Source organism: Bos taurus, chromosome 3 (assembly GCF_002263795.3).
Source record: "Bos taurus isolate L1 Dominette 01449 registration number 42190680 breed Hereford chromosome 3, ARS-UCD2.0, whole genome shotgun sequence".
Taxonomy (NCBI): domain Eukaryota; kingdom Metazoa; phylum Chordata; class Mammalia; order Artiodactyla; family Bovidae; genus Bos; species Bos taurus.
This window is the reverse complement of record NC_037330.1, coordinates 59,495,933-59,618,746: the sequence shown is the minus strand read 5'-3', so window position 1 is coordinate 59,618,746 and position 122,814 is coordinate 59,495,933. Positions and strand designations below refer to the sequence as shown.

The following is a 122,814-nucleotide window of genomic DNA, read 5'->3' as shown; positions in this document are numbered from 1 at the left end:
AAACATGTTTGCTTTCATGACACGCTACTCTCTTGATTTTTCCTTCTCATTCTCCTTTACTAGGTCCTCCTTTTCTTTCTAGCTCTTCATGTGAGACTGCTTCAGGGTACAGTCTATCATTCTCTTCTCTATTTCAGTTCTTTATCTACACTCACTATAACAGTTTGAATTACTATCCATTAGCTGATGACACCCCAGTTCTGATCTCCAGCCCATACCTCTCTCTCCAACCTTCCAGTCATTCAGTCAAAAATCTGGGAGTCATCTGTGACTCTTCTCTTTCGCCTTTCATTCAATTGTCAGGAATTCTACCTCCTAAAACAATCTGTTCACCTCTTACCACCTCTATTAGAACCACCGGTTCAAGACATTCATTTCTCCCCTCCTGTCACTTTCCCTCCCCTACAGTCTACTCTCAGAAGAGTCTGAGTGATGCTTTTAAAATATGTCATCACACCATTCCTTTATTCAAAATCTTCCAAGAAATCTGCATCTCACATAAAAGCCAAAGTCCTTACAAAATCTTACACAATCTGTCACCCTAACCTCCCACGCCCACTCCTGCCCACCTTTACTCTCCTCTCTCATTGACCTCTGGCTTCAATGTTTTCTGAACAAGCCAGGCTCGCTACTGACTGAAGCCTTGGAGCTGAACGTTTCCTTGGCCTGGACAGCTTTTCTCCTAGATAAAAAGCTTTGCTTTTCTCATATTAACAGCTCTTCCCCCAGATAACTGCCCTGTATACTCCATTTGTTGTTACTGTTCAGTCACTAAGTGGTGTTCCACTCTTTTCCGATTGCATGGACTGTAACGCACCAGGCTCTTCTGTCCATTTGAATTCTGGGGCAAGACTACTGGAGTGGGTTGCCATTTCCTTCTCCAGGGTATCTTCCGGACTCAGGGATGGAACCTGGGTCTCCTGCATTGCAGCCAGGTTCGTTACCCCTAAACCACCAGGGAAACCCATATGCCCTTCAAATCTCTGCTCAATAATTAAGACCACTCTCAGAATCCTATTTAAGAGCTGTAACCCATCCCTTTATCCCCTCAACACTATGCATATTTAATAGCTTACAACAGTAATTATTTGGGAGATCATTTTAGTTTCTAGTAGAATGTAAATTCTATATTGTTTTGTACTTAGGCCATAGTGGCTCAGTGGTAAAGAATCCGCCTGCAATGCAGGAGACCCAGGTTCTATCCCTGGGTGGGTAAGATCCTCTGGAGAAGGAAATAGCAATCCACTCCGGTATTCTCGCCTGTAGAATTCCATGGATAGGGGAGCTTGGCAGGCTACATACAGTCCATGAGGTCGCAAAGAGTCCGACAGGACTGAGCAACTAACACTTAGGTTTGAAGGGCTCTCACATTGATAACAGTCAATAATGGATTTCAGCAATTCATTTCACAGTTCACACGCCTGGGCAAGCTCCGTATACTCTCCTCAAGCCTAAATTTCAGCACCTCCATAAACTGATAAAACTCAGCAAACATACACTTTCCTTTAAGAACTTCCCGACCCCGGAAATACTAGCTTAAGGACGGGGGTGGGAAGAGGAAGCTACTTCCGTTTCCGTACAGACCACAAGAAGCAAAAATACCATGGCGAAAGCCGGAGGTAAGAGCGGCGGCAGCGGAAAGAAAGGCCTGAAACGCAAAGCCGCTACTGAAGAATCTCAGGAGGCTGCAGTCGGTGAGGATGGGACGACGGAAAGCGGAGTCCAACCCCCAAAGACGGCTGCCTTTCCTCCAGGATTCAGCATTTCGGAAATTAAGAACAAACAGCGGCGACACTTAATGTTCACGCGGTGGAAACAGCAACAGCGGAAGGTATGAGGCGGCGTAGTCGCCAGGGCGCGTGCGCGGTGTCGCTCTGGAGCCAGTGGGGTTGGGCGGACTGGATGATGCACATGCGTGGTCACCCCTGCCCGGGTCGCAGGCGGCGCTTATTAATCCGGAAGGGGTAGAGGCCAAGCAACCTTGCCCTGGTTCCTGCATCCTCATTTTTACCACACTCTCGGCTCAGCTTTCCGTCTCAGCAGCAAGGATTGCTTTCCTTGTCAGCTCTGTTGTCCTTGTTTGCGAAAGAAAGCAAGAAGTCTTGCTCTCCCTATATTAAAAATTACTTTCCTGCCTGGCTCCTCTGCCCCCCGCCCCCACCCGCCAGACTTAAAAGGCAAAAATTTTGGTCTCCGATTTACCTCGTCAACCCAAAGTTGGTTAATGCCTAAAATCTGCAATACAGGCAGTACAAACATCCAAAATGATCCTTCTCTGATTGCTGTAGCCGCCCTTACCGAAGTTAGACTGTAAAGTTTATAGAAATTGGATTTACTCTTTCCCGCATTGTCCTACGAATCTAGGAGGTAAACACATAGAGATAAAGCCCAAGTCACGGTGCTTACTTGTGGTTTAATTACGCTTTGAAGCAAGTTGCTTATTGCATATCGCGAAAATTCATACACAATATTCTTTTTACTTGCCTGCTGCCTCTTGCTAGACTTGTTAAGGCCCTGCACAGTGTCTTATTTGTCGTAGGTGACAAAGTGCTATTGGAGTACTTGGAAGGGACAAAAAATCCATTTTGGTGCGCACGTATGGTGCAAGGGTGTCTTAGATTTCTTGGGTCTGTAATTTCTAATCGGAGACCTGGTGGATTGAGGATCAACAGGCGCTAGGGAAAAGAAATTTTTTAGATTGTGTGTCAAGCATCCTGTTCAGAGGTCCCCAGAAGTTACAGATTTACAGTACATCCTGCAGATTCTGAATAATAAAATCATATTTTGATTATACAATGTTTGAATAGCTAATAATGGATTTATTGTAAACAATGTGAAAATTCTCATTATCATTATTTTTAGCTCTTTTCAAGAGAAGCCACCAGATTAGCCGTAAGTTTTCTTTAGGTTGCAACTTGTTAGGAATGCAAAACAACAAAAGCTTGTTAATTTGTTTAGTATACATTTTGCACTTTCACTTTATTTGAGGCTTTAGAGTAAACGATAAAGCTAATGAAATTTTAAATATTCAAATTTGTCAATTTAGATTATTTTGAGGGAGCAAGATCATCTGGTTTACAATAACTTGGGTGTGAAAATCTAAATCTGGATGTTTATTTTAATACAGTTCTAAGACTGGTCAGTTTAAATATTCATAGCATTAGTAATTTCATTATGTGTTTGCTATGTAAATAGTAGTTTCTCAATATTGTTCTTTTCTTTTTTAAATCCTTTAGGAAAAATTGGCAGCTAAGAAAAAACTTAAAAAAGAGAGAGAGGCTCTTGGTGATAAGGTAAATAAAATTTTTAGTCTTCTGCTTTATATCTTGTATTAAGGAATGTTCCCTGATATTTACATTGAATCACTTTATTTTAAAATTTATTATTAAATATTTTGAATGTTTAAAATAATGTAAAAACAATACAGCACACCCCTTTCTATCCTTTACTCAAGAAATTAAGCATTAATAAATAGTGTTCAAGTGTCTTATGTGGTATTTTCTGATTGCTTTCCCCTCCAAAGACAACCACTCATTGGGACTTCCCTGGCAGTCCAGTGGTTAAGATTCCACACTTCCCCTGCAGGAGGCAAGGGTTTGATCCTCGATTGATTGGGGAACTAAAATCCCTTTGTCCCGAAGCAGGGTCAAAAAAAAGAACAATAAACCATGAAATTGCTTTTTATTATTCCCATGCACTTTCTTTGTTTCCTTTATTATGTTTGTGTGCATAAACAGTAAATACAGTAGTAGTGGTATTTTGCATGTTTTCAAAATTTCAAAATGGTGTATATACTTCCAGCTTGCTTATTTTACTTTATGTGTTTGAGAGGCATAGACACATTATCCCTGACTGGGAATGAAGAAGATCCCCACCATAGGCCTGTAACTGGAGTTCTTCAGACTGGAAGCAAAGGCATTTTGTTATGCTAGGCTGAAGAAAGGCATGGTAGGGCCTCTTCTTCTGTAGGGTTGGGATGTGTGAGAATGAGAGCTGACACAGAGGGTATAAACCTGTGAAGAGTGAGAATGGGGAGTAGGAGGAAGGTGAGACACCTGAGTGGATTGTGGCAAAGAAGAGAGCATCAAGAAAGGATTTAGCTATTTTTGTGATACTGACAAAAAATGAAATCTTTCTATTGAAAAATTTAAAAAGAACTATTGAATGCTTCTGCATTATTGCACAGCCAAATTATTTTCATTTTATTTATAGTTCTAAGTTGCATTTTATACTTGAAAATTTTTTTAAATGTTCAGTTCCCCCCTCCTCCCATCTCTTACTTAAGATGGAGTACCAAGTAATAATAAGCATTTGTGAGGAATGGAAAAATACAGACTATATACATATACTGTATACAAACTAAATACTACTTTTTCGTGAATTCTCTTGAATAGTATTAGATTAAATCACAGGAAATTCCAATATTAAGACTGTTTTCACCTGCAAAATCCTATCAAGCAGTGTTAGTCTCTTTTTAATTCAGTAATCAGTTAGTTACAGCAAATTAATATGCTGATCACCATTTGAAAATATCACCGTTCTTGTTTTTGGATTGATAGATGATCTAGAACTGCCTCTTTTTAAAAAATTACTTAAAACTTAATATTTATTAAAATAATAAAGAATTCCTAAATAGTTTGTCAGGTCATATTCATCTCTGTTAGTGTACATGTATTTTAGATTAGTTTTAATCATGTATGGTTATGGTTTTGTGTTCTTGCTCCTTAGAATTTCATTTACACAATTTCTTGATCTAAGCGGAGTGTGTGTGATTGCTGATGCTAACGGTATTCCATTCAGTTGGCGATGCTGTAGTCATCATCTTGTTGTTGGACATTTGCCCTATTTACTGTTCATTCCTCTAACCATAGTGATTATACATATTTCTTTGTATAAATTGCTCCCCTTTTCTTTCCTTACCAGAAATTCTCTAAACTAGAATTACTAGTTCAGCAGAAAGATACAGATTTGTAGCCTTTGTTAGATATTTCTGAATAGCTTTCTGAAAGTATTCGAACAAAGCTACCTAAATATGTACCTTTGTAATTTTTCTGTTATGTTTGATATTTTTCATCTTTGTGAATAATATTACATCTTGAATTCGGTTTTCTCTTTCTGCCACTTTTGCCTGGTTTTAAGCCATTTTATCCTGGCAGCAGTTCTTCCAGTAAGTACATGTGTGTGCTCAGAGAGTTAAAAAGCCTCTTACTCAGTATTGTTACTAGGACTGATGTAGCAGTGGGCTGAATGAGAAACAGGTTGACTTTTTGCATTATTTGCAGATTTTTGTTATTCTTCCTCAAGCATAATGCAAAATTATTAATGTGAAATGCTTCCCACACTTAACATTTTTTTCTTTTATTTAGGCTCCACCAAAGCCTGTACCCAAGACTATTGACAACCAGCGAGTATATGATGAAACCATAGTAGATCCTAATGATGAAGAGGTAAATGTTAGAAGTCTTAAATAAATTTGGGTAATCACATTTGATAAATTATCTGTTCTTATGCCAGTGTTTAAAGTTCTAGCTGGTGAAGTTGTATTAATGGATTGATTTAGCTATAATGCTGGCATGTTATCTTATTATTTGTTGAAGATCATTTCATAATTGGGTTTTCCAACAATGCTATAGAAAAAGTCAATTATTTATTTTCTCAAAAGGTATTTTATGCTTAGATAAACTTGTCATTTAATCAATAACATTTCCAGTGTTTTTTAATGTCATTTGAAAAGCAGTCCTTGTTTTATAAATTTTTACTATAGATATGTGTAGTATTTGTTAGACATTTTGACAGCTAAGGTAATCTGATGCTATTTTTATGTGTGTCCATATAAAACTCCTGGTTTCAAGATAATTTTTCACTTTTCCCTTTAGTTTGCAACAGTACAGTGAAAGAGTCAAGGTTTTACAACACATTCATGTACTTAATTATCAGAAACGGATTTCTCTTATTAGAGTGAGAAAGGAAATCAGTTTCTTTCTTCCACTCTTCCTTCTTTATCCCTCTTACATAACCAGTTTCCCAGCACCATTTTTGAAGTAGTACAGCCTTTCTCATAGTAAATTTTAGTGCTGTGTGATATATTAGTTGTCCGTGTGTGCTGAGTGTTTTTTTTTGGTAGCTTGTCACTGGATTGGTTCTTTAGTTTCTTAATTATTTAGCTTCATGGTAAGTTTTGATAGCTGTGAGGGAAAGATGCCCCTTGCCATTCCCGTTCTCAAATCCCTCTCTTCAAGAGTGTTATCTTCCTGGATCTTTCATCTTCCATATAAAAGTATGAATCATACAAAATCAGATCAGTGTCAGAATCTAGGTAGTATTGGGTTGGCCAAAAAGTTTGTGCGGGTTTTTCTGTGTCATCTTAACGGAATGTTTTACAGAACAAACTTCTTGTCCAACCCTATATGTGTGTGTGTATATATATATCCACTATATATATATATATATATATATATATATATATAGTATATATGCACGTAGGTAGGTAGTGAAGTGGCTCAATTGTGTCCAACTCTTTGAGACCCCATTGACTCTAGACTACCAGGCTCCTCCATCCATGGGATTTTCCTGGCACGAGTCACTGGAGAGGGTTGCCATTTCCTTCTCCAGGAGATTTTCCCCAACCCAGGGATTGAACCCGCGTCTCCCACGTTGTAGGCAGATGCTCTACCGTCTGAACCACCAGGGAAGTCTTAGTATATATGTATGTATGTATATATATCTTATTTCAGTTCAGTTCATTCAGTCGTGTCTGACTCTTTGCGACCCCATGGACCGCAGCATGCCAGGCCTCTCTGTCCATCACTAACTTCCAGAGTTTACTCATCTCATGTCCATTAAGTCTGTGATGCCATCCAACCATCTCATCCTCTCTTGTCCCATTCTTCTCCCTCCTTCAGTCTTTCCCAGCATCAGGGTCTTTTCAGATGAGTCAGTTCTTCACATCAGGTGACCAAAGTATTGGAGTTTTAGCTTCAGCATCAGTCCTTCCAGTGAATATTCAGGACTTTTTTCCTTTGGATGGACTGGTTGAATCTCCTTTCTGTCCAAGGGACTCTCAAGAATCTTCTCCAACACCACAGTTAAAAAGCATCAATTCTTCAGTGTTCAGCTTTCTTTATAGTCCAACTCTCAGATCCATACATGACTATTAGAAAAACCATAGCTTTGGCTAGATAGACCTTTGTTGGCAGTACTATAATGTGTCTGCTTTTTAATATGCTATCTAGGATGGTCATAGCTTTTCTTCCAGGGAGCAAGCATCTTTTAATTTCATTGCTGCCATCAGCATCTGCAGTGATTTTGGAGCCTCCCAAAATAGAGTCTGCCACTGTTTCCATTGTTTCCCCATCTATTTGTCATGAAGTGATGGGACCAGATGCCATGGTCTTAGTTTTCTGAATGCTGAGTTTTAAGCCAGCTTTTTCACTCTCCTCTCTCACTTTCATCAAGAGGCTCTTTAGTTCTCCTTCACTTTCTCCCATAAGGGTGGTGTCATCTGCATATCTGAAGTTATTGATATTTCTCCTGGCAATCTTGATTCCAGCTTATGCTTCATCCACCCCAGTGTTTCTCATGATGTATTCTGCATATAAGTTAAATAAGTAGGGTGACATTATACAGCCTTGACGTACTCCTTTTCCTATTTGGAACCAGTCTGTTGTTCCATGTTCAGTTCTAACTGTTGCTTCTTAACCTGCATACAGATTTCTGAAGAGGCAGGTCATGTGGTCTGGTATTCCATCTCTTTCAGAATTTTCCACATTTTGTCATGATCCACACAGTCAAAGGTTTTGGTGTAGTCAGTAAAGCAAAAGTAGATGTTTTTCTGGAACTCTTTTACTTTTTCGATGATCCAGTGGATGTTGGCAGTTTGATCTCTGGTTCCTCTGCCTTTTCTAAATCCATCTTGAACATCTGGAATTTCGTGGTCCACGGACTGTTAAAGCCTGGCTTGGAGAATTTTGAGCATCACTTTGCTAGTGTATGAGATGAGTGCAATTGTGAGGTAGTTTGAGCATTCTTTGGCATTGCCTTTCTTTGGGATTGGAATGAAAATTGACCTTTTACAGTCCTGTGGCCAATGCTGAGTTTTTTCAGATTTGCTGACATATTGAGTGCAGCACTTTCACAGCATCATCTTTTAGGATTTGAAATAGCTCAACTGGAATTCCATCACCTCCAGTAGTTTTGTTCTTAGTGATGCTTCCTAACGCCCGCTTGACTATGCATTCCAGAATGTCTGGCTCTAGGTGAGTGACCACACCATTGTGATTATCTGGGTCGTGAAAATCTTTTTTGTATAGATCTTGTGTATATTCTTGCCACCTCTTCTTAATATCTTCTGCATCTGTTAGGTCCATACCATTTCTGTTTTTTATTGTGCCCATCTTAGCATGAAATGTTCGCTTGGTACCTCTAATTTTGCTTCACGGGGCCTTTAAATACTGAAAATGTATTTCAGTGAATATCATTATTTTCTTCATACAAGTTATACACATAAATCTTGTTAGAACTATTCCTGGGTATCATATTTTTTTCTTATTAGTATAAATCACATCTCTCTGAAAACTATTTGATTTGCTAATTTACAAAAATGAGATTGATTTTTGAATCATGATCTTTTAATCAGAATTCACTAATAATTTTTCTGAATGGTTTCATTTGATGTTTAGGTAATCATTTCTGCAAATATGTTTTTGTTTCTTTCAAACCATTAACAATTTCTTTTGTGCTTACTAGAACTGCACCATAATGTCAAATAAATTTTAAAAAGCAGTATTATCCTCTCTTCCGTGTTACTAATTTTAAAGAATACTTCAGTGTATCATCATTAATGCATGTGTCATTAGTGGTAGATTTTCCTTATGAGTTATGGAAATTCCATTCTTTTTTTTGCTGCTTTGTTTGTTTAATGATTGAATTAGAAAGTTAGATGTCTTTCCTGCAAATATTAAGATAATTTATGCACTTTTCTGCAAATATTGAGATGAATATCCAGTTTTCTCCTTTATTCAGTAATTTAATAAATGAAATGGACTTTCTAGTGTTAAACCTGTTCTATTCATGGGGTAAATCCAATTTAGTTAAGGTGTTTTATCTTCTTAAAATTTTGTTTTGGTTTGTTAAATGCATTGTTTAGAATATGCTCATGAGTGAGACTGAAGTAATACCGTTTTCATTCCTAAACTTCTTTATTTGAGCTTTCACCAGAGACATACCTGTTTTGTTATTCTTTTCAAGTTACTATTTTATTTCTCTATTAAATGTTTTCTAATTCACTTATATCTCCTCTTACCTTTATTATTTCTTCTATACTCTGAGTTTATTCTATTTTTGTTTATTTGATTAACTCATTTTCATCTTTTTATGATGAGCAGTTATGGTCATAAAATTCACATTTGCTATAGCCCACAAGTTTTAAGATGCATTTCTTTCATCATCTATATCTGAGTACCTCTTCTAATGAAAGATGATTTCTTCTTGCTTGCTGTATTTTTTTAGTTCATTGCCCCCCCGCCAATCCTTATTTTTTCTTTCTTTCTACTCACTTGGGGTTTTAGTTGCTCTAGCTTCCTAAGATGGAAGCTTAGATTATTGATTTTATTTTTTTTTCTAATATAAGCATATAAAACTCTGGTGTTCGCCCAAGCACTGCTTTAACCACCTTCCATACATTTTGATGTGTTTGTGGTGTTTTCATTTTCATTCTGTAGAAGATATTTTCTGGTTTCTCTGGTGATTTCTTCTTTGGCTTACAATTTTCAAGAAGTATATTGTTTAATTTCCAAATATTTGAGGATTTCCCCGATTTCTGCTGTTGATTTCTAATTCAATTTTATCGTGGTCTGGGACATATTTTGTTTCATTTCACTCCTTTTCAATTGAATAAATGTCCTAGCATAAGGTCTATTCTGGAGAATGATTTATCACAATCTACTTCTAGTAAATACTTACACAATTCTGGTAAAATACAGCAAGTTTGCACCGGTATAGCTTTGTGACCTCCACTCTTACTCATGCTGTTAATTGTCAGCTCATGTTGTTATGTTATCTATGTTATAAACCCAGTGTTGTAATTACTGCTTTAAACATCCTCATATTTTAAAAAAAAAAAAAATTAAAGAGTTTACACACAAAACACGCCAGCAAAGTCTCATGTTTACCTTCAGCATTACCTGTTTACAGTCCTCTTCTTTCCTGCTTCTGGGTCATCCAGTATTGTTCTCTTTCAGCTTGCAGGATTTTCTTAAGCCTTTGTTTTTATAGCAGGTCTGAGATCTAATTATCTCAGTTTTTGTCTTTTTAAAAGCGTTTATTTTGCCTTTTTTTTTTTTTTAAATTTTGTGGGACATAGAATCCTTGGTTGACCTGTTTTTTTCTTTGAACTTGTTCTATTGAATTTTGACCTTTACTGTTTCTTTTGAGAAACCAGTCATTACATTTTTCCCCGGCACATGATTTATTAAAGTTTTCTGGGTTTTTTTGGCTTTTACCGTCTGACACTGGTGTGTTTAGGTATTGTTCTTTTTTTTAATTCTACTTAATGTTTGTTGAGTTTGGACCTGTCAGTTAAGTTTTTAATCCATTATTTCTTGAAAATTTTTTTTTTTCTGCCATCTTCTGTCCCTGAGGAATTTCCTTTTAACACACTGTTGAAATGGTTAACATTATCCTAAAAATTTCTGCAGCTTTGCTCTTTTTGCTATGATTGTGTTCTCCATCCTTCAGATTGGATCGTTAGTAATCTGTTTTCAAGATTATTGATTTTTCTGCATCTTAGATCTATTTTACAATATTTTTACAGGCTAAAAAAGCCTGTATTTTTCCTTAATTCCTTGGATATATTTGTTATGACGGCTTTGAAATTGTCACTAAATTCACCATCTGGACCCATTCGGTCAGTTTTTATTGACTTCTCTTCCTGATTATACATCATACTTTTCTGTTTCTTTGTATATCTAATATCTTGGTTGAAAATTGGACACTTTTGGAAAACATTGCAGTAACTCTGGATTGTTTTTATTTTCTTTTACAGGTTATTGATTTTTTTGTTGTTGTTTTAGTAACTTGTCTGGACTTAAACTGGAATCTCTCTGACAGTAGCATTACACTACTGCTTAATTTGTGTTATCTTTAACCTCCCTTCCTAGAGATTTTCCCCTGTGTTTGTGTGACTCAATGGTCAGCCACTGATTTGGGTAGAGGTTGCATTGTGAAACCTTGGGCCCCCAAGACATACATACCCTCTGCCAACTGCGGTGCGTGTGGATTGAGGAATGCATTCAAAGTTGCAGCCTTTCTCACGTCTCCCTTGTCTTTCATGTGCACTGGATTCTCAGGTCTCTCTTACGTGTAGCTTAGTTGTCAGTCAAGGATTTGGGGAGAGATTATGTCAGTTTGTCTACGATTTTTTCACTTCCAGAGCTCTCATTTAAATTTCTGGCAGAATCACACCTACCCTGAACTAGGCCTGTAACCTTGGACTGGCGAAGCCAAGTTCACCTGCCCATCCTCGATTCTGGTCTACCACCTTTGGATCCAGGATTGCTGGTTCTCGCTTACTATTAGTCCTGAAGTTGATAAAGTTACTGTTTTCACCACCCAGGTTGATACGGGAAATGGAATAGCTCTAGGCAAGATTCTTGATGTTACTTGCCCACAAATGGATCCATTTTTCTAGAATGAATGCATCTCAATTTCTTGAAATTATTTTTGACAGTTTTTTTTTTTTCCAGTTTTATATTAGTATTCTTCATCTAGAAAATTATCCAACGTCTTCATGTTGCCATTAACCTGACCTTCCTGGGCCCTCTTTAAATCACGAGTCAGCTAGATACCCAGTGTTATAGAATCCTACTAGAATTGCTTGTAAAATGCTGGCCCAGTAGTGTTTGATGTAAAGTTATCTCTCTTTCTGTTTTCAGGTTGCTTATGATGAAGCTACAGATGAATTTGCTTCTTACTTCAACAGACAGACTTCTCCCAAGATTCTCATCACTACATCAGATAGACCTCATGGGGTAAACATATCAATTACTATAGTTCTTGAATTCTTAATTTTCTTACATAGGTTATTTAAAATAACTTCGTTCAGAAGAGTTAAATTTTTAGTAATTGCCTTAGGTAATGTCTGTAAATAAGCTAAATGTATCGGTGATGTGATGTAGGTTCACCAAGTGTGATTCTTCGTGATAGGCTTTCTCAGCCTCAGCACTGTGTAAACATTTTGGGCTGGATTTTTTTATTGTTCAGATTGTCCTGTTCATTATAGGATGTTTAGCAGCATTTCTGGCCTCTATCCACTAGATACCCATAGCAGCCAACTTCTACCACTACCATCAGTCATGACCACCAAAAATGTTTCCAGATATTTCCAAACATCCCTTGATTACAAAATTGTCCTTAGTGGAGAATGGCTGCTTTAGGTAGATCAGCCTTTGATGGAGGATGAAACTGGATTTCATTCTTCCCTAGCCTTGCTCTCTATTAATAACACTATAATGATTACTTCTTTCCTTATAAATATATGCCACTTAGATTTTTATTCTTTTTCATTTTTGAGGATTTTGTTATTTTGTTTTATAGAGAACAGTACGACTCTGTGAACAGCTCTCTACAGTTATACCAAATTCGCATGTTTATTACAGAAGAGGACTGGCTCTGAAAAAAATTATTCCACAGTGCATCTCAAGAGATTTCACAGACCTGATTGTTATTAATGAAGATCGTAAAATACCAAGTATCCTTTGTTCTTTTTAAGGCGTTTTCTTGTCTCCCCTTCACCCCCTTTTAAGATATATTTAAAAGAATAAGAAAAACTTTTAGAACATAATTTTTTCAACCAGAGAATTATAGATCTCTATTCCAGACTCCGAACTGATTTTTCCTTTTCACTCTGCAAGCATTTGTTAAGGACATGCTATAAGCAAGACATTATTTGTTAGTAAAAGATAAACAAGAGAAAGTCAGCTTCAGGGAATTGATAATCTAGTAGGATAAAATAGATATGTAAACAAACAAAAATATTGTGTAGATAGTACAATTACAGAGGGCAGTAGAGTATACAGTACAAACTTTGGTAAAAATCTGCCCTGGGGACATTAGGGAAGAAGTACTTGACAGAAAAAGACGCCTAAACCCTGTCTAGGTGGATATGGGTGAATGAGGTAAGGCAGAGGAAGAATACCTATTGCAAAAATATAACTGAAAAGATATAGGTATGAAGGTGCTCTCCCAGTTGGGGATCTGCAACTATTTTGATATGGCTAGATTTTGTGTTGCCAGAAGTGGTGTCACAATATTGCATTTTTGAAGTAGGTATTTGGGCCCATATTATGTATTTCAGATACCAAGAATAATCTGTCCTTTTACTATGATTCTCAGATCCAAGGTGAATGTGTTACCTCAACCCTAGGTATTTCTTCCTATTTTGAGATAAGAGATCATACAAAGGATGCCTAGATTTGTTTTTGTCATTGATGTTGTTTTACTTACTCATTGCCTGTGAACTCAGTAACTTTAAAGATGGCCAACTGAATGTCAAAATTATTAAAATTACTAAGGATTTATAAACAATGGGGATAGTACTTCCATGCTGCCAGGATAACATTTTTAAAAAATCAACGAATACTGCTTTTTAAAAAATAATGGTCCACAATCTATTTTTTTCCATCTAAATAACTTTTATGGTGTTTATTGTTTTCAGTATAAGTTAATTAAAGACATCCACTTGATCAGTCGTGTCCGACTCTTTGCAACCCCATGGACTATAGCCCATCAGGCTTCTATGTCCATGGGACTTTTCAGGCAAGAATACTGGAGTGGGTAGCCATTTCCTTCTTTAAGTATCCCCTTGTACCAGTTGCTTTTCAGAGACTTTTAAGACTGAACTAGCTTTGTATTGTTAGTCATTTTATAATTTGGCTGGATTGTGAGTTTAGAAAAAAAGTCTCTTGAATACTTAGTCTATTCCAGAAGAGATCTGCTTTGAAGATAGTAATCCCTGCCCTTTTAAAACATGTTGTCCCCACCTCCACCCCGCAATGAGGTTTCAAGACCTTTGTTCCTCTGTTTGGGGCAGTACTTCCTCACTTTCACTTTTTTACTCTTCCTTATTTCTAAATGGAAATTTGACGTAGAGAGCAGCTTATATAGGGTGTTTTACATTCCTGGCCTTTGAGTCGGTCATAACAAAGTAACTTTCACATCAGTGGTGACAAAATGCCTCTGTGTATTTCTGACTGCAAATTACCAGCTAAGGTTTAGGACTCAGGTGTAATCCCACCCCAGTTTAGGTACGCCGTGTAGCACTTGAATGAATCTTCCTGACCCTTCTCAAACTCTTCATTGCTAAAATCATTACTGAAAATCGGGATGAGTCCTGTGTGGCATGGTTTGTGTTAGAGATTAGGAATAACATAAGTAACACCTTTTGTACAGTGCAGGTACTTAGGAATTGATACATTTGGATTTTGTACTTTCTTTTGACACAAACCACAACTTAGTGGAAATTTCTAGAAAAGATTCAAGCCTTGATTTAGGTTAAATGACTTCTACTTCTCTTAATCCCCTTAAGATTTTATGATTTTTTTTTTTGTAGTACAAATGATATAGAAATACTTTTGGCTGTACCTCATGAGTATAGCCAAACCTTGAAGCGAAGGGAAGTATTCAAATATTTACTAATAATCTGCTGTGTAGTAGGCATAGTATCTGTCAGAAGTAGATCTTAGAGTTAATGGATTCATTGGGAAGAAAGGCATTTGCGTAATTGTAACTCAAATGACAAGTGCTATAGTAACAGAGCTGAGAATATTTAGAGCTTAATTTTGACTGTAAAAAGAGATGGCATTTGAAGCAGGCCTTAATTGATGAGTAAAATATTGTAGATACTTGAAATAGCATAAGCAAAAAGCACACGATAGGATTAATGTTTATGGTGTATTAGAGAGACTGTCGGTGTCTACCAGTTATGAAACAAGATGTAGAGATAGGTTATTAATAAAAGGGTAGTGCAGAGCCGCAGTTTGAGTGCTATGCTGATGTTTTTATAGATGAGTCTGTTAAGAGTAGTTTCAAACTACCTATAGCTGGCAAAACTATCAAGGCATCTAGTTTTTCACTTAGCACATAAGAAGCTATGAGAAACCACAAATACAATGGCACAGCCGAGTCCCATAGCTTATTACTTACAGAACCAAGGCCTAAATCCAACTTGATTAGCCTATATTAGGAGACAGATGTTCTTGAAGTGGTGAAAGAAGTCAGATCGAGCAGAATAGTGTTTTCCTAAGCTGGGTGGAAAAATCTCAAGGACCTCAAATAAGACAGTAACACCTGGGGTAAAAGAGGCAGCTATAGAAGTGAGGAATTTATGAAGGTAAAAGCAATAAATGGGATCTGGTGGTGGGAGAGGAAGAAGTTGAAGATGATAACCACCATAGTTTCTAATTTAATAAATGAATGGGAGAATGTTGATGTCTTTTAAAGATGGCAACATCTGTTTTATAAAACTTATATTGTGTGCAGATACTTGTAAGTCTAGTTCTGACCTCCTTTTAAGGTTAAGTATTTGAAAGAATCAAGTTGTGCTACAAAGGCTTGAGCTGCATCCCAAACTTTTAAAGCCCTTGGGCAGCTAGCCTTGATTGTAGGTAGTTATTTTATATTTCATTTGTAATTTACAGTTTATAGCCTAATTCTGTTTGTGGTAGGGTCAGTAAGTGGTTAATTAATTGGTTGATTTTAAACTGTAGTACAGTAGTCCCAAGAATTAAGACCTTGTCTCTTGAGAACACTAATAACCTTGATTTCCAGAAGATGTATCTGGACTTAGGGGATATTCAAAACTGCATATCCTGGCCTTACAAATGTATGAAAGGTATATACAGACTATATTCCATTTGTGGTGCTACAGTTATGCTAGAATCTTATCCTTATTCCTGTATTATAGTAGTGGATTTTAGCTCTTTTCGTTTACTTCAGTGCTTAACATAATCTGTCTTTCTGAAAGATTCGGGTTGATTTAGGTCTTTTGAGTTTTGGGTATGGTGTGAAAATCAAGTCAAAGGAATACATGCACCCACTTATTCACCTGATAGGTGAATTACCTACAGATTTTAGGAGACTTCGGGCATACAAAGAACTAGTTATTTAAACAGCTTAAAGTTTAGATTACAGAGTTCAGTGTGTCCTTAGCTTTTTGAACAGATGGATTAATTCTGAGTCACCTGCCCAACGGCCCAACTGCTCACTTTAAAATGAGCAGTGTTCGTTTGCGTAAAGAAATTAAGGTGAGTTTTATGCATTCCTTGACTGGCACCGGTCTCCTCACAGTATGATTAGTATATGCTGTAATCTGTAGATTAATTGATTTAATTTGGGGGTGGGGCTGCTTGGTTTTGTGATGCCGTGTGGTGAGTGGGAGCTTCTGGTTGTGGTGCACTGGCTTCTTGCAGTGGCTTCTCTCCTTGTGCAGCATGGGCTCTAGGCACGCAGGCTTCAGTAGTTGTGACTCAAGGGCTCTAGAGCACAGGCTCTGTAATTGAGCATGGGCTTAGCCACTCCATAGCATGTGGGATCTTCCCAGATCAGAGAGGCTATCTATAGTAATTTGTCATTAAGATAACTAAAATGTTTCAATGTCATGTGAATTCTAAAACTTCAAACTGCAATGAGATGTATTTTTGCTACTTTCTTGTGACTTTTCATCATTTTTCTAGAGAAGAGGCAAAGACCCAACAGAACACATACCAGAAATAATTTTGAACAATTTTACAACACGACTGGGTCATTCTATTGGACGTATGTTTGCATCTCTCTTTCCCCATAATCCTCAGTTTATTGGAAGGCAGGTTGCCACATTCCACAATCAACGGGATTATATCTTCTTCAGATTTCACAGGTGAGTAAAGTGCTTTAACTCCTTGGACTTTGACTTCAATTATGAAACACGTTTGCTATATAAACCTGTTTCCCAATGTATTCTGACAAGTACTGTAGATGAGAAATTAAAACTGACATATTAAAGAAGAATAGTTGGGTTCATTCAGACTGACTTCCTTAACTCTTTTTCTTTAAGATACATATTCAAGAGCGAAAAGAAAGTGGGAATTCAGGAACTTGGACCACGTTTTACCTTAAAATTAAGATCTCTTCAGAAAGGAACCTTTGATTCTAAATATGGAGAATATGAATGGGTCCATAAGGTATGTGCTTACTCTATGAAAAGCCATTTAGGCAATTTTAAAAAGGATGGAATGAGAATAAAACCATGCACTTTAAGTTTTGAGTATTTATACCTTAAATTATGCTTGTGCATTTATTCCCATGAGTTAAAACTAATCTCTGATATAGCATTCTGGTCTAGAGATTAATCTTTGTTCACCTAAAACATCCCTAAAGATCAGTGGTTTGAAAGGTGGACCAGTAGCATCACCTAAGAACTTGTTACAAAGGCAAACTGTTGGGCCATAGACCTGCTCAATCACTAGCTTGGGGAGTGGGCCAGCAGTCTGTTTATAAACCTGTTATAATGATTCTGCTGCATGCTTGAGAATTATTGCTACAGAGAAGTTTGGAGATCATTTTAAATCATAAATGAAAATGATACTTTAAAAATACATAGGCCTGACTTTAAAATTATATATATATGCACACACAGGCCTGAAGATTTAAATTCAGTCTCAGAGACAAACCAAGAATGTTTTGCACTATTACCTATGAATGTTAACTTTTTTTTTCCCCCTCCCCAGCCCCGGGAAATGGATACAAGTAGAAGAAAATTCCATTTATAAAGGACTGAGAGGATGGTATTAAACTGTGCTGAACAGGCCTGGAGTTTATGAAACAAGACTTCTCAAAATGGCAGTTACTGATTTTATAAACCGTCTTTCATATCTGAACAAAGTGTCAAGTGCCATGAATTACCACTATTTATGTAGCAAATAAAAAGGTCATTTTGTTAAGAGTTTGTAAGTTTCCTAAAATCTAATTCTCTTATTTTTAGGTAACTGTGAATAAACTGGAATCAAGATTCAAACTAACATTCCCATTTGTACTTTCATGGAACATGTGGGCTGCTGAGAAATACAGTGCTTTGGTAGATACTGTGTAACCTAACCTACTGGTTTTCTATCAGACTAGTATTCATAGTTTCAATTCTGTTTCCTGAAAACACATATTTTGGGCCAGGTGTCTAAGATGTTTTAATTTCTTTAAGCCTTTCAAGAAGGATAAAAAGTTTTAAAGCAAGATGGCTTCCTAAGGACTTAGAACAAAAGTTACAAATTATTGATGCTTGCTTTTTTGGTTCCTTTTTTCCTTGGTACTTCTTTACCTCATTACATTGTACTCTAGGGCTCCATTCAGGAATTAACTCAGGCTCTGAAATTTTTCTCACATCTTAAAATGGAATTATGTCTAGTCTTTACTATCCTTATTAGGAGAGCCACCTAATATGAAGTAACACCCAACAAAGGAATTTATTAAAAAGTTAACCATGTAAATAACTCATGAACAGAAACTAGTATTATTAGCAGCCTTCTCCTGACCTTAAAAAAATAACTTTGCAGTCTTTAATTCTCTAGTAATCTTGTAAATACATGGCATAAAGTTATGAGATGAATGGTTAGAACACTAAAAATTTAACCACTTAAAAGTATGATGGGGAAATTTTCATTTTTTAAGTGTTCAAAACAAATTAATACATAAAACTTTTATACTAAGTATTTTATTGTATGTTGCCATCAGTGTATATAAAATAATTACCCTTGTGAAACAGAAAATTATGAATATTCAGAGAGGTAGACATTAAGGACTGACAAAAGTAGAAGTTTGTATAGTATGGCACGTTACAGAGAGGCTTTTGTACAGGCTTCAAATTTAGCTTTCCTTTGAATATTCACTGGTTTATGAAACGTGGTTTGGAAAACCTGAAAAGGAAAAAGGGAAAAAGGGAATTAGGGTAAAGTATCATAAGAACAATAGCTTTTTTTATGAGTACCAGTACATCTTACAGTACATCACTTTTAGGGTATTTATTTGAATGTCAGCTTATAAAGTGCTTTCAATTAAACTGAGCCTGTTTTTTTTTTTTTTTTTCCTTAAAAAAAAAAAGACATCCCAGTTGGTTTTTTTTGGTGGGGTAGGGCGGAGCAGTGGATAGGAAATGAGAAACCGGATAGAACATGCCTGAATGAAAGGACCTAAAGAGTAACTTACCAATACATCAAAAAAAAAAAACCACTCTGGGGATTCTAATTTTTAAAAAGGTTAATATAAAAATCTCTTACGATGGGAGATATCTGAATACCTCTAGAAAATGAGCAACAACTGAAAAGAGCAAGATGCAGTCACTTCTATATACCCACATAAATCTATACACAAAGAAAAATATACACACAGATATTGACTATAGCAGGAGAAGGAAGTGGCAACCCACTCCAGTATTTTGCCTGGAGAATCCCAGGGACAGGAACCTGGTGGGCTGCCGTCTATGGGGTCACACACAGTCGGACATGATTGAAGCGACGCAGCAGCAGCAGCAGTGTTTTAATAGCAAAGAACTGCAAATAGCCTAAATGCAACTCAATAGGACAATGAATAAATAAACTAAGGTTTATAAACATGATGGAATACAACAATTAAAATGACTAAACAATCTGTGGATTAACACAAATCTCAAAAATAATGCACTAATAATTATTCCTTAAAAATAACAGCTGGGTTTTAGAACTATAAAACAATAAATACACAGGCATAACAATGCCAGAGTAGGTTATTTATATGGAAAGGTAGAAAAAGTATCTTTTACTTCTTTATAAACATTAAAGGTTGGGAATTCCCTTGTGGTCCAATAGTTAGGACTCTGGTCTTTCACTACCAAGGGACCAGGTTCACTCCCTGGCTGAGGAACTAAGATCCCATAAGCTGCACAGCTTAGAACTAACAAGGTAAACCATTTAGTTCAGACAGTAGATAATTGGTTTTTTATACTGATTTAAAATTTTCTGTTACTTCATTACAAAAAGTTTTATAAGAAGCATAAACAGAATCAGTGGTGAAAATGTTTAACCTCAAGTTTTGCAAATTACAAAACCGAGATAGGCAGGAAATAGTAGCAAACAATCTGAGATCTGTTTGGCAGGGGCTCAGCCAGAAGTACTCTTAAGCTCCAGGTGGAAGAGCAAAGTTTAATTTGGCAATATTTTCAAGGTTATTAAATTTTAAATGTCATTTCTTACTGAATAACTTTACTTCCAGAAGTTTATTTTAAAGAAATGGGTAGAGTATATTTATAGGTACCAAGATGTTCACCTCAGTGTAGCCTCAAATTTGGAAACCTCAATATTTGATGAAGTATAATTTAAGTTATGGTACAACCACAGAAAAATCTCATTTACAAAAACTATTAAATGAGAGCACCAAAGCCTAAGCACCAGACCACCAGGGAATTTACAGACTATTAAATGAAACAAGAAAATTCAACTTCAAAAAAAACAAAACTGCATACTATAATCACTTTTCAATGATTTTTTTTTTTTTTGTCTTTAAAGGAAACATCTGTTAACAGTGGTTATTTCTAGGTGTGCAAATCATGGTAACTTCTATTTTAATACTTTGGACTATTTGTTGCTAAAATATCTATGCTTTAAATTACACATATATTTTTAAAAGTTATCAGTGTGAAGACTTAAATACAGATTTAAATATAGATGTTTTGCATCCATGCCACTCAGTGTGCCAAGGACCACCAACATCAGTATAATATCCCAGACCTATTGTTTTAGAATCTATTTTAACACAGTGATTTGTAGCTACATTCAAGTTTGAGAAGGAATGCTTTTACATCCAAATACTTTTCCTAGCCAAAAGTGCTTCAAATCATAATATTCATAAACCTGTGGGTTTTATTATACTGCCAGGATTAATAGCCATTATTTTACTTTGAAATCAGGATTCTTATCCCAACCAGAGTCAAGTTAATTAGGCACTGATCTGTATTCTATGAAATGAAACTATGAACAGCCAGTTAAGAAGCCACACTTACCAGTATTTTAAATTAAAATAAACTTATGAAGAAAATACAAGAGGAACCATAACAATTTTGGAATTTCTCAAAATTGCCAGAAGCAAAAAAACTTTTTAACTATTAAATATGAAGGTGCTTGAATGTTGAATTACTTCCTTAAACTCAAAGGTGTTTTTTTTTCCCTGTGTTTGGAACCTTAACCAATTCAACCAATCACGGTATTTACTAGAGACATGTTTTTACTTATACAGACTTCCTGGACACTCCCAAGTCTGCTGCTGCTGCTGCTGCTGCTGCTGCTGCTGCTGCTAAGTCGCTTCAGTCGTGTCCGACTTCGTGCGACCCCATAGACAGCAGCCCACCAGGCTCCCCCATCCCTGGGATTCTCCAGGCAAGAACACTGGAGTGGGTTGCCATTTCCTTCTCCAGTGCATCAAAGTGAAAAGTGAAAGTGAAGTCGCTCAGTCGTGTCCGACTCTTCGTGACCCCATGGACTGCAGCCTACTAAGCTCCTCCGTCCATGGGATTCTCCAGGCAAGAGTACTGGAGTGGGGTGCCATTGCCTTCTCCGACTCCCAAGTCTACTAAATTTAATTAGGGAGGGCACAACTATGCAACATGGTATTTTAGGAACCAGCTTCTGCATTGTGAGGAGTCAGAATATTTGCAGAGGGTGTGCAACATATACAGAGTTGTCTTTATAACAAGTAAATGCTCTGACTAAAGTCCTATGACTTCATGAAGGCAGTACCGTTAGATTCCATTTTCAATTAACCACACATCATGTTGTCTGGCCACCTCTCTTGTGGGTTAACATTATACATTTTTGGACACATTGGCATCTGTTCTGCAAGGTACAGGTTAACATATAGAAGTATGCTTTAAACCCACCCTAATTTTATTTTCTTAATCCTCTGAAAACCAACCCACTGTCTCCCACCATAAACTTATATACTTCATTTCCCTCTCATGTAATCTTTACCTAAAAAGAATAAAGTTAAAACCTTTGGTCTCCAACTCCAAATGCTTACACTATGTCAGTTTATGCAGCTATCTCCTCTGTTGGCACTCACTACTTCAATTCTTTTCTATGCTATTCTAGTAGATCATAATTAATCCAAATCCAATGACAATATTTTAAAAGTCACCACCATGAACACAGTAGATTTCTTTAAATGTCTTAATATTTCCTAGGTACAAAAAAATTAGTATTTGGGAACACCAAAGTACACCATCAGGCAATACTATAAAGGGTAACATGGCTTATCACAATAGTGAAATTTTCTAGGAACCCCTATATCCTCTTATGGTTATTAAATTATCTACTTAACCCTCTGATAAAATAGAAACAACTAGTCTTCATGACTACTAAATCAGCGAATTTCATCAATCTTCACAAAACAAGACTGGAAAATCCAAGTGCAAAACAAAAGTATGCTAAGACCCTGCTCAACTTATAAAGTGCTACAAAGAAAGAAACCTGACTAGTTATCCCTACTAATTTTGTTGTTTTAATTTAAGGAAACTTACCTTGTCAAGATTCGTCTTACTACAAAAAGGAACAGACTTTCTGGGGCCTGAAGGGATTTGTACTTGAAGATACTCCAGTCAGCAGAGGGTCATGTTGAGCATTCTGCAGACAGAACTGTTTCAAATCTGCAGCTGCCTGGGAAACCTGTATATAACAAGCAGTGGGGGAAGAGTGTGGGAGGTGATGACAATGTTTTAATTGAAGTTTCTCAAATCTTTAATAAAAATATCTTCCAATAAACACTTAAAAATATATACACTAATTGAAGATCAACAGTCGTACTGTTGTTTGGTGGCTAAATTGTGTCTGTCTAAATCATGTCTGACTTTTGCGACCCCATCAACTGTAGCCCACCAGGCTCCTCTGTCCATGTGCAGGCAAGAATATTGGACTGGGTTGCCATTTCCTTCTCCAAGGGATCTTCCCGACCCAGGGATCAAACCTGCATCTTCTGCTTGGCAAGTGGATTCTCTGCCACTGAGCCACCAGGAAGCTCATCAACAGTCATATACTGTCAACATACACATATGTTTGATATACAGTCATATACAGTCAAAACACTCCATGTAAATAAAACAAGCACAAACAGTACAACTCCGTTTTATCTGCAAAGCATAGCACATCTTGCTAGTTTACTAATAAACAGGATGTTCTAGTGTAACCATGAAGGTACTCAAAATTTTTTTTATTAAAAGCAGTACACAGGATATTATAGGATAAAGATAAATTAAAATGCTAGTAAACTATCACTCTGTCTTGAAAGCAGTATACTGAGAAAATGCTGTAAGTGTCTTGGTATTGCATACCATCAGCTGTTCTATGTTATAAAATTGGACAATGACAGTTTCTGCTCAGTGACATGTGACTCAAAGGCTGATTATTAGCAAACTTCAGTTTAAGAACTTTATTGAGCAGCCTGCCTTTAAGAAACTGTTTGCCTTAAATGTGACTTAATAAATTCATATATATACAAAACCATTCAAACATGACTTACAGAACTTCTGTGGTTTCACAGTTAAAACAACTTTATACCAACTTCAACATCTACTATTTGTATATATTCTGTTAAGGAGTGGTGCAGGACACCAAAACAATAAACTGAATAGTTCAGATATATAACATGAATGACTAAAGGATGCCTCATTTATAGTATCCTAACTCTTGAATTGTGGTTTAGGAAGATGGGGAAGGCAATCATTTATTGTATTCTGTTTTAACTATCCACAAGAAGGATAAGAACAGGTGTCCAATCTGGCTGGGTAATATTTAGCCTCTGAAAGGGAGCTAAGGGCATCACAAGGGCTCTCTATACAAAGAATTTCTGCAGATGACAGCTTCTGGTAAACAGATCCATCACCATGAGATGAATCTAAACTCTTCTTGGAATCTACTTATATGTTTGGTTTCTACACCAGCCCAGGATAAAGAGTTTGATGAATTTATTTAGCAACTGTGTAAGTAGTTTAGGGTTCCAAGTACTACAAGAAATGGGCACCCTGCTCTCCCTCAAGGGTGTAGCTCCAGTGGGGGAAGGGTGGTATCATTTTTCACTATCTTAAAACATGGTTTCAATTCATTCACATTAACCAGCAGTGAAGAATCTACTGCGCTTCCCCTGTGGCTCAGCGGTAAAGAACCCGCATGTCAATGCAGGAGATATATAAGAGATGTGGGTTTGATCCCTGAGTCTGGAAAGATTCCCTGGAGAAGGGCATGGCAACCCACTCAGTATTCTTGCTGGGAAAATCCCATGGACAGAGGAGTCTTGTGGGCTGTAGCCCATAGGGTCACAAAGGGTTGTGAGTTTACGCTAAGGACATGACTGAGCATAAACATGATAAAGAATCTGTTAATTTTCTGCCAAAAATGTAGGCAGACTCCAACTTAAAAACTTCTCATCACCTCTATGTGCCAAATATAATTCTAGGCCCTGAGAATATGTAAGAACAACCAGGTCCCTGTTACAGAGCTAACAGTTCAGATGAAGAGAGAGAAGATGATCTGCAGAAAAAAAAAAAAGAATAGTTTGTTAGATCAGGACCTGTGGCAAAGTGTTTTCAAGGAGGTGACATTTAAATTGAGATCTCAGTGACAAGAGATCCAGCCAAGGAACCAGCAGTGAGAAAATAACCAGCGAGAATTCCAATCAATGGGGAGAGTGGAGACGAAGGCTTAAAACTCAAACAAACTGCTAGGTCCTAAGGCACTCTAATAATAACCATCAGAGAGGTTGAAACCCTATAATCCTGGCATAATTATCAGTGCCCTCTTTCACTCTAAAAAGTGCCCTGGGTTGGGAACAAAGTGTATGGTCACCAACCTGGGGAAGTTTGTCAAGCATTTGTCATAATTTCTATCAACTACTCAAACAAAGGCTTTTTAAAAATAAACTCGTGCTAATTCAAAAGTAAAATGTCACTACAAAAGCATCTATAAAAGTCATGGGTAAAACAGAAGCACAAAATGAAATCTAACTCACCACATTTTGCAACATGTCCAAAAAAAAGTTCATTTAAATTCCTCCAAGGTGAGGTGCTTTCCTCCTTGCTACACACAGCCCTGGCATTTAGACTTGAGATTTCTATAACCAAACCCTGGTGATGGCTTTAATGATTCCAACCAAAACCTTTCGTACTGGAGGAAGGCACCTCGCTGGAGAGTTATTCCAGGGGCTAGGGTTTTTAAGGTAAAGCCCTCAGAGTACACTCATTTTCTTTGGAGACTGGAACTAAATACCCCTACTTAACACTTCTGCTTTCAATAAGCCTTTTTTTTGCGGCCCTTCCCATTTTTTTCCTTTCTTGGGCCACTCCAACCTAAGATGAAGGCACACCTGAATAATAACAATGATTTCAGAGTTAAATCCAGGCAAGGCTCACCATTAATCACTGGGATGAGGTAAGAATCTGGAAATTAGAGAAATGGATTCAACACAGCAATGGAGTTTATAGCACTTTAAGGACAGGAAGGGAGGGGAATCCCATCCCAAGACTGATGGGAATTTCCCTTCCCTCCAGCGATGACCACAACTGGGTAAACTAGGTTCCTGGCATTTCTACATAAGGAAATAGGTAAAGGGAGAGCGTCTTACAACACAAAACACTTCAGGGGGAAGTAAAAACTAGTGTGATGAGTAAAGAATCAAATCATCTTGGAAACTGGCTGTTTCTTTCAACAGAGTGCATGGTTTATATTCTTCCCTGTTTCTTTTCTAATTACAGTGTTTCACATGTAAACTGAGTGCACCAGAAAGAAGCCAATCCACGCAGGATTTAAAAAATCAAGAAACTTGAATAGCACTTAACGTCAGCTTGTCATATCAACACACACACACACGACTTTTTCCCCAAAGTAAAAACCCCAGGACAAGGTCAATGCTACTAACCAGACGCCAAAATAAATAACACTGGTCCACCCTAATTACTTTTTCGAGTATGCAGACCAGGAGATATGCCCAAGGTCAGATCACAGCAAAGTGCAAAACAGATATGAAATGCACGCTTTGTCCGAGGTTGCGCAGGGCACCAGTGGTAATCTTAGACACTGTAAACGTTTCCAAAACAGGCTTCTTTAACCTACAATTAAAGTTATGCAAGAATTCGTTTTCAAGTGTGTGTTCGGTGAATAAGTGGAGCTGGAAGTAAAACTCGACTACTAAAGGGAGTGGATTGGGGAAAGTTCTGACATGAAAAAATACTTCTGTTCTGAATCAAAAGGCGGATAAAACTCCGTCCGGTGACCAAGAAACGGGGGAAACGGTCGCAAGGGCCGGGAAGGGCGCGGGCGGAGGCGCAGGTCTTGGGGAGCCCTGCCGCGGAGTCACTGCCGAGGGAGAGAGACAGGGACGAGGGCCGGAATGCGGAAAGCGGCCGCTCAACCCAGGGCCAGCCCTCCTTAAACCGTCTTGGGGCCTAAGGGTGCATTAACCGGCCCCCCAAACCACAGCGCCGACCCGTGCCGCTACTGCTCTAAAGCTGGCCGAGATCGCGGCCGCGGAGCCGGCGTCCTTCCCAGGGGCGAGTCGCGGCCGCCGCGTCAGCTCGCCTGCAGTATCCCACCCGCCACCTCCCCGCCTTCCCCTCCCCCTCGGCCACCCGCCCCCGCTCACCTTCACCCGATTGAGCCCGGCCTCCAGCCGGAGCTGTTGAACCACTTTTTTCATAGCCGCGACGCTGGATGAACCAGACATGGCGCACTCGAAAGGATGGCAGATCCGCGGGCCGTCGGCAGGTCTGCGATGGGTCCGCTGGGCCAGTCGGCGGGGCTGGGGTTGAGGCTCGGAACTTTGTCTCTTAAGTTTCCGGTCCTCTACCCAGCGGCTCCACCCTCAACGCGCATGCGCGCTCTCCTTCGCCCGCTGTTTTGGCTCCACACCCGAAAGGGAGCGCGAGCCTCCGAGGGTGAGGGGAGAGTTGGGAGCTAGAAGGGGCGGAGCGGACGGTGGGCGCGGCAGCTACGGGACGCCGACTGGAACGGACGCCCCTCCTCTGCGTCCTCCCTCTCCCGAGAGCAGAGTTGGGAGAGGTAAGGAAAGAGATCGTAGTTATCCAGCGAGACCCGTTAGGGACTCCGAAGAGGATTGGTGAGGGAAGTCAGTTGTTGAGAGACTTTGTAACAGTCATGGTGGCGGGCCAACGAGGCGGTTCCAGTGTCCCTGGCGGAGTTGGCGGCAGAGATGGAGGAAAGGGAAGGGAGAGCCTCACTGAGGCGTAGGAGCTAGAAGTATGGGCTTGAGTCGCTGCCACCTTGTCCCCTTAGGGACGCGTCCCTAAATGACCCGTTTTTGTCCAACGGGCGGCCCTTCCGCAGATGGCTTCCCACCGACAGACCCCCGAGGCCGAAGGAGGGCGCGAGGTCTCTGTAACCGACTGAGAGGAGCCGGGCGGCGGGCAGCGAGGGCGCTGGTTCGCCAGAGAAAAAGGGATCTTCACAAGGTTTGGCTTCTGGCGCCTCTTACCTCTCATTTTTCTAGAAACGATTGTGAAGAAGCCAAGGTGCTGACCAGAAATTATATTTATCTCGTCCATTTCATTTGGTGGATAAACGTTTATTTTACTTTAAGAAATAAAAACTTTCTGTTGTGAGAAAGTTTGCTCTTTTATGTTTCAGTTGTAGCTTATTACCTGATGCTTGAAATTGACCTTCAGAGGAGCTTTCAGGAGAAATAGTAGGATGGAACTAAGCAAAGGAGGCTCAGCCACTGCATGTTTCACCCATGGGAACGTATGCCACGCACTTAGGACAGAAGTTTCTTGTTCTGCTGGTATAGTCCGTCAATGAATACACTAATATTTTCTAAACTCATAAGAACCATGAAATGTCAGTGCCAGAAGGGATTTCAGGGAGTATGTCGTCCAGTCCTTTCTTCTTAGTTTTTATCTAGCGTCTGTCTAATAAAGAACTTAATTCAGTATAGGAGAGAAGGAAAAAAAAAGTTCATTTTAAGTTCATTACCATCTGAAGTGATTACCCATAAATGCAGCTTGTGAGTCACCAATCTCTCCTGAGCAAGCCATGTTCTTTGAATTTCCACAACAATTTAAAGTAGTTCAAACACCTTATCAACCTTACAGACATAAAAGTTTATTTTTCAGATAGTTAAAGACAGGCTTGTTGTAAAAACAGTTTGATAAACCAAGAGAATCCTTATAATTGTGACAAGAAAGCACAACCAAGAAATCTGTCAAACCCACAGTTCACTAGGTACTCTTTCCTACTGAGGCCCATTGTGACCTTGGGATCCTTTTTCAGTAATTCACTGTTGTGTACCCAAAACCTGTTGATGGGATTCAATATGTAAGATAAAGCAAATTTTCCATTCCTGGCGGGGGTGGGGAGGGATCATAAAGCAAAAGGATGCAATAAATGAAAGATTAGTATTCTATTATCATTTGGTTATCCACTGTCTTTTTTTTAGTTGGATTGACATTATTTTGTTCATTAGCTAATTAATAATAGGTAAATAATTTGAAAACCCCAGAGACTATGTTAGGAGTTAACTATGTGAAATGTAATTTGGTTAAGATCAACTGCAAATTCTAAGCATACCTAAAGAAGCTAATGAAGCCTTTGATAGAAAACATTTACTCAAGTTACCTCAAGCAATAAAGAGATAATTGTAAAGATCAACATAGAGTAGTGGAGTAGTGGAGACAGTTATCCCATAGAAATTTAAAAAAAAAACAAAAAACACGAACTGTTGCATTGATAGGCCAAACTGGGAGCAGATACAAGTTAGGGACCTCAAAGGCAAAAAAAATTTTGACTCTTCTCTAGAGCTTAGCTATAAACGTGAATCACCTATGTATCTCTTCATTGGCATCTCACTACCAGTTCAATTAGTCATTGTCTCTAGACTTGATCTTTTTCTATTGTGCTTTACAAATAATTACAGCTTTCTCATAACATAGGCTTGCCTCATGAATATGATACTACTGCAGGACTTCCCTTTCTACATTCTTTTTGCTTCCGTATCTACTAACTATATACTTGAATCTTGAGCACTTCTCCCAGTTCTAATTCCTAAAGGGTTCATCATTTCATATCAGGTCACTTTGTCTCTGGCAGCCAAGATTTGTCTTTAGTGTTGATCCAGTCAGAAATGACAGGAAATTGTAGCTCAACACATGACTTGTTTGCTGTTCCTTTAGAAAGGATATTACAGTAGGGCAGTTTACCTTAGGATAATATTAATAGTAAAGCAGGTCTTGATTGCTCTGTGTTGAGTTCAATTAATCAAAAATTAGTTCTGAATTAAAATATCAAAATTTTAATGCATCCACTAAAAATGAAAGTTCTAGTCTCCCAATTGGCATACTAGTTAATGAATACCCATGTGCTGTATTTATTATAAATTATTACCATTAATTCTTAACTGATAAATTTCCACATGTGTGTGTGTGTGTGTGTGTGTGTGTGTGTGTGTATAGTTTAGTCACTAAGTTGTGTCCCACTCTTTTGCAAGCCTATAGACTGTAACCCGCCAGGCTCCTCTGTCCATGTGATTTCCCAGGCAAGAATACTGGAGTACTGGGTTTCCATTTCCTTCTTTAGGGGATCTTCCCAACCCAGAAATTGAACCTGTGTCTCCTGCATTGCAGGTGGATTCTTTATTGCTGAGCCACAGGGAAAGCCTCATACACCTATAAACGGTATGGACCTAACAGAAGCAGAAGGTACTAAGAAAAGGTGGCAACAATACAGAGAAGGACCATACAAAAAAGATCTTAATGACCCAGATAACCATGGTGGTGTGATCACTCACCGAGAGCCAGACATCCTAGAATGTGACGTTAAGTGGACCTTAGGAAGCATCACTACAAACAAAGTTAGTGCAGGTGATGGAATTCCAGCTGAGTTATTTCAAATTCTAAAAGATGATACTGTGAAACTGCTGCCTCAATATGCCAGCAAATTTGGAAAATTCAGCCGTGGCCACAGAACTGGAAATGGTCAGTTTCATTCCAGTTCCAAAGAAAGGCAATGCCAAAGAATGTTCAAACTACCACACAGTTGCACTCATCTCACACACTAGCAAAGTAATGCTCAAAATGCTAAATGCTCCAAGCTAAGCTTCAACAGTACGTGAACTGTGAAATTCCAGATGTTCAAGCTGGTTTTAGAAAAGGCAGAGGAACCAGAGATCAAATTGCCAACATCCGTTGGATCATTGAAAAAGCAAGAGAGTTCCAGAAAAACATCTACTTATGCTTTATTGACTACACCAAAGCCTTCGACTGTGTGGGTCACAACAAAGTGTGGGAAATTCTTAAAGAGATGACAATACCAGACCACCTTACCTGCCTCCTGAGAAATCTGTATGCAGGTCAAGAAGCAACAGTTAGAACCATACATGGAACAACAGACTGATTCCACATTGGGAAAGGAATACGTCAAGGCTGTATATTGCTACCCTGTTTATTTAACTTATATGCAGAGTGAAAGTGAAAGTTGCTCAGTTGTGTCCGACTCTTTGTGACCCCAAGGACTTTGCAGTTCATGGAATTCTCCAGGCCAGAGTACTGGAATGGGTAGCCTTTTCCTTCTCCAGGGGATCTTCCCAACCCAGGGATCACACCTAGGTCTCCTGCACTGCAGGCGGATTCTTTACTAGCTGAGCCACAAGGGAAGCCCCTATATGCAGAATACATCATTCGAAATGCTGGGCTTGATGAAGCAAAAGCTGGAATCAAGATTGCCCTGAGAAATATTAATAACCTCAGATATGCAACTGTCACCACCCTTATGGCAGAAAGTGAAGAGGAACTAAATAGCCTATTGATGAAAGTGAAAGAGGAGGGTGAAAAAATCTGGCTTTAAAAAAAAAAAAAAAAAAAACTGAGATCATGGCATCCACTCCCATCACTTCATGGCAAATAGATGGGGAAACAATGGAAATAGTGACAGACTTTACTTTGGAGGGCTCCAAAATCATTGCAGATAGTGACTGCAGCCATGATATTAAAAGACACTTGCTCCTTGGAAGAAAAGCTATGACAAATCTAGACAGCATATTAAAAAGCAGAGACATTACTTTGCCAGCAAAGGTCCATATAGTCAAAGCTTTGGTTTTTCTAGTAGTCATGTATGGATGTGAGAGTTGGACCATGAAGAAAGCTGAGGCCCAAAGAATTGATGCTTTTAAACCGTGGTGTTAGAGAAGACTCTTGAGATTCCCTTGGACTGAAAGGAGATCAAACCAGTCAATCCTCAAGGAAATCAGTCCTAACATTCATTGGAAGGACGGATGCTGAAGCTGAAGCTCCAGTACTTTGGCCACCTGATGCAAAGAACTGACTCATTAGAAAGACCCTGACACTGGGAAAGATTGAAGGCAGGAGGAGAAGGGGATGACAGAGGACGAGATGGTTAGATGTCATCACCGACTCGATGGACATGAGTTTGAGAAAGCTCTGGGAGTTGGTGTTGGACATGGAAGCATACTGTGCTGCAGTCCATGGGGTTGCAAAGAGTCAGACACGACTGAGGACTGAACAGCTGCTGCTACTGATGCTAACTTATGTCGGTCGTGTCCGACTCTGTGTGACCCCATAGACGGCAGCCCACCAGGCTCCACTGTCCCTGGAATTCTGCAGGCAAGAATACTGGAGTGGGTTTCCATTTCCTTCTCCAATGCATGAAAGTGAAAAGTGAAAGTGAAGTCTCTCAGTAGTGTCCGACTCTTCGCGGCAGCCATTTTTATAGTTTTAGTCCTTCTACTTCCAAAAGTGTTATTTCTACTTTATGTAAAAAGCTATATATATTTAACCTTAATTTTTGACCGAGAGAAATGAATTATTTAGTAAAAAGAGTTCTAGTCACAAGTCTACTGTATTAATAATTTACCACTTAGTTTTATGGGATATATGATTTTCTTTGCATTTACCAGCCCTACTTATCAGTAGTGTATCATTTTAAATTATTATAAGATTGCATACTTATCTAAGTTTTCATTTTGACTCTATTCAAAGTTTTCATTTTGACTCTATTCAAATTTAAAGCCTTTTTGTTTTTCTGTTTACTTTTTGAACGAATCAAAGACCAGAAATGAGTGGAATGCTATAACTTAAGCAAGCCAAACCAAAAATCTGTTATAACCTTTATTAAATACTAAATGAAGAAAAAAATTTTAAAAACCCTACAAAATTCCAACTGATAATTACCCTATTCAGACATTGGTGAATATGTCCCTCAATCCAAGTCAACCTTCTTCATCAGAGGTAAGAGAATCTTTTTGTACTAAAATATAAGAAACACTTACCTACCATTGGTTTTTAAAAGTTTTGATAAAGCAAAAACATGGATTATATAAAGTATTAGATACTAACTCCACTGTGAACCCAATTTTCTGTATCCCATTATTTGATTACAGATCTTGTATCTCTAAGGACCCCAATTATACTGGTACCTCCAGTGCATTGACCCTATAATCTTTTTTTGTTTGTTTGTTTCTCTTCTCAGGATACCCTCTCTGGCTGTCTTAAATATCATGGAGCATTCTTGATCATTCTTGCACATAATTTTGACTCATTACCCCCTCTCATTTCAATGTACTCCTTGATAAAACAAAAACCCTGGTTAATCTTCATCTTTTCCTCATGTATACCTACACTGGCACATGGCTGGAGAAAAATATACCAGCATAAGGACTATTCTCACTTTAATGAGCATGAATCTCAAGTGGAACTTTTTGCTAGGAGGCAACAAGACTACCTCCCACTTATTCTCTGTTCCACTATTTTAGACAACTATTTCATACCTCCTCAAACCCCAATACCTTCTTCCCATTTTTTTCTTTAAATTAACTCCAAACAAGTTTTCACTCCTCTACTCCACCAAAACCGACTGCCCTGTTTGCCTTTACATTGCTAAAGCTATTGTTTAATTCTTATCTCACATACACTTGATCTGTATGTGCACAATAATTGACACCATTGATCACTCTCTTCTTTGACATAATTCCTTGTTATTCATTCTCAGTACAGTTCAGTTCAGTCGCTCAGTCGTGTCCGACTCTTTGCGACCCCATGAATCGCAGCATGCCAGGCCTCCCTTTCCATCACCAACTCTCGGAGTTCACTCAGACTCAACGTCCATCAAGTCAGTGATGCCATCCAGCCATCTCATCCTCTGTCGTCCCCTTTTCCTCCTGCCCCCAATCTCTCCCAGCATCAGAGTCTTTTCCAATGAGTCAACTCTTCGCATGAGGTGGCCAAATTACTGGAGTTTCAGCTTTAGCATCATTCCTTCCAAAGAAATCCCAGGGCTGATCTCTTTCAGAATGGACTGATTGGATCTCCTTGCAGTCCAAGGGACTCTCAAAGAGTCTTCTCCAGTACCACAGTTCAAAAGCATCAATTCTTTGGCGCTCAGCCTTCTTCACAGTCCAACTCTCACATCCATACATGACCACAGGAAAAACCATAGCCTTGACTAGACGGACTTTTGTTGGCAAAGTAATGTCTCTGCTTTTTAATACGCTGTCTAGGTTGGTCATAACTTTCCTTCCAAGGAGTAAGCATCTTTTAATTTCATGGCTGCAGTCACCATCTGCAGTGATTTTGGGGCCCAAAAAAATAAACTCTGACACTGTTTCCACTGTTTCCCCATCTATTTCCCATGAAGTGATGGGACCGAATGCCATGATCTTCATTTTCTGAATGTTGAGCTTTAAGCCAACTTTTTCACTCTCCACTTTCACTTTCATCAAGAGGCTTTTGAGTTCCTCTTCACTTTCTGCCAGAAGGGTGGTGTCATCTGCATATCTGAGGTTATTGATATTTGTCCTGGCAATCTTGATTCCAGCTTGTGTTTCTTCCGGTCCAGCATTTCTCATTATGTACTTTGCATATAAGTTAAATAAGCAGAGTGACAATATACAGCCTTGACGTACTCCTTTTCCTATTTGGAACCAGTCTGTTGTTCCATGTCCAGTTCTAACTGTTGCTTCCTGACCTGCATACATATTTCTCAAGAGGCAGGTCAGGTGGTCTGGTATTCCCATCTCTTTCAGAATTTTCCACAGTTTATTGTGATCCACACAGTCAAAGGCTTTGGCGTAGTCAATAAAGCAGAAATAGATGTTTTTCTGGAACTCTCTTGCTTTTTCAATGATCCAGCAGATGTTGACAATTTGATCTCTGGTTCCTCTGCCTTTTCTAAAACCAGCTTGAACATCAGGAATTTCACAGTTCATGTGTTGCTGAAGCCTGCCTTGGAGAATTTTGAGCATTACTTTACTAGCATGTGAGATGAATGCAATTGTGCGGTAGTTTGAGCATTCTTTGGCATTGCCTTTCTTTGGGATTGGAATGAAAACTGACCTTTTCCAGTCCTGTGGCCACTGCTGAGTTTTCCAAATTTGCTGGCATATTGAGTGCAGGACTTTCACAGCATCATCTTTCAGGATTTGGAATAGCTCAACTGGAATTCCATCACCCCCACTAGCTTTGTTCGTAGTGATACTTTCTAAGGCCCACTTGACTTCACATTCCAGGATGTCTGGCTCTAGGTGAGTGATCACACCATCGTGATTATCTGGGTCGTGAAGATCTTTTTTGTACAGTTCTTCTGTGTATTCTTGCCACCTCTTAATATCTTCTGTTTCTGTTAGGTCCATACCATTTCTGTCCTTTATCGAGCCCATCTTTGCATGAAATGTTCCCTTGGTATCTCTAATTTTCTTGAAGAGATCTCTAGTCTTTCCCATTCTGTTATTTTCCTCTATTTCTTTGCATTGATCGCTGAAAAAGGCTTTCTTATCTCTTCTTGCTATTCTTTGGAACTCTGCATTCAGTTGCTTATATCTTTCCTTTTCTCCTTTGCTTTTTGCTTCTCTTCTTTTCACAGCTATTTGTAAGGCCTCCCCAGACAGCCATTTTGGTTTTTTGAATTTCTTTTCCATGGGGATTCTCTTGATCCCTATCTCCTGTACAGTGTCACAAACCTCAGTCCATAGTTCATCAGGCACTCTATCTATCAGATCTAGACCCTTAAATCTATTTCTCACTTCCGCTGTATAATCATAAGGGATTTTATTTAGGTCATACCTGAATGGTCTAGTGGTTTTCCCTAGTTTTTTCAATTTAAGTCTAAATTTGGCAATAAGGAGTTCATGATCTGAGCCACAGTCAGCTCCTGGTCTTGTTTTTGTTGACTGTATAGAGCTTCTCCATCTTTGGCTGCAAAGAATATAATCAATCTGATTTTGGTGTTGACCATCTGGTGAGGTCCATGTGTAGAGTCTTGTGTTGTTGGAAGAGGTTACTTGCTATGACCAGTGCATTTTCTTGGCAAAACTCTATTAGCCTTTGCCCTGCTTCATTCCGTATTCCAAGGCCAAATTTGCCTGTTACTCCAGGTTTTTCTTGACTTCTACTTTTGCATTCCAGTCCCCTATAATGAAAAGGACATCTTTTTTGGGTGTTAGTTCTAAAAGGTCTTGTAGGTCTTCATAGAACCGTTCAACTTCAGCTTCTTCAGCGTTACTGGTTGGGGCATAGACTTGAATTACTGTGATATTGAATGGTTTGCCTTGGAAACAAACAGAGATCATTCTGTCGTTTTTGAGATTGCATCCAAGTACTGCATTTCAGACTCTTTTGTTGACCATGATGGCTACTCCATTTCTTCTGAGGGATTCCTGCCCTCAGTAGCAGATATAATGGTCATCTGAGTTAAATTCACCCATTCCAGTCCATTTGAGTTCACTGTTTCCTAGAATGTCGACATTCACTCTTGCCATCTTTTGTTTAACCACTTCCAATTTGCCTTGATTCATGGACCTAACATTCCAGGTTCCTATGCAATATTGCTCTTTACAGCAATATTTAATCTCAGTCTTCTTTTAAAAAATATTTATATATTTGGCTGCATCGAGTCTTAGTTGCAGCACATGGGATCTGTACTTTAGGCATGCAGGATCTTCAGTTGCAGCATATGGGATCTATTTCCCTGACTAGAGATCGAACCTGGGCCCCCTGCATTGGTAGAACAGTGTCTTAGTACTAGACTACCAAGGAAGTCCCTGTTCTGTCTTCTCTTTTAGGTGTTTTTGTTCTTCCTGATCTCTTGATACTGGAGAATTTCGGAGTGAGCTGTTTGTTCTCTTCTCTGTTTGCACTCATTGTGATCTTTATCCAATCTAGTAGTTTTAAATACCAACATTATGCTACATATTCACAAATTTATATCCCCATCCCAACCCTCTTTCCCAAACTCCAGACTGATGTTGTCAACTGCCTACTTGAAATCTCCACTTGGATGACCAATAGACAACAGAAACTCAACATGTTTGAAACAACTGTACTTCTCCCTGCAACCCAAACCTGTACTAACCGTGACCTTACTCATTTCAGTTTATGGCAAATCCATCTTTCTAATATCTGAGGCCAAACACCTTGGAGTCATACTTAATGCCTTACCAAACTTCACTTCTTGGACGCTCAGTTGAGTTCAGCCACTCAGTCGTGTCTAACTCTTTGCGACCCCATGGACTGCAGCACGCCAGGCCTCCCTGTCTATCACCAGCTCCTGGAGTTCACTCAGACTCACGTCCATCGAGTCAGTGATGCCATCCAGCCATCTCATCCTCTGTCGTCCCCTTCTCCTCCTGCCTTCAATCTTTCCCAGCATCAGGGTCTTTTTAAATGAGTCAGCTCTTCACATCAGGTGGCCAAAATATTGGAGTTTCATCTTCAACATCAGTCCTTCCAATGAATATTCAGGACTGATTTCCTTAGGATGGACTGGTTGGATCTCCTTGCAGTCCAAGGGACTCTCAAGAGTCTTCTCCAACACTGCAGTTCAGCTTTGATTAGACAGACCCTTGTTGGTAATGTCCCTGCTTTTTAATATGCTGTCTAGTTTGGTTGTAGCTTTTCTTCCAAGGAGCAAGTGTCTTTTAATTTCATGGCTGCCGTCACCATCTGCAGAGATTTTGAAGCCCCTAAAAATAAAGTCTGCCACTGCTTCCATTGTTTTCCCATCTATTTGCCATGAAGTGATGGGACCAGATTCCATGATCTTTGTTTTCTGAATGTTGAGTTTTAAGCCAACTTTTTCACTTTCCTCTTTCACTTTCATCAAGAGGCTCTTTAGTTCTTCTTTGCTTTCTGCCATAGAGTGGCAGAGTGGTGTCATCTATGTATCTGAGGTTATTAATATTTCTCCCAGCTTGTGATTTCAGCTTGTGCTTCATCCAGCCCAGCATTTCTCATGATGTACTCTGCATATAAGTTAAATAAGCAGGGTGACAATATATAGCCTTGACCATACACCTTTCTTGATTTGGAACCAGTCTGTTGTTCCATGTTCAGTTCTAACTGTTGCTTCTTGACCTGCGTACAGATTTCTCAAGAGGCAGGTCAGGTGGTCTGGTATTCCAATCTCTTTCAGAATTGTCCACACTTTGTTGTGATCCACACAGTCAAAGGCTTTGGCATAGTCAATAAAGCAGAAGTAGTTTTTCTGGAATTCTCTTACTTTTTCAGTGATCCAGCGGATGTTGGCAATTTGATCTCTGGTTCCTCTGCCTTTTCTAAATCCAGCTTGAACATGTGGAAGTTCATGATTCATGTACTGTTGAAGCCTGGCTTGGAGAACTTTGAGCATTACTTTGCTAGCGTGTGAGATGAATTTAATCTGAAAGAAAATAGCTGAATCACTTTGCTGTATACCTGAAACTAACACAAAATTATTTCAATTAAAATAAAAAATATATGACAATCAAATGCATATGTTATCCTTGATTGGATTCTAGATTGAAAGAACATTCTAAGGACAGTTGGACAATAGGGGAAATTTGAATATGGACTAGATATCAGTTGACATTAAGGAACTGTTAGTTTTCTTAGATGTGTATTTGGATTATTCCGTTTAAAACTGAAAATTACTCCCTCTTTTATATTCCCTATTTTTTTTTTTTTTTTTTTTGCCCTGCTCTACTTATTCTTTTTGACCAGGGATGTTCACTTTCTAATTTTCTATATCACTTATCAGTGTTTCATACTTAATGTTTATTGTCTGTGTCCCTCACAAAGCTGAGACTAGTCTGAGGCAAAGGAGTCAGTTGTCTTTGGTGCAAAACTTAAAGAGGCACCCAAAAAATTAAGTAATTAAAATAAATAATAAAAGATTTCTAAAGTGAAAAGTTAATGGAAAAACCAATGATGAACAAGATATCAACATTTTAAATAGAAACAGGATCCAATAATTCTATGCCTAGCTATTTTGGAGCCAGAGGCAAAAGGCAAAATATATATCCCTCTGTATATTTTTTAATGTATTTTTACTTTACATATTTATTTATTATAGAATAGTTATTTTTATTTTCACTTATTTAAAAAAATTTTTTTAATCATAGTGATTTACAATATAGTATAAGTTTAAGATGGGCTTCCCAGGTGGCTCAGTGTTAAAGAATCTGCCTGCCAGTGCAAGAGATGCAGGTTTGATCCCTGGGTCAGGAAGAAACCCTGGAGTAGGAGATGGCAAATCACTCCAGTATTCTTGCCTGAGAAATTTTGTGGACAGAGAACCCTGACAGGCCACACAGTCCATGGGGTCCCAAAGAGTTGGACACGACTAAGCAACTGAGCACTCCACAGGTAAGTTTTAGGTATGAAAGTGAAAGTCACTCAGCCGTGTCCAACTCTTTTCAACCCCATGTACTATACAGTCCATGGAATTCTCCAGACCAGAATACTGGAGTGGTTAGCTGTTCCTTTCTCCAGGGGATCTTCTGAACCCAGGGATGGAACCTAGGTCTCCTGCATTGCAGGCAGATCATTACCCTCTGAGTCATCAGGGAAGCCACAGCACAGCAATTCAGTTATACATGTGTGTATATGTATATTCTTTTTCAGATTCTTTTCCCTTATAAGTTATTACATATTCAGTATAGTTTCCTGTGCTATTTAATGTATTTTTAAATAGTTAATAGTTTTAATGAGAATATTATTGATGAGTTTACTTCCATTAAAGCCAGGAAAGTAAAATTACAATAAAGTTGAGTTTTTATATAAATAGAATGTTTAACCTTAAAGTGATGTCCTGAGTTTTAATACAGGCTTGCAAAATTTTCAATATTTTTTCAAATATGTTGTTCTGGAAAAAGTTAGCCATTAAGAAATGTATTTTTTTTTAAAGCCTGTATATAGCAGTTTGATTTGTTTTTTTCTACTCAGGCTGTAATAGTACCATTCTATCTTTAAATTTATAATATTTTGTTCATCATGAATTGTTTGCATTGAATAGATCTTTAAATATTATTTACCTCGATGATTGAGGCTTTGGTGCCACTTTAAATTTTGTACCTGAGGTGAGTGCTTCACTTGCCTCACCCTTCTTGTCCTGATACCTCATTAAAATATCAGCTGCATGCAGGCATGGATCTTTGTTTTACTCACTACATACTCAGTGCCTAGAACAGTACTTCCACATAGTAGGTATGTTTGTTGGATGAATGAATAAATTAAAATTCTCCATAAATTAATTTACTTCACAAAATGTTTCAAAGGCCAGGAAATGTTTTATTATTATAATTACTTTTTCTTTATGTTGCCTCCTCATTCAATTATGGAATGAAAGTATATACAAACACTTTGAATTATAATTCATGAATTGTTATAAAAATATTTAAGTAATTACTTGGTTTATGAAAGTGGAATAAAATATTTAGTTCAAGAAATATTTTTCTCCTATAAAATATTGATATATTCATATAAATGATAAGGCCATATTTACTTCAGATTTCTGAAGGTTTTATAAATATTTATTAGTATAGCTTTAATATTTACTATTGTAGTATTAGTACATAGTATAGCTTTTAGCTGTTAATAGGATGGTATAACCAGAGAGTAATCTTTTATATATTTATTTTTAAATTAATTTATTTATTTTACTTTACAATATTGTATTGGTTTTGCCATACATTGACTTGAATCCGCCATGAGTATACATGTGTTCCCCATCCTGAATCCCCCTCCTGCCTCCCTCCACATCCCATCCCTCTGGGTCATCCCAGTGCACCAGCCCCAAGCACCCTGTATCATGCATCAAACCTGGACTGGCGATTCATTTCACATATGATATTTTAAATGTTTCAGTGCCATTCTCCCATATCATCCTGCCCTTGCCCTCTCCCACAGAGTCCAAAAGATTGTTCAATACATCTGTGTCTCTTCTGCTATCTCACATATAGGGTCATCGTTACCATCTTTCTAAATTCCATATATATGCATTAGTATACTGTATTGGTATTTTTCTTTCTGACTTACTTCTCTCTCTATAATAGGCTCCAGTTTCATCCACCTCATTAGAACTGATTCAAATGTATTCTTTGTAACAGCTGAGTAATATTTTATTGTGTATATGTACCACAGCTTTCTTATCCATTCATCTGCTGATGGACATCTAGGTTGCTTCCATGTCCTGGCTATTATAAACAGTGCTGCGATGAACACTGGGGTATATGTGTCTCATTCAATTCTGGTTTCCTCAGTGCGTATGCTCAGCAGTGGGATTGCTGGGTCATATGGCAGTTCTATTTCCAGTTTTTTAAGGAATCTCCACACTGTTCTCCATAGTGGCTATACTAGTTTGCATTCCCACCAACAGTGTAAGAGGGTTCCCTTTTCTCCACACCCTCTCCAGCATTTATTGCTTGTAGACTTTTGGATAGCAGCCATTCTGACTGGCGTGAAATGATACCTCATTGTGGTTTTGATTTGCATTTCTCTGATAATGAGTGATGTTGAGCACCTTTTCATGTGTTTGTTAGCCATCTGTATGTCATCTTTGGAGAAATGTCTGTTTAGTTCATTGGCCCACTTTTTGATTGGGTCTTTTATTTTTCTGGAATTGAGCTGCAGTAGTTGCTTGTATATTTTTGAGATTAATTCTTTGTCTGTTGCTTCGTTTGCTGAGAGTAATCTTTTAAATGCCCTGAAATTCAAAATACAGCATATAGGAAATTTCACTATTCAATCTATGCAGACATCTTAAACTGTCAGTTAATATTCTGACATCAAAATATACAAATAATATGCTTGGTCTATAAAAACAACTTGAGCAAATTACTCATTCAAGAGCCATTTTCATTTCCTATAAGAATTACTAATATTAATGTGAGGTCATATTTAGTTCAAATTTAAAAAAACATTTTTTCAGATACATTATACTGTAGTATATAATCATTTAAATGCTTTAACTTTTAATATGGATGAGTAGCAAACTTTCATTGAAGTAAAAGTCTTTATTTGCTATAACTGTTTTGTGGAAATCTAAATATTCTTCTCAGTGGATGAATTCTAATTGAGGTCATAAAACAATAGAAAAGATGATAGTACATATAAGCACAGACAACATATAAACACAATCTAAGCTTACAGACCTGCCCTATGTGGAAACAACCATTCCTTTTCCATCACTGGTCAGGAATAGGTTCTTCCTCAAATTCTGGTAAACAAAAATATTCCCCAAACCCCTGTATTCACACTTCAGCAGGTTAGAACTAGCAATCATCACAGCTGTGTTAGGGAGACTATATATATATATATATATATATATATACACATATACATACACACACACACACACACACACATATATATATAGAATAAGGACTATATATGTGTGTGTGTATATATATATATATATATATATATATATATATATATATATAAAGAATAAGAATTCCACAAAATCACACAAATTAAACTATGTAGGTAGAGGTCAGGGAAAGGGGCATTGGTTGGTAATAGGAAATCTGATCTTGGCAATCTAGTGTCCTTACTGAAAGCCACAAATGTTTTGTGTGTCATATATATGTTAAGGAAATCTAGCACCACATCTAGGACATTGTTTCCAAGGGAAAATGTGCTCCAGTGCCTAGTAGCCAACTTAGCATATTTCAGGCTCTTCGTTTTATTTTTTTGTATGTGTTTGTTCAGAAGGATACATATATACCTTGTTTATTTCAATGATGTTTATTAAACTCAAATTCTATAGGACAGTAATTGATTTTTCTCACTTTAAAATGATTTTAACTGACTTTATTCTCAATTTATTCAGTTGGTGGAACTTCATGTTTTTTATGTCCCTGAAGGATCATGGAATTATAAATTAAATACCATTTCAATAGAAGTTGTTAACAAATTCATTTCAGCTGGCTTTATAAGGCAAGTATTTTGTAGTCACATTACAATGTGTCTGAAAAAGAGATCTTTTTTTTTCTGCAGAGAAAAATGCTTTGTGGAAATTCAAAAATTGTAAGTGAAAAATATCTTGTTTGTGTGATGGATCCAGTCCCTGCCTTAATGAATACTATCAATAAATAGCACTTTGTAACTGTTAAAAAGTGCCATAGGAACAGATGTCACTTAGCCATCGCACTGCCACCTAAAAAACAGAGTATAACTAATCTGTGTAGTAACCAGGCTATACACAAAGAGAATTAAGACTGTATTTACCTGAAATTAGAAACCTACTGAAGAGCTGTGAATAGTGGTTAAACCAGTATATCTACAATGACTTTTTCACTGAACTATTTAAAAATAAAAACACTATATATATATATATATATATATATATATATATATACACACATACATATAACATATATATGGGCTTCCCAGGTGGCGCTAGTGGTAAAGAACCCGCCTGCCAATGCAGGAGATGTAAGGCATGCGGATTTGATTCCTCGGTTGGGAAGATCCCCTGTAGGAGGGCAGGGCAGCCCACTCCAGTATTCATGCCTGGAGAATCACATGGACAGAGGAGCCTGATGGGCCGATGTCAACTGGGATGTAAAGAGTTGGATATGACTGAAGCTACTGGGCATGCACACAACATATATATATTTTCACATGCACAGAAACACACATGATACTATGTGTTCTAACTGCCTGTTGTTATTTCTCTTGAGGACACCTCAGTCTTCCTAATCTTCCCCATCATTTTTTTCAAGCACATGAACTTCCTTTGTGTTCTGGAACACATTAGACATAGCCCTACCTCAGAACTCTTGTACTTGCTGTTTCTTTTGTCTAAAATGCTCTTTGTGCCTTTACATATGCTATCTTATCTCCTTCATTCTTTTCTCCAGTATTACTTTTTTGTTTATATTTTCTCTCATCAGAATACTCATCCTTACCTGCTTTACGTTTCTCTATAGTGCTGGGCTTCCCTGGTAGCTCAGCAATAAAGAATCTGCCAGCCAATGCAGGAGACGTGGGTTCGATCCTTGCATTGGAAAGATTCCCTAGAGAAATAAATGGTAACCCACTCTCTAGTGTTCTTGCCTGGAGAATCCCATGGACAGAGGAGCCTGGCAGACTATAGTCCATGCTGTCACAAACAATCAGATAGGACTGAGCGACTAAACAACAACAACAAATAGTACTTAGCAGTGTCTTACGAATTAAATTTTTTCTTACTTTGTTAATTTTTTCACTTCCACCATTAGATTGTAAGGTCTATAAGGGTGAAAATATTTGTTTTGTTGATTGCCTTATTCTCAACCCTACACAATATTTGACACAAGAGGAACTCAATATATATTTGTTAATTGAATGAGTTAATTATATTGTATTCCCCTAAAAGTCTAGAAAAATAAGAACTCAGAACAAGAGCTTTAAATTTTAGATGTTGAGGAATGAAGCGTTCCCAATAAGCAAAGATGTATAGTCTGATGACATTCGATCATCAAAGAAAGTCTTAAGCACTAGCTAACACTGTCAAACTTCCAAAATAAATATCTGTGGCTAAATCCTTCTTTAAGATACATATAATATTATATAAATATCATTGCATGGTTTTATTTTAATAAAAAAACTGAAGGTAGATGAGAAAAGTGAAACTGAAGGTAGATGAGAAAAGAAAATAAGTCCTTTTCAGTACAGAAAGGACTTTTATAAACTGTACATTTGGATAATTTAAAATTTTAATGATTTTATTGATTAAGTGACTTTTAACCATTTTGTAAAAAAATATTTACAGCCTTCAAGCCTACAAAGTTCCAAGCAATGTAGAAACACAATATATTAAGTTATATATGATATGTTAAATTAGGATTTGGACTTGAGATAAAATACTAAAGCTCTTGAATCTTTATTATAGCTGAAACCCATTTTATTTTACATTATAAGGAAATGTCATGATATTTCAGAGTATCTCCTCATCTAACTTTACAAGACCTGAGGGAGCATCTCAGTGAGTTCCTTGGTGAAGAAGCTGTTGCAGAGAAATTTTTATTTCTCAAATGCATTGGAAATAATCTAGCTGTAGTAAGTTTTCTTAATTTTTCCTTTTGATTAAAGAAAAGCATACCTTAACAAATTTTCTTTCTTAAAAGCTTATCAGCTCAACTCCTTAATATACTATGCAATATGTAATCTCAATCGTAACAAAATGGAAATATCATTTAGCACACAGGTCATCAAGAAAAGATGGGCCTTTCTGGTATATTACTGTGCACTAAAATATGGGGCCCTGGGATTTCTTTGGAAGGAATGATGCTAAAGCTGAAACTCCAGTACTTTGGCCACCTTATGTGAAGAGATGACTCATTGGAAAAGACTCTGATGCTTGGAGGGATTGGGGGCAGGAGGAGAAGGGGACGACAGAGGATGAGATGGCTGGATGGCATCACTGACTCGATGGACGTGAGTCTGAGTGAACTCTGGGAGTTGGTGATGGACAGGTGAACTCCTGGCGTACTGCGATTCATGGGGTCTCAGAGAGTCGGACACGACTGAGCAACTGAACTGAACTTGGTGTGTAAATTTCCCTGGGGAGAAAATAAAGGCAAATTTTAAATGTGATCATATATTTTTAAATTTAATAGCATTAGAAGATTTTTAAATGAGCACTTGTGGGGAAAAAAATGAATTCTTATTTGTTAGGCCACAGCTAGCCTTCTTTGATGTGGAATGACTCCAATATACTGTATTTGATGGGGCAGGAATCAGCTACTCTCAATTGAACACTCCTATTTGTAGCTTCAGGGGCAGGGTTTTCTAAATAGAGAGTTTTCCTAGCTGAAATCTCAGTCCAGCAAACCATTAGATCTCAAAGTTTCTGGTTTCTCATATTTATATAAGGTTTATTTCTCTAATCAAGATTTTCCCTATTTAAACTCTTAAGTAGACAAGAATCCCTTAGAAGAAATGGAATAGGCCTCACAGTCAACAAGAGTCAGAAATGCAGTACTTGGGTGCAATCTCAAAAACAAAAGGATGATCTCTTTTCATTTTCAAGGGAAACCAATATCACAGCAATCCAAGTCTATGCCCCAACCACTAATGCTGAAGGAGCTGAAGTTGGATGGTTCTATGATGACCTAAAAACCTTATTGAACTAACACCCAAAAAAAGGTCTTTTTCATCATAGGCAACTAGAGTGAAAAAGTAGGAAGTCAAGAGGTACGTAGAGTAACAGGCAAATTTGGCTTTGGAGTACAAAATGAAGCAGGGCAAAGGCTGACAGTTTTGCCAAGAGAACGCACAAGTCATAGCAAAAACCCTCTTCCAACAACACACAAGACGATACTACACATGGACATCCCTAGACAGTCAATACCGAAATCAGGTTGATTATGTTCTTTGCAGCCAAAGATGGAGAAGCTCTATACAGTCAGCAAAAACAAGACCGGGAGCTGACTATGGTTCAGATCATGAGCTCCTTATTACCAAATTCAGACTGAAACTGAAGAAAGTAGGGAAAACCACTAGACCATTCAGGTATGACCTAAATCAAATCCCTTACAATTATACAATGGAAGTGACAAATGGATTAAAGGGATTAGATCTGATAGAGTGCCTGAAGAACTATGGACAGAGGTTTGTAACATTGTAAGAAGGTGGTGATCAAAACCATCCCCAAGAAAAAAAAATACAAAAAGGTAAGAGTTGTCTGGGGAGGCCTTAAAAATAGCTGAGAAAAGAAGAGAAGGGAAAGCAAAGGATAAAAGGAAAGATATACCCCTCTGAATTCAGAGTTCCAAAGAATAGCAAGGATAAGATAAGATAAGAAAGCCCTCCTAAGTGATCAATGTTAAAAAAATAGAGGAAAGACTAGCGCTCTCTTCAAGAAAATTAGAGATACCAAGGCAACATTTCATGCAAATATGGGCTCAATAGAGGACAGAAATGTTATGGACCTAACAGAAGCAGAAGATATTAAAAAGAGGTGGCAAGATTACACAAAAAAAGATCTTAATGACGCAGATAACCATGATGGTGTGATCACTCGCCCAGCGCGAGACATACTGGAGTGTGAAGTCAAGTGGGCCTTAAGAAGCATTACTACGAACAAAGTTAATGGAGGTGATGGAATTTCAGCTGAGTTATTTCAAATCCTAAAAGATGATGCTGTGGAAGTGCTGCATTCAATATACCGGCAAATTTGGAAAATTCAGCACTGGTCACACGACTGGAAAAGTTCAGTTTTCATTCCAATCCCAAAGAAAGGCAATGCTAAAAAATGTTAAAATTACCACACAGTTACATTCATCTCACATATTAGCAAAGTAATGCTCAAAATGCTCCAAGCTAGGCCTCAATAGTACGTGAACCAAGAGCTTCCAGATGTTCAAGCAGGATTTAGAAAAGGCAGAGGAACCCGAGATTAAATTGCCAACATACATTGGATAATAGAAAAAGCAAAAGAATTCCAGAAAAACATCTACTTCTGTTTCACTAACTACGCTAAACCCTTTGACTGTGTGGATCACAACAAAATGGAAAATTCTGAAAGAGATGGGAATACCAGACCACCTGACCTGCCTCCTGAGAAATCTGTATTCAGATCAAGAAGCAACAGTTAGAACCTGACATGTAACAACAAACTGGTTCCAAATTGGGAAAGGAGTATGTCAAGGCTGTATGTTGTCACCCTGCTTATTTAACTTATATGCTAAGTACTTCATGTGAAATGCAGGGCTGGATGAAGCACAAGTGGGAATCAAGTTTGCCCAGAGAAATAGCAATAATCTCAGATACACATATAACACCACCCTTATGGCAGAAAGCAAAGAGGAATTAAACAGCCTCTGATGAAGGTGAAAGAGGAGAGTGAAAAAGCTGGCTTAAAACTCAGCATTCAAAAAATGAAGATCATGGCATCCAGTCCATCACTTCACGTCAAGTAGATGGGGAAACAACAGAAACAGTGATGGACTTTATTTTCTTGGACACCAAAATCACTGCTGATGGTGGCTGCAGTCTTGACATTAAAAGAAGCTTGCTCCTTGGAAGAAAAGTTATGACCAACCTAGACTGCATATTTAAAAGCAGAGACAGTACTTTGCCAACAAAGGTCCATCTAGTCAAAGCTATGGTTTTTCCAGTAGTCATGTATGGATGTGAGAGTTGGACCATCAAGAAAGCTGAGCACTGAAGAATTGATGCTTTTGAACTGTGGTGTTGGAGAAGACTCTTGAGAGTTCCTTGGACTGCAAGGAGATCAAACCAGTCAATCCTAAAGGAAATCAGTCCTGAATATTCATTGGAAGGACTGATGATAAAGCTTAAGCTCCAATACTTTGGCCACCTGATGTGAAGAACTGACTCTTTAGAAAAGACTCTAATGCTGGGAAGAGACTGAAGGCAGTAGAAGGGGATGGCAGAGGATGAGATGGTTGGATGGCATCACCAACGTGATGGATGTGAGTTTGAACAAGCTCCGGGAGTTGGTGATGGACATGGAAGTCTGGTGTGCTGCAGTCTGTGGGGTCGCAAATAGTTGGACAGGACTGAATGACTGAACTGAATTGAAACTCTAAAATGCAGTTTATTCCTATTCTACTCTAGTTTAAACATATCATTATTATGTATTTGTTTATGTGGTTATTTGTTTAACATCTAACTCTGCCTAGACTGTAGCTCCCTGTGAGCAAAGACCTTATTCACTATTTTATTTATGAGTGCCTAACAAGGCTTTTAGCACTTACAGGCATTTAAATGTTTACTGAAAAAAATTAAATAATGAGTGATAATGGAAAAAATAAACATCCTCCCAAAGTAGTACTGTAGAGGAATTTGCTATTGGAATTCTTGGGCTTATCTACTAGATTTGAACATTTTGTCATAGAGTTCTGTTCCATACACAGAATATTAATTTACTGATCATTAAGTTAGTTTCCCTTAATCTTGGAAGAAAAAGAATTACTTTTGTTCTTTTTCATGATATTTAAAATTACTAAATATCAACTACAGAATCCTAAATTGGAAGTGATCTAACAATAATTAAAATTCTAAACTGTTTCTAATAATTTATTATTTTCAACAAATAGTTATTGATGTTTTTCTCTATACAAAATGAGAGAATAAAAAGAATTGGACATAGATTTTTCCCTTAAAGAATATTCAGTGTAGTGGGAAGACAAAATACACAAATAATTAAAACAGCATATTCTGTATATTTCGATGATCCAACGGATGTCGACAATTTGATCTCTGGTTCCTCTGCCTTTTCTAAATCCAGCTTGAACATCTGGAAGTTCACGGTTCACGTACTACTGAGGCCTGGCTTGGAGAATTTTGAGCATTATTTTGCTAGTGTCTCAGATGAATGCAATTGTGAGGTAGTTTGAGCATCCTCTGGCATTGCCTTTCTTTGGGATTGGAATGAAACTGACCTTTCCCAGTCCTGTGGTCACTGCTGAGTTTTCGAAATTTGCTGGCATATTGAGTGCAGCAATTTCACAGCATCATCTTTCAGGATTTGAAATACCTCAACTGGAATTCCATCACCTCCACTAGCTTTGTTCGTAGTGATGCTTCCTAAGGCCCACTTGACTTTGCATTCCAGGATGTCTGCCTCTAGGTGAGTGATCACACAATCGTGATTATCTGGGTCATGAAGATCTTTTTTGTACAGTTCTTCTGTGTATTCTTGCCACCTCTTTCTAACATCCTCTGCTTCTGTTGGGTCCATACCATTTCTGTCCTTTATTGTGCTCATCTTTGCATGAAATATTCCCTTGGTGTCTCTAATTTTCTTGAAGAGATCTCTAGTCTTTCCCATTCTTTTGTTTTCCTCTATTTGCATTGATCACTGAGGAAGGCTTTCTTATCTCTCCTTGCTATTCTTCAGGCTCTCTATCAGATCTAATCCCTTGAATCTATTTCTCACTTCCACTGTATAATTATAAGGGATTTGATTTAGGTCATACTTGAATGATCTAGTGGTTTTCCCTACTTTCTTCAATTTCAATCTGAATTTGGCAATAAGGAGTTCATGATCTGAGCCACAGTCAGCTCCCAGTCTTGTTTTTGCTGACTGTATTGAGAGCTTCTCCATCTTTGGTTGCAAAGAATATAATAAATCCGATTTCAGTATTGACCATCTGGTGATGTCCATATGTAGAGTCTTCTCATATGTTGTTGGAAGAAGGTGTTTGTTATGACCAGTGTGTTCTCTTGGCAAAACTCTAGAAGCAAGAGAGTTCCAGAAAAACATCTACTTCTGTTTTATTGACTATGCCAAAGCCTTTGACTGTGTAGATCACAACAAAGTGTGGAAAATTCTTAAAGAGATGGGAATACCAGACCACCTGACTTGCCCCTTGAGAAATCTGTATGCAGGTGGAAGCAACAGAACTGAACATGGAACAACAGACTGGCTCCAAATCGGGAAAGGAGTATGTCAAGGCTGTATATTGTCACCCTGCTTATTTAACTTATATGCAGAGTACATCATGAGAAATGCTGGGCTGGATGAAGCACAAACTGAAATCACAAGCTGGGAGAAATATCAATAACCTCAGATATACAGATGACACCACCCTTATGGTTGAAAGCAAAGAGGAACTAAAGAGCCTCTTGATGAAAGTGAAAGAGGAGAGTAAAAATGTTGGCATAAAACTCAATACTCAGAAAACGAAGATCATGGCATCTGGTCCCATCACTTCATGGCAAATAGATAGTGAAACAGTGAAAACAGTGACAGGCTTTATTTTGGGGGGCTCCAAAATCACTGCAGATGGTGACTGCAGCCTTAAAATTAAGGGACACTTGCTCCTTGGAAGAAAAGTTATGACCTACCTAGACAGCATATTAAAAAGCAGAGATGTTACTTTGCCAACAAAGATCCATCTAGTCAAAGCTATGGTTTTTCCAGTAGACATATATGGATGTGAGAGTGGACCATAAAGAAAGCTGAGTGCCAAAGAATTGATGCTTTTGAACTGCAGTGTTGGAGAAGATTCTTGAGAGTCCCTTGGAATGCAAATAGGTCCAACCAGTCCATCCTAAAGGAAAAAAGAAAGACAAAGAAAGTGAAGTCACTCAGTTGTGTCCCACTCTTTGCGACCCCATGCCTGTAGCTCACCAGGGTCCTCTGTCCATGGAATTCTGCAGGCAAGAATACTGGAGCAGGTTGTCATTTCCTTATCCGGGGATCTTCCTAACCCAGGGATCGAACATGGATCTCTCCCGCATTACAGGCAGATGCTTTAACATCTGAGCCACCATGAAAGCCCCAGATCAGTCCTGAATATTCATTGGAGGAACTGATGCTGCAGCTGACACTCCAATACTTTGGTCACCTGATGTGAAGTGACTCATCTGAAAAAACCCTGAAGCTGGGAAAGATTATAGGTGGAAGTAGAAGGGGACCACAGAGGATGAGATGGTTGGTTGGCATCACCGACTCAATGGACATGAGTTTGAGTAAACTCTGGGAGTTGGTGATGGACAGGGAGGTCTGGCATGCTGCAGTCCATGGGGTCAAAAAGAGTGGGACACGACTGAGCGACTGAACTGAACTGAACTGATTTCTCTGTATTTAGAAGAAAAAGAGATTGCTTCCAGAAAGAGAAGAGGTGAAATGGAGAACTTTAGGAAAGAAGTGGTCATCAGTTTGGATTTTGACAGATAAATATTTGATCTTGCAAACATGTTGGGTGGGAGAAGCTTTCTGAGTAGAGAAAGCAGAATGAGCATGGAAGTGGCTAAGCAGGCAACTACAGAAAAGTGAGTGGTTCAGTTTTTACTGGAGCACTGATTGTGTGAAAGGGAATAGTAGACAATTGTAAACGTAGGTTGTTGAAGGTCTTGAATGCCAGATTAATGAATTTGGATGTTTTTGTTTTTTTTTCCTGAAACTTTGTAGTTTTTGAGCAGAAGATAACATGATGAGAGCCTTAAGAAACCAGAGACAGGAATTGTAACCAGGAGTCTTACAGTGGCTATGCAAAAGATAAGAGTCTCAGGAACAGGCTGGCTCTCAGATTTCATCTACTACTATTTTCTTCTTGGTTCTACATTTTAGCCACAAAAATCTTCCTTTGGTCCTCACATGAAGCCAAACTCACATCTATTTCATCATCTTTGTACCTGCCTGGAAATCACTTCTCCAGATTTTCAAATAGATTGCTTCTTTTTTTCATAATTCAGTTCTCAGTTCAATTATTGTATTTTTTTTTTAAAGGCCTTCCCTGACCACCTAATTTTCAGATATTCTTTCTCTGAACTACTCTCTATTACATCACTCCATTTTATTTTCATAAAACACATATCACTACCTTAAATCATGTTTATTTTAACATCTGCTCTCCAAGTAGAATATAAGCTACATGAGAGCAGGGATTTCACATTGTTTACCATCCCCTATAGAATACTACCTGACACATAGTATGCCTTCTGTAATTGTTGAATGAATAAACAAGTAACAAATTAACTCTGTGGGTCTAACATTTAAGAAGTAAAGTTTACAAAGTTAGATTCTGGAACTAGATTACCTGGTTTTGCGACCCAACTTGGAAACTTCCTATTTCTAAAATCTTAGACAAGATACTTAACCTCTCTTTGCCTCATTCTCTTCTGTGCCTCATACATACCATATGTATGCCTGTCACATGGAACTGTGAGGATTAACTGAGCTTTATATGTAAGTGTAAAGCATTTAGAATAGGGCCTGGCACATAGTAAGTCCATGCAAGTGAGAGCCATAATTACTGTTGTTAAATAACATAGAGTTTCAATTATGTTTAGTACACTGAACAGAAGTAGGATATATTCTAACCTTTTCTAGAATCTAGCTTAGTTACCAGCGTTAGTACCAACTGTTTGATGTGATTTTTATATCACAGATATATAACTTTTGCAAAACAGTGAGGTTAAAAGTAACTGGAAAATGCTACAAAAGCTTCAATTATTTTTTCATTTGTTTTTAGGTGAAGACAAAGCAAGAATCAGAACTGAAACTCAAATCATTTGTTCCTCCATATGTGTGTAATTTGACATTTTAAATTTATGCTAATTTTTAACTTATTGCTTTTTAAACTATAAACTAATTTTTAAATTTCCTGTATGTTTTAGGCTCTTCAACCAGAATTATATTTGCTTCCTATAATGGATCATTTAGGAAATATTTATTCAGCATCAGCAGCAGTTTCTTTAGATGAACAGCAGACTAATAATGGTGTTGCTGAGCCTGACAGAATAATACACAGACCACTTAATGTAACTCTGTCAAAGGAAGAACCTGGAACAGATCCTAGTGTTTTAGAAAATGCTTTGAAAGAACATCTTGACAAGAATCAGGAAGAAGGTGATTTCAACTGGAATGAAGTTGTTATAGTACATTTTAATAGTCAAGTCTGGGCAAACTGGGCAAATCTAGCCTTACAAATACAGGCAATATAATAGGAAAGCTCCAATTCAACTTGGGGATTTTTAAAAATAGTTGTACGAGTTGGGAGGAAAAAAAAAAGACTAATCTAAATACTATGCTAAAATAAAAATAAAATCAAAATACAACAAAGTCTACCACCTATTATAATTTCAGATAAAGTTAAGGCTAAAGGAGAAGAGAAGGGAAGTGATTGTTACATAAAACCTTACTGTTATAAGTTCAGAAGTATCTTATCCAGGTAAACAGTATCAGGCCAAAGCAAAATAACTTTAATATTGGGAGACATTTGGATTTCAAAGATTAAAATTTTTGTATGATTACACATACCAACTTACTGGTAATTTAGTTCTCAAAAAGTGGTAGGTTTTTAAAAACTCAAACTTTTAAACATATAAATTAAGCTGGTACTACACTCTAAGAATATATTGAAATAAGTTGGATTTTTTTTACCTGGCTGCATACAGCAAATAAATTGTGATGGAAAACCAAATATACTAAAAATTAAGAATTAAATGAAACCCCCTCAATTAATGACAACACTCTTTACAGCTGCAAAATACACTTATTCTTAATTAGTTGCATTTTTCTTCATCTTCAATAATAACAATTATTGCATTCTGCATTCTAAGTTTATACTGTGCCTAGTGATATTCCAAACTTAGCCTCTTCTTGTGTGTGTGTGTGTGTGTGTGTGTGCTTCACCTTAGGTACATTTAACATGGGCTTCCCAAGTGGCACAGTGATAAAGAATCACCTGCCAATTCAGGAGACACAAGCGACATGGGTTTTATCCCTGCATTGGAAAGGCCCCTGGAGGAGGAAATGGCAACCTGCTCTAGTATTCTTGCCTGGAAAATCCCAAGGACAGAGGAGCCTGAGGCTACAGTCCGTGGGGTCTCAAAAGAATCAGAAACGACTGAGCATACACACATTTAATGTGATCAGTGAGAGTCTTTACCTTATTTTTTTTTTATCTAGGTATATCCCTGCAGTTATATATATGGCTTTCCAGTTATGGTATCAATTAGAGGTTAAATGAAAAAACACCTGGGAAAAAAGTTAATTGTGGAATTCCAGTAGTCCTGAAAAATACAAGATCAAGTAACTAATGAAGTAGGCAATTACCCTACATAAAGTTATGAGTAGTATCATATTTTATACCCTAGGCTACTGGCCAAGTCCCTGAACTATGCTACTTTCACAAAACCCCAAAAAAGTATTTGATTGAGAATATTTAATCTTATGAATTTTGTGTAATTGTAATTTTTAAATAGTATTAATTTCTTGGTGCTTCACATCAAAAAAATTAACTATAATTTAACTGAGAGCCTAGTGTATGCTCATTTTTAAAAGTTCTAGAAACATCAATAACTATTAAGAAAATAAGGATTAACAATAGTTTCACCATCCAGAGATAGCTGTTGTAAAATGAAAGTGAAAATTGCTCTGTCATGTTTGACTCTTTGCAACCCCTTGGAATTCTCCAAGCCAGAATACTGGAGTGGGTAGCCCTTCCCTTCTCCAGGGGATCTTCCTACCCAGGGATCGAACCCAGGTCTCCCACACTGCAGGCAGTTTCTTTACCAGCAAGGGAAGCCCATAGCTATTAGTATCTGTTAGTATTTTGGTGTATATTCTTCCAATTTTTTTTTAGTTCATATAAATATGTTTTAACTTTTGAAAAATGAGGACACATACAAACTCTTTTAAATCCTCTTCTTTTAGAAAATGTCACAGACATGTCATGCCAATAAATATAGATCTACATCATTATAGACTTCTCTTGTGGTATATTTGTTTATATAACCTTGATTTAATATTCTTGCTATTATGAATGGTGCTATAAGCAACATTTTTCTAAATACAGTGCATATATTCTAAATAAATTCTAAATTTATGCATTCTAAATACATGCATTTATCCTACTATCTTCTTAGAAGTTTAATGGCTGTTTCTCAGGGAATGTGTTTTGTTTGTTATTCTTATATTCATCTGTTTTATTTTTTAGATTCCATGTATAAATGATAACATATAGTATTTGTCTTTCTCTGACTGGTATATTTCACTATGCTTCTTAAAAGAGCTTTCCAGCCTTGTGTGCCTCTTTCTGGTCACTCTTCCTCCTTCCCCAATAAAAAGAGTGCTCTGATTTTTTTTTTTAATTATATATTTTTTGCAGTGCTGAGTCTTGGTTACTGTGTGCGGGCTTTCTCTAGTTGCAGTTAGCAGGGGTTACTCTCTAGTCACAGTGCACGGTCTTCTTATTGTGGTAGCTTCTCTTGTTGCAGAACACTGGCTCTAGGGTGTGTGGGCTTCAGTAGTTGTGGTACACAGGCTTGGATGCCTCGTGGAATGTGAATCTTCCCAGACCAGGGATCAAGCCCATGTCCCCTGCATTGGTTGGTGGATTCCAAACCAGTGACCACCAGGGAAGTCCTACTTGATTTTTTGAGATAATTATTTTCTTACTTTTTTTATAGTTTTATTACAACCTCAATGTGTATTCCTTAATAATAATTTAGTTTTGTCTCTTTTGAATTTTATTTATAATCATATTGAAACTTTTTTCTTTTACTTGACATTATAATTGAAAGATTCAACAATGTTGTCATGTATAATACTATTTCATTTCTTTTTACTGTTGTATAATATTTTATTGTATGATCATATCATGATTTATTTACCTATTCTGCTGACAGACAGTTGGTTTCCAATTTGGGGCTATTACAAATATGCTATTTTGTACATTCTTGTACATGAGTCCTAAATGCATATGTGCAAAAGAATCTCAAAAAAGTATACCTAGAATTAGCATTGTATGTATATGTTCAACTTTACTAAATAATTTCCATGTGTTTTCCAAAGTGACTGTACCCAGTACCAAAAAGTTGTTTCTAAAAGTTGTATCAAAAGTTCCTGTTGAACCATAATCTTGCTGTCAGACTACATTCTGGATAATTTGTTCACCTCTTTCTTCCAAATCTACCTTACCAATTCTCTTTTTAGCTATGTCTAATCTGCTATTAAACCCTTACACTGAATTTATAATTCCAAATATTCTATTTCTCTTTTCTAGTCATTCTCTTTGCTTAAACATTTCTTCATATGTTTCATGGCCATTTGGATTTGTCTTCATCCAAGTGTTTTGCCTATTTTATGTTCTCTTAAATATTGATTCATTTTGTTGTTGTTGTTCAGTCAGTTGCTCAGTCATATCTGACTCTGCAGCTGCATGGACTGCAGCATACCAGGCCTCTCTGTCCTTCACCATCACCCACAGCCTGCTCAAACTCATGTCCATTAAGTCAGAGATGCCATCCAACCATCTCATCCTCTGTCGTCCCCTTCTCCTGCCTTCAATCTTTCCCGGCATCAGGGTCTTTTCTAATGAGTCAGTTCTTCGCATCAGGTGACCCAAGTATTGGAGTTTCGGCTTCAGCATCAGTCCTTCCAATGAATATTCAGGACTGATTTTATTTAGGATGGACTGGTTGGATCTCCTTGCAGTCTAAGGGACTCTCAAGAGTCTTCTCCAACACCACAGTTCAAAAGCATCAATTCTTTGGCACTCAGCTTTCTTTATGGTCCAACTCTCACATCCATACATGACTACTGGAAAAACCATAGCTTTGACTAGATGGACCTTTGTTGGCAAAGTAATGTCTCTGCTTTTTAATATATTCTCTAGATTGGTCATAGCTTTTCTTCCAAGGAGCAAGCGTCTTTTAATTTCAAGGCTGCAGTCACCATCTGCAGGGATTTTGGAGCCCCAAAAAATAAAGTCTGACACTGTTTCCATTTTTTCCCCATCTATTTGCCATGAAGTGATGGGACTGGATGCCATGATCTTAGTTTTCTGAATATTGAGTTTTAAGCCAGCTTTTTCACTCTCCTCTTTCACTTTCATCAAGGGGTTCTTTAGCTCCTCTTTGCTTTCTGCCATAAGGGTGGTGTCATCTGCATATCTAAGGTTATTGATATTTCTCCTGGCAATCTTGGTTTCCAGCTTGTGCTTCATCCAGCCCAGCATTTCTCATGATGTACTTTGCATATAAGTTATTAAAGCAGGGTGACAATATGTACAGATATTTTTCCAGCAGTTGTATGTATATGTGTGTGTGTGTGTGTGTATTTCTATATAATTCACTCTAGATTTTAGTTTGTGGCTTGTCTTTTTATTCTCTTTAGATTCTTTTGAGGAAAGGAATTCTTAAATTTTGTCAGCATGTTTTAACAATTACAGAGATGAGTGTTGACATTTTCAGCTCTGTTTTGTTTTGTGCATTTTGAAGCTCTTTTATGAGATGTATGCACAATTTAGGATTGTTATGTTTTCTTGAAAAAAATTGACTTCTATGTTATTATGTAATGTTTCTCTTTATCTCTGGTAATGGTCTTCAATTTGAAATTCACTTAGTCTGATATTAATATAATCACTCTAGCTTTCTTTTGATTAGTTTTTTGATGGTATATCTTTTTCTATTTAACTTTTATCTGACTTTATATTCCAAATGGGTTTCCTGTAAACAACATATATATATATACCTTACCTTTTAATCCAGTTTGACCAACTGTGCCTTTTATTAATATTAGGCGTGTTTAGACCATTTACATTTAATGTAATTACTGATGTGGTTGGTTTTAAATGTACCATTTTATTATTTATTTTCTATTTGTCTCATCTGTTTTCTGTTTCTTCCTTGACTTTTTTTTTTGTTGAGTAGTTTTTTTTTATTCAATTTTATCTCCACCATTGGCTCATTAGTTATTCCTCATTTTAAAAAGCATTTAGTGGTTACTGTAGGTTGATGGTCAGAAAACACCTTTTTTAAAATTTAAATCCATGCCCTACGGCTTATTTTTTTTTATAAATAAACTTACTTGAACACAGCCATGCCCTTTCATTTACATATTGTCAATGACTGTTTTTGCACTGCAATGATAGAGTTGAGTAGTTGTGACAAAGACCATGGTCTACTAGCCTGAAATATTTGCTGTCTGTATTTTAAGAAGTGTCTCCAGGATATACATTATATATACCTTTAATTTGAAGTATACTTTCAATTATATACAACTTCATACATAGTATGAGAACCTTACAGCAATATACTTCTATTCTCTCCCTCAAATCTTCTGTGCTATTGTTGTTATACATCTTACCCCTATATGTGTTACAAACTCCATAATACATTTTTATTGTTTTTGCTCTTAGTGTGCATTATCTTTTTTGTGTGTGTGTGCATTATCTTTTAAAGAAATTAAAAATAAGGGGTAAATGACTTTTTTAAATTTAGGAGAGAATTTCTTTCCCCTAACCTAGTAGTAGTAAACCAATGCTTTGTATGTTTGTGATCCTGGGCCCAAGATGATCCTGCCAGCTTTTGCTTCTTTCCTTCCTTTAGGCTTTATCTAAGACTAGGGGTGGAAAGGTTTCCTTACCCTCCTCAGTAATAAAAATTTATTTATTTTTTGGCCATGCTAGGTCTTCATTGCTCTGTGGACTTTTCTCTAGTTATGGCAAGCAGGGGCTACTCTCTAGTGGTGTGTGGGTTTCTCACTGCGGTGGCTTCTCTTGTTGTGGAGCACAGGCTGTAGAGCACAGACAGGTTCAATAGTTGTGGTGCATAGGCTTAGTTGCACCACGGTATGAGGCATCTTCCTGGATCAGGGATTAAACTCGTGTCTCCTGCATTGGCAGATGGATTCTTTACCACTGGGCCACAAGGAAGCCTCCTTTTTACTTCTTCAAACAATGACAATTACTTCCTCCAATGCTCTGCCAAAAATGAAACATCTTATTTTCTCCTTGGAGGAAATTAGAATCTGATTTCTTATAAACTTAACTCTGATGAGTTCAGTTATTATTTTATAGATGGTGTTTTTCTCCTTGTTCAGGTGGGAGCAGTTTTGTCTTTCTATATCCTCAGCAAAAGTGGAGCTGCAGTTCTTTAGTCAAGTTTGTCAGCATTTTCTTTCATGATAAGTGCTTCCTCTGTATTAAGATGTCTTCTTTAAAAAATCCCTTTGCTGTGAGGATATGGCCCTGTATTATATTACAAATATTTTATGGTTAGCTTTTCACATTTAGTTCATTAATATACCAGGAATTTATTTTTATGTGTGATGTGAGATGAAGTTCCTTAATTTTTATCATATGTGCACTATCATTTATTGATGATAGTTGTACAGTGTCTTAAAATTGTCAGATTACTCTTTAGTGGTGCTTGAGAATACAAAATATCTGAGCTCTAACATTGTGATATTATCAAAATATAACTGGTAAAAATATGCACAGCATATTTCATTGGTTCTTTAATGAAGGAGAAAAGATGTATTTCTTATTTTTTCATATTAGAATGGATAGTCATTTCTATTTGTTATCTTTTAGTCTTTTCCAGCACTACACATCTCTATATTTTTTGACATGCCTCAACTTTATCATGTTTAATCTTTGATTGTTGTTGCCCCCAAGCCAGTACACTTTCTTATTTCTTTCGTTCCATCATTCTTCCAGTTGTTCAAACTTAAAGCTTTGAAAATTTCCTTATTGTAAAATGATAGATTCTTAGTTTAAAGGAAACTTAAAAACCATCTTGAGTGGCCTTCTTGCTTATATCTCCTTTCTAGTGTATCTTCTAGACTGCCATCGGCATCATTCTTGTTACAAGTTGGATTATTTATCTTCCTATTTAAAAACCCTTGAAAGAGTCACTGATTAAGCCCCCTTAAAAAGGCATAGAGAGGGGAGGAGGAGCCAAGATGGCGGAGGAGTAGGACGGGAAGAACACTTTCTCCCCCACAAATTCATCAAAAGAGCATTTAAACGTCGAGTAAATTCCACAAAACAACTTCTGAATGCCGGCAGAGGACATCAGGCAACCAGAAAAGCAATCCAACTCTTCGAAAGGAGGTAGGAAAAAATATAAAAGACAAAAAAAGAGACAAAAGAGGGAGGGACGGAGTTCCGTCCCGGGAAGGGAGTCTTAAAAAGAGAGAAGTTTCCAAACACCAGGAAACCTTCTCACTGCCGAATCTGTGCCGAGCTTTGGAAGCACAGCAGGAAGAAAAAATAAATAAACAATTAAAACTCGAAGATTGCGAGTCCTACGGTAACTCCCCCAGCGGAGAAGCAGCGCAGACGCCTGCACGCGCCATTAGCAAGCGGGGGCTGGGCAGGGAGGCGCAGCTGCATCGCTTAGAGTAAGAATCTGGCCTGAATACCCTGAGCACTATCTGAGCGAAATAATTTGGGCTAGCAAACCAGACTGTGGGATATCTACCACGCGAAAAGCCAGCCCCAACCTAAGACACCGCCAGGCCCGCGCACGGAACAAAGAATTGAACAGAGATAGCCGGCTGCAGACCTTCCCCCTCCAGTGACAGGCAGCCAGAGCCGGAAGGGGGCAATCGCAGCCCCAGAGAGACATTATCTATAAAACTGTAAGCAGGCTTCTTTGCTAACTAAAACTTTTTGGGGGTCTGGACGGTTAACATCTGCCTGAGAAGGTGCACCGGTTTTACACCCAGATAACCGAGGGGTGGGGAGGCGATAAGTCGCAGCATTGGCGCTCGCCAAACACCTCATCACTTGAGCTGCTCGGACCTGGGAAGAGCACAAAACTCAGGCCCAACTGAGTCTGCGCCTCTGAGGACTACCCGAGTGCCTGAACCTGAGCGGCTTGGACCTGGGAGGTACATGCAACCCAGGGCCAGCCTCGGATTGTTCCCGGCGGAACAACCTAGAGCCCGAGCAGTGTGGGCAGGGAGGCTACACGCGCCGTGAGCGGGGGCAGACCCAGTGTGGCTGAGGCACTGCGAGCGCACGCCAGTGTTATTTGTTTGCAGCATCCCTCCCTCCCTCCCCACAGCGCGACTGAACAAAGAGAAGAAATACAGCTCCACCCATCAGAACACCGACACAAGCTTCCCTAACCAGGAAACCTTGACAAGCCACCTGTACAAACCCACACACAGCGAGGAAAAGCCACAATAAAGAGAACTCCACAAACTGCCAGAATACAGAAAGGACACCCCAAACTCAGCAATTTAAACAAGATGAAGAGACAGAGGAATAGCCAGCAGATAAAGGAACAGGATAAATGCCCACCAAACCAAACAAAAGAGGAAGAGATAGGGAATCTACCTGATAAAGAATTCCGAATAATGATAGTGAAATTGATCCAAAATCTTGAAATTAAAATGGAATCACAGATAAATAGCGTGGAGACAAGGATTGAGAAGATGCAAGAAAGGTTTAACAAGGACCTAGAAGAAATAAAAAAGAGTCAATATATAATGAATAATGCAATAAATGAAATTAAAAACACTCTGGAGGCAACAAATAGTAGAATAACAGAGGCAGAAGATAGGATTAGTGAATTAGAAGATAGAATGGTAGAAATAAATGAATCAGAGAGAATAAAAGAAAAACGAATTAAAAGAAATGAGGACAATCTCAGAGACCTCCAGGACAATATTAAACGCTACAACATTCGAATCATAGGGGTTCCAGAAGAAGAAGACAAAAAGAAAGACCATGAGAAAATACTTGAGGAGATAATAGTTGAAAACTTCCCTAAACTGGGGAAGGAAATAATCACCCAAGTCCAAGAAACCCAGAGAATCCCAAACAGGATAAACCCAAGGCGAAACACCCCAAGACACATATTAATCAAATTAACAAAGATCAAACACAAAGAACAAATATTAAAAGCAGCAAGGGAAAAACAACAAATAACACACAAGGGAATTCCCATAAGGATAACAGCTGATCTTTCAATAGAAACCCTTCAAGCCAGGAGGGAATGGCAAGACATACTTAAAATGATGAAAGAAAATAAGCTACAGCCCAGATTATTGTATCCAGCAAGGATTTCATTCAAGTATGAAGGAGAAATCAAAAGCTTCTCAGACAAGCAAAAGCTGAGAGAATTCTGCACCACCAAACCAGCTCTCCAACAAATACTAAAGGATATTCTCTAGACAGGAAACACAAAAATGGTGTATAAATTCAAACCCCAAACAATAAAGTAAATGGCAACGGGATCATACTTATCAGTAATTACCTTAAACGTAAATGGGTTGAATGCCCCAACCAAAAGACAAAGACTGGCTGAATGGATACAAAAACAAGACCCCTACATATGTTGTCTACAGGAGACCCACCTCAAAACAGGGGACACATACAGACTGAAAGTGAAGGGCTGGAAAAAGATTTTCCATGCAAATAGGGACCAAAAGAAAGCAGGAGTAGCAATACTCATAGCAGATAAAATAGACTTTAAAACAAAGGCTGTGAAAAGAGACAAAGAAGGTCACTACATAATGATCAAAGGATCAATCCAAGAAGAAGATATAACAATTATAAATATATATGCACCCAACACGGGAGCACCGCAGTATGTAAGACAAATGCTAACAAGTATGAAAGGAGAAATTAACAATAACACAATAATAGTGGGAGATTTTAATACCCCACTCACACCTATGGATAGATCAACTAAACAGAAAATTAACAAGGAAACACAAACTTTAAACGATACAATAGACCAGTTAGACCTAATTGATATCTATAGGACATTTCATCCCAAAACAATGAATTTCACCTTTTTCTCAAGCGCACATGGAACCTTCTCCAGGATAGATCACATCCTGGGTCATAAAGCTAGCCTTGGTAAATTCAAAAAAATAGAAATCATTCCAAGCATCTTTCTGACCACAATGCAGTAAGATTAGATCTCAATTACAGGAGAAAAACTATTAAAAATTCCAACATATGGAGGATGAACAACACCCTGCTGAATAACCAACAAATCACAGAAGAAATCAAAAAAGAAATCAAAATTTGCATAGAAATGAATGAAAATGAAAACACAACAACCCAAAACCTGTGGGACACTGTAAAAGCAGTCCTAAGGGGAAAGTTCATAGCAATACAGGCACACCTCAAGAAACAAGAAAAAAGTCAAATAAATAACCTAACTCTACACCTAAAGCAACTAGAAAAGGAAGAAATGAAGAACCCCAGGGTTAGTAGAAGGAAAGAAATCTTAAAAATTAGAGCAGAAATAAATGCAAAAGAAACAAAAGAGACCATAGCAAAAATCAACAAAGCCAAAAGCTGGTTCTCTGAAAGGATAAATAAAATTGATAAACCATTAGCCAGACTCATCAAGAAACAAAGGGAGAAAAATCAAATCCATAAAATTAGAAACGAAAATGGAGAGATCACAACAGACAACACAGAAATACAAAGGATTATAAGAGACTATTATCAACAATTATATGCCAATAAAATGGACAACGAGGAAGAAATGGACAAACTCTTAGAAAAGTACAACTTTCCAAAACTCGACCAGGAAGAAATAGAAAACCTTAACAGACCCATCACTAGCACGGAAATTGAAACTGTAATCAAAAATCTTCCAGCAAACAAATGCCCAGGTCCAGACGGCTTCACAGCTGAATTCTACCAAAAATTTAGAGAAGAGCTAACACCTATCCTGCTCAAACTCTTCCAGAAAATTGCAGAGGAAGGTAAACTTCCAAACTCATTCTATGAGGCCACCATCACCCTAATACCAAAACCTGACAAAGATCCTACAAAAAAAGAAAACTACAGGCCAATATCACTGATGAACATAGATGCAAAAATCCTAAACAAAATTCTAGCAATCAGAATCCAACAACACATTAAAAAGATCATACACCATGACCAAGTGGGCTTTATCCCAGGGATGCAAGGATTCTTCAATATCCGCAAATCAATCAATGTAATACACCACATTAACAAATTGAAAAACAAAAACCATATGATTATCTCAATAGATGCAGAGAAAGCCTTTGACAAAATTCAACACCCATTTATGATAAAAACTCTCCAGAAAGCAGGAATAGAAGGAACATAACATAATAAAAGCTATATATGACAAACCCACAGCAAACATTATCCTCAATGGTGAAAAATTGAAAGCATTTCCTCTAAAGTCAGGAACAAGACAAGGGTGCCCACTTTCACCATTACTATTCAACATAGTTTTGGAAGTTTTGGCCACAGCAATCAGAGCAGAAAAAGAAATAAAAGGAATCCAAATTGGAAAAGAAGAAGTAAAACTCTCACTATTTGCAGATGACATGATCCTCTACATAGAAAACCCTAAAGACTCCACCAGAAAATTACTAGAACTAATCAATGATTATAGTAAAGTTGCAGGATATAAAATCAACACACAGAAATCCCTTGCATTCCTATACACTAATAATGAGAAAACAGAAAGAGAAATTAAGGAAACAATTCCATTCACCATTGCAACGGAAAGAATAAAATACTTAGGAATATATCTACCTAAAGTAACTAAAGACCTATATATAGAAAACTATAAAACACTGGTGAAAGAAATCAAAGAGGACACTAATAGATGGAGAAATATACCATGTTCATGGATTGGAAGAATCAATATAGTGAAAATGAGTATACTACCCAAAGCAATTTATAGATTCAATGCAATCCCTATCAAGCTACCAACAGTATTCTTCACAGAGCTAGAACAAATAATTTCACAATTTGTATGGAAATACAAAAAACCTCGAATAGCCAAAGCGATCTTGAGAAAGAAAAACTGGAGGAATCAACCTACCTGACTTCAGGCTCTACTACAAAGCCACAGTTATCAAGACAGTATGGTACTGGCACAAAGACAGAAATATAGATCAATGGAACAAAATAGAAAGCCCAGAGATAAATCCACGCACATATGGACACCTTATCTTTGACAAAGGAGGCAAGAATATACAATGGATTAAAGACAATCTCTTTAACAAGTGGTGCTGGGAAATCTGGTCAACCACTTGTAAAAGAATGAAACTAGAACACTTTCTAACACCATATACAAAAATAAACTCAAAATGGATTAAAGATCTCAACGTAAGACCAGAAACTATAAAACTCCTAGAGGAGAACATAGGCAAAACACTCTCTGACATACATCACAGCAGGATCCTCTATGACCCACCTGCCAGAATATTGGAAATAAAAGCAAAAATAAACAAATGGGACCTAATTAAACTTAAAAGCTTCTGCACATCAAAGGAAACTATTAGCAAAGTGAAAAGACAGCCTTCAGAATGGGAGAAAATAATAGCAAATGAAGCAACCGACAAACAACTAATCTCAAAAACATACAAGCAACTCCTTCAGCTCAACTCCAGAAAAATAAATGACCCAATCAAAAAATGGGCCAAAGATCTAAATAGACATTTCTCCAAAGAAGACATACAGATGGCTAACAAACACATGAAAAGATGCTCAACATCACTCATTATCAGAGAAATGCAAATCAAAACCATTATGAGATATCATTTCACACCAGTCAGAATGGCTGCGATCCGAAAGTCTACAAATAATAAATGCTGGAGAGGGTGTGGAGAAAAGGGAACCCTCTTACACTGTTGGTGGGAATGCAAACTAGTACAGCCACTATGGAGAACAGTGTGGAGATTCCTTAAAAAACTGGAAATAGAACTGCCTTATGATCCAGCAATCCCACTGCTGGGCATACACACTGAGGAAACCAGAAGGGAAAGAGACACGTGTACCCCAATGTTCATCGCAGCACTGTTTATAATAGCCAGGACATGGAAGCAACCTAGATGTCCATCATCAGATGAATGGATAAGAAAGCAGTGGTACATATACACAATGGAGTATTACTCAGCCATTAAAAAGAATACATTTGAATCAGTTTTAATGAGGTGGATGAAACTGGAGCCTATTATACAGAGTGAAGTAAGCCAGAAGGACAAACACCAATACAGTATACTAACGCATATATATGGAATTTAGAAAGATGGTAACGATAACCCTGTATACGAGATAGCAAAAGAGACACTGATGTATAGAACAGTCTTATGGACTCTGTGGGAGAGGGAGAGGGTGGGAAGATTTGGGAGAATGGCATTGAAACATGTGAAATGTCAATAAAATTAAAAAAAAAAAAAAGGCATAGAGAACTATTCATATTCTTAACTTCAAATCCAGATTACAAATGTTGGGCCATGCAGCCCAATTCCAAAAAGCTTTCTTCACATAGATTATGATATGAATGGAGCTTTCAGGCTTTGTTTAATGTGGTAGTTGGTTCAATAATTTTTACCTGGTATTAGTAATAATACTATTATTGCCTGGAAAATTCCATGGACAGAGAAGCCTGGCAGGCTATATATAGTCCATGGGGTGGCAAAGAGTTAAACACAACTAAGCAACTGAGTACACACACACACACTGTTATTATTATAGTTTGGTGGTAGGAAGGGGAGGAAGAAGCACCATGTAGTACAACTGGAGGTAGGTAGGGATTTAGCTGCAAAATCCTTGTTTGCAAAGCTACAAAGTTTTGTAGGTAATGGAGAGCCATTTAAAGTTTTTAACAGGAATGGTGTAATTGGATTTCAGTTCCAGAAAAACAATGTGGGAGACAATATGGAGACTAGACTGAGGTGATAAAGACCTGAACTAGGAAATGCTATGGAATGGAAATCAGAACTTGAAATCTAAAGCCTTCTAATGATTGCATACTGTGCAGAAAGTGTTTTATATGCACTATTGCCATTTTAGAGCTAAGGAAACTGAAGTGAGAAATAACTTACCTGAGGTCACACATGCTGTGATAATGCCCGGACGGGAACACTTATATGTTTGTGTATGTAAAATAACAAATGACATATGCTCTGTATTTATACCCTGTGCTTCCCAGAGGAGGATCCTCAGAATACTATTTTAAAACATACTTTTGGCAAAAGCTTTTTAGAGACAACTAGATTTGAATAAAACCCAACTTACCTCACCTTGTATATATTGTACATAAAAACAGAGAAATCCTACAATAGGTGTGTGTCTTTATGGGATTTGTGTTCCTGTTAGGATTGCTTTAATCCAATTTTCCGCAAACTGAATTTACCAAAGAATTCTCCTTTTGCAAAAACTAAAGGTTTCATGAAATTCAGTTTGGAAATAATAAAGTTCATGGAGATATTGAAACATGGATAAGAATATATAGTATATACATGTAAATATTATTTTAGTATTTTCTTAATATTGTAAACTTTCTTTGCTATGGGTGGATATCAGCATCAGCTGGGGGAAAAGCTACTCCAAATGAGAATCAGTTCGGAAATAATCAAACTGGAAATCCTGAATTGCCAGGATCACAGGAAGATTCAGATAATGATTATTTTAGCCACAGTAAAAGGTAATTAGTATGAATGTTGATTCTACATGTCATAATCTATAAGAGTGAGATAGCCAGGGTACTGTCTTAGAATCTTCTAATTAAAACAAGGACCAAGTGAAGTTAATGACATTTTTAGCTAAAACCACCTTGATTCTGATGTTTACTGTTGTATACTAGTATTTCCCTCCAATATAATGGGGGATAATGTATTGCTTAAATTTATTCTATTGTTATTATTTTGTCATCAGGGGCAACCTAAATGGCAAAAAAGTTTCTGTCCTCATTTTTGTTTCCTAGAATTAATTTTTCTGGCTCTTTTACATTCCTGGTTATGGTAAACTAATCATTATGCTTGTGTTTCACATTGGTATAATTTCAGTCAAAATTATAGTACTTAAACCACAGTTTGCATACAGCCTTTTGCAATTAAGGTAAGAAATTTTATAAATAATTATTCTCAAAATAACTATAAATAAAGTATGTTTATTAAATTTCCAGTTAGTTTACCTTGCTATCAACATTGGACTGTGATTTGAATTTAGCTATAATGGACGAGTCTGAGCAAACTCCGAAAGATAGAGGACAGGGAAACCTGGTGCACTGCAGTCCATGGGGTCACAAGGAATCAGACATAGCGACTGAACAACAACATAATGAAATATTATCTTATAACTCATGCTAAATGTAGTTTATGTTAATCATTAATGAGTTTGAAAGATAAAATAATAGTTTTGAGATGACTTTAAAATTTTTTAATGTTATATTTGTGTTTATGGAATGTTAAACAATTAAAAACATGAAAAGCTAATATTCATGGAATCATTTTTAATATGACTTTCAATTTTATCATTCCCTTTTAAGTCAGTTTCTTTGGAAAAATGAAGATGATAGAGCTAATATCATTAGAAGAGAGGATAATCCGGTATGATTTCTAAATTTTTCTTAAATGTGATATTGTACCATATTTATACTGAAATTGAAATGAAACTGCAGATTAAAATGCCTAAGTCTTCTACCTTATACATTAGAGACGGGGGAGACAAACCTCAAGAAAATTCAGGAGCCTGCCAATTCAGTGAAATTTCTGGGGGTTTTATGGTCTGGGAGATATGCTGAGATATGCCCTTTAAAGTAAAAAACCAGGTATTTGAACCTTGCCCCAGCTACCATTGAAAATGAGTCACTCAATATAGAGTCATTCGACCTCTTTCAAATTTGGAGATTTATTGCATTCAAATGTGTGGCTCCAATATTTCCTTTTTTTTTTTTTTAAATCAAGTAATCTAAAAGACTACCAACTTTGGGCAGAAACAACTCACAAAGTAATCCAAGAGACACAGCAAACAGTGTGGCCAGTTGTGTGCTAACATTCATCTAGTCCATTGATACTTGATATGTAATAGGTTGGAATGCTGAATGGAGTCTGAGACAAGTCCTAGTAGAAGAATCACAGCTCCGAGCCTTTGAGTTTTGGAGTAAAGGCATGCCATCTGCAGCAAATAATTATTTTGTTGTTGCTAGATATTACTAAAACATGCTATCTTCACACTTAAAAATGAAATTTTTCCACCTGGTGGGTACTGAATGCTATTTCACTATGGCCTGAATTTTAATTTCCCAGGTTACCCATACAGTTGGTTTGATCCTGTTTATATAGTTTATGGGCTCCATTTTAATAACTTTTTTGAAGAACTACCTTTTCAAGTAGTTGAAGTATTTTTCTCTTATTGCAAATCAAGATACTAACTTCTTACTTCTTCTTGTTTACATCTATTTGGTATACCCCATCTTCCTCCTCTACTTTTTCCCCCAACTTTTCTGGATTGCATTGTTTTAGGTACCTCTTTATAGGCATCATAAACTTGGGTTTCATTTTGTAAACAGTCTGAAAGGCATTTTCATTTAGTAGATGAGTTATCTCCTTCTATGTTACGATGGGATTGATATATTTGACCTCAAATTTGTCATTTTACTTTGCTATAATTACTATGTGGCTTATTTGCACTTTCCCCCTTCCTCGAATGTAGGAAGGTTGAATCTTATTCTAGTGTTTACCTTTATACTAATACAAGTTTTTGTTAGTATTCCTCACCCTCCTTTTTCCTTTTTTAAAATTTATGCTTCTTCAAAAATTTGAAATTTTTGATTCGTTACCTCTAAAATTATCCTCTGACTCCTACCTTACATTCAAGGTGATTAAAAAGTCATCCCTCTCTCTTTTCTTCCCTCATATACTTTTAGTTGTATCATTTCTACTTTGTCAAAGAACAGAACATTTATGGGCTGTGCTTCTTGTCTTCTCCTCACCCTTGTTTTAGTCTCAGATCTATAATTAAATACGTTCAACACTTACTGCCAGTTCTTTTGCACAAGATTTTTCAATCATTTCCTGGCTGGGTTAAGCTCCACTTATTTAAAAAAAAAAAAGCTCCTACATACAATATTCCTTTACTTCTTCCATATTTAAATCTGTCTAGAGCAGGAATAGACAAACAAGGCTCAAAGCCAGTTTAGTGAAGCAAATGGGACCTAAAAAAATTTTTTTTTAAGTTAGAAAAAGAAGAATTATGACAGATACCATTTGTGGCCTGCAAAACCTAAATTATTTATTCTGAGGCCTTTTACGGAAGAAGTTTGCTCATCCTTGCTTTGAGCCTTGATACTTGATGGATAGCTTGATTGTCTGTAACATCCTCGCCTTATGCAATTTTTCCTTGAATTTATTTAAATGTTCCCCTATTGATGTCTTATTTTATTTGTTACTATTAAGAAGTGTGATGCCAAATTGATTTCATTTTCCTTGTAAATTGGTTTGGGTATTTTCTTCTGGAAGGCCAGAGTATTCTTTTAATATGTAGTAGTTTTATCAGGCTGTACTTCAGTTGAGAGTTCTAGGTCTGGTTTTTATGAGTACCTAGTGGTTCCATTGGAGAAGGCAATGGCACCCCACTCCAGTACTCTTGCCTGGCAAACCCCATGGATGGAGGAGCCTGGTAGGCTACAGTCCATGGGGTCGCTAGGAGTCGGACATGACTGAGCGACTTCACTTTCACTTTTCACTTTCATGCTTTGGAGAAGGAAATGGCAACCCACTCCAGTATTCCTGCCTGGACAATCCCAGGGATGGGGGAGCCTGGTGGGCTGCCATCTATGGGGTCACACAGAGTCGGACATGACTGAAGTGACTTAGCAGCAGCAGCAGCAGAGGCTCCTTTTAGGGCTTCCCCGGTGGCTCAGCTGGTAAAGAATTCAACTGCAATGTGGGAGACCTGGGTTAAATCCCTGGGTTGGGAAGATCCTCTGAAGAAGGGAACAGCTACCCACTCCAGTATTCTGGTCTGGAGAATTCCATGGACTGGGGAATCCAGTCCGTGGGGTCGCAAAAAGCCGGACATGACTGAGCAACTTTCACTAGTGGGCCCTTTCAGTATGAAGATCAAGCCTTCTTTTATTTCAACAAATTATAGTTCTAGAAAACAATATAAATAGCAGATCCATTCAATGTTTTTTTTTCAGGGACCCCAGTTTGTCTTTATTAGTTCTTCTTTACCTTCTATTTCTATTACTTTCTCTCTGATCAAGTTTACCATTTCTTTTTTTTTTTTAATTTTTAAAATTAATGTATTTATTTTAATTGGAGGCTAGTTACTTTACAATATTGTAGTGTTTTTTGCCAAACATCGACATAAATCAGCCATGGGCACACATGTTTTCCCATCCAGAACTCCCCTCCCACCTCCCTCCCCACCCCATCTCCCAGGGTCATCCCAGTGCACCAGCCCTGAGCACCCTGTCTCATGTATCAAACCTGAACCGGCGATCTGCTTCATATATAATATACATGTATCAACGCTACCCTCTCAAATCATCCCACCCTCACCTTCTCCCACAGAGTCCAAAGACTGTTCTTTACATCTGTGTCTCTTTTGCTATCTCACATATAGGGTCGTTACCATCTTTCTAAATTCCATATATATATGTGTTAGTGTACTGTATTGGTGTTTTTCTTTCTGACTTACTTCACTCTGTATAATAGGCTCCAGTTTCATCCACCTCATTAGAACTGATTCACATGCATTCTTTTTAATGGCTGAGTAATATTCCATTGTGTATATGTACCATGGCTTTCTTATCCATTCGTCTGCCATTGGACATCTAGATTGCTTCCATGTCCTAGCTATTGTAAACAGTGCTGCGGTGAACATTGGGGTACACATGGCTCTTTCCATTCTGGTTTCTTCAGTGTGTATGCCCAGCAGTGGGATTGCTGAGTAGTATGGCAGTTCTATTTCCAGTTTTTTAAAGAATCTCCACACTGTTCTCTATAGTGGCCATACTAGTTTGCATTCCCACCAACAATGTAAGAGGGTTCCTTTTTCTCCACACCCTCTCCAGCATTTATTGTTTGTAGACTTTTTAATAGCAGCCATTCTCACTGGTGTGAGATGGTACCTCATTGTGGTTTTGATTTGCATTTCTCTGATAATAAGTGATGTTGAGCATCTTTTCATGTATTTGTTAGCCATCTGTATGTCTTCCTTGGAAAAATGTCTGTTTAGTTCTTTGACCCATTTTTTGATTGGGTCATTTATTTTTCTGGAATTGAGCTGCAGGAGCTGCTTGTATATTTTTGAGATTAATTCTTTGTCAGTTGTTTTGTTTGCTATTATTTTCTCCCATTCTGAAGGCTGTCTTTTCACCTTGCTTATAGTTTCCTTCATTGTGCAAATGGTTTTAAGTTTAATTAGGTCCCATTGTTTATTTTTGCTTTTATTTCCATTATTTTGGGAGCTGGGTCATAGAGGATCCTGCTGTGATTTATGTCAGAGAGTGTTTTGCCTATATTTTCCTCTAGGAGTTTTATAGTTTCTGGTCTTACGTGTGGACCTTTAATCCATTTTGAATTTATTTTTGTGTATGGTTTTAGAAAGTGTTCTAGTTCATTCTTTTACAGGCGGTTGACCAGTTTTCCCAGCACCACTTGTTAAAGAGATTGTCTTTAATCCATTGTATATTCTTGCCTCCTTTGTCAAAGATAAAGTGTCCATAGGTGCATGGATTTATCTCTGGGCTTTTTATTTTGTTCCATTGATCTATATTTCTGTCTTTTTGCCAGTACCATACTGTCCTGATGACTGTAGCTTTGTAGTATCATCTGAAGCCAGGCAGGTTGATTCCTCCAGTTCCATTCTTCTTTCTCAAGATTGCTTTGGCTATTCGAGGTTTTTTGTATTTCCATACAAATTGTGAAAATTATTTGTTCTAGTTCTCTGAAAAATACTGTTGGTAGCTTGATAGGGATTGCATTAAATCTATAGATTGCTTTGGGTAGTATACTCATTTTCACTATATTGATTCTTCCAATCCATGAACATGGTTTATTTCTCCATCTATTTGTGTTATCTTTGATTTCTTTCATCAGTGTTTTATAGTTTCCTATATATAGGTCTTTTGTTTCTTTAGGTGGATTTATTCCTAAGTATTTTATTCTTTTCACTGCAATGGTGAATGGAATTGTTTCCTTAATTTCTCTTTCTGTTTTCTCATTATTAGTGTATAGGAATGCAAGGGATTTCTGTGTGTTAATTTTATATCCTGCAATTTTACTATATTCATTGATTACCTCTAGTAATGTTCTGGTGGAGTCTTTAGGGTTTTCTATGTAGAGGATCATGTCATCTGCCAACAGTGAGAGTTTTACTTCTTCTTTTCCAATCTGGATTCCTTTTATTCTTTTTCTTCTCTGATTGCTGTGGCCAAAACTTCCAAAACTATGTTGAATAGTAGTGGTGAGAATGGACACCCTTGTTTTGTTCCTGACTTTAGGGGAAATGTTTTCAATTTTTCACCATTGAGGATAATGTTTGCTGTGGGTTTATCATACATGGCTTTTATTATGTTGAGGTATGTTCCTTCTATTTCTGCTTTCTGGAGGATTTTTATCATAAATGGGTGTTGAATTTTGTCAAAGGCTTTCTTTGCATTTATTGAGATAATCATATGGTTTTTATCTTTCAATTTGTTAATGTGTATCACATTGATTGATTTGCAGATATCAAAGAATCCTTGCATCCCTGGGATAAAGCCCACTTGGTCATGGTGTATGATCTTTTTAATATGTTGTTGCATCCTTTTTGCTAGAGTTTTGTTAGGATTTTTGCATCTATGTTCATCGGTGATATTGGCCTGTAGTTTTCTTTTTTTGGGGGGAGGGGGCATCTTTGTCTGGTTTTGGTATTAGGGTGATGGTGGCCTCATAGAATGAGTTTGGAAGTTTACCTTCCTCTGCAATTTTCTGGAAGAGTTTGAGTAGGATACGTGTTGCTGCTGCTAAGTCGCTTCAATCGTGTCCAACTCTGTGCGACCCATAGACGGCAGCCCACCAGGCTCCCCTGTCCCTGGGATTCTCCAGGCAAGAACACTGGAGTGGGTTGCCATTTCCTTCTCCAATGCATAAAAGTGAAGAGTGAAAGTGAAGTCATTCAGTCTTGTCCAACTCTTAGCAACCCAATGGACTGCAGCCTACCAGGCTCCTCCGTCCATGGGATTTTCCAGGCAAGAGTACTGGATAGGTGTTAGCTCTTCTTTAAATTTTTGGTAGAATTCAGCTGTGAAGCCGTCTGGTCCTTGGCTTTTGTTTGCTGGAAGATTTCTGATAACCGTTTCGATTTCCATGCTTGTGATGAGTCTGTTAAGATTTTCTATTTCTTCCTGATTCAGTTTTGGAAAGTTATACTTTTCTAAGAATTTGTCCATTTCTTCCAAGTTGTCCATTTTATTATCATATAGTTGCTGATAGTAGTCTCTTATGATCCTTTGTATTTCTGTGTTGTCTGTTGTGATTTCTCCATTTTCATTTCTAATTTTGCTGATTTGATTCTTCTCCCTTTCTTTCTTGATAAGTCTGGCTAATGGTTTGTCTATTTTATTTATCTTCTCAAAGAGCCAACTTTTAGCTTTGTTGATTTTTGCTATGGTCTCCTTTGTTTCTTTTTCATTTATTTCAGCCCTATTTTTTATTATTTCTTTCCTACTAACCCTGGGGCTCTTCATTTCTTCCTTTTCTAGTTGCTTTAGGTGTAGAATTAGGTTATTTAATTGACTTTTATCTTGTTTCTTGAGATAAGCTTGTATTGCTATGAACCTTCCCCTCAGCACTGCTTTACTGAGTCCTGTAGGTTTGGGGTTGTTGTGTTTTCATTTTCATTCATTTCTATGCATATTTTTATTTCTTTTGTGATTTGTTGGTTATTCAGAAGTGTGTTGTTTAGCCTCCATATGTTTGTACTTTTAATAGTTTTTTCCCCCCTGTAGTTGACATCTAATCTTACCAGACTGTGATCAGAAAAGATGCTTGAAATTATTTCATTTTTTTTGAATTTACCAAGGCTAGATTTATGGCCCTGGATGTGATCTATCCTGGAGAAGGTTCCATGTGCACTTGAGAAAAAGTTGAAATTCATTGTTTTGGGGTGAAATGTCCTATAGATGTCAATTAGGTCTAACTGGTCCATTGTATTATTTAAAGTTTGTGTTTCCTTGCTAATTTTCTGTTTAGCTGATCTATCCATAGGTGTGAGTGGGGCATTAAAGTCTCCCACTATTACTGTGTTACTGTTCATTTCCCCTTTCATGCTTGTTAGCATTTGCCTTACATATTGTGGTGCTCCTATGTTGGATGCATATATATTTATAATTGTTATATCTTCTAGATCAAAGGCTTGACCCTTTGGTCATTATGTAGTATCCTTCTTTGTCTCTTTTCATGGTCTTTATGTCAAAGTCTATTTTATCTGATATGAGTATTGCTACTCCTGCTTTCTTTTGGTCTGCATTTGCATGAAACATCTTTTTACCAGCCCTTCACTTTCAGTCTGTATGTGTCCCTTGTTTTGAGGTGGGTCTCTTGTAGACAGCATATATAGGGGTCTTGTTTTTGTATCCATTTAGCCAGTCTTTGTCTTTTGGTTGGGGCTTTCAACCCATTTACATTTAAGGTAATTATTGATAAGTATGATCCTGTGCCATTTACTTTGTTGTTTTAGGTTCGAGTTTATACACCTTTTCTGTGTTTCCTGTCTTGAGAAGATCCTTTAGCATTTGTTGAAGAGCTGGTTTGGTGGTGCTGAATTCTCTCAGCTTTTGCTTGTCTGTAAAGCTTTTGATTTCTCCTTCATATTTGAATGAGATCCTTGCTGGGTACAGTAATCTGGATTGTAGGTTTTTCTCTTTCATCACTTTAAGTATGTCCTGCCAGTCCTTTCTGGCCTGAAGAGTTTCTATTGAAAGATCAGCTGTTATCCTTATGGGAATCCCCTTATGTGTTATTTGTTGTTTTTCCCTTGCTGCTTTTAATATCTGTTCTTTGTGTTTGAGCTTCGTTAATTTGATTAATATGTGTCTTGGGTGTTTCATCTTGGGTTTATCCTGTTTGGGACTCTCTGGGTTTCTTAGACTTGGGTGGCTATTTCCTTCCCCATTTTAGGGAATTTTTCAGCTATTATCTCCTCAGGTATTTTCTCATGGCCTTTCTTTTTGTCTTCTTCTTCTGGGACTCCTATGATTCGAATGTTGGGGCATTTGGCATTGTCCCAGAGGTCTCTGAGGTTGTCAGCATTTATTTTAATTCTTTTTTCTTTTTTCCTCTCTGCTTCATCGATTTCCACCATTCTATCTTCCACCTCACTCATCCTATCTTCTGCCTCAGTTATTATACTGTTGTTTCCCTCCAGAGTGTTTTTGATCTCAGTTATTGCATTATTCATTATTGATTAACTTCTTTTTATTTCTTCTAGGTCAAGTTTACCATTTCTTTATGTTTAATTATCTTTGCTCCTTTTATTTCTGTTCTCTATTATGCTTACTCTATTTTTTTTTTTGGTCGTATCTGTTCCTGTTCGGATATCTGTTATTCATTTCTGAGACAGTTTGTTTTTTTCTTTAATTTCTTGCTTCAATTTGGTCAATTTCCATTTTACATCTTCCTGGGTTTTTGTTTTTCCATTTTTATTCTGAATGTCTAAATTTGTGATTTATGGTGTTCATTAATACCTAAAATGCTTTGAATTCATTTAATACAATCTATGTTGGGATATTGTTAATTTTTTCTGCCTCTTGGCTGCTGGTTTTGTTTTGTTTTAGTTCTCAATTTTGAGGGTTTTCAAAAAGTAACTTAGCATGAATGTTACATTATTTTGTAGATGTTGTCTTTGCTTACTTGTGTTGGATTTTTCTGAATCTGTAGTAGGTGTTCTTACAGAGGAACAGGGAGTAGTGTTCTGGTGGTTTAGTTTAGCTTGTAGATTAGGAGTGCCCTCTTCTGTTGTTATAATAAAATGCAGTTGTTTCATTTGGGGGAAATGGTCTTTTTTCTTTGTATACTTTCTTACTGATTTAATTCAGCAGAGCTCTTAACTAACTTGACCACCTTTCTTTCTCTTACTACCTTGCTTAACAGAACATCTCTTGCTTCTGAAGCATTTTCCTCTCACCTAGTAACTATGTTTTCCCATAATTACCACCTCTGGTCCTCTACATTTTAAAAGCCCCTTTCTTTTAGATTCCTCATAGAAAGAGCTCTGATTTACCAGTTCATACCCTATCTCTCAATATTTCTCCACCACATGTAGGACCCTTTCCTTTAAGACTGAATTGTGGTTAATGTTCACTGTGTTATCTGTGTATTATCTCTCTAATGCATAGTCCCCATCTGACTCTGCTTAGATGTGAGCTCCTAAGCACACACAGCTGGCCCAGAGTGTTTATTTCTCCACTTACATGTAAATTAAAGTATATGTAAATTAGAGGATTCTGTGTCCTACTTACACTGCAGACATAAGTTATGGGTGATTATATTTGCTTTCTTTTTATAGTAGTTGAGAGCATGTGTGGAGAGATTCTAATTTAGGTGGTTGCCATTATCCTGTGGGAATCTATCCTTATAAGTTAACAAAATAAAATGCAATAAACTAGAAAAAATAATAAAACAAAGTAGGGATAAGGGTTTCTTAATGAAGATAAAAGTAGAAACTAATAAGTTACAGAAGTAAACAGCCTAGTAGAATTGAAAAGAGTTCAAGATCTATAAAGTGGTAGTGGCAGAAACATCAACATCAGTAAGGCTTGAGATAGTTTATCAAAAAAGGGTAGAGACACAAAAATTAGGTGAGATGAAGGCAATGTAACACAAATACAGAGGTGATAAAATATATGAGAATATAATGTATGCTAAAATTTGAAAATGTGCTAGGATGCCCAATTTTCTAAGCAAATATAAGTGATCAAAATTGGCTCAAGAAAAAAAAATTCAATAGCCATCCGAGAAACATTTAAAAGTTGTCATAACAAATAATTGAAATCAGAAATCTTGGAAGGAAATCATGCTTAGAAAGGAATATGGATTCTTTTATTTTTCTTCTTTGTAAATTTTTAGTTTGAAGCACCTGTGATATAACATCCAAGTAATAGAGGAATGGAGAAAATAGAGCAGTAGAGAGGGTCTATAGCTACAAAGATAGATTTTGGAGTTCATCACCTTATAAGTAAAAAACTGCATTACTGTTGGCATTATCAGATGCTTACAAATGGGTGAAAAATAATGTGTCGCCCTACCAGATCTTACTGATTTTCATGTTTGCTTACAGCTAGGTAAAACAGAGTACATCCCCCTACCAGATCTTATTGATTTTCCTTCACTTCCTTGTCAACCTGCTCTTTCTCCAGGAATAACTGATATACCTTTATCACAGACTGAGAGTAAGTATGATGATACTATAAGTACAGATGATTCTATGAGGTAAAGTTAAATAATGTTAATGAGGAGTTAATTGTTTAATGTGTACAGTTTTAGTTTGGAAAGATAAAGTTTTGGAGATGAAGGAGTGGTGATGCTTGCAAAATATTATGAATGCAAACAGTGCCATTAAACTGTACATTTGAATATGATTAAAATGGTAAATTATGTATATTTTACCACAAAAAGTTAAATTATTTTAAAGTATATGATTGTTATGTTGATTACTGCATATGTGTGTCACTAGTATTATTTCTACATTTAAAAAAATATAGTCTAAAATATACATTTTTCTATGTAAGATTTAAGTACAATAACTTTGGACCCAAGATAAATTTACTTAAAGAATTAAATCAAGGGATATAACTACACAGCTTTACCTAGTTTCTATGTGAAGTTGCTCAGTCGTGTCCGACTCTTTGCAACCCCATGGACTGTAGCCTACCAGGCTTCTCCGTCCATGGGATTTTTCAGGCAAGAGTACTGGAGTGGGTTGCGTTTCCTTCTCCAGGGGATCTTCCCGACCCGGAGATCGAATCCAGGTCTCCTGCATTGTAGGCAGACGCTTTACCCTCTGAGCCACCAGGGAAGCCTACCTAGTTTCTATACATATATATATAAATGCAAAAGAAACATACTGTATTGTTTACATATATATAAATCTCCTATAAATACTGAAATGACTCCTTAGTGTTTTCCACAGTGGCAAATCACTGTACTACAGGTAGAAAAACAGAGTTTGGGGTAAAATTTATACTTGCTGTTTTAAGCATTTTTTAGTTTTATATTCTATATTTTAGGACTTGACCCATCTTTTAGCTTTTAGGTATTTATGAGTATGGCTTATAATCTATTAGGGGACAAGATTATTGAACAAATGAAACAAACAGAGGAAGAAAGAAGATATCTGGAAAGAATTACAAAAGAACTAATGAAAAAAGCTGAAAGGCTATTGGAACAAGGCAAATTAAAGCGCTATCATGGTAAAATTTATTACATCTTTTATCACTATAAAGGAAACTCAAGGTTTACAGAATTTATCCCTGTAAATTCTGTGCCTGTGATTTATTTTACAAAATAAATCACAAAATGATATTTACTGTTATACTGTTATAGTCTAAATAGTACACTATTGATATAGATTCACTATAGGAAAGATGAAATCATTGTTTGACTATTTTATACACTAAATGCAACATGCTTTTTATTAAAATTCAATTATTTTTTATTTTAATTTATTTTTTTATTGAAGGATAACTGCTTTACCGAACTTCATTGTTTTCTGTCAGATCTCAACATGAATCAGCCATAGGTGTACATATATCACCTCCCTTTTGAACCTCCCTCCCATCTCCCTGCCCCATAGGTTGAGAGCCCCTACTTGAGTTTCCTGAGCCCATCCAGGAGTCCAAAGTCAAGTGGACCTTAAAAAGTATCACTCCAAACAAAGCTAGTGGAGGAGGTGATGGAATTCCAGCTGAGCTATTTCAAATCCTAAAAGATGAGGCTGTGAAAGTGCTGCATTCAATATGCCAGCACATTTGGAAAACTCAGCAGTGGCCACAGGACTGGAAAAGGTCAGTTTTCATTCCAATCCCTAAGAAAGGAAATGCCAAAGAATGCTCAAACTACCTTACATTTGCACGCATCTCACACACTAGCAAAGTAATGCTGAAAATTCTCCAAGCTAAACTTCAACAGTATGTGAACCAAGAACTTCCAGATGTTCAAGCTGGATTTAGAAAAGGCAGAGAAACCAGAGATCAAATTGCCAACATCCATTAGATCATAGAAAAGGCAAGAGAGTTCCAGAAAAACATGTACTTCTGCTTCATTGACTGTGGCAAAGCCTTTGACTGTGTGGATCACAACAAACTGTGGAAAATTCTTAAAGAGATGGGAATACCACCTGACCTGCCTCCTGAGAAATCTGTGTGCAGGTCAAGAAGCAACAGTTAGAACTGTACATGGGACAATGGACTGGTTCCAGATTGGGAAAAGAGTAAGTCAAGGCTGTATATTGACACCCTGCTAATTTAACTTACACGCAGAGTATATCATGCAAAATGCCAGGCTGGATGAAGCACAAGCTGGAATCAAGATTACAGGGAGAAATATCAATAATATTATATATGCAGATGATACCACCCTTATGGCAGAAAGCAAAGAGGGATAAATAGCCTCTTGATGAAAGTGAAAGAGGAGAGTGAAAACACTGGCTTAAAACTCAACATTTGGAAAACTAAGATCATGGCATCCAGTCCCATCACTTCATGGCAAATAGATGGGGAAACATTGGAAACAGTGACAGACTATTTTGGGGGGCTCCAAAATCACTGCAGATGATGACTGCGACCATGAAATTAAAAGACATTTGCTCCTTGAAAGAAAACCTATGTCCAACCTAGACAGCATATTAAAAAGCAGAGACATTACTTTGTCAACAAAAGTCCATCTAGCCAAAGCTATGGTTTTTTCAGTAGTCATGTATGGATGTGAGAGTTGGACTGTAAAGAAAGCTGAGCACCGAAGAATCGATGTTTTTGAACTATGGTGTTGGAGAAGATTCTTGAGAGTCCCTTGGACTGCAAGGAGATCAAACCAGTCAATGCTAAAGGAAGTCAATCCTGAACATTCATTGGAAGGATTGATGCTAAAGCTGAAGCTCCAATACTTTGGCCACCTGATGGGAAGAACTGACTCATTGGAAAAGATCCTGATGCTGGGAAAGATTGAAGGCAAGAGGAGAAGGGGACAACAGAGGATGAGATAGTTGGATGGCATCACTGATTCGATGGACATGAGTTTGAACAAGCTCCAGGAGTCAGTGATGGACAGGGAAGCTTGGCATGCTGCAGTCCATGGGGTGGCAAACATTCGGACATGACTGAGTGACTGAACTGAACTGAAAGGCAGTTAATTCCATATATACCTTTTACCCTTTCTATCTTCGAATACAACCCAAAATGTAAGCCTCTTGAATTATTTAACATCTCACAAATCATTATCCTATGCTTCCTCCACCCTTTCTCATTTTTTTCATTTCTATAAGTTCTAACAAATCTGTTTCTAATTATTGCAAGGAAACTATTTTTCTTACCTCACTTCTCTCATTCATTCACCCATTCATTCAATTTAGCAAAGCAAACAGACACACATACCAAAAAAATTGAGCATCTAGGGGAGACTAAGGGACTCAAAGAAGGCTTCAAGAGTGATATCTAAGCTGAGATTGAATGATTAGTAGGAAATAACCAGGAACTCTGAAGAAAGGAGTAGAAGGAGAAGATAAGATTTAGATGGCAGAGGGAAAAGACTGAAGGCATGGAGCCAAGAGGAGGCACACTTCAGATTCTAGTATGGTGGGTGGTGGTTTAGCCGCTAAGTCATGTCTGACTCTTGTGATCTCATAAACTGTAGCCTGGCAGTCTCCGCTGTCCATGGGATTGTTCCAGCAAGAATACTGGAGTGGATTGCCATTTCCTTCTCCAGGGGATCTTCCTGACCCAAGGATCAAATGGCAAATTCTTTACTGACTGAGCCACCAGGGAAGCTCAGATTCCAGTACATCTACCACTTTTCCTGGAAGCCTTTCTTGATCTCTTCCATTTGATTTAGGTGTTTTTCATCTGTACTCCCATGCATAGAATCTGTAATTCCTTTATCATAGCAGTTATCAGGATGTATCACTACTGCTTAACTTGATCATCATACCTCCACTGGACCATAAACACTTTGAGGGCAGGGACAAGATTATGTTGGCTTATTACTATCTCCCCAGCGCCTAGAACAGTGACTAAGCTCAGTAGGCACTTAATAAACACTTATTTAATACATGACTGTTAAAATTAATAAATGTCAGCTTTTAAAAATAATTGAATTTTTAATGCTCTTGCACTGTTGGTGGGAATATAGATCGATACAGCCACTGTGGAAGATGGTATGTAGATTCCTTTAAAAACTAGGAATAAAACCACCATATGACCTAGCAATCCCACTCCTAGGCATATGCCCTGAGGAAATGCGGGTTGAAAAAGACACATGTATCCCATTGTTCACTGCAGCACTATTTACAATAGCTAGAACACTGAAGCAACCTTGATGCCCATCAACAGATGAATGGATAAAGAAGTTGTGGTAATATACACAATGGAATATTACTCGGCCATAAAAAGGAACACATTTGAGTCAGTTCTGACGAGGTAGATGAACCTAGCACCTATTATACAGAGTGAAATGTGTTAGAAAGAGAAAGATAAATATTATATTCTAATGCACACATATGGAATCTACAAAAAAGGTTCTGAAGAATTTATTTACAGGGCAGCAATGGAGAAACAGACATAGAGAATAGACTTATGGACATGCGGAGAGGGGAGAAGAGGGTGAGATGTATGGAAAGAGTAACATGGAAACTTATATTACCATATGTAAAATAAGTAGCCAACAGGAATTTGGGATATGGCTCTCAGTGAGTGATCACACCATCATGGTTATCTGGGTCATTAAGATCTTTTTTGTATAGTTCTTCTGTGTATTCTTGCCACCTCTTCTTAATATCTTCTGCTTCCATTAGGTCCATATTGTCTCTGTCCCTTATTGTGCCCATCTTTGCATGAAATGTTCCCTTGGTGTCTCTAATTTTCTTGAAGAGATCTCTAGTCTTTCCCATTCTATTGTTTTCTTCTCTTTCTTTGCATTGATCAACTTGGGAAGGCTTTCTTATCTCTCCTTGCTATTCTTTGGAACTCTGCATTCAGATGGATATATCGTTCCTTTTCTCCTTTGCCTATCCCTTCTCTTCTTAGCTATTTCTAAGACCTCCTCAGACAACCATTTTGCCTTTCTTTTTCTTGGGAATGGTTTTAATCACTGCCTCCTGTACAGTGATAGTTCTTCAGGTGCTTTGTGTATCAGATCTAATCCCTTGAATCTCTCAGTTTACAGCAAAATTATTGCTCTAGTACTAGATCTGACTGAAGGTTACAGACAATGTCAGGAGGTACTTCTGAATGTTTTACCTCATAATATTAAAGTGTTACCCCAGAAGAGGTGGCAATGATTTGGCCATGTTATAGTGAAAAAAGAGCAATTTTATCAGACAGATTTGAGCAATGAATTAGAAATCATAGGACCAGGACCTGATACCAGAATAATCATTTACTTACACAAGTTATTTCTCCTCTTTGGGCCTCACTCTATTTATAAAATGAGAATTATCACTTACTTTCTATTTCAACAGGAATGTTTCAAGATAAAATGTATCTATCAGCCATCGAATATTTGATTGAACCTACTATGCACCTCAGTTCTCAGCATTGTTTTAAATACTGAGGTTACAGCAGTAAACAAGACAAACATGACCCTGCCCTCAAGGGGTTGCCTCTAATTGGAGGATACAGACAATAAACAAATAGCTGGTGGTCTCATCAGCTACTGATGAGAGCTAAAGAGTAAAGTAAAGAGTGGTGGAGCAGGAGAGGTGGTTTAGCTAGACTTTTCAAGGAAGGCTTCTTTGAGGAAATATCATTAAGGTTTGATTAATAAAATGATAAACATGTGAAGGAGCTTCCCTGATGGCTCAGTGGTAAAGAATCCACCTGCCAATGCAGGAGACACAGGTTCGATTCTTGGGTTGGGAAGATCTCCTGGAGAAGAAAATGGTAACCCAACCCCCTCCAGTATTCTTGCCCGGGAAATCCCATGGACAGAGGAGCATGGTGGCCTACGGTTCATGGGATGGCAAAAAGAGTTGGACATGACTTGGCAGCTAAACAACAACAAGCATGTAAAAAGATAGGGGGAAAAGAGTCCAAACAGGAGGAACACTAAAAGTCAAGATATAGAGATAGAAATAAGCTTTCAGAATTAAGGACCTGAACCAAGACCAGTGTGGCTGAAGTGTGATCAGTAAGAAAGAATGTAGAGGGAGAAAATCAAAAGGTCAGCAAGGAACAGATAGGCCAGTTCCAGAAGTTGGATTTTGTTACAAGTAATATGGGAAGACATCAGAGGACTTTTAGCCTTTGGATTTAGGTGATTTAAAGTATTTTAAAGATGTTTTCAGAGAAGGCAATGGCAACCTACTCCAGTGCTCTTGCCTGGAAAATCCCACGGAAGGAGGAGCCTGGAAAGCTGCAGTCCATGGGGTCGCTAAGAGTCGGGCATGACTGAGCGACTTTACTTTCACTTTTCACTTTCATGCATTGGAGAAGGAAATGGCAACCCACTCCAGTGTTCTTGCCTGGAGAATCCCAGGGACAGAAAAGCCTGCTGGGCTGCCGTCTATGGGGTCGCACAGAGTCGGACACGACTGAAGCGACTTAGCAGCAGCAGCAGCAGCAGCAAACATGTTTTAGAAAGATGGAATAGCCTGTAGAGGGGCAAGAATGGAAGCAGAGAGGCCATTAGAAAGATAATACATCTTTCAAAAGATGATAGCGGATTGCCTAGGAATGCAGCACTGAAGAGGGGAGAATGTGGGAGATGCACAAAGGATTTTGGGAGTGGTACCAGTAGAACTTGCTGTCGGGTTAGATATAGGGCTGAGATAAATTGTTAAAATCTTGAGTTAAAGTTCCATGTAGTTTTTTATTTTTAATTAAATCACCTTATAATATAGAATTTTAAGGTGTTTTCATGATAATCTTAAAAAAGGAAATATAAACATATTCTGGTATACTAGCATGCAGTTTGTGTTCCAATTAAGTTTATATTTTGAATCTCATTAGTGTCAAAGCGATTCTTTAAACTGACAGAGTTTAATTTCTAATTTTCTCAACCAGAAGTCATGTTTAAGAAATTCTGCCCTACATAGGCAAAAAACTTTCTGACATACATCACAGCAGGATCCTCTATGACCCACCTCCCAGAATATTGGAAATAAAAGCAAAAATAAACAAATGGGACCTAATTAACCTTAAAAGCTTCTGCACATCAAAGGAAACTATTAGCAAGGTGAAAAGACAGCCTTCAGAATGGGAGAGAATAATAGCAAATGAAGCAACTGACAAACAACTAATCTCAAAAATATACAAGCAACTCCTACAGCTCAACTCCAGAAAAATAAATGACCCAATCAAAAAATGGGCCAAAGATCTAAATAGACGTTTCTTCAAAGAAGACATACAGATGGCTAACAAACACATGAAAAGATGCTCAACATCACTCATTATCAGAGAAATGCAAATCAAAACCACTATGAGGTACCATTTCACACCAGTCAGAATGGCTGCGATCCAAAAGTCTACAAGTAATAAATGCTGGAGAGGGTGTGGAGAAAAGGGAACCTTCTTACACTGTTGGTGGGAATGCAAACTAGTACAGCCACTATGGAGAACAGTGTGGAGATTCCTTAAAAAACTGGAAATAGAACTGCCTTATGATCCAGCAATCCCACTGCTGGGCATACACACTGAGGAAACCAGAAGGGAAAGAGACACGTGTACCCCAGTGTACATCGCAGCACTGTTTATAATAGCCAGGACATGGAAGCAACCTAGATGTCCATCATCAGATGAATGGATAAGAAAGCAGTGGTACATATACACAATGGAGTATTACTCAGCCATTAAAAAGAATACATTTGAATCAGTTCTAATGAGGTGGATGAAACTGGAGCCTATTATACAGAGTGAAGTAAGCCAGAAAGAAAAACACCAATACAGTATACTAACGCATATATATGGAGTTTAGAAAGATGGTAACAATAACCCTGCGTATGAGACAGCAAAAGAGACACTGATGTATAGAACAGTCTTATGGACTCTGTGGGAGAGGGAGAGGGTGGGAAGATTTGGTAGAATGGCATTGAAACATGTATAATATCATGTATGAAACGGGTTGCCAGTCCAGGTTCGATGCACGATACTGGATGCTTGGGACGACCCACTGGGACGACCCAGAGGGATGGTATGGGGAGGGAGGAGGGAGGAGGGTTCAGGATGGGGAACACATGTATACCTGTGGTGGATTCATTTTGATATTTGGCAAAACTAATACAATTTTGTAAAGTTTAAAAATAAAATAAAATTTAAAAAAAATTAAAAAAAGAATAGCAAAAAAAAAAAAAAAGAAAGAAATTCTGCCCTACAGCAGTTTGGGGATATATTGGGAATAATTTTGATAAATGATGAATTAGAATCAACTGATTTCACAAAACAAGTCATTTTCGGGCTGAAAAATAAGGAAAATCTGAAAATATATATTTTGCCTTTTTGTTTTATATTTTTAATTATATAAATACTGAATTCAAATCAGATTATGGATAAAAGTAATCAAAATAAAAGTATACATATTTTGTTATAGGTAATATTTTGAAGAAAGATTTTCTAAAAAAGTACAAGCATGAAGAACTTGATTTTGGTCCCTGGATTTAAGAGTATTTTACTATATATGTAGGCCTTTTAATTCAATAAACATTTTTCTCTTAACTCTAATTTCCTCAGCATATGAGAGAGGAATGATTTGAATTAACTCCAGGGTCCTTTCCAGATTGAAAAGTTTAATCAAACTATAGCATTTGCGTTTTTTTGTTGTTGTTGGTTTTTTTTTTTTTTTTTTAAGCCTGTGGTGGTTGGAAAAAAAAGTGCTTTGAAACAAAGAAAGTTACAGCATCATTGGAGGAAGTTTTAACAAAACTTCGAGAAGATGTGGAACTTCACTATAAAAAATTGCTCATGCAACTTAAAGCCAGGGAGATCAAGATGAGACCAAAGAATCTTGCAAACATCACAGACTCTAAGGTACTATTAAATATGTTCACATTCTGTTGAGTGTGCCCTCTAAGTCACTTCAGTCATGCCTGACTCTTTGCAATCCTATGGACTGTAACCTGCCAGGCTCCTCTGTCCGTGGGGATTCTCTAGGCAAGCATACTGGAGTGGATGGCCATTCCCTTCTCCTGGGGGTCTTCCCACCCAGGGATCGAACCCAGGTCTCCTGCATTTCAGGCAGATTCTCTACTGTCTGAGCCTCCAGGAAAGCCCCTGTGCTGTATATTACATCCCTAGAACTTGTAGATCTTATATCTACAAGTTTGTAACTTTTGACCACTGTTACCCATTTCTCCCAACCCGCACCTCCTGCTTCCACCAACCACCAATCTACTCTGTTTCTATGAGTAAAAGTTTACCATTTTAGGTCATTTTAATATAAAATCCAAATAGTTTTAAATAAAGTTTTCTCCATATTAGCTGATACTTTTTTTAAGCATCACTGAAACTTTTTATCTTACTGTTTTCTCAAGTTGAATATATGATAATGTCCTTTTCATGAAAGCAGCTTAAATTCTTTCTTTCCAGACAGTTACACCTCACAAAGAATAGCAAAGAGAGATAAGAAAGCCTTCCTCAGTGATCAGTGCAAAGAAACAAGAGGAAAACAATAGAATGGGAAAGACTAGGGATCTCTTCAAGAAAATTAGAGATACCAAGGGAACAATTCATGCAAAGATGGGTACATTAAAGGACAGAAATAGTATGGACCCAACAGAAGCAGAATATATTAAGAAGAGGTGGCAAGAATACACAGAAGAACTATACAAAAAAGATCTTAATGACCAAGATAATCACGATGGTGTGATCATTCACCTAGAGCCAGACATCCTGGAGTGAGAAGTCAAGTGGGCCTTAAGAAGCATCACTACAAACAAAGCTAGTGGAGGAGGTGATGGAATTCCAGCTGAGCTATTTCAAATCCTAAAAGATGATGCTGTAAAAGTGCTGCACTCAATATGCCAGCAAATTTGGAAAACTCAGCAGTGACCACAGGACTGGAAAAGGTCAGTTTTCATTCCAATCCCAAAAAAAGGCAATGCCAAAGAATGCTCAAACTACTGTACAATTGCACTCATCTCACACACTAGCAAAGTAATGGTCAAAATTCTCCAAGCTAGGCTTCAACAGTATGTGAACTGAGAATTTCCAGAAAATCCAGTTTGAAAATCCAGTTCAAGCTGGATTTAGAAAAGGCAGAGGAACCAGAGATCAAATTGCCAACACCCACTGGATCAGAGAAAAGGCAAGAAAGTTCCAGAAAAACATCTACTTCTGCTTTATTGACTATGGCAAAGCCTTTGACTGTGGATCACAACAAAGTGGAAATTTCTTAAAGAGAAGGGAATACCAGACCACCTTACCTGCCTCCTGAGAAACCTGTATGCAGGTCAAGAAGCAAGTTAGAACCAAAGCACTGGTTCCAAATTGGGAAAGGGGTACGTCAAGGCTGTATATGGTCACCCCGCTTATTTAACTTATATGCAGATGACATGCAAAATGCCGGGCTGGATGAAGCACAAGCTGGAATCAAGATTGCTGGGAGAAATATCAATAACCTCAGATATGCAGATGATACCTCCCTTATGGCAGAAAGCAAAGAGGAACTAAAAAGCCTTTTGATAAAGGTGAAAAAGGAGAGTGAAAACGCTGGCTTAAAACTCAACATTCAGAAAACTAAGTTCATGGCATCTAGTCCCATCACTTCATGGCAAATAGATGGGGAAACAATGGAAACAGTGACAGCCTTTATTTTCTTGGGCTCCAAAATCACTGCAGACTGTGACTGCAGCCATGAAATTAAAAAACACGTACTCCTTGGAAGAAAAGCTATGACAAACGTATAGAGCATATTTAAAAGCAGAGGCATTACTTTGCCAACAAAGGTCTGTATAATCAGAGATACGGTTTTCCTCTCGTAGCTCAGTTGGCAAAGAATCTACCTGCAACCCAGGAGACCTGGGTTTGATTCCTGTGTCAGGAAGATCCCCTGGGGAAGGAAATGGCAACTCACTCCAGTATTCTTGCCTGGAGAATCCCATGGACAGAGGAGCCTGGCAGGCGACATTCCATGGGGTTGCAAGATTTGGACATGACTTAGTGACTAAACCATCTCATGGTTTTTCCAGTAGTCATGTATGGATGTGAGAGTTGGACCATGGAGAAGGCTGAGTGCTGAAGAATTGATGTTTCTGAACTGTCATGTTGGTGAAGATTCTTGAGAGTCCCTTGGACTGAAAGGAGATCAAACCAGTCCATCCTAAAGGAAATCAATCCTGAATATTCATTGGTAGGACCGATGATGAAGCTGAAGCTCCAATGCTATGGCCACCTGATGGGAAGAACCAACTCATTGGAAAAGACCCTTATGCTGGGAAAGATTGACAGCAGGAGAAGGGGACGACAAGGACTAGATGGTTGAATGGCATCACCGACTTAACGGACATGAGTTTGAGCAAGCTCCAGGAGATGGTGAAGGACAGGGAAGCCTGGCATGCTACAGCCCATGGGGTCGTAAAGAATCAGACACAACTAACAACTGAACAATGAACAATAGCAACTCACAAACTTTTCTGAACAAAAGTAACCAAAAGGTTACTTAAGTAATCTTTACTTAACTAAAATAGGTTTTTTCATATTAACAGATTTTCTTATAAAATACAATATTTCATTATTAAATATTTTAATGTGATTCTATTATGATTCCACTGATAAACCATTATGCCAATTTCTGAAGTCATGCTAAGTATCTTAAACCTAGTATATTAATCTTATAGTAATAGTTGTTGGATTCTATGGTGCTAATTTAATGGTAAATTTTACAAATACCTATTTATTTTTATAATACATTAAAATGGTAGTAGAACATAAAGGAAAGTGGTCCCTAAAGCATAAGAAATTAACAACTCAATAATTTACTGCAAAGCAACAAGCTTATTTTATGGAATAGGTTATTTTCATGATATGCTCTTTTGATATTTGATCTTTTTGTTGTTCATATTGACAAAGAATTAAAAATTTAAAAGGCAGATGTTATACTAAACAAAGACATCTTTATATGTCCCATACAGAATTACCTTATCATCCAGATCACTGAAGTACAACATGCTATTGATCAACTTAAGAGAAAACTGGATACTGACAAAATGAAACTCATAATAGAAATTAAGGTACTTTGAATTTCCCCTAATAAGATTATAACATTTATCTTGAAATAAACTACTTTGGTGTTTTAACTTTGCTTGTTAATAGTGTAAAGGCAGTAAGGACTGTCTTAAAATTGTTAACAAAAAAGCATGAGTGAAAAAAGTACAAGAATAATAATGAAATCCTGTGAAAAGATTCCTAACAAGGCCAAAGCAAAACTTAGTAAAATTTCACTAAGAAATAAAGTAAAAGAACCTTGTGAATCAGTATCCCATCCATTCATCATATGCTCAGTCCTGTCCGACTCTTTGTGATCCCATGGACTGTAGCTCGCCATGCTCCTCTGTCCATGGGATTTTCCAGGCAAGGATACTGGAGTGGGTTGCCATTTCCTTCTCCAGCAGATCTTCATGACCCAGGGATCAGACCCATGTCTCCTGTCAGAACCAGGAGACATTGCAGGCAGATTCTTTACCTCTTGAGCCATCAGGGAAACCCATGAATCAGTACAGAGTTTCCATAAAATATTTTTAAAGAAGTAATTTTCATACATTAGCATCATTCATACCTAAGTCGGACAAACCACTGAACTCTCTGAGCTCCCATTTAATTTTAATATTTTCTCCTCTCGGGTAATTCTCTCATTTACTCTGGTTGTTTTCGTGTATATATATATATATATACACACACACATATATATACAATGTTATACGAGTGCTCTCTTTATCAGAAATAGCTTTATGACAGAGAATAATGACCCCTGTCAAGAATTAGCACTGTCCAATACAACTTTCTGTGGTGGTGGAAATGTTTAAGACCTGCACTGTCTGATAAGGTAGCCACTAGCCACATAAGGATGTTGAACACTTGATATATAGATTGTTGTGTGACTGAGGAATTGAATTTTAGATTTAATTTTAGTTACTTTCAGGTTAAATAGTTACATGTGGCAAGTGGCTACTCTATTGGACAGCACTGTTCTAGATTCTTTTCACTAGCAGCATTCTCCAGACTAAACTCTGGCTCAGCACTGAGAAGCTTAAAACTACAGGAAAGGAAAAAGGTAAAGGACAATTTTAAATAACAAAAAAAAAACGAGTTATTTGACATTTTTATACAGTATACACTAAAAAAAAAAAATAGTACATTCAGTGAATGAAAACTCCTGTGTATTCAGAAAAAGGAGAGAAATCAAGCGTAAAACTTGTCCACTTAAGGATAGTTGAATGGGTAGAAGACCCACCAAGGCCTTCAATTACAACTTCCTCATGCCCTTTTCTTCTGGAAAGCATACACATTAGTTCTTACCATTTTTTGCATATTTTAGCCTTATAAATATTACATATAAATGGTTTGAACCCAAATTAGAATTATAGTGAAAAAACAGGAAAGACATGTAAAAAAGAGAACCATGTTTTCAGCTTACAGGCTGCAGGTGAAAAAAATCCTACATTAACCATAGGACCTAACTGTCACATAGAAGACATTATAAGATACATTATAAGAATTTATGTATCTACACATAAGATACAGATCTAAGGAGCAGAAAACCTATTTTGACTGTTGCAATCATATTCAAATAATATAACACAATCTGCTTCTTAAAGTTCAATGTTGTATCACCTGGAGATCCTGTTAAAACTAGCAGGATCTGATTCAATAGATCTCTGGGGGAAGCCTGAAAATCTTCAGCACTAACAGACTCCCAGGTGATGCTGATGCTGCTGGTCCACAGACAATACTCAGAATGGCAAGTTCTGGTAGCAGATGGTCTAAGTTTGAATTCTGGCTGTGCCACTTTCTGGTTTTATACCTTAGCAATTTACTTAACTTCTAGGCATTTCAGTTTTCTTAGCTGTAAAATGAGGAGGAATAACAGTATCTGCTTCAATTAAATTTCTGGAAGAATCTAAGGGGTTAATGCACTTAAAAGAGTGCTTACCACACTATTATATTTCTTAAGTACTTGCTCGGTTTCTAAGGTCAGGAAATTAAGTTTTTTTGTAATTTCTTTAGGAGTCAGAGGTTTTTTGCTTTTACCATTTTCTTTACACATTGAGAAGATACTGAAATAAATGAAAGATAAAATTCTTTCTCACTCTAGTTTTTTAGAACCATTTATTTTTTATCATGCTTATATACTAATAAGTGAAATTATTTGGTAGCATAACTAGCAGTAGATAAGCATGCTTACTCAAAGGGACTTATGAATGATACATTTACCATAGTAATCCAGTGCAAGCAAAGGGCCTGAAGGCAAATGAGAGAAGACATGAAAGCTATTTCAAAAACCCTTATTTATATGACAATTATATAATTTTAGAAAAGATGGAAGTTCATTTTTGAAAGACAATTCTTTTTTATAGATGAGAAAACAAGCAATTTCAGATTTACGCACATTGAAAGCTGAACTGGCACAGAAGAAACTTAATACAACTTTTCAATCTCAATTAGGTATGTTAATTTAAAACTTTTATTGGTCAAAATCCAGTGATTAAGACTCTGCACTTCCATTACAGGGAGTGCAGGTTCAATCTCTGGTATAGGAATTAAGATCCCACATGCATTGCGGTGTGGCCAAAAAAAAAATTTTATTTACTTACTTGAACATATTTATTTAACCATTGTTCTCCTTGTTTCATATAAATTATAAGTTTTACATCTTTTCACTTTTCTTGTGGCTATTATACAGTGTTTCAGGAAATATAGGTGTAAAAAAGCAAAATGGTGGTTATTTGGCTATTTTTTAAGGTTTCAAATATATTACATTTTATTTTACAGTACTATATTTTATCATTTTCACTTTTAAGTAGTCTTAAAATATAATACCTAGTATGACTGTAAAATGAAAAATTATTTATTTTAATAAATATGAGTCTTCACTCTGTGTAATAGGCTCCAGTTTCATCCACCTCATTAGAACTGATTCAAATGTATTCTTTTTAATGGTTGAGTAATACTCCATTGTGTATATGTACCACTGCTTTCTTATCCATTCATCTGATGATGGACATCTAGGTTGCTTCCATGTCCTGGCTATTATAAACAGTGCTGTGATGAACATTGGGGTACACGTGTCTCTTTCAATTCTGGTTTCCTCGGTGTGTATGCCCAGCAGTGGGATTGCTGGGTCATATGGCAGTTCTATTTCCAGTTTTTTAAGGAATCTCCACACTGTTCTCCATAGTGGCTGTACTAGTTTGCATTCCCACCAACAGTGTAAGAGGGTTCCCTTTTCTCCACACCCTCTCCAGCATTTATTGCTTGTAGACTTTTGGATCGCAGCCATTCTGACTGGCGTGAAATGGTACCTCATTGTGGCTTTGATTTGCATTTCTCTGATAATGAGTGGTATTGAGCATCTTTTCATGTATTTGTTAGCCATCTGTATGTCTTCTTTGGAGAAATGTCTATTTAGTTCTTTGGCCTGTTTTTTGATTGGGTCGTTTATTTTTCTGGAATTGAGCTGTAGGAGTTGCTTGTATATTTTTGAGATTAGTTGTTTGTTAGTTGCTTCATTTGCTGTTATTTTCTCCCATTCTGAAGGCTGTCTTTTCACCTTGCTTATAGTTTCTTTTGTTGTGCAGAAGCTTTTAATTTTAATTATGCAGAGTTAAGTAAGCCAGAAAGAAAAACACCAATACAGTATACTAACGCATATATATGGAATTTAGAAAGATGGTAACGACAACCCTGTATGCAAGACAGCAAAAGAGACACAGATGTATAGAACAGTATTTTGGACTCTGTGGGGGGGGGGGGGATGATTTGGGAGAATGGCATTAAAACATGTATAATATCATATAACAAATGAATCGCCAGTCCAGGTTCGATACAGGATACAGAAGCTTGGGGCTGGTGCACTGGGATGACCCAGAGGGATGATATGGGGAGGGAGGTGGGAGGGGGGTTCAGGATTGGGAACACGTGTACACCCGTGGCGGATGCATGTTGATGTATGGCAAAACCAATGCAATATTGTAAAGTAAAATAATAATAATTAAATAATTTTTAAAAAAAGAAGCCCAAAAAGGAAAAATGAGAAAAACAGCATAAATAAAAAATACACAAAAAGATGACAGATAAGAGTAACAGAAACTTGTAACGGTAATAGTAACTTGTAACAGAAAAAATAGAGGTATAATTTCTGTATTTAATGAGAACATACAATTGAATTAAAAATCTGTTTGATCTAAAAAAAATAAAAAATAAAAAAATGAGTCTAACTTGCATTCACAGCTATAAGAGATTAGTACTGAGAATTTAAATCTTTTATTTTAAAAATACAAAGACAATAGTAATCAGCAAATACTATGGAAAATGATTGGTTTTACTTTGCCATAAATAATCATACAAGTAGGAAATGAATTATTCTCATAACAGAAGACTCAACCATCATTTATCCCAATTTGAAGAGGGCAGAATGCACAGGGAAGGCAGGATTTATGTAAATCCAGAGTTTAAGAGTGCAGATTTTTAATCTAAGAATTTATAGGAATTAATATAAATGCAACACAATATTCTAAATTGGCTTGAGAAAGGAAACATAGACCCTTGTACATTTATTTGCACAAAATTTCTCTTTTAGGAAGAAAACAACAGTTAAGAAACTAATGTCTTTAGATAATCAAAACACAGATGTAGAAATTGAAAAAATTTAACTATGCAAACAAAACTAACCAGGATATACAGATGTCCATCAGTGAAGGAATATTAATAATTTGGGAGGGTAAATGACAATGAACAGAACTGCGTTCAACATCAAGTTTTTTGTAAACATTTCAGATACAACCTCAAAAAAAATTTAGTTGGTAAATATTATATATATCTAACGTACTAATTCAAAAATTACTATTAAGTTACCTTCTTGTATTTTCTAAGTATTTTGATCTTTTATATTCATTTTTTCCCCCTTTGGAGACTTAAGTGAGTTTCATTCAAGTGACTCCAAGAACATGAGTGTTATAAGAAATCGGGAAGCAGAAAAATTATTTGCATCAATTTGATGAACCTAAAGACACAAAATTGCAGGTTTAAAATTTATTGAAAAAAGTATAAAACAGATTCCCAGACTAAATTTTTAAAAATCTATCCCTAGGCAAACAATTTCCACTTCAAATTATACATATTTATAAATTGTCACTGATTTGTAAGTATATATTTTATCATTTATTATCATTTAAAATTTTAGCATAATAAAATTCTGAAAGCAATTGTTCCCAACTATAGTATTAAACTTCTTACAGGGGAATATTTGACATGGTAAGTTGACTTGCTTCTTACCTTTACCTTTATGTTGTTGTACACAGAAGATATACATAGGTATTTTTCAATTTCAAACAAAGCATTTCTTTGTTCTTTATCTGTTTTTGAGAATACTAATAACTAAAACATATAAGAACATGAAAAAAGGTCTAAATTTTTTAATCTCTTCCAGAAACTAGATAGATTTAAACAGATCATTTTTCTAAATCTTCATAGTTTAACACAAGATGTTCATCTCTGGTCACAGGTTTGGTTTTAAGGCTTTCCACATTTCTTCAGTTTGCTGTCTTGCTATAGCATCTCCAGAGTAGTCAAGGCAGTTTGCATGCCACATGCCAATGCCGAGTATGCCACGTTTTTGTACATATGATGCCTTTAGAGAAATGCTCTGAGGGTCATCATACCACACTTGATGGAAATGGCCAGCCTGATCCTGTACAAATAAATTAAAATGTAACTTGAAAATAGTCTGCACAATAAGAGGAAAAAGTGTTTCTTAAATCCAATGATTCAAATAGGGTACAATTGAAATAATAAAACTTTCAGGACATGCATAATACAGTCCATCATTCTATATGTGATACTTTCTAGATATCATTGCCTGTAGTACTTTTATAACAATAGAGATTACACAAATGAGCCTCCCAATATATCCTATTTAAAATCCTCCTCATGCCCTAAGATTCCTTCCTTGCTCTGATTTGGTGATTATCAACCAAGATGTGCTGTTCACATCTGAATCACTTGTGAGGACTTTTAAAAACAGATTCCTAGGACCCACACCACATGAAAACTATTGAATCAAAATCTTCCAGGGCTAGTGCTATAACATATATTTGTTTCTTTGTGTTATGTTTTAATGTTCCATTAGGTGATTCTGATATGTAGTCAAGATTAAGGAGGATCACTGCTCTTGCCTTCTAAAACCAACTTATACACGTTTTGTTTTGTTTTGTTTTTTGCATTCACTTACAGTTCCTGGGAATGTACCTAGTTAGAAGCTCAACAGGTGTCTTTGTTTATGATGAAACAGTCAGATCAAAAGGTAATGGCAATGGATGAAGAAAATATCTCCTTTTCTAGGTCTTAAAGAATTGAGTCTAAGAGCCTGTGGGTCTGGACCCCATGGGTGACGTAGGCACACACCTGATTAAGAACCACAAACTAGAAATTGGTCTTATGCTTACTTTCCTTAAAAGTCCTTTTCCCCACTACCACTTGCCTCTATCTAGCACTAACCGTAGTCTCTTTTAGAAGGTATATAAGCTACGGATAAAGGATAAAAGAAAGAGGAAAGGAGCAGAATTAAGCAAAAGGGTAAAGGAAAGGGGAAAGATAGGAAGTAAAAAATAGAACAATCTGCGATTTAAAATAATTTACTAATTTTTATATACATCTGGGGAACTCTTTAAAGGCAATTCTCAATGAATGTCAGTAATATTTTTATTTATGCTAGCACCATGAGAATTAGAATCATCTCATAAGATGACTGCTTTAAAGGATAGTAGTCACTTGGTAAATGAATAAGGTGTGTATATATAAGTATAGCTGATTCATTACATATAAGTGTAGCAGATTCATTACTATATCTTACATCCTATTATATAAATTGTTTAGAAAAAGGCATACATGCTCTAGTATCAATTGTGATTCGATATTAAAAGACAACTTGCAAACCTTGTCCCTAAATATAGAAAGATTTATTTTTTTAGAGGCAGGAGCAAAGACATATTGCCCCAAAGACATATCCCTTTGAATTTTGTCATCATTCTATTGGGTTGGCCGAAAAGTTCGTTTAGCTTTTTTCCATACTAGCTTACAAAATTAGGATGAAATTTCTGGCCAACCCAATAGTACTTTGAGTCTTTCTGACATATTAAAAATTTCAAATACCTCAAATAGTGAAGGATCAAAGGATGAAAAACTGGATATTTGTAAGTTTGACATATGCCTGGTTAAGGAACATATGCCTCCAAGAATATTGACTGCAACAGGAAGCTGCTATTGCTGAGACAGCTTTAGAAAGCACAATGATTCTCTTCAGTAAAAACAGAAACTTGATTTGGGTTGCTATGGAATTTTACAAAGAATGAAGGAGAACAAATTGGTTATAACTAGATGGCTGTCTGAAGTGCCATGAAATGAATAGTTTTCAAGGCTCATCAAGATGTTTCCTCAGTTCTAAAATCTTAAAGAATATGTCTTATTATGCATTAAGGAAAAAAAAAAGGAATTACAAAAAAACTACATAATAGGGTAAACTATTTATTTTAAAATATGTATTTCCAAACTATATATAATTGGTTAAATAAGCCATTTACCAAACTGATGTCCGTGAAAAACTGTTCCCCTGCAAGTTTCTAAGAGTGTTGGGAAACAGGGTTCTATGTCAAACAATTAAATTACTTTATGTACTATGCTGCTGCTGCTAAGTCGCTTCAGTCATGTCCAACTCTTTGTGACCCCATAGACGGCAGTCCACCAGGCTCCCCCGTCCCTGGGATTCTCTAGGCAAGAACACTGGAGTGGGTTGCCATTTTCCTTCTCCAATGCATGAAAGTGAAAAGTGAAAGTGAAGTCGCTCAGTCGTGTCCGACTTATAGTGACCCCATGGACTATAGCCTCCCAGGTTCCTCCATCCATGGGATTTTCCAGGCAAGAGTATTGGAGTGGGTTGCCATTGCCTTCTCCGTATGTACTATAGTTAGTTCAGTTGCTCAGTCATGTCCGATTCTTTGTGACCCCATGAATCGCAGCACTCCAGGCCTCCCTGTCCAACTCCCGGAGTTCACCCAGACTCACATCCATCGAGTCAGTGATGCCATCCAGCTATCTCATCCTCTGTCGTTCCCTTCTCCTCCTGCCCCCAATCCCTCCCAGCATCAGAGTCTTTTCCAATGAGTCAACTCTTCGCCTGAGGTGGCCAAACTACTAGAGTTTCAGATTTAGCATCATTCCTTTCAAAGAAATCCCAGGGCTGATCTCCTTCAGAACGGACTGGTTGGATCTCCTTGCAGTCCAAGGGACTCTCAAGAGTCTTCTCCAACACCACAGTTCAAAAGCATCAATTCTTCAGCGCTCAGCCTTCTTCACAGTCCAACTCTCACATCCATACATGACCACAGGAAAAACCATAGCCTTGACTAGACGAACCTTTGTTGGCAAAGTAATGTCTCTGCTTTTGAATATGCTATCTAGGTTGGTCATAACCTTCCTTCCAAGGAGTAAGCATCTTTTAATTTCATGACTGTAGTCACCATCTGCGGTGATTTTGGAGCCCAGAAAAATAAAGTCTGACACTGTTTCCACTGTTTCCCCATCTATTTCCCATGAAGTGATGGGACCAGATGCCATGATCTTGTTTTCTGAAATTTGAGCTTTAAGCCAACTTTTTCACTCTCCACTTTCACTTTCATCAAGAGGCTTTTTAGTTCTTCTTCACTTTCTGCCATAAGGGTGGTGTCATCTGCGTATCTGAGGTTATTGATATTTCTCCCAGTAATCTTGATTGCAGCTTGTGCTTCATCCAGCCCAGCATTTCTCATGATGTACTCTGCATATAAGTTAAATAAGCAGGGTGACAATATACAGCCTTGACGTACTCCTTTTCCTATTTGGAACCAGTCTGTTGTTCCATGTCCAGTTCTAACTGTTGCTTCCTGACCTGCATGCAGATTTCTCAAGAGGCAGATCAGGTGGTCTGGTATTCCCATCTCTTTCAGAATTGTCCACAGTTTATTGTGATCCACACAGTCAAAGGCTTTGGCATAGTCAATAAAGCAGAAATAGATGTTTTTCTGGAACTCTCTTGCTTTTTCCATGATCCAGCAGATGTTGGCAATTTGATCTCTGGTTCCTCTGCCTTTTCTAAAACCAGCTTGAACATCAGGAATTTCACGGTTCACATACTGCTGAAGCCTGGCTTGGAGAATTTTGAGCATTACTTTACTAGCGTGTGAGATGAGTGCAATTGTGCGGTAGTTTGAGCATTCTTTGGCATTGCCTTTCTTTGGGATTGGAATGAAAACGGACCTTTTCCAGTCCTGTGGCCACTGCTGAGTTTTCCAAATTTACATCTCAAATCCTTGAATATTATGTTATACATTATAAATTTTCAAGAGAGACTTACAGTATGTAGTGTTTTCCAGATATATTTGGCTATGGCGTGTATGTGTATTTGTGTGTATGTGTGTGGTTTTTTTTAGTAAATTCTTTTAGAATTTAATTTGACCTTTAAAATTTAAAATTACACAATTTTGAAGGTTACTTTCCAATATTGGCTATATTCCTTGTGCCGTACAATATATCCTTGAGCCTATCTTATACCCAAAAATTTGTTCCTCCCACTTCCCCACCTTCTATATTGCCCTCTCCCTGCTCTTCCCACTAGTAACCACTCAAGTGTGTGTATGTGTGTATGTGTGTGTGTCTATGTATTATTAACTGTTCCCAGAACAAAATTCTATAAATACGGTTTGGTAAAGACAGGATCACAATATTCAGTTCAGTTCAGTTGTTCAGTCTTGTCTGACTCTCTGCGACCCCATGAACCGTAGCACGCCAGACCTCCCTGTCCAACACCAACTCCCGGAGTCCACCCAAACCCATGTCGGTGATGCCACCCAGCCATCTCATCCTTCTCCTTAAGGAGGAGAAGGATCACAATATACCCAAGTTTAATTAATAAGTTTATACTTTAGAGTCTAGATTCTAAAGTTTAAAAAGCTCTACACTAAAACTTTCTACATAAATGATATACAGGCATGTACATCAATTATAATTTATTAAATATGTATATATGTAGTCATTTATATATATATGTATATATATACATATGTATATATGTAGTCTGATATCAGACTATCAGAAAAATATATATACATTCTTGCTGGAATTAACATTCATCATATCATTTTAGGGTTCCTTTAATAGTTAACATAATCTAAGGCAAATTCAAAGATGGTTTGTATTTAAAAATTTTTGAGGTGTGGAAAAGTTTTTATTATGCTAAAGGTAAACTATGGATAATATAACTTTTTTTATCCCTTCAGTATGGCAATTCCTGTTTATCAAAAACTACCTGACAGAATTATTAGTCATTTACTCTGTTTCTTCAAGTTTCTGTTTGTAATATTTTTCAGTCTCTAATTTTTAATATTGTTTATAATTTATTTAATATCACAGTTTGAACTGTGGGATAAATTTGGAATGATACAATTTTCCATTGTAAAGTGCATGATGATGCATCTTCTAGTCTCAGTCTCATTTCTTCCAATATAACAGCCTCATAACAATCGTGAGACTGCTTTGAAAAATGGAGATTTTCAGAGCAAGTAACCTATTTTGGTCCAAAGTCCTTCCAAAAGCCACAGGCATCATTTAAAATTGTCAACTCCTAAGAAAATTGTTTGTGATATACATGTTTTTATTATATCATCTAAAATGACAAGTGGCCCATGCAGATCTATCTGTTCCACTATTAGCATAACTTGAATTGCTCACAAGGGAAGTCAAGTTCCTGATTACTCAGGTTCAAACACAAGTCTACTCATGTAAACAGCGGTCTGTATGTTGTATCCTATAAGAAAACTGATAGAAGAAAATCTTACTATCAAATATGTAATTATGAAAACATGCAATCATGAAAACTAATAAAGATTTGTAACTTGTGGATAGTCTTACTTTATAGTGATAATAAGGAGACTGCTGATTTTTATCCCACAGTCTTCCAGAAGTAGAACTATTTACTTGCTTCATAATTTTTTGATATGTCACTTGATGATGTACAGCATCTCTACAAGGGTATTTTGCAGTGGTACAAACATGATCCTATAAACGCAAAAATGTTCATGTTATAGATTATCAATTAAACAAATCTTCAGAGTCAAATCAAAAATTATAAAAAATTATTATACATGAAATATAAACTATAAGTAGATAATCTGACTATACAAATTGAAGTTAAATTTTAATATTAAATAGATATATAGAAATATTCACACACTTGTATGGGATTTAATTATTTATTTAGTCCCAAACTATATTAAAGAAGTTCTCTATAAAGTATATGTATTCTATAGAGAGAAGTTTCTAAACTCTAAATAAAGTAAAGTTTATATAGAGGAAACAAACCAAGCTCTAGAAAGAGAAAAAAATTACATAAGAAATGATTTGTTCTTACCACTGATAGATTTTGGCAGGTAAAATCATAACCATACCAGGGAATACCCATTACAAGTTTCTTAGGGTTAATTCCAATCTTGATGAAGTCATCATATCCTGATCAAATAGGAACAGAAAAATCATATTATTTTTCTCTTCATATATCTACTAATGTGTTCATACAAGCTATGTAACCACTCAGAATCCAAGTTTGTAAAAACAGGTACATTTATTCAAGACACTACAGTGTTTCTCTAATATACTATAAAAGTCATCTCTTAAAGTCTATAAATTTTGTATCACTTTCTAAGTCATTTGTTTTATAAAATATTTATTTATTTGGCTGCACTGAGTCTTCATTGGTATGCAGGATCATTAGTTGTGGCATGTTACAGAATCTTTTATTTTTGGCATGCAGCTCTTTTAGTTGCAGCATGCAAATTAATAGAAAACATTCGAAATAATCAAAATCAAATTGAAGCAAAAAATTCACAAAATTTATTTTAAGAACACTGGCACATTTCAGGAAAGCATGTTAATTGTGTCTATTAACTACTAAGGCACAGATTTGATATCCTAGATTCTAAAGCTTTAAAAAAGTTATATAAGTCAAACTTTCTGGCAGGGGTCTCAAAACTGCTTCTTGAATGCACAAGTGTTTCATATTTTATCAGTATCCTAAAGGAGATCAGTCCTGGGTGTTCACTGGAAGGACTGATGTTGAAGCTGAAACTCCAATACTTTGGCCACCTGATGCAAAGAGCTGACTCATTTGAAAAGACCCTGATGCTGGGAAGGATTGAGGGCAGGAGGAGAAGGGGACAACAGAGGATGAGATGGTTGGATGGCATCACCAACTCAATGGACATGGGTTTGGGTAGACTCCAGCAGTTGGTGATGGACAGGGAGGCCTGGCGTGCTGCGGTTCATGGGGTCACCAAGAGTCAGACACGACTGAGACACTGAACTGAACTATACACATGAATTACAGCTACCTTATCTTACTTGGTAGCAGATAATCTATAGATAGGAAACAGAGAAAAATGAATAAGTCCATGGTCCTATCAATTCCTTTCTTACCCATGCTGCAAAATACAAAGACATGTTCCAAGATTAGCTAGGATGAGTTGAGTAATTTGCCATTTTTCTGAGTCTTTAAAGTTACCATGTACTGTTCAATATCCAAGAGAGGGATGGAGTATGCATCATTTCCCAAACATACATGATAATGAATCTTTTACTGATATACATAATTATCATATCTTTCATAAACGCAGCTTGCAAACACTGGATTAAATAATTATTTTGTATTATAACACATTTTTTCAAATTTTAAATAGGATATGCTTTTGATCAAACTAGTCTATTCAGAAAATTTGTTGTTGTTTAGTCACTAAGTAATGTCTAACTCTTTGCGACCCCACTGACTATAGCCCTCCTGGCTCCTCTGTCCATGAGATTTCCCAGGAAAGAATACTGTAGTGGGTTGCCATTTCCTTCTCCAGGGGATCTTCCTGACCCAGGGACTGAACTAGGGTCTCCTGCATTGGCAGGTGGATTCTTTAACACTGAGCCACCTGGGAAACCCATCCAGACAATTAGGACATGATAAAAAAGATCAAGTCAGGTTCTATGATTTTACCTCTATATGAAATATAAAGGGGTTTTTATTTATTATTTAATAGTTAAATCAGTGCCAACTATGCCAGAAAATCTCACTTAAGTCCAAAAGTTAACAAGCAATCTTTTATTCAATCGGTTGATGGCATACAAACCAACGCAAACTTCAGAAAGGATAATGCAAAGTCCATGTCATATGAATGACATACCAGAAGTACTCTTAATAGGAATGTAATTGTCAATGTAGCATGGGTACTAAACATAAATGTCAAATAAGGTAAAAAACAATACTATCAATCATGTACAATAGTTACATTATAGCTACCTTTGCTATTAAATTATTTAACATTGGTTATTTCAACAAAAAAAATCTGTCAAATTCTAAATAAGCAAATATCTTCTTTGCGTAACTTTCTGAAAAGAGCTGTGACCTGAAGTTAGAACACCTGCTTGAATCCCAACCATACACTACCTAATAGCCATGCAATCATGAGATCTTAACACCCTTCATCTCATCTATAATGGAGGGTTAATTTATTACGCCTATCTGACAAGACTTTTAGAAGAAGTAATTGAAAATGTTAAAACTTTTTATAAAATTTAAAGCTCTCAAATTAAGAGGTGTTTATGTTTTAAGAAAGTGTTACAAATGGAAAACATATACAAATGACTTAGAAATACTAAAACATATCTTAATGTTTGAGGTTATAGAATTACTGTTACTGATAAATGATCACTTTGTGATTTCTTACCAGTTAGTGTCTGAATATAGGGAGAATTGGCTCCTGCAATACATTGTGAACAGGCCAGACATCGTTCGTCGTAAGACATCACAAAGAGAAAGTCACAGGCATCTGCAATTCCGGTATAGTTATAGCACCTTGCACCTACGCAGTTTGGACCCCAAGGTACATCAAAGGTTACCTGTAGAAAAACCATTTTATGTAACATGATCAAATATGCATATTACGGCAGATGTTTTGTTGATTATATATTCTCTTGCTTCATATTAAGGCCCAAAAAGAACCACTTAGGTGTATGAACATAGAGTTTGACATGTATAGAATGAGAACAATTCTAAGAAATGTATTTTTTGCCTGCATGGACTGACCCAGACATGTGTTTTGGACAATATTTTGGACATATATAGATATAGATAATGGACATATATTTGGACCAGGAAATATTTGGACTTGTACAATGACCAGGAGTGGGCACACTGTAGAAGAGGAGTTTTAAACTCAAATGCCTACAGACTGGCAACTCAACTGATTAAAGAAAATTCATGTAATCACAGTAGGGTATGGTAGGGTCTATAAGCAACTAGAGAGTAAAACACATGGAAAGAATTCAAATTTTAAAATTCTTTAAAATATCGTGCAAGTTACATAGGTCATCTCTTGGCACAAGCTGACTGGACTGTGTTGGGAGTTTGAGCTCCTGATTCCTTTTATGCTACCTGGTAGGTTTAGTCCAATATTATAATTAAAGAGTAGTGGTATTTTATGGCTACTAGTATATAATAATCAACTCAAAATGTTATACAAGCCACTTAAAAGGTTGATTTTATGGAAATATTCAAATAAAACTTGAGTGATAAATTATCTTTCATTTTGAATATGAGCCAGTCCTCGGTAAGGACAAGCCTCTTAAGATTTATTGCTTTAATTGAGTATTATGCTGCTGCTGCTGCTGCTGCTAAGTCACATCAGTCGTGTCCGACTCTGTGCGACCCCATAGACGGCAGCCCACCAGGCTCCTCTGTCCCTGGGATTCTCCAGGCAAGAACACTGGAGTGGGTTGCCATTTCCTTCTCCAAAATTGAGTATTATATATGCCTGCAAATGTTCTGAAGCTTCATTAAAAGTTTTCTTCTTAATTAGGCTCTCAATAAATATACTGATTAATATTACAAAAAGTTGAGGTATTTTAGTTAAATTTTTACACTTTGGCCAATTTATTCTACTTAACTCTTCTTAGGACTTTCTCAAAATTCTCTCTATAACTCTCTCATTATTAACACTAAAGAAAGCTCTGTTTTGTAAGTACAGGCTTTCCCCAAATCTCTCCAGCAAAATAGGTTATAAAGTGAAATTTTTACATATTGGACTTCATTTTTTCACTCTCTCCTCTTACAAAATGGAAGTATAATAAGGTGATAGAGAAAGTGACTGCCTCTAAGCAGGTAAATTTTAAATTCATTTTGCAAGTCCTTGCCTCTCTTCTGAGCAGTGAGTTTCACTGGGTTTCCTGTCATGGTTAATCTCACACTGTTTTTAGCAGGTAGTGTTAGTGTATTAGAAAAGAAATCAAAAGACTGATTCTTATGTTGGCTCTCATATAACTAGATTATTTCATTTTAAATACGTGGTCTGTTTTCCAACTATAACAGTGACAGTGTAGAAAGAATTCTTCAAGAGCCCTTCTAGTTGTTTAATTCTGTAAGGACAAATTCTATAATCCTAAATTATCATCTTTTCCCCAAAATTCATTTCTCCTTCCAGGGGCTCTTTTTTTTTTTTTTTTTCTGCTCACCGGTTTAAGGACTTTGGGGCTTTTTCTGACTCTCTTTCTCTCTCATCCTATAGCTAATCTCACATTTTCTTTTAGGTAGCTTCTCACAATTGTTCTGCCCCTTCCTTTTCTTTTATCCACTAATTCAATGAACACTTTCTGAGCATTAGGGTTATGCTGCTGCTGCTGCTAAGTTGCTTCCGTCATGTCCGACTCTGTGTGACCCCAGAGACGGAGGCCCACCAGGCTCCCCATCCCTGGGATTCTCCAGGCAAGAACACTGGAGTGGATTGCCATTTCCTTCTCCAATGCATGAAAGTGAAAAGTGAAAGTGAAGTTGTTCAGTCATGTCTGACTCTTAGCGATCCCATGGAGTACAGCCTACCAGGCTCCGCCGTCCATGGTTTTTCCAGGCAAGAGTACTGGAGTGGGGTGCCATTGCCTTCTCCGGTTAGGGTTATGCCATCATTCCTATTCAAACCATAAATTCTAAGTTATTGGATTACTGGGTTCCTTGTAAGTCTCCTCTAGACAATTTTACATACTACCATAAATAATCTTCCCCAGATACTTTCTACACACTTTACCCATTACATATAGAATCAAATGCATACTCTTCAGTGTGACATCCTGGATGTTCTGTGTGACAATCTGGCTCAGCTTGACAACCGTACTTCCCACCACCTTACCTAATATGAACTTGACATAGTAGCCCAAATTGTTCTACTTGCCCATGGAAATAGATACTCATACTGCCAAGTCTTTGCTCAGTCTCTTCCTCTTTGTTCTTTCACTATAGTTTAATCAGGACTAGCAAATAAGTTCCCACACATTAATTCTACCCTATTAACAAAGCAATCTAGAGAATGAAGGAAAAGTTTCTGAGGCCAAAATCTGTGAGAAGAGTACGGTGACCTGCATGCCAGGTATTTGCTATTCTTGATCTAAAGTGTACTTGTCTGGAAAATTGAATTCCACACTGACAAACCTTCCCTACTTGCATGCAGTCACAGAGATATCAATTTTTATGTTGTCTATTATTTTTCTAGTGCTTCTCAAATTCATGTTGACCAACTAGACCAGAATCACCCACCTATCACTCTTGATAAAAATACAGTTCCTAGAATTAGGGTTTGAGTCTCACTGGGCCATGGGTGCTTTGCAAAGTAATTCAGAGTCTATGGAGCAAGTGAGACACTTCTCCAGGACTATCTCTACTCTTAGGCAAAAGCTGTTTCTGTCCTGAACTGATGAAAGCAGGGCCTGGCCAACTGAGTCCTTCCTCTGCCTTTCTACTATATCTAGCCATGCTGCAAGACAAGCAGGTAGGGCAGTTCCAGTGTTGTAGCCTTATGTGAATAAAGAACAGGTTTGGCACCTTAAAATTTTATAAAACTCTTTTAGTTAAGAACCTCAAAAGTTCCAGAAAATTTTTTAGGATGTGCTGAAACTTCCTACTCAGTAAAACTGAGATTCTACCTTAATGAATTTTGAGAGGAAAAACAAGGGGTTTCCAAAAAACAGCAAATGAATTTTCACCTGTGATCCTTTAATTTCATGATGGAAAGAGTCTGTGGTTTCTTTGACTAAAGCAGTTAATGCATAATATTCAGGTGATGAATGAGCAACATCTTGTTCTATGTCTAGATTAATTCCATCCATATATTGTGTTTTGGCCAGCTTAACTTGTTGAGCTATCCAGGATGCTCTGAAAGTAGCATTAATGATATCCTTTACAGGTACATCTCCTATGGAAGAAATAGACATCTTTTGTACATACATGCTTTCCACATTTTAATAAAATATATTTCACAAACCCATTCCAAAGAGATCCAAATATCTTTAAAACATCTCATAATTTTTGAATGCTCAGCCTCAAATTTAAGTTTTCCAAATGAAGAAATAATACATCAAAATCACAGAAAATGTCACTGATCTCTAAATAACCATTATGAATAATTAGTAATATTCTCAGATTAAAAACAGAGATTGTGAGCTATGGCTAGCTAAGGGTCATCATGCTAATTAGGACTCAATATTTTGCCCAGATCATATGGTGGTTGACTTGATGCTTTAAAAATATCTCTACCTGAAAAATGAATTAAACAGTAAGATTAATTTTAGGATGCTAAACATATAAACATGAACATTTTTGGAAATCAAGATAGCAGATGATGCAACTAAACTTACCAATTGGCTAGACACATCTGGTTAAAGTTGTACCTTACCTTTTAACACTACTCTGGCTCCTTTTGCATGAGCATGGCACATAAGTTCTGGGTCATAATTTGAGAAAAGTACCACAGTTGTAATCTGTGACCAGTCATAATATTTCCAAGTTTTATGTCCAACATTAAATACAAAGACCTGCCAAAACAACAGGAATAAGCACCCTCACTTAAACCAGGAAGAATACCATTCTGACCACCCAAAGAAATATTAATTAATCATCGATCATATGGCAGGCACTGGTAGACACTGAGAGTACAAGAATGAATTAGATATGCTGCTGCTGCTGCTAAGTCACTTCAGTTGTGTCCGACTCTGTGCGACCCCACAGACGGCAGCCCACCAGGCTCCTCTGTCCATGGGATTCTCCAGGCAAGAACACTGGAGTGGGTTGCCATTTCCTCCTCCAATGCACAAAAGTGAAAAGTCAAAGTGAAGTTGCTCAGTAGTGTCAGACTCCTAGCGACCCCATGGACTGCAGCCTACCAGGCTCCTCCATCCATGGGATTTTCCAGGCAAGAGTACTGGAGTGGGGTGCCATTGCCTTCTCCAATTAGATATACGGGTCCCAATTAATTGGTGGCAGAGGAAATTAGCAGGGTCTGGAAAGCAGGGGAGGGTAAGCTAGGAAGAAATAGTGGCAAGTGCCTGGAGGCACAGAGAGCCCAGTGTTATGTTCGGCTGACACCTAGAATTTGGAGGAAGACAATAATGAACCAGAGAGAGGTAGTCAGGGTTAAATCATGAAAGGACTTGAAGCCCTTTTGAGAAATTATCCCGAGGGAAAGGATTTTAAGAAGAGAATATATATATTTTAGGTATGCATTTTAGAAAATTAAAGACCTATTTTTATCCCCCTTCTTGGGTGCCGGGTATAGAAAAGCAGAGTAAGGAGCACGGTCAGTCTTTCACTGGACCGCGCCGCAGTGTTGATTCTCTCAAACTCATCCTCATCCTCTTGGAAACCAATAGGTCTTGCTACTTAGGGAGTTGTTTCCTTACAGGCCTGCTTGTTTGGCCAGAGTACCTCAGGAGAAACACAGCAGGCTGATGCAAGGGTGTTGGATTCAGGCCTAGGTTGGAATACTTAACTGTGAGACCTGGGAGGAGTTACTCAACCTCTCTGATCCCAAATTTCCTCAAGGAAATTCGTGAACAGAAAGGTCCTCCGCGAGCAAAGTTAGTTCCGCCCCCCTACCCCCCAACACCTCTTTTTCCGGCTCCGTTCTTCTACTCAAAGTCTTTTGGGGGCCCTGTGAGAACCAGACCCGGAGGGTCAGGGGAGAGGGATGCCACTGACCTCGAAGTCGGGGCGGTGGGTGATGGGACGGCACAGCGCTGGGACCTTGCACGGGCAGTCCGCCCTTGCCCCATCGGGCAGCGCCAGCAGCAGCGGCAGCAGCAGCGGAGCGAGTCTGGGCGCCCGGCGGGGCAAGGGAACGAGGCGCCGGCTCCCTGCTAGCTGCAGCCGTGCCATACTAGCGGCTCACCAGGCAACGGTACCTTCGGGTTCCCAGCTGGGGCCTGCTTTATGGAGGGGAGAGGGGAAGCGGGGCGGGGCGGGGTGGGGAGGCTGCGGTCTCCAAGCCCTGGGGATCTGGGCTGTCGGAAGGAGGCACTGAAGTTTATGAGCCTCCGGCGCCTTGCAGACCAACTTGGGCAAACTCAGGGAGATGTTGAGCGTGAGGGACAGAGAGGCCTGGCGTGCTGCAGTCCATGGGGTCGCAAAGAGTCGGACACGACTGAGCGACTGAACAACAACAAGAGCCTCGTGAAGGAAATTAAAAAGCAGGTAGTCTGGGCAGGCTTTAGAAGCAGGAGAGGTTTCTGACTGCCTTCTAACCCTGCCTGGGCTAGGTGTTTGTCTCAAACACACGAACTCGTATCAGCCAGTCAAGGGACAGTGCTTTAGATAAGAGAGGGAGTGGATCTTGGATTTCCTCGGAGCCTCTGGAGACCTCGTCAGACCCCCTGGTATCTGGAAAATCTTATGACTTAAAAGGTGGAAAAAAAAAAAAAACAGCATTGCAAACATTAAAGTAAAACCAGAGCTGTATTTTTTGAGTGTAAACTGATGACGATTTGAGTTTGTGACCTGGGATTATGAGCGGGAGTTCCCAAAACTACAATCTGAAGTTTCAACCGTGGGGTGGACCCATTGCCCAGGACTTTTTCCCAATTGGGACTCCAGATTGCTGTTAATAAGGGATTTCCTAGCACTGTTTAATCTGGAAGTTGGTCAGCCCAATTTGGTGATGGATGTACTGTTGTTTTAGTTGCTAGTTTGTGTCCGACTCTTTCCGACACCATGGACTGTAGCCCACCAGGCTTCTCTGTCCATGGGATTTCCCAGAGGATGTGCTGTTACTTTTTCTGTTTCTCTTTTTTAATGACTGTATATTGAAATTGCATCAAATATTCTTCTATTAAATATGGAAAGTGTTTATTGTGTGTGATGAGTGGTTTCTTTTGTTAATGAATACTTCAAAACTTACACAGACGTAAAACTCTGGCAAAACACACACCGAGCCCAGGCAGCCAGGACCCTGGTGCCCGGCAGAGCATTGGCTCAAATGTATATCGCCTACCATTTTTGTGTGTCATGGTTGTATATATCTTCCTTGTGGAGTCTAAAACTATTGGGAGCCCTCAAAATGGAGAAGTAGGGTGCCTTGGAAGGGATGACTGTAGTACCTGGTGGAAATGGCCCAAAGATTTTAAAGATATGGGTATCTGTTGAATTAAGATGGTGGTTTGAATATGGACTCTAATTTCGCTTCCTTCCATGCTTAAACTCCAGTAAAAAGCTGAACCCCAAAGGGCAGGGAGCTAACAGCAACATTTTGGAAGCTTGAAAGCACAAGTATGAGGCCTAGGTACCCCAACTCCCCACAGTGCAGAAACCTGAGCAATAACCTAATTCATAGAATCTTCAAAAGTTCTCAGGGAAACAATTTGGGTGTTGTTTCTGGGGCTCCAAAGGGCTCTGGTACCGTAATTCTTTATTCTCAGTGCAGAAAAGAATTCATCGAGAGGCAAAGTGATAGATAAGTGATTTATTAGAATAAGATGCTTGTGATGTTTTCAAGTGGGTGGGCAAGGGGGTGCTACACTCCCAAGAACTTACTGGACTACAGTTTTATAATCAAAGGAAAAGTAGGGAGGAGAAGAATTTCTTTGTCTTTCCTGAGTAGATGTCCTGCTTCCTTCAGCTCCTCTTCCAGGTTGAGCAGGGGAGTTTTCTCACCCCTAAATAGTCAAGCTAGGTCCCCAAATTATCATTTGTGTGTATGTGTGCAGAGAGCATGTACAGGGATCGTTAATTTACTGAGCTCACTGCGCAGGTCTCATGCCACCATTGTTTTATTGTTTTGGGGTGTGTCTCATGTGTCTGTTGCATGGTTTTGTTGCTAAGCAAGGCTGCTTGGTTTTGTGCTTAAGCAAACCTGCTCTCTTGAGTAATCATTAACCTAACAAGGGTTTCCCATATTTTTCCACTTACAATCCCCTAGTGGCGTTAACTGTTTAATCATCTACTTTGTCCTTTCACTCTGTCCCTATCACTGGAACTGCAAGAGGTGCCTCAGAAATTAGAGATGAAGGAGGGATGGAGGTTACGATGTCAGAAAATGCAGGGAATTAGGTGAGAGTCTCTTGAGAAGCAGATCTATAGATCCTTTCTCCAGCCTTATGTCTGGGCAACTGCCCTTCTCCCACCCAGGCTGAAGTTTGGAGGTTTAATTCTCTGGGAGGGTGAATTCTCTGGTAGATGCTTGGGCACCACTAACCCTACTGCTGCTGCTGCTAAGTCGCTTCAGTCGTGTCTGACTCTGTGCAACCCCATAGATGGCAGCCCACCAGGCTCCCCCGTCCCTGGGATTCTCCAGGCAAGAACACTGGAGTGGGTTGCCATTTCCTTCTCCAATGCATGAAAGTGAAAAGTGAAAGTGAAGTCGCTCAGTTGTGTCCAACTCTTAGCGACCCCATGGATTGCAGCCTAACAGGCTCCTCCGTCCATGGGATTTTCCAAGCAAGAGTACTGGAGTGGGCCACTAACCCTAAGCCTCATCTAAAAAGGATATAACTAACTTTGTGCCTGACTGAAGATATTAGAAATGCCCTGAGATCATCCTTTTGAAATTCAAAGTCAAAAATACCAGTCACTCACTCAGAGCTCCCTCTCTTTTTACTTCTTATCTCTTACTTTTAATCACCTAGAACAAATAAAACAATTAAATAATATAAAACGAACAACAGAAAAAGGAGTATGGAGGAAACAAGCATTGTTCGGAGGATACTTTAAAAAAAAAAAAAAAAAAAAAAGACACCTCTCAGTAATATCCCCAGAAAGGTAAAAGAAGATGAAAACTGCAACAGGATGCTATTTTTTTTTTAAGGGGCATGGGAATAGAGTTCGTGGAAATTAGAAAAATCACAGAAATTAGGAAAAAATCAGAATGTCTGAGCAAAGTACAAAAATACTCTTCAAAAAAAAAAAAAAAAGAATATTGAAAGAGTAGTCCAGATGTGAAGAAATCATCAACTCCAAGAATGAAGGATAGGGGTTTTCAGAAGGGCAAGATACAGATCCTATGAGCTTCCAGAGAGAAAGTCACAAAGTATCAAGAATCAGAAGCTCCTCAGATTTCTCAATAGCAACACAAAGCTCAAAGACAGTGAAACACTGCATTTGAAATTCTGAAGGAAGATGATTTCTGCTTAAAATTCTGCCAAATTATCAATCAAATGGAAAAGTCATGTATGTAACATTTCAAAATATTGACATACATTTCAAATGGAGTATCCTAGGCCCTGCACCCAGAATTTCTGCTTTACTGAGTCTGTATGGAGGCCATGAATATGAATTTTGAAACAACAGCCCCACGTGATTATAATGTAGGTTGTAACATGTAATTTGAGAGTCACTGCCATGATTACTGATTTTATAGTCTAAAATAAACCTTTTTTATTTTACATCTCACCCCTATTTCAGAAACCTTCTCCATTTAGTAGGGAAATACTTATTATGGGAGTATTTCTTATTATGGGAGTTCACAGTTCTGTTTTGGTTTTGAGGATCTGTGAATAGCTATGAACTCTCTCTCCAGAAAAGAGCATATACACAGTCATACAAATTATGTGAACCTTTTTTAGTTTATCTGTGGACCACTAGGTTGCTCTTGGGTATAAGGCTCAGAAGTGATTATTCGTATTTACATTCCTGGAATGGCATTTGTAATATTTCTTCCCCTGCCACCGTTCACTCAAGCCCATTTTCCAAAACCTCCTCAATTCAGCTCCTTCCCGTTCTCCTTACGCTGCTATCTAGTCACTCTCATTGATAACTATATATGTGAAAATATTTCATTTTCCTGAACCAAAACTCAAGAGGGATTTCATATGAGTCATGTCACTTGATACCAAGGACAGAAAACTCAACCTGAACATAAAGTAGGAATTTATCATGTGAAGGAACTAAATGCTTCTGGGGAGATCTTCAGGACCCAGAGATGTAAATCATATCAATAGTTCTCAGTCTCATTCTCCATTTCTTGCCTCTGCTTTTCTCTGAGTTTGTTCTGTTATCAGGTAGTGCTGGTGGTGGTTTAGTCACTAAGTCATGTCCGACTCTTGCGACACCATGGACTGCATCCCGCCAGGCTCCTCTGTCCATGGGATTCTCCAGACAAGAGTACTGGAGTGGGCTGCCATTTCCTTCTCCGGTTATAAGGTAGATTTTCTCCTTATGGTGGAAAGATGGTTTCCAACTGCACAGGCCTCCTGACATCTCCAGAGCCTCCCCTAACGTTTGCAGGCCCCAGGGCAAGGGCATAAATGGAAATCCACACACATGAAGTCTAATTTCTTTTTCTAGAAATTTTATTTTCCAACAGGAAGTCAAATGAAATGAGGGCAAAACTAAAAGACTGGAATTCTCAATATAGATTTTTCCACTGATCAGGATCTCATTTTTTCCCTCCAAAATTAAGGACATTAAATTTTAATTCACAAGTTGCTAGGAGGATACAATCTGACAGTTCATATCAATCTTTTGGTAGTGTTAGTAAATGCTTGGCATTCCTGTTATTAGTAATACAATATTTTTGCATTCTTATTATTAACACATTTGTCATAGAATATTATGGAGGTAACATTCTGAGAAGTCAAAGAATATTCAAATTTTTATGATGTGCTTGGTGAAAAATTAAAGAACACGTTGCTTAATGTTATCCATAATTTTGGAGAGGGGGCCTATGCCTTAAATTAACAACTTCCATATGAGAATTCACATTATCTCCGTTCAGGTTAGTCACTCAGGCATGTTCGACTCTTTGCAACCCCATGAACTGAAGCACACCAGGCCTCCCTATCCATCACCAACTTCCGGAGTTCACTCAAACTCATGTCCATTGAGTCCGTGATGCCATCCAACCATCTCATCCTCTGTCGTCCCCTTCTCCCACCTTCAATCTTCCCCAACATCAGAGTCTCTTCCATTGAGTCAGTTCTTCCCATCAGGTGGCCAAAGTATTGGAGTTTCAGCTTCAGCATCAGTCCTTCCAATGAATATTCAGGACTGATTTCCTTTAGGATTGACTGGTTGGATCTTGCAGTCCAAGGGACCCTCAAGAGTCTTCTCTAATACCGTAGTTCAAAAGCATCAATTCTTTGGTGCTCAGCTTTCTTTATGGTCCAACTCTAACATCCATACATGACTACTGGAAAAACCATAGCTTTGACTAGATGGACCTTTGTTGGCAAAGTAATGTCTCTGCTTTTTAATATGCTGTCTAGGTTGGTCAGAATTTTCCTTCCAAGGAGCAAGCATCTTTTAATTTCATGGCTGTAGTCACCATCTGCAGTGATTTTGGAGCCCCCCCAAAAATAAAGTCTGCCACTGTTTCCATTGTCTCCCCATCTACTTGCCATGAAGTGATGGGACCAGATGCCATGATCTTAGTTTTCTGAATGTTGAGCTTTAAGCCAACTTTTCACTCTCCTCTTTGTTTTTCATCAAAAGGCTCTTTAGTTCTTCTTCACTTTCTGCCATAAGGGTGGTGTCATCTGCGTATCTGAGGTTATTGATATTTCTCCCAGCAATCTTGATTCCAGCTTGTGCTTCATCCAGCCCAGCATTTCTCATGATGTACTCTGCATATAAGTTAAACAAGCAGGGTGACCACATACAGCCTTGACGGACTCCTTTCCCTATTTGGAATCAGTCTGTTGTTCCATGTCCAGTTCTAACTGCTGCTTCCTGACCTGCATACAGATTTCTCAGGAGGCAGGTCAGGTGATCTGGTAGTCCCATCTCTTTAAGAATTTTCCACAGTTTGTTATGATCCACACAGTCAAAGGCTTTGGCATAGTCAATAAAGCAGAAGTAGATGCTTTTCTGGAATTCTTGTTCAAGTTATTTTGGCACACAGAATTTTTTGTTTGTTTGTGTTTAACCACAGTAATTGTGGCTCCCAAACTGATCACAAGAGACTTCATTTACTCTTGTGCTGTTATGAGGTGAAGACGTATGAAGCCCCAACTTTGCATGTTAGGCTGGCTGCAGTTTTGAATAGTATGAAATGACTAAATTTCTCAGTTATTTGGCTTGAAAAAAATACAGTTCAAATATTGTAAGAATGAGACTCCTCAGTGAACCCTCCAAGTAAGGAAAATAGTTTGTGTATTTCTAAATGGAAATTGCCTATCGCCAGACCACATTGATGATCTGACATATAAGCTGACTTCCATTACACTACTGAGCTGGAGTGTGCTTTAGAGTCAGGTGTCTGGGTAAAGAAGTTTAGCTCAGTGGCTTGTGCAACAAAAATCCCCAAATCTAGAGCACTATTGTAAAGTTGCTAGAAATAGCTTTCTTGAAATAGCAGATGGGGAGAAAAAATTGGAAAATTTAAAGCTCAAAGTCTTTTGCCTAAGCAGACTTTGTAACGTTTCTGCCCATATCTCATTTAGAAGCCAGTTAAAGAAACAGGGGTGGGAATAGAACCACACCATCTGCTTTTACAGGAGGTGCATCCTAGAGTCACACACACACAATTCATTTGGCCTGCATTTTAAAACTTTGGGAAATGCCATATTAGAGAGAAAATCCAGATTTCTGGCTTCTCTTATGAAATGGAACCTTTGGCTACAGTGGGCCTACATTCAACTGGGGGAAAAGCAGGGTGGATTTGAGAATCTGCTCAAATCATCTCTTTACACGTTCCCTATGATTTCCCATTCCTTCCCATACTGAAAGTCTTACCTGTTCACTTTGCCTGCCTCATGCCACAGGCATGAGATTCCTGCAGTTTATGAAATGAATGCAACAGGTCCTTTTTTTTTTTAATGGGCACATCTGTTAAAGGAAGTGGGTGGGGGGAACCAGTGGCTAGTTTTGCCTCCTAACAGTCCTAAATCTGCTGTTTTTCAACGATTTGACTCCAACTTACTTTTTACAAATGGCCTAAAGTATGAAACTAAATGTCAGTATTATTTCAAAGGATGGGGCCTGATGCAGCTCTATATAGCAAGCCAGCCATGTGTGACTTTGGGTGAGCCCATTAAGCTCTCTTGGCCAAGAGTGATGGAAGGTCATAAACGGACTTAATACCTCTTCTGAATATTTCACAGAGCTGATACACAGCACAGATTTTAAAAGTACTCCTAATCATTTATAAAGCACAAAACGCCCCCTAGCACAAGCTCCTGTTACAGAGTGCCACACCCCGCTTTTACAAGTTGGGTTCCTGGAATCAGCTTCAGCTCCGCGCTGTCCTACCACCCACGCAAGCCCAAGAGGGTTCTCAGGGGAGAAGCTCTGGAAAACCTGCCAAGAAAGGCAGCGAAAATGCCCTTGGCTGAAAGGAGGGGAAGGAAGATGCTGGTGGCATTTTTAAGCCCACAGAATGGTATACCAACTCCTGGCTGAAATGACAGTCCCCGCCGCACAGCCAGTGCAAAATCCTGTCACCAGCCTCCATCTAGCTCCAAGCCAAGACCCCAAAAGCCACGCCTGAACCTTTCTGTCCACCTCAGATCTGGATTCAGACCTCACCCTCCAAGTCTGAATATTCTAAACTTCAGCCAAGGTGACAAGCTGTTCTCTACCTTGAAAAATACATTTCAGAGTGATTAAATAAATGTATCTATGTATATGAGTGTGTGTGTGTGTGTGTGTGTGTAAGATTGTAGTTTTTAATGACTGAATATCAAGAAACTGTTGAGATGATTACACTTAATTATTATTACAAAGATACTAATGATTTGTTTGGATTTTCTGGGATTTTTTATTATTCCATTAAATTTATCTTATCTTTATTTCAGCAGTCATGCTGTTATAATCAAGATTTTTCACATAATTTCTGTTCTGTTGAGAAGAATAATCTTCAAGATTCAAAAATAAATGTAGTAAGTCATACTCAGAACACATGAAATATATATACATATATACACATATATGCACACATACACACACATATATCCCTGGAGGAGGAAATGGTAACCCACTCCAGTATTCTTGCCTGGAGAATTCCATGAACAGAGGAGCCTGGTGGGCTACGGTGCATACAGTCTCATAGTCAGACACAACTGAAGCGATTTAGCACATATACATACAAATGTGTATATGTAGAGAGAGAGGTTGTGCTAGTGGTAAAGAACCTGCCCTCCCATACAGGAGACATGGATTTGATCCCTTGGTCAGGAAGATCCCCTGGAGGAGGTCATGGCAACCCACTCCAGTATTTTTGCCTGGAGAATCCCATGCACAGAGGAGCCTAGTGGGCTACCATCCATAAGATCACAAAGAGTAGGACACGACTGAAGTGACATAGCACGCATGACTATATTTTTCAGTTCAGTTCAATTCAGTCTCTCAGTCATGTCTGACTCTTTGCGACCCCATGGACTGCAGCATACCAGGCCTCCCTGTCTATCACCAACTCCTGGAGTTTACTCAAAGTCATGTCCATTGAGTCGGTGATGCCATCCGACCATCTCATCTTCAGTTATCCCCTTCTCCTCTCCCCTTCAATCTTTCCCAGCATCAGGGTCTTTTCAAATGAGTCAGTTCTTCATATCAGGTGGCCAAAGTATTGGAGCATCAGTTCTTCCAATGAATATTCAGCACTGATTTCCTTTAGGGTGGACTGGTTGGATCTCCCTGCAGTCCAAGGGACCCTCAAGAGTCTTCTCCAACACCATGGTTCAAAAGCATCAATTCTTTGGTGCTCAGCTTTCTTTATAGTCCAACTCTCACATCCATACATGGCTACTGGAAAAACCATAGCTTTGACTAGATGGACATTTGTCAAAGTAATGTCTCTGCTTTTTAATAAACTGTCTACATTGGTCATAACTTTTCTTCCCAGGAGCAAGTGTCTTTTAATTTCATGGCTGTAGTCACCATCTGCAGTGATTTTGGAGCCCAATAAAATAAAGCCTATCACTGTTTCCCCATCTATTTGCCATGAAGTGATGGGAAAGATCCCATGATCTTAGTTTTCTGAATGTTGAGTTTTAAGCCAACTTTTTCACTCTCCTCTTTCACTTTCATTAAGAGATTCTTTGGCTCTTCTTCAAAATTCTCCAAGCCAGGCTTCAACAGTATGTGAACTGTGAACTTCCATATGTTCAAACTGGATTTAGAAAAGGCAGAGGAACCAGAGATCAAATTGCCAACATTATTGGATGATGAGAGTCCAGAAAAATATCTGCTTCTGCTTTATTGACTATGCCAAAGCCTTTGATTGTATAGATCACAACAAACTGGAAAATTCTTAAAGAGATGGGAATACCAGACCACCTGACCTGCCTCTTAAGAAATCTGTATGCAGGTCAGGAAGCAACAGTTAGAACTGGACATAGAACAACAGACTGGTTCCAAATAGGGAAAGGAGTCTGTCAAGGCTGTATATGGTCGCCCTGCTTATTTAACTTATATGCAGAGTACATCATGAGAAATGCTGGGCTGGATGAAGCACAAGCTGGAATCAAGATTGCTGGGAGAAATATCAATAACCTCAGATACGCAGATGACACCACCCTTATGGCAGAAAGTGAAGAAGAACTAAAGAGCCTATATTTTTAAAAGTAGATTAAAGCCATTGTTAAAATTTTTAATTATTTTTGTTCCTAAAGTTTTTATTCTAAAGTACTCATTTTATGTTAAAAAATAAAAGCAAAATACAAAACATTTAATGAATATAACACTTCTAGAGCAGGTTTATGTTTGCAGAAAATTTGAACAGAAAGTACTAAGGTCTGCATAACCTCCTTCCCCTACACATGCATAATCTCCAAATATCAACATCCTATACCAGAGATACCAGACTGGTACATTTGTTACAATCACTGAACCTAAGCTACATTAACACATCATTATCACCCAACTTACATTAGGGTTTATTCTTGGTGCTATACATTCTATGGGTTTTGGCAATTATAATGACCCACATCTCCTGCATTGGCAGAGGGATTGTTTATCACTGAGCCACCAGGGGCTTCCCTCAGACTCAGGTTTGATTCCTGGGTCAGGAAGATCCCCTGGAGAAGGAAGTAGCAACACACTTCAGTATCCTTGCCTGGGAAATCCCATGGACAGAGGAGCCTGATGGGGTTCTGTTGCCAAAGAGTCAGATGTGGCTTCATGACTAAACAACAGCAAGTAAAAAATGAAGTAAGTTTAAAGTCAGTGGCCCAATCATCTGAACTTGGAGGTTAGAGCTTCATGTAGAGCACTGCATTTTACTACAGAAACATGATGTGTAAGGATCAATAGTTTCCACCAGATCCTCACCCTTGTGGTCTAGATTACTTTATATAGGTACCTTATGCTATAAGTATAAGAAGAAAAGAACATTCGGAATACTATTTTGTGTCTTAGGGATTCTCCTTTTTAAACATCAATAGACATACAAATTCTCTTTATGACTATGAAGAAAATCAAACACTACAAAGCTCATAATAACAATTAAAACACTAATTAAAGCATATGAATTTAAATTTATTTCAAACTCCCTGGATGCCAGTAAAACTGAAAATTATGCAAAGTCCTTTTCCAGAAACAAAATATTAGCAAAAAGATTATCTCAATCCAGCTCTCTCAAAAGAGGACAATACTCTAGCTAATTAGAAGCAGAAATAAAAGAATATATATCTACTTTGCATGGATTTGGAAAGCTTAGTTTGAAATATTGTTTCTGAAAGGAAATCAGATTTATTTTCCTCACTTTGAAGTCCCTTTGTGATTCTTGGTACTGTGAAATCATTCTTTCTTTCTTGTGGACTCAAAGCTATGAGAGGATTTGTCTGTTTCACATTTCCTCTCTATTATGTGTTACCAAGCTAATTCAAATCATCACTCTTAGATCATAGTAATGGTCAAGTAAGACAGGGGTGATTCTCAGCCCCATTTTACAGATGATAAAACTAAGACATATAGACTGACTTGCCCAAAAAACAATTTATTGTAAGAAATAAAGCCAAGGTTCAGTTCCTGGCTGTCTGGCCATCTGATTGCAGTACGCTCTAATAGCTACATCATTCTACCTTCAAACTTACAGCTGCAACCTCCATTCCAGGCTTTTCTTCCTTAAATTCACCTAGACTCACCTTTCTAATACTGTAGATTGAAAGAAAAATGCAGAACATAGAGATGTGAATTTAAGTTTTGTTCAGAGTCTTACCAAGGACAATATCCCAGATGACAACCAAAGTTCTGAGAAAATTGCCCCAAAGGCATACGGGTGAAGCTTTTTGGCTTGGGGGAACATACAGTCAGTCTTTTACATGATAAAAGATTACTGCCAGTCACAAGGAATAGATATCTCAGTTAATGATTTCAGGGTTTTTCCATGTATATATGGGAAAGTGCAAAAAACCTGGGCCTGTCAAAATTCTTCCTGAGATATATATCTAATTATGGAAGAGGTCTGTCTTGGTTCTTAATTCTTAGGATCAGCAAATGCAGGGGCTAGGGATAATCACTGTAAAACTGGATGTGGGTTAACATTCTTTGTTTTATAATACCCTGAAGCCATTTGTCCTTTTCCTGCTTCAGAGATAGCATGGACTCCTGAATCAAGTCCAGATTTCTCTGCTAACTACCAAATTTATCCATGATCTTACTATTCTGGACTAGCTGATATTTCCCTTTTATCTGCCCTTCTTTCTGGCCAGGTGGTCACTACTTGTCCCACATGTGAGCCTCTGCTTACAAGACTTCCTCTCCATTCAGCCTCCTGGCTTCACTGCATTTCATGAATTCACTTCAATTGCATTCATCTTTGCATTCTTTTCTCTTGCTCCACTCAATCAGCAGCACACAATCTGGGAGACATAAAGAGATCTGTAATTACATCATATGTGTCAGTCTCAGGTCTTCCAAAAGGGAACCAGAGCTTAGAGAGCAATGGTTTCCAAAGTGTGGTTGATGCATCAGCATCACCTGGGAACCAGTTAGAAATGCACATTCTTGGGCCTCATCTTAGATCTACTGAATTGAAACTCAAACTTTAGTGGGCATCAAATCACCTGTAGGACTTATTAACAAGATCACTGGACCCACACTTAGAATCCCTGATTACATAGGTCCAAGGTGGGGCCAGCAAATTCGCATTTCTAAAAGATTCCCAGGTGCAATGAACTGAAAGTGTCTTTCCAAAAGTGTGTGGTAGGTAGAGGAGGAGCTAAGATGGCGGAGGAGTAGGACGGGGAGAACACTTTCTCCCCCACAAATTCATCAAAAGAACATTTAAACGCCGAGTAAATTCCACAAAACAACTTCTGAAAGCCGGCAGAGGACATCAGGCACCCAGAAAAGCAACCCAAGTCTTCGAAAGGAGAGAGAAGAAATACAGCTCCACTCACCAGAACACCGACACAAGCTTCCCTACCCAAGAAACCTTGACAAGCCACCTGTACAAACCCACACAGAGTGAGGAAACGCCACAATAAAGAGAACTCCACAAACTGCCAGAATACAGAAAGGACACCCCAAACTCAGCAATTTAAACAAGATGAAGAGACAGAGGAATACCCAGCAGATAAAGGAAGAGGATAAATGCCCACCAAACCAAACTAAAGAGGAAGAGATAGGGTATAAAGATAAAGATAAAGAATTGCGAATAATGATAGTGAAATTGATCCAAAATCTTGAAATCAAAATGGAATCACAGATAAATAGCTTGGAGACTAAGATCGAGAAGATGCAAGAAAGGTTTAACAAGGACCAAAAGTGTGTGTTAGTCACTCAGTCATGTTTGACTCTTTGTGACCTCCTGGACTGTGGCCCACCAGGCTCCTCGTCCATGGTATTCTCCAGGCAAGAATGCTGGAGTGGGTTGCCATTTCCTTCTCCATCTCTCTCCAGAAAGTCATAAGTTGAATCTTAACACACAATGTGATATCAGGACCTTAGGAAGCAATTAGGTCATGAGGGTGGAGCCCTCATGAATGGAATTAGTGCCCTTATAGAAAGGACTCCAGAAAGCTCTCTCATTTTCCTTCTGCCGTATGAGGACACAATGAGAAGATGGCTCTCTATGAACCAAGAAGTGGGTCCTCAAGACTGCATCTGCCAGTGCCTTGATCTTGGATTTTCCAGTCTCCAGAACCATAAGAAATAAATGTTATTTAAGCAATCCAGGAAGAAGGAAATGGCAACCCACTCCAAAATTCTTGCCTGGAGAATCCCATGGACAGAGGAACCTGGTTGGCTACAGTCTATAGGGTTGCACAGAGTCAGACATGACTGAAGCAACTTAGCATGCATGCAAGTCATCCAGTCCATGTAGCTTTTGTGATAGCACACCAAATGGACTTAGGCGCCAGAAGATGCTAATGCAGCTAATCTAGGGACCACACTTTGAGAACTACTACTATAGAGCTTAGCTTGAAGCTTGCCTCAGTAGATACTTTTAATTGGAACTTGAGCACTTAGGTGGTTTTTCATCTAAAATCTGATTTATTTTTCAAGGATCAATTATAGTTTGGTGAGATGACACCTCAGGTTTGAATATAGTTGGCATTTCCGTGTTTTAAAACCATTTTAGAGACTAGTTGGAGTAAACGTCTTAATACAGATGTCAGCCTGGGGGCAAATAGGTTAAAATTGAAATATAAAATAGATAGCAGTGGACCCTGTTCAAAGTACGTAACATCTCTTTGCTTATTTAATTTCCACAACAATTTATGAGATAGGTTCAACTACTGTCTTCTGTAGTTTATAGACAAAGGGGCATAAGAGATTAACTAATAGATTCATACAGCTAGTAAGGCATGGAGCTAGGATTTGAACTTAGTGTAGCTCCAATATCCACAATATCTGACAATTATGTTGTGCCGTCTCCGTCTTACAACTGGGAAGAACAAAGCTC

The 122,814-nt window shown here is 37.8% G+C and overlaps 4 protein-coding genes across 4 annotated transcripts; 2 read left to right on the top strand and 2 right to left on the bottom strand.

The window, feature by feature from the left end:
* Positions 1-1,579: 1,579 nt before the first annotated feature.
* RPF1 (ribosome production factor 1 homolog) lies at positions 1,580-18,050 on the top strand. The gene is given in 9 exon segments (NM_001083417.2): positions 1,580-1,831; positions 3,237-3,293; positions 5,367-5,447; positions 11,931-12,026; positions 12,592-12,745; positions 16,216-16,298; positions 16,728-16,909; positions 17,087-17,213; positions 17,760-18,050. Coding segments are annotated over 9 exon segments (1,050 nt in total). The 5' UTR covers positions 1,580-1,603; the 3' UTR covers positions 17,802-18,050.
* Positions 18,051-18,717: 667 nt separating this feature from the next.
* On the bottom strand, positions 18,718-26,862 carry GNG5 (G protein subunit gamma 5). Its single transcript, NM_174811.4, has 3 exons — positions 26,677-26,862; positions 22,568-22,712; positions 18,718-18,938 (listed from the first exon to the last, which is right to left on the bottom strand). The coding sequence occupies exons 1-2, from the start codon at positions 26,755-26,757 to the stop codon at positions 22,587-22,589; spliced, it is 207 nt and encodes a 68-aa protein (NP_777236.1). The 5' UTR covers positions 26,758-26,862; the 3' UTR covers positions 18,718-18,938; positions 22,568-22,586.
* A 97-nt stretch (positions 26,863-26,959) lies between these two features.
* SPATA1 (spermatogenesis associated 1) lies at positions 26,960-103,467 on the top strand. Its single transcript, XM_059885105.1, is given in 16 exon segments — positions 26,960-27,092; positions 32,108-32,287; positions 42,141-42,247; positions 44,236-44,353; positions 52,246-52,299; positions 52,391-52,622; positions 66,832-66,952; positions 67,796-67,856; positions 77,578-77,689; positions 78,584-78,709; positions 86,292-86,470; positions 89,572-89,670; positions 92,014-92,072; positions 92,074-92,101; positions 95,888-95,957; positions 103,450-103,467. Coding segments are annotated over 13 exon segments (1,332 nt in total). The 5' UTR covers positions 26,960-27,092; positions 32,108-32,251; the 3' UTR covers positions 95,888-95,957; positions 103,450-103,467.
* CTBS (chitobiase) lies at positions 94,673-108,952 on the bottom strand. Its single transcript, NM_001206600.1, is given in 7 exon segments — positions 94,673-95,345; positions 100,595-100,741; positions 101,094-101,191; positions 103,447-103,618; positions 106,748-106,956; positions 107,437-107,575; positions 108,738-108,952. Coding segments are annotated over 7 exon segments (1,134 nt in total). The 5' UTR covers positions 108,915-108,952; the 3' UTR covers positions 94,673-95,153.
* Between the last annotated feature and the right edge of the window lie 13,862 nt (positions 108,953-122,814).

Bases quoted from the DNA above. Each gene is read 5' to 3' on its own strand.
- GNG5 (NM_174811.4), bottom strand. From the start codon at position 26,757: ATGTCTGGTTCATCCAGCGTCGCGGCTATGAAAAAAGTGGTTCAACAG. The intron at 22,713-26,676 runs GTGAGCGGGGGC...TGTTATATACAG, and splicing joins CCGGGCTCAATCGGGTGAAG to GTTTCCCAGGCAGCTGCAGA.